General features: G+C 43.2%; 4 protein-coding genes across 5 annotated transcripts; 3 read left to right on the forward strand and 1 right to left on the reverse strand.

The window, feature by feature from the left end:
• The first annotated feature begins 1,787 nt into the window (after positions 1–1,787).
• On the forward strand, positions 1,788–89,515 carry znf385d (zinc finger protein 385D). Its single transcript, XM_084556810.1, has 8 exons — positions 1,788–2,003; positions 13,527–13,669; positions 44,752–44,859; positions 58,969–59,137; positions 79,825–80,187; positions 81,923–82,104; positions 85,455–85,556; positions 88,295–89,515. Exons 1-8 carry the CDS (start codon positions 1,982–1,984, stop codon positions 88,535–88,537), a joined length of 1,332 nt encoding a protein of 443 aa, XP_084412936.1. The 5' UTR covers positions 1,788–1,981; the 3' UTR covers positions 88,538–89,515.
• On the forward strand, positions 54,046–55,098 carry LOC311497474 (tetraspanin-8-like; the record flags this gene model as incomplete). Its single annotated transcript, XM_084557795.1, has 1 exon — positions 54,046–55,098. One exon carries the CDS (start codon positions 54,046–54,048, stop codon positions 54,769–54,771), a length of 726 nt encoding a protein of 241 aa, XP_084413921.1. The 3' UTR covers positions 54,772–55,098.
• A 23,862-nt stretch (positions 89,516–113,377) lies between the features above and the next one.
• rab5ab (RAB5A, member RAS oncogene family, b) lies at positions 113,378–122,444 on the reverse strand. 2 transcript variants are annotated; one of them, XM_084557983.1, is made up of 6 exons: positions 122,262–122,444; positions 119,833–120,059; positions 118,158–118,309; positions 117,334–117,456; positions 116,971–117,064; positions 113,378–115,070 (listed from the first exon to the last, which is right to left on the reverse strand). In XM_084557983.1, the coding sequence occupies exons 2-6, from the start codon at positions 119,996–119,998 to the stop codon at positions 114,955–114,957; spliced, it is 651 nt and encodes a 216-aa protein (XP_084414109.1). In that variant the 5' UTR covers positions 119,999–120,059; positions 122,262–122,444; the 3' UTR covers positions 113,378–114,954. The 2 variants fall into 2 exon arrangements, with proteins under 2 accessions (XP_084414109.1, XP_084414108.1); XM_084557982.1 differs by having other exon boundaries at positions 122,266–122,443.
• Positions 122,445–124,005: 1,561 nt separating this feature from the next.
• efhb (EF-hand domain family, member B) lies at positions 124,006–127,251 on the forward strand. Its single transcript, XM_084557981.1, has 8 exons — positions 124,006–124,238; positions 124,360–124,440; positions 124,537–124,604; positions 124,709–124,863; positions 125,209–125,416; positions 125,658–125,867; positions 126,224–126,405; positions 127,022–127,251. The coding sequence occupies exons 1-8, from the start codon at positions 124,027–124,029 to the stop codon at positions 127,166–127,168; spliced, it is 1,263 nt and encodes a 420-aa protein (XP_084414107.1). The 5' UTR covers positions 124,006–124,026; the 3' UTR covers positions 127,169–127,251.
• Positions 127,252–144,179: the final 16,928 nt, after the last annotated feature.

Consider the following 144,179-nt stretch of genomic DNA (forward strand, 5'->3'; position numbering starts at 1 on the left):
TCCATAAATCAAAGATGGCAGCTGGAGATTAAAATGATTCGCCCACCTGTGGCAGCGGTGAACGCCTCGCTGCCGAGCCAGTCGACGGGAGAAAATCTTTGATTTATTAAGATGTGACGTGAATGGAATCCATTTTACTACTTTACATCAGCTTAAATATTTTCTTCTCCTTCGTCCTGCATAATTCTTTCACTAGGTGGCAGCACAGCACACTTTTAACACGATGGCGATGTTTTATCACCGGATTGAGAGCTCACGGTTAGCTTTGTGTATATAAAGAAGGCCGTCCCTCTGTGACGTCACTCATGAGCTCTTTTGAAGCTCAGTGTCTTGGCTCCGGTTGTCGCCATCTTGGTTGACGCCTCCTTTCTCCCAGCAAATTCAAAAAATGGTAGAAAAGGCGGAGCATCGGTGCAGAGGCGGGTTAGTGACACTTTGGCAGTCAGCTAGCAACCTTAATTATGCGTAACTATAAGCCTTGATATAATTTAAAAGGGTGAGTCTGACTTGCTTTTGGAGCCTGCCCCAAGTGGTCATTTGATAAACTGCATCTTTGTTTGTTTTTTTGCCACTTCTTTGTTGCCTTCTTTTTCCTCCATGGAGGCCGCTGCTGCTTCTTTAGCACACGGCTATTATGAGAGTTTTACATCCAGAAGATATGAACAGAAACAGACGGATGTTTCAGGCATTCACTTTGGTTTTAGCTCAACTAAGATCCCCACAGAATCCTGAAGGAAATAGGATATTTTAGCTCAATAAGACTAAACACAGTGGGAAAGAAATGTGTGGGAAATACCAACTGAAGAAGCACGAGTCCCTATACTCTAGATGTATTGGTATCTGGAGCAAAAAGGTTTAAATTTGCTTCCTTCCCTCAAAGGGAGACTTGCAAAGTAATAGTTTTTTACAGTGCACATGACGATAGGTGTATTAAATCTTGAATGCATCACTCACAAACAATTTTTAAACGAGGAGGAGAACCAAAACACTGAGTTGAAAGATGCTTGGATTCTGCATAGTGCTAAGAGCAACTTTAATCTCTTTCATTTTTCACATCTTGACTTTTTCCCCCCATTGTTTATTTAAAAAATTACCAGCGCTGCTTCAGAATCCAACAAGAAGATTGACGACCACCTATCAGTTCATATTTCCTCGTCCTTAAAGCCTTGTGCGCCTTCTGAAACGCTCATGTTCTTGTCCTGGGGTTGGTCTGCTTCCTACATATTGCATTGCACAACCTCCTGCGTAACCTGGTTTCTCCTGTCAACCTGATTTCTCTGTTTTCTTTTGGTATGCATGCGAACGTGGTGAGCGTGAGGTAGAAAACGATAAGAGGGAAAAGGGTTACGTGAGAGAGAGTGGGAAAGAAAGAATGAAAGAAAGAAAGAAACACAGCACAGAGATATTTACAGGAGTGGAAACAGAGGGACAGAGATAAGGAAAGGAAAGAACTGAGGGAACAGTCGGGATAAAAACAACAACAACAAAAAAAAAGAGATGGAAGCTTGGAAAGGGGAATGAGATCAAATAAAGGAGAGACAGCGGGGAAAACAAGAAGTGAGAAAGAGAGGGAGAAGCCTGGTTGACACATAAAACAAAGATGAGACAACTATAAAGAGAGAGAGAGGAGAGGCTGGAAAATGTAGATAGACACCTCGGTAGAGAGAAGCGAAGGGATTCAGAAAAGGAGGAGGAAGACAGAGGAAGAGGGAGGGAGGGAGGGGAAGAGCTAAAGAGGAGGGGAGGGGACGAGAGAGGCAAAGGGAGGACCGGCGCGAGCAGAGAGGCAGATTCGGAGGTCCACAGACGGCAGCGGCGTGCAGACTGTCCACTGACGCTGCTGTTGGATTGAACACACATGCACAGGCAACACACACCCCTGAGGAGCGTATGAGACATGAACAGGCTGCCGTCCATGGACACACACACACTGGCAGGGCACCAGAGAGGAAATACAGCAAACCCCCGAGCCTGAGGAGCTATGGAGAGCAGCATGTTCTTTGGTGAGTGTGTGTTTGTCTTCATAGATGCGTGTGTGTTTTTTTTTAAATTTAATAGAGAATCTCATCTGTGCGTGAGTGACCGGGGGAGTCCTTAATCCCAGCATGCATGTGCATGTGTATCCTTGTTCTAGAAAGCAAGAGCACTGGTTTCCATTAAGAGGTAAAGAGTTACACACCTAGGTTTTCTTCATTTAAAAATTTATGTTGAGTATGTTAAGTGCATTCCTCTCTCTCATTCCTAAATGCACATGCGTCCCAGCGTGTTCTGGAAACTACACGGACAGTAGATCTGGCTGCTGCAAAAAGTATGAAGTCACTCACAGATGAGCTCCTTAAAAAAAACAAAAAAACAAAATGTTGAATGAACCTGCTGGCCAGGTAAACTCCTTGCCAGAGTTGATACGCTGGCGGCGGAGCTTCAGAGAATTTCACCGCGGCTGTTTAAGCGTCTAAGGTTGCCAGCTCGCAGAGTCACTTGATATTCCGCGTAGAATATGTAGAGGAATCGAAAAGAAAGCCATTAGTTTTTATGGAGGAGGCTTTGGGAGACTTAATGCGTGAGCGGCTTCTAGTCAAGTGCTCCTCTCACGGCTGGCTTACAGTCACATCGCAGGAATAATTACACAGGGATCCGGAGTTCTGAGGGGGTGATTTGTTAAATGAAAGACTCTTTTTTTTTTTTTTTGCCATCCCGGGGATTAAAGCGATCTGAAGTTACAGACCGTGGCGTGTAAGAGCAAGAGGGATTTTCTCTTGTTATGCCATACACAGAGGAGGAGGAGGAGGAGGAGGAAGGAGAAAAGGAGCTGGGGGCTTATAAATGAATAAGCTGTCAGGTGCAGAGACAGCGTCGGCTCTCTGAGATCCACGGCCGACGTCGGTCAGGTGTGAAACTGCCGGGAAGCGAAGAGAGAAATTGAAGGTGGTGCGGGTCTGGTCGGATGGTTGGGTTTGGGGAGTTTGGGCTCGTTTCGCCCGAAATCACAAGAAGTGAAAGTGGAAGAGCGGTTCAGAGGGACTTCAGAAGCTGGTGAAGCTTTTATTACTGTTTTGTCGAGGAACGATCTTAGCAAAAAAAAGAAGAAGAAGAAGAGGAGTAAAGGTCACTGCTTGTGTACAGGATGTGCATCCTTTTAGCATTTATGAAAGCAGTCCTGAGTGCACTGCACGCACAAAAAAAAAAAGACGGCATCTCCTAAAAGATTAATAACGCTGTTTGTTGCCCAACTCTGCACTGCTGCTTTTTTAACTGGAACACATCTTCTGTTGAAGTGATTTATATCTGGCGACGTATCAGACATCTTGACCCCTTTTTGAAACATGATATCAGAAATAAATAGAAATGAACAGAGCAGGAATAGACTTCTATTTTGCATACATCAAAACCAGGCGGCAAATGAGCTGTAACCGAGCAGAGTAATAGGTGCTGAGCGTTGTGCGCTGCAATCATACCAGCTATTAGCGTTTGGAGGAGCTGGAGGCCCTGGAGGAAATCTATCCGGTGTGCCTGCCGTCGCGGTCGGCGTTTAGCAGCACATAAACGTCTTTTCGGTTAACCTCAGATTACATTGGATGTGATTGTTGGAGCCGATTCATAGACAGCTGTGTTTGTTAGTAAGCTGCGCTGGTGACGGCCGAGGCTAATCTGAGGAGGACGGAGGCAGCTTGTGTTGTGCTCCTCGAAGCCAAATGCAAGATTTATGAAATTTAAAACACACACACAAAAAACAAAGGGTTCATCATGTAAAGGTTAATTGGAAAATGAGTCAAAGTGTAGCTTTCCAGAACCCAGAACCCAAACAATGTCTTAAACCCATTCTTTGTGCCCACTTTGTTCATTTTAATAGGGGTGAATTGATTTTATCCTCCCAGCTTGAAGGGGAAGACTGATCTCTCAGCGTGTTCAGGGTCACAGAATACAATCAGCGCTCCACCAAAACACAAAGGTGCTAATCACATCTGGAACGTGCGTCGGCATGAGAATGAGCGTCAGATTTATCTAATAATTGGATTTATATTTGCCGAAGGTAATGGATGGCCACGCAAGGTCCTCCCTCTCGTTCTGAGGCTCTCCAGTCGTCTTGGACGCTCTCGGACGCTCTTGGACCAGATCTTATCGCGGGAGCCGCCAGGTTCAGGACAGTAAGAGGAGACAGAAGGTGGAGGAGAGTGAGAGCAAGATGATTAATTATTAATACCAGTCGGCGGCCTCCAGACATCATTTTTACTCATCTCCCTCGCTCCACATACAGCCGCAGGAGTAAAGCCCAGATACACAAATCCTTCAGGAGGACAGTGTGAAGCACGTACAGTAGCCGTACGCATCCTGTCCAATGAGCTGAACATCTCTCATGGTGTATGAGCTGCAGCGTTAAATACAAAGAGAATAGATAAACAAAACCCTCCAAAAAAAAAAAAGCCCTCATAAATTCTGATCTTTTTTCAAACGTTTCCAGAAGTCAGATCTCATCTCCAGCTCTGCGTGATTACATTTCACGGGGCGGAGCAGGCAGAAGAGCTGCTCCGACAGCCCCAGGTTGAATGTCTGTGAACTGGTTTGTGCTTAATTTGATTCATTAGAATTATGTTTGGTAAATGACGCCCCGGAGCTCGACATGAGCGTGACATGATGAGGCTTATGCTAATATGTTTACATGTCCGGCAGACACACACAGCAACAGTAGGGTTCACGTTGGAGCTGTGACAGAGGATAACCCGATGCAAAGGATGTATGGTTCGAAGTTCGTCTACGCCGCCGCGAGCTTTTATACTTGAATGCTGGTGTGTCGGCAGCGTTGTGTGACCACGCCGCTAAAGCGCTAATCAGTGGCTAATCGACTGTGTTGAGTTTCTCTGTGTGCTTCGAGCAATTGGGAGTGGAAGTGAGCGGTCGGAGTTGGAGCTAATAACTGTTTACTGGAGTTACTTTTACTGATATCACTGCAACACAGAAAAGACACAAGTAGGTTTAAAATAACCAAACAATCCTTCAATTAATGGAGAAACCAATCAACAGATAAACCCATTAGCTGCAGCTTAGTTGGAGGATGAGCTAAAACATTTTGCACAAACAAAAGAAAAAAAGAAAAGCTTAAAATCTTCCAGTTTATGTATTCTTTTATAATTTTCATAGTTGTTTTAGGTTTGGACAGTTGCTTTTGACAAACCAAGCATCGTGAAGGTGTCATGTTGGGTCCTGGCTAAGTGTGAGAACATTTCATGCTCTTTTCAAAGTTTAAAAGAACCAAACAATCCATCAAATCCATGATAAAAATAAACCTTAGCTGCAGCTCATGTTGGAGTTGGAGCTAAAATCGCTCTGAAATCACTGGAACACAGAAAAGACACGAGTAGAGGTTATTTGTGACCTCTGTGATGACGTTTCTGGCTGTTTAAATGTCAAATAACCAAACAATCCATCAATTAATGGAGAAACCAATCAACAGATGAATCCATTGGCTGCAGGTTAGTTGGAGTAGTAACAAATATGAAGATTTGCTGCTTCTCTTTTAATTACTTGTGTATTTTGGGGTTTTTTTGCGTAATTTTCATATTAGTTTCAGGTTTGGACAGTTGCTTTTGACAAACCAAGCATCGTCAAGGTAACACGTTGGGTTCTGGCTAAGTGTGAGGACATTTCATGCTCTTTTCAAAGTTTAAAAGAACCAAACAATCCATCAGTTAATCATAAATCCATGATGAAAATAAACCTTAGCTGCAGCTCATGTTGGAGTTGAAGCTAAGATCACTCTGAAATCACTACAACACTGAAAAATACACGAGTAGAGGTTATTTATGACCTCTGTGATGACGTTTCTGGCTGTTTAAATGTCAAATAACCAAACAATCCATCAGTTAATGGAGAAACCAATCAACAGATGAATCGGCTGCAGGTTTGTTGGAGTAGTAACAAATATGAAGATATGTTGCTTCACTTTTAATTACTTTTTTTGCCTAATTTTCATATCAGTTTCAGATTTGGACAGTTGCTTTTGACAAACCAAGCATTGTGAAGGTGACACGTTGGGTTCTGGCTAACTGAAGACATTTCACATTCTTTTCAAAGTTTAAAAGAACCAAACAATCCATGAGTTAATCATAAATCCACGATGAAAATAAACCTTAGCTGCCGCTCATGTTGGTGTTGAAGCTAACAATGGTTTTCTGAAATCACTGCAACATTAAAAAGACACGTCCGAGTAGATGTAGTGACGTTTCTGTGCTTGTCCAGTCACCGAGAGACGTGGACATGTTGAGGTGTCTGTCGTCTAAGCGTGCATTAGTGTTCATTAGCTGGAGTTGGAGCTGCAGCACAGACAAGACACGTCCAAGTAGATGTTATGTACGACCCCTGCCTCCCTCGGAGGGCGACGTTTCTCTGCTTGTCCAGTCACTGAGAGACGTGGACCGTGAAATGCATTTGAGCCAATGACAGCTGTTGTGGTCTGTGCAGGAAGCTGGCTACCGGGTATTTTTGTGGTAGATCCGACGCAGAAGCATAGATCTTTCCCCTCAGATAACAACAAGTCAACAAAGTGCTTCTCCTTAATGATACATAATAATAACACATATTTTTGATGTATTTTTTCACAATTTGTTTGGGTTTGGACACAACAAGGATCAGGAAGGTGCCACTTTGGGCTCAGTTTGGCTAACTGATGACATTTCTTGCTCTTTTGAAAACTGAAGAAATCCAAACAATGCGTTGGTTAAATGGGGGAAACAATCAGCAGATTAATTCATATTAGAAAAACTAGTTGCAGCTCATGTTGGAGCTGGAGCTGATAATCACTGCAACACTGAAACGAGAGAAGACGTTTGAGGAGGAGGCAGAAGGAGGAATAATTTTCTGTGCACGTCAGGCCACAAGAGCATAAATCTAGCTTTATATACAGTAATAGACTCTGATTTGGTCTCCACCAACTCCTGAGGGAATCATGCATCTCTGTAGCTGCTTTTTGTCCCCATCTTGGTCTGATTTGATCATTTGGTGTTGGCCACGTGAAGTACGGGGCACCAAAAGCAAAACAATGATCTGATATTTGACCTATTGATTATTTAAAACATTGATTAGTTTATCTTTAAGGTTGCTCCTGCTTCATTACTCGATCGGTCTTGAAGGGCAGACAAGCTTCAACATCCTCATTTTGTCAGTGAGTTGTAGTCTATGCTGTACATTACCTACCATCTCACATTTATATTTGAATTTTCTACAGTTTTTTATCTTCGGTGTGTGAGAGCAGCAGACAGACAGTATTCAGTGTTTTCTGTGTGGCCTCAAAAACACATCCCTGGTCAGATTTTACATATCCAAACATTCTTTCAGCCTCTTACGAGTCTCACATTTAGCCATGGCATACTTGGGTGTTAGAGCCGTCCGTCTACAAGACTTCACTCTTTATTCTGCGTGTAAACCGATCACTAGCGGAGAGACTGTTTGGAGGGTGCAGCGCTGTCACAAACCCAGGCTTCTTATTCAAATGATGCATTTGTTTGGCTCGGCAGCGTGTTTTGATTGCTTCCTTTTCGACCGTCCAGTCAGAAAGAAACAGACGAGGCCGAAGGCAAGGCTGAAAGCGCCTCTTTTTATTTATTTTTTTTTCCTCTCTGTGGCTCATTTCTAACTCTCAGGCTGCTCGTGCTGTCTTGTACTCTGTTTTAATGACTGTGACCCGCTGGCCTTTCAGTGTGCGGCGACTCTCCTGAGTCACCCTCGATGCAAAGTAGATGACAGCGCGAGCCGGAGACACTCGGCCCACCTGGGTCCTGCTCTCCTATCGCTCTTGTCAAAAAGTTTAGACGGCAAAACTCAAATATTAACATTCAAAGCGAGCTAATATTGACACCCTGTAAAAGACTGATAATCCCGCATGCTATGAGTGTTTTTCCGTCTAGGAGCCGAGTTTCGTGAAGTCAGTGTCGTGCTCAGGGATTGGGGTTGCACTTCATTTTTTCTGCTCTGCCTTATATTTCACCCTTTGGCTGGCGGTGACAGATGATCAGGCTTAAGAGACTTGAACCATTAACCCTCGCTGCAGGCTGGAATGTGCCCTTGTGTTTGGGCATGTTGGCTGGATTTCTGCTTTTACGGTCTGTAACAGAAGACAAAGAAAATATTCTCAATTTGCCTTTTCAAACAATCTCAAACAGTCTGATGTTTAGGAATGTGTGACAAAGTTGTGGTTTTTTTTTACCCACTATTTGTTATTTCTTGACTATAAACTTTGACTTCATCAAAATCCAGAAGGGAGTACTGTAATCTTCTCGCCAATTTGCCCGTTAGACAGCTTTTAGTTTCTATTTCTTCAGCTATAGATCTTAACTATTCAGTATAATGGGAGAGAATTTTTCACAGATATTCATTGTCCATAGGGGACGGCTCTTAAAGACTTTGGTGATCCGGTGAATTATATTTATAGACACATGCGTTCTCCTCAGAGGAGCTTTGGAGATCCCTTCATGTTCCAGTACTTTGGTTTCTTTCTCTCACAGTTGTTTTTATTGTGAATTGTACAATTACACAAAACCATGTGCCAAAAAAAAACTATAAAAATACGACAGAATCACATCCCACCAAGAATATACCCCATCCTGTGCTGTCATACAATATGGTTTCCCATAAAATAGAGTATAGAGAATATAATGAGTCTCCATAGAACCATCTCATTAGCTAAAGGCTCTTAGTAATGAAAGATGGAGACATAAAAGTGTTTCAATTAAAATAAAGACTAATTAATAATCACGCAGAGGCCTAGACCATATCATTCCTCCAGCTGTGTAGAGGGTTCGTCAAAAAAAATGTCAAGAAAGATCTCCATGTAGTGTGTGTCTGATTAATACGTGTACGACTAATACCTTTCCCGTCAGCCTTAGCGTCTGGACACACTACAATAAGAAATCTTAAGCACACGATTAAATCTAAAGGACTTCGGTGATCCTTTGGCATTACATCTTGGACTACTTTGAATTGTTGTAGCTTGGAGACATTTATAGACATCCCTTGGGGGACTTGTTAGAGCTCTGGAGATCCCTTTATGTTCCTCCTATCGCCTTCATAAACCTTATACTTTTCCCTTAACCCTTAGCGTCTGGACACATTAAACCAACATCAACGAACTAGCAGGAATGAATTCTGAGGGTCATGTCTCGAGTGCCTGGGCCGAACGCTTGCACTTGAACACAACTCAAAGGTGACAGATGGCAGATACGTTCAGCACCTCCACAGGAGGAAATACAGACTTCCCCCGACATTTGCCAGTGGTCGACTGACATGTCGAGTGTCACGCCTCATGTGCCTGGACCAAAAAGTTGAACTTGAACGCACCTCAAAGACTACACAATCATTCTGCACCTGCATGACCTACTGTCACCTACTGTCCAACATTTACCAGTGACACTTGTTTATAGTGTTGTGTTTAGTGCTAATTGGCAACTAAACACTTAATGAAGATGTTGAACATGATGCTGAATAATTATACTAGAATAAAAGTTTGCACAGATCAGATTCATTGTCCACAGAGGATAAATTTTAAGGACCTTGGTGATCCTTTGGCTTTGTATCTCTTACTGCTATGAGATGTTTGGAGCTTGGAGATATCCATAGAAAGTCATGTTCCCCGTGGAGGAATTGTAAGAGCTTTGAAACTCCCAAAACCTTGTTTTTTGGGCAAATATCTGAACAATTACTACCTTTCCCATCAGCCTTAGCGTCTGAATACCATGTGCCACGTCTCCTGTGCCCTTGAACACAGCTAAAAGACAACAGCTGGCACCTCCATGAGAGGAAATAACTGTCCAGTGGTGCAGGACACGGTCACAGACTCCCCGGATATTCGCCAGTGGCCAACAGTCATGTCGAGTGTCATGTCTCATGTGCCTGGACAGAAAAGTTGAACTTGAACGCACCTCAAAGACAACAGCTGGCACAAGCATTCTGCACCTGCATGAGAGGAAATTGCTTTTCAGTGGCGTGGGACACGGGCCGTCACCTACTGTCCAACATTTGCCAGTGACTTTCATCTTAGTGCCTCATGGGCGCTTGTTTATACTTTTGTGTTTAGTCCTAACTGGCAAACATTTGCACGCTCACACGCTAAACGAAGATGTTGAACATGATATTGATTATACCTTGCACGGATCATATTCATCATCCACAGGCGGTAAATCCTAAAAGACTCTGGTGATCCTTTGGCTTTGCATCTTGAACTGCTACGATACATTTGTTTCATGTTGCAGATATTTGCACTTGAACACACCGCAAAGACTGCAGTCGGCATCCAGCTGGTTTGTAAGTTCTGCATGTCGGCATGAGAGGAAATAACTTTCCAGTGGTGCAGGACACGGTGCCATTTGCCAGCGACAGTTAGTTTAGAGTTTCTTTGGCGCTTGTTTGTGCTTTTGTGTTTGGTGCTAACTGACAAACACACTCAGGGAAGACGCTGAACATGGTAACACTGTTAAACATCAGCGTGCCGGGATACCCATGCACATTTAGCTCAAAGTACTACTTTACTTTAAGGTACTGCTTTCTTTCTATATTGTGAATCGCTTTAAAAACTGTACATTTATCTATCTTAATGCACTTATACTTCAACCATGCGAGGTTGCTATACAGCAAAGATACTGTATAGGATAAGTAGTGGAAACCAACTACAAAATACATCACTTTGCACTTTTTTTGACTTATTAAATTACACTTTTATACCTTTTTTCATGCAAAACATACGCTAAATAAATACAATGATATATATTACATATTTGATTCCACAACAGTTCCTCTTACTGATAGGCCAAGCTAAAGCCTCTTCAAGTACATCTTGTAATGCAGAATATTTACATGATCCTATAATATTTTTATTTCCACCAGTGACTGTTTCAATAGAATAACGAGACATTATTGAGATCTCTCATTCGCTGGTGGAACAGATCGTCCACGTGTGATGTTTCAGAGAAGCGAAGCATGGTGACACTGAAGATTCAATCTCCTATCAATCAGCAAACCAAACATTTTCGGTTTGTCAGTCTTCATCCCGCCCGCGGACTAATCCCAGGCATCACATCCCGGTGTGTCTGAACGGGTTGCTTTGACCGAGCACGTCGGGCTGATGAGTGGCGAATTTGGCTGAGAGCGAGGCGGAGCGAGCCTGAAGGGCTGACGTCAGGCCCGGCATGTCGAGGGATGGCACGGTTGGCTGATCCCTGCAGAAGGACATGCTTTGTTAAAGTTGGGACTAGGACGTGCCTCCACATGAGAGACGGCATGTGTTCTTTTTCCAACAGATGGCAGCGCTCCGGCGACTGGAGAGAGAAGACAGAAGACGGAGGGGAGAGAAAGGGGGGAGACAGCCTTTGGTTTTCCCCACGTCTCTTCTCGTCTTTATGACTTTTGCTTTTTATTTACCCCTAACCACTGCCTGGGGACCGAAACGTGGCAAAACTTTGCTTTTATTTGTCTCAAGACAGTGGTTTGATACCGTATCTGCCAGCGCTTTAGAGCCATGCTGGCCCAGAGTTCCACTGTTGTTAAATGTGCAGCGATAAAAAAAAAAAAAAAAAAAAAATACATCCCTCTGGTTCTCATTATAGCTTTTGCGAAATAGCTTCTTTAATTCCTAATGCTTTGGAAGGCTATGACAGTTTTCTCTGCCTCGTTTTTTTTTTTCTTCCCTCCCTCCTCCATCTCGCCGTGTTGAAATCAGCCCTGTGCTGTTTCCAATTGGTGGTTTAAAAAGCACTCTCTTGCTGGCGTGGTACACTCACATGACAATAAAAATGAAGTATTTACGTTTGTTTTTCCTAGAGAAGTGCGGGCCAGGCCTCGCTCGCCGTTGAATCATCTCATAAGACGCGCTGCCTGCCTGCTGCAGCCGTTCCACGTCGGCCATTTGCGGCGACAATTTCAGAACGAGAACATCTGGTTCCGTGGGATAAACATCATCGCGGCGTCGCACGCGGTGAATTCGGTTAATTCGCCAGCTTGCGGCGCAAGTCCAAGGCTGTTCTCTAAAGCTGGGGACGCACTGCTCAACTTTCAGAGTCTTTACGGATTTTTGAAAAGACTGGGGATCACGCACTTAACAACTGCACCTGATGATGTGCTATCACAGACTACATGTCCAACCAACTAAAGCCAACTGAACGCATCAAACTCTTGCGCTAACCAACATTATATAGGCACTCGATTAATCTTTTTAGATTCCCGCTACTTCCTGTCGTCTTCTGATGCCACTTCCTGTGTCCCATCCTGTCATTTTTATTGGCTGCTGGCAACACAAGTTTGCAGTTTGCAGGTTCGATAATCAGTTCACACTACCTGACTGATTCAGATTCAGTTAAAAAAATTCAAACATGTTCAATCGACTGCGACTGAGGCTGAGTTTAGTCTGCTCACCACTCACCCTGGCAGATTTTTGAGCAGACTGGTGCAGACTTAAAGTTAAAATACTTTCCTTCAGTGCAAGCAACAACTACCGAATGTAAGGATACTTGTTGAGTGGTACTAGTGCATACTTATACATGAGTAAAGTAAGTAAACGTGTTAATAGGCCTGGTGTAAGTTGCACAGACAATTAAAAATGCCAAATTTGGAACGAAATCACAAGAGTTTTGAAATCAAATTCTTCAAAAAATCCACCAAGTTTTTCAGAAGCGTGTTTATTCTTGACGACAGGATCAGCACGTGTGCCAAAATAACAAGTCATGGTACACCGATAAACTCTTTTGGATTTTTCTCAAAGATTTCACCATCTATAATGAGGGTGAAAGCTCAGGAAAATGAGTGGGAAAACGTTTTGAATGAAGTTTTGATGCGCTTGAAAGACACAATTCCTACAATATGCAATGAAATTATGACTTTTTTGTTCACACAGGAAACATTTTATGTTTTGTGGGTGCAAAAGTTCCCTTTTGACCTTTTGTAATAAAATAATCTCAACTCAGTGCCCACCCACAAACCTTATCACAAGTTTGATCACATGTCATGGTCTTCATCAGCAGACAGCAGCCTCTAAAAGTCTTTCCAAGTTCCAAAAGAGCTTCTAAATTGACCTTAAGTTGACACAATTCCATCACAAATACTGGAAATTGAGTGGAAATCCTCAGAATTGGACAGAGGACATTAATATAAGCAGTTTGTAATAAAATAACAGACGCGTTGCTATCGAACGCTGAAAAAGGTAACTTCAGACTGATGGAAATCCCCCGAAGAGGTTTGAGATTTAAGGTTTTTCCAGCTTTAAAACATTTAAACTGCTCGATTTTTTGGGAGATTTGGGGGATTTCCACGCTACGAGGTGAGTTATGCAATGTGCAGCTGAAACTAAAGGAATGTCTTGCTTTGGCGGGCCGTGGCGGCGCAGGTGCTACGTAGCTAGATAGAAGATAGATGTGTGGACGCCGTGACGCCACAGACTACGACTAACTCACTGACTTGAAGGTTTCGCTTGGATGTAAGCTGCAGGATTTTGGATTTTCCGTCTGCTCCCGCTGCCGTTCAACATGTTGCCTTTGCTCTCCCTCCTGCAGGTAACACATGTCAAAATGGCCTTATGCCCGCCCTGGTGCGCCCCGCCCTGCCCGGCATCCAGACCTCACTGGGCATGAAGCAGTTTCTCCCGATCCCGTTGGACACGTCCTCGGCGGTCAGCCTCTTCCCGGGGTTCAACGCGGTGAGTCTCCGCCTTATCTCTTTGTGCGATCTGTCAGACACTGTTTGACCTTTGCTAAGGTCACGCAGAAAGACGCCTGCTGTGATCTGTGAATATGTTTTTCTTTACATTCAAAGTGTTATATCTCTACATGTAATAGCTCCATGTCCCTTAAATCTGCTCATTTGTCATCGTCTGTGCTTAAGCTGTTATTACCGGCTCAAAGCTACAATAAGGAGCTTTTAGCTTGGAGGCAGCGAGGTCCACTCATCCTGTTCATCAAAACACTCCCTTACACGGTTTCCCATCAAACATCTAATTAAGGTTATCCTTTCAAAGCTTGAATGCAAACATTTTAAATGAAAGGAATTCAGACACAAACTGCACAAGTTGATCATTTTAGTGTATTTCTGTCGCTATGCTTTTTCCGAAGAGAAGCGTTGACGGAACGTGTGATTACTGTGCACTCACTTTTGGAGATTGTTTGCGTATTCCGTTTTATCTTTTGTGATTTACGGACAGCTCCGTCTTTAGGAGCCATAAACCGGGAGCAGGTTATTTTTCTTGGAGGAATTCGCCTGCAGAGTGCAACTCATCTCCTTGTTAATGTGCACATCTGTTTTTTATTTTTTAAACAAAGACAGAAAAACACACACTGTTTGCCGTAGTAAACAGACCGTCGTCGCCTGAGAAGCTATGGCAGCGGTTGAATTTATAAAGGTATAGCCCCCTGCAGGGGACCAGGGGTGGGACTTGTAGAGAAAATGGTAAAGAAACAGTGTGTTGTAGTAGAAGCAGCAAGAGCTTCTTAATGTCTGCGGTTATTTCTTTAGCTGCTGTTTTCGGCGTTGCATTTGGTACACGGTCCCTGTGCACTCGTCTCTCAGTCGGGTGCAAATAGAAACCAGACTAATGTCGTTTGCCAGCTCGGTTTGATGAAAACTAGGTTGTAGCTCATTGTCCACTTAACCACGAGAGGAAATAATCGTCGCCTGTGTCTTAGCATTGTTTCGTTGATGAGTTATTGATCCTGGAAGTCCAAAAAAAACCAACAACTTGTCCACCAAAGTGAAAAAAATCTTGGTATAACAATAACGTTTTTAGGTTATTACATGATCCGTTTTTCTTTTTCTGGCGGGGTGGCAATGTGCCTCCGTACAGATCAGGCATAACATTATGATCACCATATTGTGTAGGGAGACCTTCACAATATTAGGCAAAAAGTAAAATTAGGTAAAAGTATCTACACTTCAGACTCTGCTTGCTTTCCACAGTGTTGCTGCTGTACCGTGAACTTGAGTATTGTGCAGGTCTCCCTTGTGGTGACTCATCAGAGAATGGACATGGGCCTTCTGAGGGTGTCCTGTGGTGTCTGGCAACAGGATCTTGTTAGTGGGGGGGCCTTTGAGGGGAGGGGCCTCTGTGGATCATCCCACAGATACTTGATCAGTTTGGGATCTAGTGAATTTGGAGGCCAGGTCAACACCTTGTGCTGTTCTTCATGTTTGTTTTTTTTAGTTGTTCCTAGTGTGTGTGTGTCTGTGTCAGGCTGCATCCTGCTGGGGATGGCTGCTGCCATCAAGGAGTGTCATTGCTATGGGGTGGGAGTGCCTGGTCTGGTCTAGGTGGGTGCTACATGTCTAAGTAACATCTACACCAATGAATGCCAGGTCCAGAAGTTTCCCAGCAAAACACTGAATTGTCACAAATGATCAGTGCTGTTTACTTCTTCTGTTCATAATGTTGTGGCAGATTGGTGTATATTAGTATTAGCATACGATTAAGCTGCTGATAAAATTCCTTTAGACGGGGGGGAGTCACATTTCCGAGACCGACCATTTCTCCGGTATCATTAACTCATGTGAGCAGCATCCTGAGCTGCAGCCATAGCATGCTGCTGCAGACTGTTGGACCTTATTGGATCAGGAGCTACCTTTTTAAATGGAGCACTCACCCGTGGTGCACTTACTGCACCGGGACGCACGCACGCTCATATGGATCCATTGATTTTCTTTTTGAAAGTGGAAAGTAATTATGAGGAAATATGTGGCCTCACGCGGCTGGAACCCGCCAGGTCATCAAAAAAAAAATAGGCAAAACCATGATAGATGAACGTCTAAAAAAGCTTTTTCTTTTTTTCTATTTCTTCACTGTCGTCTTTTGAATTACGGGGATAGCTCAATTTAAAATCTGCTGGAGAGGAAGGCTGAAATATGGAACGCAGCTGGAGGAGAGCGGGGAGGAGACACGCACACGAAGGGGGAGAAAAAAAAATAAAAGGTGGGGACATCTAAGAGACGAGCCCAGATAACCCGTGGGAAGACAGACTGTTCCTGCATGGACGGGTTTCATGAGAAAGTTTCAGGAATACTGCGTCCCTTTGCTCGCCCCGTCTAATCTGTATTTAACAGACTTGTCTGCAGATAATGAGTAATACGCTGGGAAGCTTCCAAATGGTGGAAAGCTGATACAAGATTAACACAAAGTAATCACCTCCCGCTCTCCGTCGCTCAGAAACACTAACACACACCGGTCTCACTAGTTTCAGGCCCAGTGCTTTTCTCTCTTGTCCCCCCCTTCCCTCCTCTCTTTGTCACTTATTCTCTCAAATGCTCCTCCGAGCTCCAGATTTCCTAAACACCAGCAGAATGTGGGGGCAGTTTAGTTTGATACCGGGAGCTTTAGGGAGATCACCACGTTCTGCTGCTGTGGCGCCTGTACGAGCAGCACTGTCAGCGCCGGTGTAAGTTTGGTTTCAAAGGGTGCAACAAAGGGAGCCCGTTTTCGCCAGCTTGCAGGTCTGATCAGATTTCTTTACGTGTCACGCGGTGGGGGGGGGGGGGGGGGGGGGGCGCTGGGGTGAGAAAAGATGTTTTTCAAATTAAGGCTGGAAATGTCGAATGAGGCCGTAGAGGAGACGGTGTGAATTTGAAACCGTTACCGAATACAACTGAGAATGAAAATTCTTGCAAAGACTTTTACTTTTTAGCTTATTTACCTGCAGTTTGCACAGAAACGCCATTTAATTCCGTCTGCATTACAGTTGCGTGCATGTCAAAATGACAATAAAGCTTGATTTGAATTGATATTATACGGAGTCCAAGTATAAAAGCTGCATAAAAAGAAAAGTTCCTCTGCGAGCGTTCAGTGCAGCGTCACTCAAGCAGATCATTAGAAGTCGAAAGATCTCGAGCTTTATAATTGTGCGCAGAAAACAAAAACAAACAGCTGTTCGATTGAGTGGAGCAGATTTTGTGATTTACAGATCACGCCGGAGCTAGTTTCCATCTGCACTCCCACCGAAAGCAGACGCTTTATATCTGCTCGGATGAGGTCAGACTTGCTTACGTGCCTCAAGGGCTCTATAAACATTTACGCTCCTTTATTTCAAAAAAAAAAAAAGTCACCAAATGATCCTATAGATGATGATGACAGTTCTTCCATTAGCGCACTGCAGCAGCACGGGCACACTTAGTCTTGGCAAGATTCACGTTATTGGAGGAATTTTTCACATGTGCTGCAAAAGGACATTTGAGAAAGCGTGTGCGTGTCCACACCTGCATGAAATGGGACTAACACCGGAGTCTCTTGTTGCGGCTTTGTGCAATCTTGTTCTGGGATGAGTGACAGACATGATCGGGAGGTCCATCCCTCGAGGGGAAGAAATGATGTTTGTTTCCTCTCTTTTCTTCTATCTTTGACACCCAATGCGGCGGCTCAATACAATAAAATGCAACAGAAAAAAATGTGCCTTCAAGTCATTGGAAAAGATTCATGCATGTGTCTACATGAGCACGGAGACACAAATGGAGTAAAGACGTCTTTTAGGAGGCGTCTCCAGTTGAAAAGGAGCCTCGAGACAAACAGGGTGATGAAAAGACAATGAGGAATGAGGTTGTTGTCTCAGCGTGGTGAGGTTTTATTCCAGGTGTTGAACATTTTGTGAACTGCTTCCAGCAATTAGAGATTTGTTTAAGTTTTTTCAGTTTACGTGTTGATTTGGTTTCTTGCATCTTAATTGTCTCATTTATAAATGTCCTACAAAGTTAAACTCAAGGTATGTGACACAGCAGTACGTCTTACATCTTACTACTCTGTTTTACTCAGGTACTGTAGCTATCACTTTAATATAATCATAAGGTAATACTGGATTTGCATACGGTATTTTATATACTGTGAATATATACACTGATCTGCCACAACATTAAAACCACTGACAGGAGAAGTAAATAACATTGACCATCTTGTGACAGTTCAATCTTCTGCTGGGAAACTTCTGGACCTGGCATTCATTGGTGTGGATGTTACTTAGACATGTAGCACCCACCTAGACCAGACCAGGCACCCCCACCCCATAGCAATGACACTCCTTGATGGCAGCAGCCATCCCCAGCAGGATGCAGCCTGACACAGACACATACACAAAAACACTTTAGGAACAACTAAAAAAAAAAAAAACATGAAGAACAGGACAAGGTGTTGACCTGGCCTCCAAATTCACTAGATCCCAAACTGATCAAGTATCTGTGGGATGATCCACAGAGGCCCCTCCCCTCAAAGCCCCCCCCCCCCCCCAACAATATTAGGAAGGTGGTCATAATGTTATGCCTGATTGGTCTATTTATATATTTCAGTTAGGGCTGGAAAGGTTCACATCTTAATAGCGCTTGGTACAGCAGTAGTGCTGTGGAAAGCAAGCAGAATCTGAATATTTTTACCCTATAGAGGGCAGTATTACAGGGGAAGGGGCCATCCCAGCTGTCATTGGGCGAGAGGCAGGGTACGACCTGGACAGGTCGCAATGAAATGCTTTAATCTATAGATCAGGTGTCATCCATTCATCCTTGGAGGACGGCTAAACAGAGTATTACAGATGTGCTTTCCCCCCCCATCAACATTTTGTACTTTCTCTTGAGGCATCCTGAGTTTGATCCCAGGCCAGATGAGATCTGTAAAGCATAAGTGAATTCTGGGTCAACCCTGGGGTCTTGACCCAGCTGGCTGTGCCTGGCAAACATCCAGGAGGCTTCCTGATCAGATGCCCAAACCATCTCAGCTGGCTCCTTATGAGCAGCAGCTCTGCTTTCTCCAAATATCAGAGCTCCGCGGCCAATATCTTTAACTGAGGAAACTCACTCTGGACGCTTGTATCTGTGATGGTACTGATCTTAAACTTGTAAACCATAGGTGATGGTTAGAACGTTGGGTAACCGGCTTTGCCTTCCATCTCAGCTCCCTCTTCATAAATGATCCGGTACAATAGCCTCCCGACTGGTGTTACTGCACCAGTCTGTCTGTTCGTCTCATGCTCCTTTTTACTTTCACTCATGAAAATAAACAAAGAAGGAGGGAACCCAGAGGAGCAATCAGCTGTTTTCTGGCAGGGAACTGTGGCCTCAGACTTGGAGGTGCTGCTTCACATCCCAACCATCTCAGTGTGTGCTGAAAGTCACAGTCTGACAAAACCAACAGGATCACATCGTCTGCAAAACATGGAGATTCTAAGGTTGTCAAACCGTTTGTCTCTTAGACAAAAAATGTCTTCCTGCTTTTTCTGTTGGATTGTGAATTTGTGTGCACACCTTTGATAACTTACGTGAAAGAAATAGAAAAATCTTTTATGATACAGTTGAGATTTGAACATATGTTTGTGATTTACTGTACGGCTCGCCGTCCAGAAATCAGAACAAAACCATGTTCAGTCCAAGTGGCTCATTTAGCTTCAGTTGTCTGTTTCGCAGTTTATTTATTATTAATTTGTGAGGACAAATTGATTTTCCTTTTCTCCGTGACAGTTTCTGGGCTCCGTAACAGACCGATAATCTCATCTGGTTATTTTATCTTTCAACATCCTCGAGAAAATTACTTTTCTCCCCACCCCCCCAAATTGATTCCAATGTTTTGCCCTTTGAGTCAGACACGCCAGAGTCCTGTTTTAATGTGGGGAGTAAAGGATTCCTTGCAGCACTCTTGACCTGTAGATAAATTCAGTAATTTATGATCCAGATGAAATTAAATCGAAATGTATCTGGTGCAATCAGAGTTTCTGGTCTGGTTTTTAATTAATCAAGGAAAAACAAAAAGGAGGAAACTGGAGAAACATGTCATAAACAAAACATGTGTTACACTTGTTAACACGCGGCCTGTGTCGAGGCGTGTTGCCTTTGACTTGTTTTCAAACCCAGGATGTGTGGGAGGTGGAACATGGTGGCTTTGCAGCGAAGAGGGCCGCGCTCTGAGAGAAAAAAGTGATCTTTGAAGAAGTTTTCGTGATTGCTTTGCAACTTTCAATTGATTCAATCACAGAGGAGTTATTGAAATTGCCACCTTGAAAGAAATGGAGCAAACCGGAGAAGAAAAAAAAGGAGGGAAAAGGAGCGAGAGCCCAACAGGAACGGGAGAATTTTGGAGTGTAATGAAAGAGAAAAGTGAAAGGGGGAAAAGTAGTTTTCGGTTTAACAGAGTAGGGAGGGGGGCTGTGTGGAGATGGAGGTGTGTGCATGTGTTACGTGCCGGTTGTCTTTCTTTGGCCCTGAAAATAAGATCTATCTTGCCTGGAGCCTACATTTGTCTTGGAGAAACAATACAAACTCCATTTCCCCCCGCCGAGTAATCAGGAATGTGATTTATCGATCCTGTGCACAGATCTGCACGCTGGGAAATTGCTTTGCAGTCCTGCAGCTGCAGCGACACATCGGTCTCAGTCTACACTCGTGACAGCATCACAGTCCATTTCTGTGTCTACCCACCCGCGCTAACGCCGAGTTAGCGTCAATGGCTTTTAATGGAAATGTGCTCTTTGACAGAGCACATAACAGAGTGAGCGGTAAAGTCTGTTTCGTGCGTTTTGAGTTCCAAGTTCCATTTGTTTTCTGCATGGGGAATGTAGGTGACGGGAATCTGGAACATTTCCTAGCTAGCCTGCACATGTTTCATATTTGTTTAGCTGTGCAGCAGGTCCCCAGTGGGTTAGCTTTTCACCTTGAAGCAGTGACGTACAGGTGATCCTCAGGAGCCTGTAACACCACAGTTGGCGTGGTTTAGTGGTAATATAACAAGTCTAGAACTTGTCACAACTGGACAGCAGAAATAACTGCCAAAACATGCATGTTCTGTTATAATGACCTAATATAGGGAAGTGATCAAAGCAGCAGTGATGCTGTGGAAAGCAAGCAGAATCTGAAGTGCGGTCACAGTAAATAATTTACCCTGCAGACCAGTAATACACAGCAATAGGTAGGAAAACAAGCAGAAATAGATAAAGACACAAGGCTTTGAACAGCAGGTTCAGTTTCTAAGCCCTAGCGGATGTCTCTCCTGGTTAGAACCAAGTTATCTGTATTTACTGTCAATATGAACTGATTGATTTGAGGCTATAAGGCATAGCATAAGCCGGTCTAGAGGAACAGCAACATAATGAACCAGGAAAATAATTCTCTAAAGATGTAAGTCCAAAGACTCAGAATCGAGGGGCAGGTTCACCTCAGTAGGTTGTTAATGTGGGTCGACCATGAACCACCTGTGCTTTGATTACCAACTGGTAAAAAAGCACTATGTAAGTACAAGACCTTTTACTATTTTAGGAAGTCAATTCCATATACACCAATCATGCATAACACTATGACCACCTTCCTAATATCGTGTAGGTCTCCCTTGGGGTGACTCATCAGAGAATGGACATGGGTCTTCTGAGGGTCCTGTGGTGTCTGGTGTCAGAAACGTAACTGGTCGTATAGTACCTCAAACGTGATCAGCAGGATTGGAATGCAACCCTAAATTTTATTGCAAATGCAAGATCAGGTGGCTAGTGACTAGCTGATGAGCACAGTGGAGCGTTAAGCAGCTAGAGCGATCTCTTAGCCAATGCTAACGTTGCTATATATCTGCTGGAACATGGCTGATTGTTAAGACCATAGCCATGAGGTGACAACGTGGAGATATTTACAGCTTATCATGGCTTTGGTCACCATAGAGATTAGATTAATCGTACTTTAAGATTGAATAGATTAAAAAAAACGACCGTAACATGAATTAATTACCTTGATAGATATTGAAATTACTATACAATAAGACAGTTTTTTCTATCTAAGTTTTCTATTGTTATGTAGAAGAAAGTCCAAGTCAACAAAAGGAATAAATGTGGTTAAAACACCTTCAGATCCTGCTGCCATTTCTCTCTCTCTCTAGTGCTTTATCTTTTTTTTTCCACTGTTTACTTCCAAATGACAAACGAATGCTCAGCGCATGGTCTGTATGACGATAAAATAAAAAGAACAAAGAGTGAGTCAGGGCTGCTTTGCAGGCTCTCATTTGATTTACACATGTCCCATAAACATCTAATGGACTCTATAAATTGTATTTGGGGGGTTGGGAGGGGTGAGCGTGCAGACCGACAAAACGACAGGGAAGGATCAAAGCTGGAGAGCGAGCGGACCTCCTCAACGCCAGGCACCTCCCCTCCCCTCTCCGGCCCGTCACACCTGCTGGAGAGGAGCACATATATTCCTAAAGCATGGCACGCCGGGCCCTTATCATTTAGCTTGTGCTCTGGGGCTTTTTAACCCCCTGAACTTGAGTGGAAGCTTTACGTTGGCGGAGCTCGTCTCGATGCGTTCTCCCACGATAATATTTCACTCTCTCTGGCCAGCTGCCAGCTCACCGCTCTCTCCCGCTCTCTCTCTGGTGGAATGCAAAAAGCTCAAGATGATTTTTTACGGAGGTGCTTAGTGCCAGGTTCTCAGACGAGCCCAGTGCTCCGGTGCAGAGACTCCTCCTCGTCTGAGTAACCTGTACAGCGCAGATCTCAAAGCTCAGCTGTTTATATTCTGTGAACCACGGCGTGAGAACTGATGGACAGCGAGGTCTGAAAGGAACGACAGTTGGCCTTCTGTGTTTCCACCCTGAGCCCATCAGAGGTCTGGACGGCAGACAGGAATGGAAGAAGGGAACAATCTGTTTCTGATTTGACGGTGGTGCCATGTGCTACGGGTTCTTTGAGGCGATAACAAAAATATGTCAGCTTTAACTACCCATCTGGTAGTCTTAAAACAGCGTACTACTCAATTTGAGAATTCAAGACCGTATGTTGCAGCTAAAAACAGCAGAGTGTGTGTTTTAGATTTTTAGATTTGTTAGAAAAGTGCGGTCACAGGAAAGTTTCTGGTTTAAAAAGAAATCAAAAATAAAAACAACAGGCCTTGATGACACACGCAGGGTTTGAGGTTCATAGAGAGTGTAGTCACAGTTTGACTAGTTCATAAAAAGCACCTGGGTAAGACATACAGAGTCTCGTCTTGGCTGCAGAAGCTGAACAGATTATCACGATGCTGACACAGCTCGGTTGGGGTGGGGATGCTCAGAGCTCGGGCCCATTATTGCACATTAGTGTGGTTACACCAACCCCTCCCAGAGTCTGAGGATGCAATTAAACTGTAAATAGGATTAGATTGAATTAAGGCAGTATTAGACTTCACTCTAAGATATATCTTTTTAATTAAATGTTTCTATATTTTTATAATTAACAAAACGAAGCAGTTGATTTTTCTATGATCATCCTGTAAAACATGGTTCCTTTATGATTTAAGATTTAGATTCAGAATATTTTATTGATCCTGCAAGGAAATAGTTTTGTTGCAGTTGCTCCCATAAAGTGACGGTTGCAAGGAGATAGAATACAATGCAAACAGAGTAAAACAACAGTATAAAAATACATAAGAAAACATAAGATGCCAATGTATAGGATCAAATAAAAAAGTGTTTGGGACAATCCAAAGACTTTAAAATTAATCCGATCCGTGATTGACCAAGATTAGACACACACACACAAAATAATCTGAATAAAATCTGGTACTAGCTAAAACAACTAACACTGGTACTTCACAATGATTGTGTAATATAATATACTGTACATCAGCAGCTAGTTGGTCGGTTCAGTATAAATCTAGCATTGCTAGTGTTGCAGCCAGTGCAAACATGAACTAAAACTGTTGGCATCTGGATATGAAAACAAAGAATATGGAAAAAAAAAGAAGTTTATACCTCGGCAGGACCTAGATGCAGTAACCTACGTACGTAGCCTACGCTGGTGCGAGCCATTTATATTTGTGTGCTCATCAGTCTGGCTCGCTCTGTAACAACTGCACCCAAACGCTAGTCTGCGCTGTGTCTTTTTTTTGCCAGTCAGATTCATTTTTGTTTCTACTTCCTGCTTCACTTTCAAGAATGGCGACTGAAGACAAGTCATACAAATGTTTGTATCTCTGAACCTCCTCAGTTAACCTTTCCTCCATGTGTTCCATCTTCATTGATCCAAAACAATCGATTCGATAACTGCGGAGATGGAGATGCAGCCGGAAATACTAAAGCGGAAAGATGCTACTACCAAGCGGACCAATCACAGCTCTTGCGGTCTGAGTCGCTGCACATTTCTGGGGGAGGGGCATGTCAGGCTACGGCGTTAGGGTCTGCGTATGGTCTGGGATGTCGCCGTAGCTACACTGTCAAATAGAGGCAGAAGTATAAACCGAGCATAAGAATGAGGTAATGCAGTGTCATAAGTAAAATAGACAGTGTTTTCCTTCATGGCCGTCAATAATTAATTCATTTAGCACTGATGCCTCACAGCATGAAAGTTCTGGGTTTTAATCCATTGGCAGACTGGGGCCTTTCTGTGTGGAGTTTGCATGTTGCATGTGGAGTTCCCACCGTCCAAAGACATGCTTGTTGATAGACTGGAGACCTGTCCAGGGTGTACCCCGCCTCTCGCCCAATAACAGCTGGGACAGGCTCCAGCTCCCCCGAAACGCTCTAGAGGACAAGTGCTTATAGGAAATTAATGAATGAAAATTAAAAGTAAAGTCATTCTCTGTCATGTTCCTGTAACGGGGTCACAATCTAAAAACAATGCGCTCTATGACTGTGGGAGAGCATGACCGGATTTAATTAGGATATTATTTAAGAGTTCATCATCCAAACCTGAACGACTGCATATACTGCTCAATAAAACTTTATCAGTTCATAAGAAGAGTATTTGTTTCTCAGTGGAGGCCGGAGTCTAACGTTACTTAACCGGAAAACCTGTGGTTTGTTTTTGCCCATTGAGCTTCAACTCAACCAGAAATAGTTTCTGCCTCCGAGAAATGTTTATACCGTCGAGTCTTTAACAACGTGAACATTGCAAACATATGAAAACGGCTGAAATACCGTTAAAGACAGCTGTTTCTGAGTTTCCCAGAGCCGAACATTCTCCGTGTCTGACATGCGTCCCGCAGTAATCCCCTCCACAGCAGTGTGTGTGTGTTAGGGCTGGCCTCGCGCTGTACCATGTTTCACCGTCAAAGCAGAACCAGCTGGAGCTGCACGAGTGCGAGCAGTTTGCACCTGCAACACCTTTGTTCCCGTAATGAAAAGCACACCAGTCCCAGAGGCTGGATTCAGCCGGCGTCTCTTTGCACGCAGACAAAGCTGACCGGGAGATTTACGAGAGTGACAGCCTCGCGGGGCTAAATTATTATTTTGATGAGGCAGCTCGGGGTTCGCAGAGCCGCGTGCCATTGCTACGAGGTCTTTCGAAACACACCCGTGTTTGTCTGCGCTAATGCTTCCCGTCTGTAAAGCGTTCTCATATGTATTTTTCCCATGAGCTCTTTGTGAGCTCACATAAATGTGTCCCCTGTGCACCCCGAGAACACAAACAAGGGTCAGACCATAAATCATTCACGCTGCAATGTCGCCATAGGAGGGTGGCAGTCGCCCCGCAGTTAGAGAAACGGGGATGAACGTCAGTGGTTTGAATTCCTGCTTGGTGGGAAAAAACATGCGAGGGAAAATGCAACGACTGTCGTTGTGTTGGAGTTTGGGGAGAGCACATAACCACAAGGGAGCCCCATGAAATGCAGCTCATGAGTCTACGAGTCTTAGTAGATAAAATGCGTAAATATGTGCAAGTGGATAAATGAGAAGCAGGGAGCTTTGATAGGAAAAAAAAAACATGCTTGCTCAGCAGACATTCCTTGCATTAAGCGAAGCTAAAAAAACACCAACATCAGTGAAGGCAGGATTAGAAAGTTAAATTCCTGCAGGGCACGGCGAGGAGCGCTACAGGAAACACGGCGCATTGGTTCCATTGTTAAGATTCAGTGTTTGCAGGTGGCTCATGCATTTTTCCATTCGAGGGCATCGATTTTTGGAAATCCAATAGATGGCCACGCTCCTCCGGGCTCCTCTCTCATTACCACGGAATCAGCCTTGTTTGATATTCATGGTGGAATATTATGAGAAGATAAATCGTTTAATCTCAGTTTTTATTGAACCCTGTCATGAGGGAGACACTCCCCTCCATCCTGTGGGTGTAGTCGGAGCGGTTTGATAGAATGATGGATTAGAAATTAGCCTGTGAGGGAATGTAGAAAAAAAAGAAAAAAAAAATCGAGCTGCAGTTTTAGTTTGGTGATTTATATGCAAAAAGACTCTGAGTAGTGTCCTGACATTGCACTTTTCTAAATCTTATTAAAGGTACGAGCTAAATGCATGCAGAGTTTTAAGTGCATGTACGTTGATGAGCATCGAGTTCGTGAAACTTTTGTGCCGTTTTATCGCACAGAAGCGACAGATCACTGACAAACTTCTCTCATCAAATCAAAAAGTGTGAGCATGACTCTAGCAGGTGTTTCCTTTTTGTTGTACACACTGAGTGTAAACAGCTGTCAGCTTTCAAAGAATCCTCCCGTTCATATCTTCACATTTACAGACAATTCACGACTTTAATGGTTTTCTGGTAGTCGGCGGTGAGCAACGATCAGAGAAAACCTGGCATTCATTGGTGTGGATGTTCCTTAGACATGTAGCACCCACCTAGACCAGACCAGGCACCCCCACCCCATAGCAATGACGCTCCTTGATGGCAGCAGCCATCCCCAGCAGGATGCAGCCTGACACAGACACACACACAAAAACACTTTAGGAACAACAAAAAAACAACAACATGAAGAACAGCACAAGGTGTTGACCTGACCTCCAAATTCACTAGATCCCAAACTGATCAAGTATCTGTGGGATGATCCACAGAGGCCCCTCCCCTCAAAGGCCCCCCATTAACAATATTCTGTTGATCAGACACCACAGGACACCCTCAGAAGGCCCATGTCCGCAGATCACACCACCTTGATCATCCCTAGGTCCAACTACAAGGCTTTAGGGGGGCGGTCTTTTGCCGTCCTAGGCCCCAAACTGTGGAACGCTCTCCCAGCTCACATTCAATCCGCCAACAAGCTCACAACTTTTAGGTCAGAGTTAAAAACGCATTTATTCAGGCTGGCATTTCACACATAGCCACTAACTGGGACTGTTGCCCCCTTTATGTTATAGTCGCGTTCTAATTCTGTTTTAGTAGTATTGCTTTTATTCTTGTTTTTACGCTTGAATGCACTTTGTGCACCTTTTTAAGCTGCAGCTGTGTCTTAATTATGTTTTAGTAATATTGCTTTTGCTCTTGTTTTTACCCTGGAAAGCACCTTGTGCACCATTGGGTGCTGGAAGGTGCTATACAAATAAATATTGATTGATTGATGTCCATTCTCTGATGAGTCACCACAAGGGAGACCTACACAATATTAGGATCATAATGTTATGCCTGATCGGTGTATAATCATAAAAGTTATTTTCTGCACACAGCCTAGACACTTTATCATTTATTTATGATTGTTTATATACAGAACACTAATAAATGAACGACAGGAAAAGCGATAAACGCTGCAGTCTCCTTTTTCAATTTGAATATTTATTGATTTACTGAAATCCATTTTTTTATGCAAAATTAGGACCAAATAAATAACTGTTTGCAAGAACTTGTCTCGATTGCCCTGTAAACACAAACCCGAAACAGAGTTTAATGCAACATTGGAACAATATTGCATCAATTACTCCCTGAACCGTAATGAAATATGAACGTGAAAGCATCCCAATATAAAGTTTGAGTTTTCTTGAAGATGTTTTACCATTCACGATGTTTCAAAAATGGAAAAAGCCACTTGAACAAGTTCTGAAATAAGTCCAGGTGCCTTTGTTTTGCCTTTGTAGTCAACAGTGAAGTTAGAACTGTGGAGTTTTGTATGCAGAGTTTGTGTTATATAGTCTTTAGAAGGCCACCTTAGTGCACGCCCTGGTTGTAAATTAAATAGAATTGAAAACTAAAACTCTACAGTCATGCTTGTAACTCTGTCCTCAAAGTGATGCTTTGAGCTACATGCTAACATCAGCGTTCCAACATTCCCACAATCACAGATGATTTTTAGCAAGTTCAAGGCTGCCAGGTAATAAAAGAGAGTTAGAGAGTTAGCTAACAAATGCTAATCAGCCTTAAAAACAAAAATAAAGTCCAGCTGAGGCTGATTGGACTGACTGTTGGAGATGATGTTTTGGCAGTCCACTGAATTTTGTTTCGTCCATTGCGCAGCACATTTCACTGAAAGTCACAGATGTCGACCTCACAGCATTTCTCAAGAAAAAAAAAAAAAAGACAGATGGTCGCAAACTCGCAAACAGCGCTAGGATTCATCTTTTGCGCCCCATGGATATCTACAACAAATTTACAGCCCATAGATGTTGTTGTTGAGCTATTTCGGTCCAACCCAAGAGATGGACAGAAACGAGGTTTACCATCCCCGGAGCCACGCTGCGAGCTCTGCTTAAAAGTGTGCAAGTGTGTGATTTATGTTTTTTTTTTTTTTGAAATATGGAAAAATTGTGACTGTGTACAGCTGTAGCACACTGTGCACACATTAGTCTGCAGCTGAACATCTCAGCTCCAAAAACATTAAAAATCCATGCAAGTAGCACTTTTATTGAATTACTATCAGTCATGCATAATGTTTTGTTCAGTTATACTGTCATAATGTCTCAAAGTTATGCAGCCGTGCAAGTACTTTTACAGATTCTGTGCGACCACCTATTTTTTGGAATGATGGTTGTTTTCTACCATATTGGCCACATAGAGGTGACAAATACGGCTTTAATTGGATCAGATTCGCTGATAATTACATTAAATAGCCATAAGAGCAGGAAGAGATTGGACACCGGTGGCGCAGAATGGAGTGTGTAAAGCTTTATGGGAGGACCTGGTGCAGAGGAAGGGTTACCGTGATGCATTTTTATCTTTCACCTCAGCTGGACTCGGGGACAGAGTGTGAGGCTGCCAAATGCCTTGAGGGAGCTCTCCCAGTTCAATATTTCATCCTGATAGGGCCCCGTGGTGCGAGCGGGGTCAGCGGTGAAGAGCGATGGAAGAGGAGAGTGCGCAGGGACCAGAGCAGACCCGGTGAATAACATCGCGCCGGTGAGAGAGAAGTGCACACCGAGAGTCCAGGGAAAAAGGAGGAACAAGAATAAAGGGTCAAGGTTGGAGAAAAATGGAGAGAGAGATTGAAAGGACGTGTTCTCAGAGAAATAAAGACAGAGAGAGAAGTTGGCGCAGAGAGTGAAACCAGAAAAGAAATGTTCAACCTTCCTCACAATAAAACACCTCCGTCTTTCTTTTCAACTTAATTCCACATTGAAGCAACCTCTCTAAGCTTTAAGTAAAATTAAGTTTCACATTCTTAACACCTCTCCATTATCCTGAGTTTGCCTTAAGGAATACACAGAACTCATTAAAGCAAAATACAGTTGCTTTCTTTGAATACAGCTTTTCCACTCAAAGGGGAAAAAAAGCAGATAAAGCATAGACTGTATATAAATATGGAAGATGCATCCTCGTTTCTTCGCATCGGCCAAACTGATGCTATTTTCCCGGGGATACGGGAAAGTTTGGAGCCAGAGTCTGATCAGTACGGTCCGAGAGTGGAGCCACGTGGAGCCGCGATATCGATGCTCCGCCCACACTTCTTCTAAACTCACTTGCGTTTCCGTTTAGTTAATACTGCGCTCTGCTCTACCTCCACCAGTTACAAGGAAATGTTGAATTATACACTGTACTTACTTTAACTCTCGGCCAGTTGGCATGGCAACTGGTGGTCGCCATTATGTCACATCCTGTTTCTATAGCATTAAAATAACTAAATAAAACAAAAATTATCCAAAAGGTTTACACTTGAGTATACATCAACATTATATTAACTACCTAAAATGACAGAAATCTTCCTTGAAAAAAAAACAACATGGAGGAGGCGGAGCTTATAACCTATACTGCAGACAGCCACCAGGGGGAGCTCTACTTGCTTTGGCTTCACTTTAGAGGAGCTGTGCCATCATCCATCTTTATACAGTCTATGAGATAAACAAGTTTAATCACAGTGTTATTATTTTTGAAGATGACGAAAAATATTCGCCAATGAGTGTTTTTTCTAAGATGAGTCGTTGACGAGCTAACGCTAATATCTGATGATAAAAACTATGACAAAATGTTAACATTTAAACGTGACTAGAATGTTTGTGTTTTTTTGAATATCGGACATTCAAAATACATGATCTCTTCATACGGGATGACTGTACCCATCATTTAATTGGATAAGGCAGTTGACGGTCGCCTACCGAAACTAGCAAGCTGCCTTGAGCCCTGTAGCTACAATTTAGGTGGAAGAATCCCACACTTGAAGGAGCATCACCCTAAAACTTATGCAGCCTCCATCACGGTGAATTTAACTATGACGTTAAATAAGTCTCATCAAAGTACTTTAAAAAGTTGCTGTTTTGCACTACATGATGTTATCGCCTTCATAAATGTAGTTCCTCCTGGAATGAATCCTACGTCTTCATGCTACCTCCTCATCTTTAATGTCTGATTCAACCTTATAAATGATCAAGGGCGATATCCAACTCTGGGAAGATAATATGTTGAAATTCACAAGTGTCTAAGAGTGCAGTGTTGATACAGCCTGTTCTGCTACATATATAAGCTTCATTAAATTGGTCTAAAGTGAGAAAGATTCAGATTATTATTTTGTCGACATATTAAAGAGTTCTAATGAGGTCAAATGGATCTTTAGCAACTCACTTAAAACCCGTCAAGATATGTGAGAAGGTTTTGGAGACAGAACGTATAGTTTAAGAGTCTTATATCCTTTTTACAGTATCGGTCTTTCCCTTTCCTGTTTGTGTGTGTGTGTGTGTGTGTCTGCTGGAGTCATTATACCCATTATACTTAACATAATTGCACACTCGAGAGTGCAATTTCCAAATAAATGTATGCAGCGGCGACACGGAAACATTACAGCAGGCTGACCTTGCACATAATTAGGTGGCACGAGGTCGGCTTAAATCTAGAGATGGGAAATAAACTTAGAGGAGGGAAACTCTCAACCTTTCTCAGATGAAGTATATATAAAATACCCCTTATAATAATAATAATTATAACATTCTTTACTTAATTTAAACATATTAAATAGAGCAGAACGTAGCGGGCAACTCGCAAAGTGCTTCTTTATCAGAAAAACAAGATGTTAATTAATACGTAGAGCAGCTTATTAAACAAGTGACAGCCAGCGAATGGATATTGATGTGCTGTACAGAAAGTGCTTTGATAATGACACATAGAAGCATAGATATCTGATGGTGCAGTTATGGGATGGCTATAGTTTCAGGCTGACAGACAATCACTTGTGCGTTATACTGTCTCAGAGAAGGGTTCATGAAGGCTTATCTTCCCTGTATTCTTGACGCTGTCTTCAGGAAACGTTTCTCTTCTTTTAAACGCAGCGTTCAGTGTTCGTTGTTGTCTTTGCCTGAGTGGACTGGGTGCATGCCATGTTTGCTTTTTGATTGTGAATCAAGTTGGTAGTACTGAGTGATGATCACCTACTACCACCTCAAACATCCACATTGCACAATTTACAAATTTTTGTTAACCTTGGCTTATTCTTCTGCAAGTGGTGCGTGGGCAGCCTACACTGTCAAAAGCATTTCTACCTTTGTCAACAGCTTTCTGTAATTATTCCACTGGAATGCTAGGTGGAAACGGGTCAGATGCGTTGAGTTTCACTCTGTACTTCGCACAACGGTGAGTGGACCTGAGCTGCTCATGTTGGAAGTTAAGTTAATAAAAATAAACGTGGATCAACAGTCGATTTCAGTGAAATCACCGCAGCACAGAGCACAGAAAAGACGTCTGAGCAGTCGTTGTGTTGGAGGCTGAACAAGGAAAGAGAAAGGCAATGCATTCTGGAGCAATCACAGGGTCAAGTTTCTCTGGAGGTGCACACCCGGTTACGGCCATAGCTACGACACAGAAATGATGCACAACTATAAGTTAAGGTTTAGCTTAAACAAAGGGGGTTTTTCCCACATGCCTAGGGTGTCACGTTTGAGGTTTAACTGAAAGCTGATAGGGCTCAAATGCAGAACACAGGAGGAGGGAACAAAAGAGCTTTAATGAAAACTTATTAAAACAGAGAGCAAAAGGCACGAAGAAACATCAGGTAGACACAACAGGTACATGCAGAGTACCTGAACAGACAAAAGGAGGAAAGATAGGACTATATATACACAGACCAGGTAACGAGACACAGGAGGAACTAATTAGGGAGGAGGAGAGCTGACAAGGCACAGGTGAGGATCATGAAGGAGGAGCAATCACAAAAGTAAAACCCACCAGAATGACACGAGATCTTTCCAAAATAAAACAAGAAGTGAGCTCAAGGAATAACAAATGGATGAAACTCAGTTTACAGCTTTTATTTTGATAGTTTTCTGTACGAAGCTGGACTCACGGTCACATTTTCCACCTATTCCATTTAGTATTTTTCCCATCCTCCTTGCTGCTTTTAAGCGAATGAACCCCCACCATTCAGCCCTGGCTTTACCCTTCTCGAGTTTTTAAGAAGTCCTCTCTGTGTGGCAGCAGTCGGCTACGCCCGCCCGTGATGAACTGAAGGACTGGGTCAGGCGGGCGGAGGTAATCGGGAAACGCATAGAGGGGTGGATTATATTTGACAGGTCATTCATCCCACTTTAGTTAATAGTAGGCTAAGTGAGTCTGGCGACCGTGAACACAGCATTTAAAGCTCAGCAGTGGGGCCCTCATTGACCACTCGTTCTCTCTATATGTACTTTGACGGATATTGAAGTAAACTTTCGCTGCCATATTGCCTGTGCAGAATATATCCCTCTTAAGCCGGGAGTGTGTGATGAGAACACACAGAAGTATAAACACTACATCTCGAATATAAACTGGCTTGTATATAACACAGACACTGGCTGGATGGTTGTGTGTTATCCAGAGCCTCTGCACTCTTACAGAGAAGTAGCATGGCATACGTCTTTGCAGCAGACGTCGTTATAAAGCCTCCAAACCTGTCACTGCAAATAAAGTTCCTATAGGAAACGTATGTGTGGTCAGTTTGATTCATTTTCTCCATTTGCAGTTTTAAATTTGAAACCAGGATACGTTATTTCATGTGCCCCTGGGTCCATTAAGACCGCAGTGCTTTTTAAATAGACGGTGCTATGTGACTCACGGTTAGAGCTCTTCTACAGATTGGATCGGTGTGAAGTAGGTGCTGCTGCTTGAGATGAACACCTGGGTCATCAAGGTGTGTCCAATCACCTTACTGAAATCCACTAATGATGCACTGATGATAAAAAAATTCCTATGGATCTGCACCTCAGAGTGAATCCTTCTGGATTCTGGGTCAGTCTTTGATAAATTTGACGGCGATAATGAGTTTTGTTTGTCGCTTGTTGGCAGGTATTGGGACGTCCGCGAGCGCCTGTGGCCTTGTTTTGTGTGGTTTGTTCCTCGCCGTTAGAACGAGCCTGGTACCTACAGTATACACCAATCAGGCATAACATTATGACCACCTGCCTAACAGAGAGCAAGCACCCTAATTCATACTTTGCTCACTCATAGTTTGCTCATTAGTCCGTGCTGCTCTCTGTTCTATGTAACATCTTTTTTAAGTGTTTTGCACTGTCCGGATTATATTGTTTGTCTTTGCACTGTCTCTCGCTCTTGCACAGTTTCCACTGTTTGCACAGTTTTGTATCGTCTGCATAAGCTTGCACACGTGCCCCTTATGCTCCTAAGTCTTGAAGTGAAAATAAAAACCTCTTTGACCTTTGACCCTTAGAGAGCGACAAGCTGGAATACATTTTCAACAGAAGCTGGTGATATGAAGCGTCTGATACCGTTTGGGCAGGATGCGCGACATTAAAGTTGCATCAACTGTTTTCGTTCCCCTCATGTAAATGTAAATGTAAAATGTAAATTTTTTTTTAGCACCTTACATCGACCGATAGGTGAACCAAGGTGCTTTACAAAAGATTAAACAACGATTTAAAACAACACACCGGAAAACAAGTACAGTAATAAAACAAAGCTAAAAAACAAGAAACTAAAAACAATAAATGAGAGGATAAAAAGTAAAATAAAAATAGAATAAAAATAAATAAAAATAAATATAAAAGTGTCACCACACTACTGGGTACTAAAAGCCATTTTAAAAAGATGCGTTTTAAGTAAGGCTCGGCCTCCCCAGTGTTTAAGTTTTGACCTGGGCACTTCCAACATGAGTTGATTTGATAACCTCAAAGTTCTACTGTAATCACGAATGGTCAGCATCTCAGATAAGTAAGATGGGGCGAGGCCGTTAAGAGCTTTAAAAACAAACATTAAAAGTTTAAAATGAATTCTAAAATGGACCGGGAGCCAATGGAGGGAATAGAGAATAGGAGTTATGTGCTCTCTTTTTTTAGTGCTCGTTAAAAGACGGGCAGCTGCATTTTGGACAAGTTGAAGACGGCCAACAGAGGACTGGGAGACACCAGTATACAGGGCATTGCAGTAGTCCAGTCTGGAGCTTATTAGAGCGTGAATAGCCTTCTCGAGGTCATTACGATGCAGTGACATGTCACATGGTTCAGCTTCACCCATTCCCACGTTGTGTATATATGGTCGATGCCCGTTCCAAACCCCTGCTTGGCGCCACCTAGTGCTTGAGCGTCTCTCCAACAGCGACTCGGCCGACGCTGAGTGTGAACGCAACATTAGCGGCTTTAATCTCATCATACACTTAATTGTAAACACTCACGCGAGTCGTGTTCACAGCAACAACACGGACCGCTCCGGTGTGAGGCCATTATTCCTAAAGTGGTTGTGTTTGAAAAGCAGGATAGCCGAGAGCAGATTTACACCTCAGAGATCTTTGAAGGCTCGGTGTTCTGTAATTTGTTTGACCGCATCAATTATGTATATGCATGCATAATGAAAAGGTTTGAGCTGTGCTGTTATTGTGTTGTGTACACACGCACACACACACACACATTTGACTGAAGTTAATAAGTCATAAAAGCCACACATTTCAAATAGAGGAGGTAAACAAGGTATCTGTTAGTGCTGGCAGTCAGAGCGACAACGAAAATCTGGATAAATGTTTTCGGCCGGAAAATAAATGTATTTGTTTACTATGGATTATGACTTTTTCTACAAACTCACACACATTGAAGATAAGATAAGATTTCAGGATTAAAACAAAGATATGTCAACGTACACCGATCAGGCATAACATTATGACCACCTTCCTAACATTGTGTAGGTCTCCCTTGTGGTGACTTATCAGAGAATGGACATGGGCCTTCTGAGGGTGTCCTGTGGTGTCTGATCAACAGAATGTTGTTAGTGGAGGAGTGCCATTGCTATGGGGTGGGGGTGCCTGGTCTGGTCTAGGTGGGTGCTACATGTCTAAGTAACATCCACACCAATGAATGCCAGGTCCTAAAGTTTCCCATCAGAACATTGAATTGTCACAAGATGGTTTAAATGTTATTTTCTTCTCCTGTCAGGGGTTTTAATGTTGTGGCTGACCAGTGTAACTTACATATATATACATGTTATATCTCTAATTAAATTTTTCCAAAGCCAACTCATAAGTAACTGTTCTATTGTTTCCTGTTCACAGTTATTGGCTCTGATGAATCAACTCCCATTTAATGGTGTCTGGCAGTAAAACTGTGACTTACAGCTGCTTCAAAGTGATTGTAATCTCCTTGTAAAGGGATCAGACAGAGGAATTAAACCAAAATGTCAAATAATTGATTATGCGAGGCTCTGTGTATTTTAGATCCGGGCTTATTTGTTTGGCACTTAACTCCCTCGCTGTCACACACACAGATGCCGCATCAGAGGCGGATGACAAACGAATCCCTGCGCAGCCAAAACAGATAGCACTCAGAGTTAGTTTTTGACCCTTTTTATCAGCCGTCTGCTGTAAGTTGGACAGTCTCGACCGACGTCTCGCCTCATCGCTGTCTTGTTCTGTCACATTATCCGGGGAGAGCTGAGCGGGGGGAGGCGGCGGCAGCGGCTGAACTTTGAAATGGACAGGCTTTCTGCAGGACTGTCAGATAGAATCCAGCAAATGACCTGCTTATTCTCCGTCTCGGTCGACACTCCGCCGACGTCTCCCCCTGACAGGAGCACATCGCTGCAGATCAAAGACGGAGGAAAGAATGAAAGGAGACACACACGGGCGGATATACTTACATCGTTAACAGACCTTGAACTGGTTTTCTCACAAATCTAATGTATAGAATGATATCCAAATGAGAAATTATGATATTTTTCCTTCATCTACAAGCTTTTAAATCTGCATTTAGATTATGAATTATGACTGAACGCCTTTAATAGGGGGTTCCAACCAACAGAGAACTGGTTTGATTCTTTTTTTTTTGCACAGTACTGGGCATTATTGGTGGATAATGGGTTGGTTCAGAAGCTAAAATATTACTTTCCAAGGAGAACCAGATCTGTGCTGGTTATAACTGGGCATGTACTAAACCAGAGGAAACCACTGACTGTATGTCGCCACGTCATAGGTTTCCTGACGCTCAGAGACGCTCAAGTACAGGTGTGAACACACAATGAGTCCTGTGTCACATTAAAGACCACCTACTCAATAAGGCTGATCTGTGGAGGAGAAAAGGAACACACAACCACAGCCAAGTCATGGCGCACACACAACAAACAGACGTTCTTGGTTATGAAACAGCTATAGATCTATTACAGACAGCAGCTCCAAATGATTATGTGCACTGCTAACGATAATATGGTCGATATTTATTTACGTACAGAGTGTGAAAACTGAGATCATATCTGAAGTACTGGCTGGGGACACATACTTAAAGCTGGCTTGCTGCGATTGGATCGCCCAGGACGGGTGTTAATGCACAATCTGATCTCTCAGCTAATTCAAAAAGCGTCAAAGAGGCGGAGCATGAGTGGAGCTTAGGTGAGATTACATGAGAGGACAATATATAACTTCTAGCCTTGATGGAATTTAAACATTTGAGTTATATAGAAGAAGAGTTCCTCCCCTTACAGTTGTCATGAATGGAGAAATTAGCTATGGAGAACAAAATGTTCCTACCTGTAAACATGTTTATTTCTGCTTGTTAACATGGAGGTCTGCGGATATTCAGAAGCTTTTGGATCCGGCCTCAAGTGGACATTTGAGCACAAAACGGCGTAGAAGTGTGTTGCCTGGTCGTTTGGAGAAACTCAGCTTTTAATCTCACTGTGGACGTCTGCTTAATCTCGAGGACTGAAAGCAAGTTGTACGCAGAACTTGCCCAAGAGTTGGCGAGGGCCACATTCAGCCGAAGTTTAGCCACTTACCGGACTTCAATGTGGAACTGCTGCTGGTGAACCAGATCTCTGCTGGTCGAAAAACGATTAGTTAGTCTAGAAAAACACAATAAACCTCTTCTAGAGAGTTTTAAAGCTGGAAATGTAGCTGCACGCTGCAGCAGAAGCTAGGGGTCGCACGACTTCAGATTTTTTTTTAAGTCGACTGTGATGAAAGTCACTGACTAGTCTCTGATGACGTCACTAATAAAAACACAGTAGAAAGTAATGAAATCTATATTCTTGACCGGAATACATATGCTGAGAACAGACAGCTCATGTACTACATACTGTGCTGCAGATATGTATAGCCTGTATAAAAACAGGCAGCTACTCAGCATCATCTAAGTGTGGGATAGTATAGCAGGTATTTTTCTGAAGCCTTCTCCGTGTACTGCAGCTAAATGTCTAATAACTTTATCAAATTGTTGATGTGTAGCCTCTTCCTCTCTGTTACTGCAGGGAGTTTGGACCGTTTGGACCGTTCCTCTCCTAGCGTGATAGTTTGTTCTCCGCGTGATGCCCTAAACACACCTAAAATGACTTTTCGTGATGACGTTAAGGAGGCTTACGTGACTGCAAGACCTGTTCAAAAGCCCTGCAAACATTTCCTTTTCTCTAATTGCCAACTGAGTGTTTTCACCATCTGCTCTCTGTTTGTCTGCGGTGGCTTTGCGGTTACCGTATCCTCAGGCCAGAGGCCGTTTCAATTCAGACAGCTCATCAGGATGATCGACAAGTCACGGTGCTGGATACTTGACCATCTGAGCAAAAAAAAAAAAAAAAGCATGTTATAGCTTTAGGAAGTGGTTTGCAAGATGAGTTTGAAGCTGCCTGAGATAGTGGACTCTAGTCCGCTGCAGGCTGCAGAATATTTGATATGCTGTGGCGTGCGGGGGTGTTATTTTGTTTTCAAGTGGATTATATATATATATATGTGTGTGTGTGTGTCGCGGTACATTTGCGATCTCCAGCAGGCGTGGCCCATGTGGAGTGTGCGTCTCAGTGGGTGGCTGATGGCGCTGGAGCACGGGGAATAACATGTCCCCGGCGCTGCAGCTGCTCTCTGCTCATGAGCCCTGAACACATCATGTTTGAGAGCAGGGAGGAATTAGATTACTTAAAAAGATACATGGAAAGATGCTCAGTAATTGTGCCGGACTGTGGGTAAATTAGCAGCCGTGCCAAGAATAGCGGAATGGAAAGAATTCTTGATCGCGTCCCATGCACGCTGATTTATGACATTTCCACGAGCGCCTGCTAAATCCTCCGCTGATCATTCTGCTGGATTATGCCATTTCTCGTGGCCTCATCGCAGCGGATTCATTTCACAGCAGCTGCAAGAGAGCGGAGCAGGAATAACATGTTTCTAGCTCGGTGCGTGTTTCTAGTAAGAGGTCACCCATTCTGTTGTGGCCCAGATGTTTTTAACTGGCTTTCCATAGCTCGGGCCCCGCTTTCCCATCAGGCTGCAGAGGCAGAGTCTGGTTCTCTGCTGTAGTGCTTCCCCTGCCAGCAGGCCTCGCCAACACCATGTGTCATCCTCCTCTCCCTTCCCAAAGAGCTGGGTGAGATTTACAGTACAAAGGTGGACTGTTGCATAACGCTTTCTTTCTCTCCAGTTCAGCAACAAAGTGTGTCAGGGAAAAGTCAGAGAGAAAGAGCGAGCCAGAGAGTCGCTGCTCTGGTAATGTAATGCAGAGTTTTCAGGCTGATCCCTGCACATTTCACTGTGTCTCATCAAGTGTATTTTACTCTAAGAAGTGGGCGCCATTTGCTTTTACCTGTTTGACATTGCCTACACGTCTAGTGCAGCATCTTTCATAATGTGCACAGAAGAAATCTGGTATTTTACCATCTCTAAAATCCTAGAGGTTCCTCATTGATACCAGCTCATTAAAATCAGCCTGCTGAATATTTTTAACGTTTCATTTAATTTTCAAACGTTTTTTTTATTTTTCTTTCGGTGACTGCATTAACAGCTGACAATGCATTCCAATTTTTCCATCTGTCGAGGCGGCGTGCGTTATAGGTCATTCTACCTGCTGAGGCTGTGAAAGCTTCGATCCACCCGCTGCCTTCTCTCCGCAGTCGAATCGGAATAGCTGCAAAAATTTAATTTAGGTGTAAACATTTTTTCAACGCAAGAGGTGCGACTGTGCCTCGGTTTTGCGACGCCTGAAAAAGTTTCTTTTTCTAGCTGGAAGTGCTTTTAACAGCTAAAACGAGGCCGTGGACAAGCTTTGAACACAACACAGGCATATTATATTACCCTTTTATAAAGACGATATATGTGCTGCTGGCACATGCAACTAGGTGTGATGAAGATCAGCACCTCCAAGTTTGAGGCCATGGTCCTCAGTCGGAAAAGGGTGGTCCTGCCTCAAGTGGAGGAGTTCAAGTATCTCGGGGTCTTGTTCGTGAGTGAGGGTAGGATGGATCGGGAGATCGACAGGTGGATCGGAGCGGCGCCTGCAGTGATGTGGATGCTTAACCGGCCTGTCGTGGTAAAGAGAGAGCTAAGCCAAAAGGCGAAGCTCTCAATTTACCGGTCGATCTACGTTCCAAACGTCACCTATGGTCATGAACTTTGGGTAATGACCGAAAGAACGAGAATACAAGTGGCCAAAATGAGTTTAGAGATAGGGTAAGGAGCTCGGACATACGGGAGGAGCTCAGAGTGGAACCGCTGCTCCTCCACGTTGAGAGGAGCCAGTTGAGGTGGCTAGGGCATTTGGTAAGGATGCCTCCCGGACGCCTCCCGGGAGAGGTTTTTCGGGCATGTCCCACCGGAAGGAGGCTCCGGGGCCGACCCAGGACACGATGGAGGGATTATATCTCTTGTCTGGCCTGTGAACGCCTGGGGGTTCCTCCAGAGGAGCTGGTGGAAGTGGCTGGGGAGAGGACTTCCCTGCTGAGGCTGCTGCCCCCGCGACCCGGTCCCGGATAAGCGGGAGAAGACGAAGACATCCAACTAGATGTTGCTGCAGCTAGAAATTAGAGCAGTGATAGCTGCAAAAAAAACTGCGAGCTCAAAGTAGCTAAAATCTGGTGATGATTTTAAGTAAGTTCATCCCTGCAAACGGCTCCTGTTGCACTACGTGTAGCTAAAAATATTCACAAGTGCTGCTTTAAAGTTTGGGACGGTACATACTTTTACACTTATATGTGTTGACGAGAAAAATCCACATGAACAGCGCCCTCTTGGGGTAGTCACGACCTTGTAAGTGGAAACTTGTATTCATCTGCAGGGCCTCTATGTCCTTTGACAGATCATAGATGAACCTTGGGATTGTGTTGTAGAAGACTTACCTTTAACTTGCTCTTGCTTCATTAACCATCGCAGCATTTGGATTATGCTCTAGATGTGCTGTCTTTGAATCGAATACTTTTAGACACACAACAGACTGTGGTCTCTACTGGTGAGACCGAGGGTGATATATGCCTTGTCATAATTTCTTTTCTTTGCTTGACAGAGATCCTCACCTTCTCACAAACCTCTCCATGGTATGCTAGCAGTGCTCAATCAAGCCTCATTCAACTGTCTTTCCGCACCCCCTTGCGATAGCTCCCCGCCTCAAAAGGAGGGCGCACCTTCCACTTTGGGAACCGCTACTACTTTTATTTCACCTTTACATTTCCTACATTGAGCTACCCCCTCGTTAGCTTGCTAAGTGTTAGCCTTAGGGGCTTCTAGCCAGCAACAGTTACCTAACAGTGGTGTTCTCATGATGCTACCAAGTATTTTGTGCACACGTCGTCCCAAGTCATGCGTCCCGTTTGAACTCTGCAGTAGAATTGATCATCTTGACGTTATCATCTGTCCTGGCGTTAGCAGTTTGTGAGCCTCACGTCCAGCTGGACTTATTCTGCAGCAGCACACATTCTGCAGACACGTCCAATTAAAATAAATAAAATAAATACTCCTCTGAATTTGCTGCAGAGCTGAAGCACAAAAGCATTCCTCACTGATAATCGCCACAGTGGATTAGAAGTGTTTGAAAAACACCCACCGAGGATTTCTGTGTGATCCTGCGTATTGTCTGTGAACATGAGCGCTGTGAGCGATTCATTAGAGACTATCTCATCTCTGTGACAGCTCAATAGCTGCCTTTTCTTTCCTTTGCTTTTCTTTTCTTTTTTGTGTCAGAGAAGATAATTTTATTGGAACAAGAATTTGATTATAAAACCAAGAAGAATCGCTTTGGCAGTAATTACTGACTACAACAGTCACAATTACTGTTACAACTCACTTCATTTCAGACAAACAGTAAAGACAGAAGTGATAAAAAAAAGAAAAAATGGAAGAAAATGAAGTGTATTTCAGCTGGTACAGATTGTGCCCTCTGTGCTGACTTAAAGAAGAAGTAAAACTCAAAGGAATATTTTGTGTTTTCTTCTCAAATTTAATTATCCCGTCTCTGTTGTGGTCAGAACCGTATTGAGATCACCTAACTCCAGACAACCATTACAACGGTCCTGCATTAAATCAGCCTCTGGCTAAGCCTCAATGTTTCACTCTTCCTGAGCCTTTCTCGCTCTGAGACTAAAAAAGACTCGGGTTGTACTCATGCAGAAGCAGTTGGTACAAAGAATTGTCCAACCATTGTAGAAATTTAAAGTGTTTACTGCATCCAAATCCATGGACGGATGCTGGCATCTGTCCCCAGATTAGGATTTCTGTCAGGACAATGTCCGAACTTTGTCGTTTTTTTATTAGTCTTTTCAAGCTCCTTCTTCTTCAACTGAGTTTTTGGGAATTTTTGCATTCCCTGTCTTATCGCCTGGCTTTGATTGACCCTTGACCTGATCGCGGGAGATCGCCTGACCCCGTCGCCTGCAGCTGCTCCTCATTCAATTTGGAACCAGCACAAACACAGACGCCAGATTTCTGCACGTCTTGTGCAAATTACCTTGCAGTCTTTGCTGTCACCTGCACCTGATTACTTGTCTTCCTGCTTCGGCCCCTTCAGAACGGTTTGTCTCATTTTTCCACCAATGCAAAATACCCAAAATACCTTTCAGCATAGGTTAATGCTGACTACAGCCTCCACCAAAGGACTGTAGGAATCTGTCTATTAGAAAAGCCAACTGTGTGCTTCAGCAAATATCTCAAGCTGCTTCTTCCACCTCCCTGAAATCCCAAGTAACGCTTCAGTACGCATCCCCCCAGGGCGACAGTACAACATCCTTTCGCCTACCTTCTGCTGCACGATTGTCAAGGTGGATTAATCCTCCCACGCAGTGCCAGCACCTTTCCACTCTCGCCAGCCAAGCGGCGCCTATTGAGACTTTTCCGAGAGAGAGAAGCAGATGTGTTTGTTCATTCCCCAAAGCTCTTGTCACTGCTCAGAGGGAGACGCACACCAAACAGACGAGAAAGAGCCAAACGACTACTAGCAAGTTCTCTAGCTGTAGATGTACACGCTCCTTGCAGCAGGAGGTGTTTTGTTTATATCGGTGGTGTTTTATCCTTTGTCGTATTAACAGTGAGTTCGGCCGGAGAACAGTCATTATCTGTGCGGCCACAGCTTGATATCGCTTATGCCTACGTGTCACACAAGTCCACTTCACAATAAAGCGTTTTATATCTGCAGAGAGTCGTGCACACTGTTCTATTTTCCCACTGCTTATGGTTTAATGAGCTGAGCAGAGTGAGATACTGGACATGAGGTGCCACACATTGTCCTCCGGCTGCAGCAGCATTGCCACCGCAGAGTCTATCTGCTGAATAAACACAACCACAATACAGTATGTCTTCGCTGAAAATAAGCAACAACATTCAACTGGTTTAAGAGGTGGGAGATAATCTGTGCTCACTGATCAACATCGAGAAACATTATTATTAAAATGAATAAATAAAATCTCCCCAAAAGGAAAAGGTGGAAGACTGTAGCATATGTAGGTGTTAGATACAAAATTACATTACTGATTTGCTTGTCTACATATTTAAAAACATTCAATGCTTTGATCAGGTTTGATCATTTTATCAGCTGGCAGAGAAATATATACAAATGGAAGTCAGAAAGGAAGCTCTTAAGGCAGGTTATTGCTAACAGACTTGGTATTTTTAGTCATTTGCTCCATTTTTGTAGCTTTTTTTGAAAAGCTAAAATACAGTATTTTTCCTTTCTAGTTCCTTCCTACAGTTTTGTTGCTTTCTAGCTGTCATTTAAACTAGGTGCAGCAAAGACGTAGAATCCAATCAGTATCTGTTGAGACCGTCCTTTGTGCACCGAGGAGTACTGGTGCTGTTTGAAAGCCAGTTTTGGCACATATGTTGTTCATAGCACATTGAAGAACTTGTTCCATGCTCTTATTGTCTTCCCTCTTCATATAATTCAGGACTGACTCCATGACGTTGAGATCAGAGGTCAATAGGTCAGGACTAGCCAGACTCAGGCACAATTTGGATGTCATTACGGGGCGTGAGTCAACTCTGAATTCAATCTGAGACATTTTGTTGTAAACAAATCCAACTCCACGGCGCTCAGATATGATGTCATCACCGTTACTCTTATGTCCGTCGTCAGTCGAGTATAGACCAACTTTCCGCTGCAAAAATGTGCGGGCGTGGGACGACTAGTCTGAAAAGCCAGACCTATCAACCAGGAGACTTTGTTGGACCGCTACTTTTCTACATATTTGTCTTACTTTTCCATTTCATAGTATTATTGCTTTTATTTTCATTTGCGGTTTGGTTATGTTTAGAAAGATGTCATGGTTTAGTTAAAAACCTGAACCAGAACTGAACAAATATTCAACCAGAACTGGACAAGGCCCTTTCCACCATCTGTTCAATCTTTCCTTTCAGATGAAGCGTATAGTTAGGGCTGACTCAGCTGACACTGAATCATCCCTTAGTTATGCTGCTATAGACCTAGCCTGCTGGAGGACGATGCACTGAGCACCTATCCTCTATTCTCTTCTCTCTAGCACTGAGCACCTATCCTCTAATTTCTTATCTAATTTCTTCTCTATTACTACTCATGCATTTGTATGCTACTACTTTAGGGCATGCTAATAGCTATGTGTCCCTCTCTCCATCTCCATTCCATCTGTGGACTGGAATGATCTTAATTGCCTAAGACATTTGCACAGTATTTATGTACATTTTAAGCGTTCTGTAGTTTGTGATCTGATCCAAAAGAATCGTGAGAACAGGATATGACTCAACATCAGGCTCACTCGCTAGCAGGTTAAATTAATAGTTTCTTTCCTGAGCTCATGTTGGTACAAGTAGAAACAGTAAAACCACTCGTGTTCCATACGTGAGAGAATTGAGAGAATTAATTCTTGACATGTCTGCGTGTTAATGCCTGAGCATGCAATCACCTGTTGAAGTGAAAGATGGATGCCTGGCTGTCCGTGACGCCCCGGGGGCAGCCTGTTTTCTCCTCACACAGCCCAGTGAGCGACGGCGGACTGAAGCTGATTTACAGGTCAGCGTTAGCACCTTCTTTAATTAGCCTCTCTCTGTGTGTGCCTCCTCCAGATGGACCCGGTGCAGAAAGCCGTCCTCCATCACACCCTCGGCCTCCCCACCATCATCAAGAGGAAGCACGTGTCCTGCAGCGTTTGTCAGCTGAGGTTTAACTCACAGGTGAGCAAGATTTATTTTGAGGATTTATTTCAAGAGTTAAAGTAAAGTAGTCACATAGAAACACTCTGGTGTCGGCCATGCTGTCCTGCATACTTGTCTGTACTTGTGTTCTTCTGAAACGTTGTCAGTCGCTGCCCAAGTATTGCTCCAAATCAAATTAAGCATTTCAGGATTGAAGACACTTTGGGAGGTAACTTGCATGGACTTTGGACTGAAAGGTCCTAAGGAATGAAACAACTGCTTTATTCATCGTCAGTCAGATGGCAAACCATTTTATATCGTATAGGCCCTGAAACATATTGTATACCTGGCAACAATGCCCACAATGTATTTCACAGGTGTCATCTCGTGCGCTGTTGTTCCAAATACAGACTGATCGTACTTGCATCCTCTCAATCTAATCTAGAGTCTGTTCTTAAGAGTAAAACTCCAAACTACCAAAATCCGAACCAGCACAAGTCCACCTCTGTGCACCGTACACAAGAAGAGATAAAAAGAGACTTTTCAGCTCTGCAGGTCGTATTGAGAAAAGAAGACGACTGGTTTCGGTTTCTTCTGTCGGCTACTGGAATTCAATTAGGAAGTAAATAAATAAAGACTCTCTCTTTCTCGACTGGAATTAAAAGGAGGAAATAGATAAGACTCTTCTATTAACCTACTGGAATTTATCTTTGTGGCTTCACTATAATTTGTCTTCAGACTTGGTGTTCTTTGCACATTTTACTTTTTTTTCTGTTTTCAAACAAACCACAGGAAAGACAAGTTGTGTGTTTTTTATGCGTTCCAAATGTGTGCGCTGTCCTGCTTTCTATCAACTCTATCAGCAGGTTCAGCCTGTCTGAGTAACAGATGCAGTAAAAACACATTACAGTGATTTTATTTTATTATGTCTCATTGGAAACACATTCTGTTTGTAGAAAGGAGTCACAATTGGTGATTCACTGGTCGCTGCTCAGGTACTCTTCTAATTCAAAGTTAGCATTTGAGGATGGGTGACACTTTGGGAGGTAATTCAAGATTGTTCTGTTACAGCTCAGCAAAGTCAAAGCTATCTTAAACTCTAGCCCAACTTGAGCTCTCTTGGGTTGAGGTATCTGACAAACCGTTGATAACAAAACAAAGCATTTAATTGTGCAATTCAGTAGTGGTGTGTAGCCCCCCTTTGGCCCAGTGACATCTGGCATAGGCTTCAGCACCCCTGAACCTCTCGACCAGGGGTGTCAAACTAATTTTAGTTTAGTTTTTAATTTTATGGATAACCTGTAATGTCTGCTGTTTAGTTCTGGTTCTCACTGTTGAGTGATGTCTGCAACTCTGTCTAAAACAATACAACCCTGAGTGGACAAATAAGGAATAGGTTCCAGTTTCTGGGAAAAACTGCTCTTTCCAAATTCATCCCGCAGGCCAGATTGAACCCTTCCACAGACCGGGTGTTTGCTACCCCTGCTCTAAAGGATAAGTGGTAACAGCTAATGAATTTATACGCAATGATTTTTGCACCCTGAATATATAAAACCACAGTTAGCTTGCTGGCTCCGCTTGCTGCCATCTTTGCAACGCCTAACTCTGCCTTAACCAGTCCAAAAATGGGCAAATGGTGGAGTGGAGCTGAGGTGAGCAGCTAGCAACCTGGGCTAGCCACCTGTCACCCTTAAGTTTTATTTTATACCAGCCTGTAAACATGTTAATGTTTATGGGGATTCATGTGCTTTTGGAGCCTCTAGTGGACAGTTGAGGTATTTTTTTTGGCACTTTTTTCAGCCCAGGAATGTGCCACAAATGTTTCACTGACTTGGCATCCATAAGTCAGCGACGCTGTAGCTCAAGTTCCTCCATCTACAGAGGTGGAAGACTGACCCAGTAAACTGGTAAATGTTTTTGGGGAATCTAGAAACATCCTCCTTAAAACTCCAGTGTTTTCTTTGCAGTCTGTATAAAAGTAGTTAGCAGAAGTAGCAGCAGTCTCAGGGGTCGTGTTTGAGTAACAGCTCAGCAACCAACACTGGAGCTGAGTTCCTGTGATTAAACATTGATAAAGATTTCTCCAAGGCCGGCCTCCAATTTGAACTTCTTCTGTGGCAAACCTCAAACCCCCCTATTAATCCTCTCTCTATTAAAAGCCTCTGCCTTGTTACGAAGTAAATGAGAAAAATAGTGGAGGAGAGGTGAGAGGGGTGAGCATGAGAGTATTGTGGTTTTAGACTAAAAAGGGAGAAATATTCAGATAAATCTGACTGAGTTTAAAACCACGAACAGAAGAACACAAATCAGCCACAACATTAAAACCACTGGCAGGAGAAGTAAATAACACTGACCATTCATTCACCTTCTGTAACGTGATGAAGTGTCTCAATTCTTGGTGGATATATACATGTATATTGGTTCATTCATTTTCTGTAACTGCTTGTCCTCTGGAGGGCTGGAGCCTATCCCAGCTGTCATTGTGTGAGAGTTGGGGTACAGGTCCTGGTTTGCCAATGGATTCGAACCGAGAACCTTCTTGCTGTGAGGCATCAGTGCTAACTACCACACCACTGCACCACCATTGAGGCAATCTAGTGGCAATTCAGTGTTCTGCTGAGAAATCTTTGGACCTGGCATTCATTGGTGTGGATTCTTAGACATGTAGCACCCACCTAGACCAGACCAGGCACCCCCCACCCTATAGCAATGACACTCCTCCACTAACAACATTCTGTTGATCAGACACCACAGGACACCCTCAGAAGGCCCATGTCCATTCTCTGGCGCCCCCCACCCTATAGCAAAAACTCAAAAAATAAACATGAGGAACAGCACAAGGTGTTGACCTGGCCTCCAAATTCACTAGATCCCAAACTGATCAAGTATCTGTGAGATGATCCACAGAGGCCCCTCCCCTCAAAGGCCCCCTACTGACAACATTGTGCCAAACACCACAGGACACAAATTTGAAGGCCCATGAGTTACACAATATTAAGGAGATGGTTTAAATGTTGTGGCTGATCGGCATGGATGTCATGCTAAAATGTAGACTTTGACAGAAGCTGACATGATTGATTTTAAGGGTGTTTCTCTCTGCGTCACTCAGAGCAGCGGGGCGTCGATCAGCTCTCAGCAGGTGATAACGAGCTGCTGCCTGGTGCATTCATGAAGCCCGGGAGCACGTCAAGCTCATCAGCCTCTGATGTGAACATATTATAAACGACTCATTGGTTTCTTCACAAGATAAAGACGTTCTTATAATGTCATTGGGACACGTCGTTGATCTGTACGTAGAAGTCCATTCAAATTAAAATCTGTTATTCTTTAACTTGATGACTCTGAAACAACAGGACAGACTGAATCAAGATCTCATCATGTTTTGAATTGTTCAGCAGTTTCATGTTAGAGAAAGGCAGAGATTTAGATTCCAGTCAGACATTTGTTGACTTTCTTTAGACCTAAATTTGAACTTGAGTCTTTGGACCAATCTCAAAGATTAAAATCATGTGACTCACTGTTAATTTTACTCTCTTCTTTAACGAAAAAACAAATGATTTCCACCAGATCATTGTGTACCTGTGTTTCTGAGTCTCAGCCTTAACAACAGTCAAAGCATGAACGATGGATTTGAGGCTGGTTAGGCTGATGATCGTCATAATCCTCATCTTACTGGAATCAATAAACACCCAGAAACATCAGCTTGGTGTCTATCGCTGATTGAACATCGAACGTTACTGCTCCTTCTGAATAAATAGAAAAAACAACAACATTGATTTGAAAGTTAGTGAAACCCTGCATATGGGGAGAGGCAGAGAGATGTGCTGATAATGAAATCAATGATGGGATTAGCTTAATAAAGAGCGGTTTCTTCTGCAATTTGGACTTGAAGCAGTGATTGAAGAAGTATTGAGACGTCTTACTTAACAGTACTAATAGATGATTACACTGTAAAATGCTTAAAGTCAAAATGCACTGCAGAAAACTTCGGGTAAATATATCTAGCCTCAAAGAAGCCACGGGTATCTTATAATTAGTGTTTTTAGACTAAAAACACTAATTATAAGAGATGAAAAGGATACGATACTTGAAATAATACATTTTGACGTGTTGATCTAAAACCTGTGCTAGTTCTCATTTTACAATAGAATATCCTTTATTGTCACTGTAGAACACAGGTTGTATAGTGCAACGAGATTTTAGTTTTCAGCTCTGCAAGATGCTTAGTCTTAAAAAAAAGAAATACAGTCGTTAAAAGAAAAAACATAATCTAAATCCAAATCAGAATGAAATGGAACTGAATGGACTGTAACTTAAATGTGAATAAAACTATAAATATAACCGTGGAATAGGAAATAGTACAGATATAGGCTATTTACATAGCATTTTAAGAATTGGCTTAACTAAAAACCAGTAAGAAAACCTCAATAACAAGTTATAAAAGCTAATTAGAATAATTTAGGAACAAATACACATAAAACAAATCAAATGCTCAAACACAAAAACTGCCTAGTGAGAAGAATTATTTCGGCAGACAAAGAAAACAAGCATATTTAGCCTTGAATAAAGATGCGTCATCTTGGTTAGATTTCAGTTTTTGCAGTGTGTGAGTATTAAATGTATGCAACGCAGGAAAAAATGATCTTATCTTTAGTTTATTATTACTCATGTATTCATGTAAAAGCAGGATTTTACAATTACCAGTGCAATAACACTTCCCACAAATGGGTGCTAAAATGCTGACCCCTAGTATAAAGTGTTTTATAAGCGACTTTTACAACACTGACTTATTCCCATCTCTGGAAAACCATCTTCTAATCACACCGTATTTTAATTTAGGTAGTTTCTGTGTAGCTCATGATTTCGATTGTGACGATCTCTCATCTTTATGTTTGTCATGGCATCACGTTTCAAACAATCTCATCAGCATGTGTTCCAAATAGAAAATAATGGTTTTTCCGCCTCCATTAGCTCATATGCGCTACTCCATAATATATTATAATGAAATGCTTGGCCTTAATATTTGCTTTGCTAAGTCTGACCGACGAGCAGATGGGCTTCGATTCCTCCTCCGTCTAATTTCCATACCATTTTGATAGCAATCAAAAAAAAAATTTAAAGGGAAAATCACTGGCACTGCTGCATGTTGTTAAAGCAGTTGCATCCCTAAACAGCAGTGTCGCTGCACTTTCATTAAAGGAGTAATCAATCCATTTCGAGCACCGAATGAGGTCGGTGATTACTCAGGATGAGATTATAATGTCGTACATGGGGGGGGAAATCTATCTGGGTATGTATTTACTGTCCATCAGGTGCTAATTTTAAAGCTTCATTATAGTAACAGAGCCCATGTTTATCTGTCAATCAACAGGTAGCGCTGTGAAATAACCCGAGGCTGTTTATTTTCACGGCTGAAAATTGTCTTTAATTTGCTCCGGTGACGGTTTATCGTAACGTGAAGCTGCTGCTGCTGCTCGGCATGGGTGATGATGCAGAGCTGTGTGCTGCCTTTAGTCTGATGCAGGATAATGATCCACGCTGCTGTGTGGGACAAAAGGAAGTCCGTTTGTAAAGCCCTTAATGGACTGAGTTCATAAAGATGGAGAAGAAAAAATAAAAGCTTCTCTGTTTTAAAGGATTTTAAAGACGCTGCTGCTTTACTAGATGCGGTCATGTTTATGAGTGAAGGTCATAAACCGGACTCAAGTCTGTAATTTGTTAAGTGGCAGTGAGTCAGCGGCCAGTCTGATCTGCTCCTCGCAGGGCGTCTCTGCGTGACCTGTTTACATCAGATGCATTTACGAAGCTTCCTGTAGCTCTTTGCATCGACTTTTGCTTTTTTTTAAATTTTTATTAATTGATCCTGTTTACTTTTCAGGCTTTTTTACAAGCCTCTTTGGGTTTTTCTTGCCTCGAAGCAGACGTTCGGTGCGACGAAGCCGAGACTTCCCAAAACATATCGTGATTGTTGATGCACGTGCAGCAGATAAGAGACTGTGAGAAGAGAAAAACAGCTGAGAGGACGAGAGGGACGACACAGACGTCTGTAATTGCCGGCTGGTTTGATGAGCAGAAATGTTCTTTGCCACCCGCTGTAGGAGTGGGAACAACAAAAAAGTTTGGATGTTTATTCAAATACGTCGATAAAAACCAAGTGTGTTTTGGTTTCTTTTGTGCACAGCTGCTTCATCCTGTATACCTCTCCTTTAGTTTATTAAATATCTGCTGCTGTCTGAAGATGAGAAAAGACTCTATTGATCCCTGGAGGGGGAATTTAGGTGTTATAGTGCCGGGACAAGACAAAAATACAGAAATAGAATAAGGTAAGACAATAAAAAGCTGTATAAGAGTCAATATAAGACCTGAGAAGTTTCGGGTCATTAGAGGGTCGGCCCTAGAAGATAAAGCTTGTTACATAATCCGCGAGAAGGGAAAAATTTGTTCTCGCTCCCAGGCCTGCAAGAACAAATTTTGTTCTGGTCAGGTCATTAATACTTTACAGGAAGCTCAAGTGGGGCGGCACAGTGGTGTGGTGGTTAGCACTGATGCTTCACAGCAAGAAGGTATCCGAGTTCTTTCTGTGTGGACTTTGTTCTCCCTTTGTCTGAGTGGGTTCTCTCTGGGTACTCCGGAGTGTGAATGGTTGTCTGTCTCTCTGTGTTAGCCCTGTGATAGACTGTCGTCCGATGACAGCTGGGATAGGCTCCATCCCCCCCGCGACCCTTCACAGGACAAGCGGTTACAGAAGATTGAGAAGCTCAAGTGGGGAACTCCAGGGAAGTCCCCTGCATGTGAGGCATGGAGAAGGGCCCTATGAGGACTTCCAATTGCAGCATACGTCACATGCGCTACGCATTGTGGAAGACAGACGACGAGAGGCACTTTTTTTTTATTATTTTCAGATGTCGGCCAGTCGTGTTGACCCCCGTGTCTGTCCCATCGTCCCACACACAGAATGCCGACCTCTAGAGAGAGATTAACGGTCACACTGCGTATATTAGCATCTGGGAGCTCGCAGAGTAGCATTTCCGCTTTTCCGCATTAACCGCGCCCATTTCCAATTTCCGACAAATTACAGAATAGTTACCGGACACCACGCGAGAAAAAAAGTTCTGCCGTCGAGAACAAGCTGCAAGAACTCCCAAACGACTGCTGCAAGAACAGAGTGACGTCATTTTGTTCTCACAAACCCTAGGTGCAAGAACAAACTTCTCGCGGAGTATGTAACAGCCTTAAGTGGTGAAGCGACTCCTTAAATATATAAAAGCATGGTTAGCTCGCTGTTACATAATCAATCAATGAATCTCAGTGTGGTAGCAGTGGAGCTGGAGGTGAGCAGCTAGCAACCTGACATGGCAAACACCGGTTGCTGAAAGCATCTGGTGGGGAATATTTTTGCTTTTGGATCCCTCTAGTGGACAACTGAGGTGCTGCAACTTTTGACACTTTTCAAGTTTCTTTCAGCTTCTTTTTAAAAACACACAAATGTAGCACAGATCTGACACTGACTTGGAACCCATGAGTCTGACCTGAGAAGTCTCTATCCGCATGTTTGCCTTCATTAAACGGTGCGAGAGTAAAATCTGGTGCAGAATAACCCGAGAAGAAGACGCTGGATAAGTACTGCGCCTCGTGTCCTCCTTTCCAGCTTTCATTTGCATTTTGTTTCCCCCAGCATTTCATATTTTATTCTAGAAACGCAGCATCGTGCAGACAGTGCCGCGTGATGTTACAGAGAATTAATAGTGAAAAAGACCTGTGATCACACTGGTTCCTTATGCACCAGAGCACAAATAAATCATCATAAAACATGCTGTTGAAGTTCACTTTTTCCTCTTCCACCTCTGCAGGTATCTGTGCCTCGCGAATACGATGACTCTTGAGTATTTTTTTTTTTTTTTTGTCAGTGTAAATTATGTCTGAAACTCTGATCTTCTGTTGGCATCTCTGGAGACATGTCCTCTTTAACAACTCCAAAAACAGAAGCATGCAAATTAGTGTTTTATCCACGTTGATACTTCTCAATTTTATGGGGCTTAAACTCATAAAAACTTAATTTTAAGATACAGAAAGTGAAGCATTGCCAGCTGTAAATGTGGATTATTTTCATTCTGTATCTGTGATTGGTGTCGATTGGGAACACGTGAGAGACATGTCTCTTTACTGCCGTTGTTTTCATTTGTTTTCTTCCACCATCGATGCATCAATGGGAAGACACAAGTTTGAAAATGTGCACTGATATCCAAGTCTTTTTGGACACATCATTGAGTTTTCCAGCAGAAGCCTGGAAGCCCCGCAGCATGCGAGCAAATAAGAATTAAATCAGGGCCCCTACTTAATGTTCCTTGCGCTCATGATGGTCGTAAATTAAAGACTTAATGGCAAAACATGTTTTAAAAAGCCATCAGTGACGCATCCCGCAAGCTATCAGTGACACACTTTTTCTATCATAACAATTTTAAATCATTGTTCTGGCAAAGAGGAGGGTTTCCATCGCTGCAGTGTCTCCAACAAACAAACCGAAACGAGAACAACTAGACCTGGAGGGTTTCTGGAAGATGTTTCATCTAAGTATCTTGGGCGTTGTCCACCTGAAACTCACATGACTGGAGTCTGTTAACGACCAGATACTCACACGCAAATGGAGGAAATTGTTTTGATTCGACGCACAGACCTAGATGACTGAGAACAGACATTATAGTGTAGTATAATAGTATAAAAGAAAAAGCTGTGATTGTCTTTAATGTGATTTTTGCACTTTGCAAATTCATCCTGCAGGCCAGATTGGGCCCTCTGACGGGGCCGGTTTTGGCCCCCGCTCCGTATGTTTGACACCAGTGATATAAAAACTGTGAAATGCAAACTGTTTTCTGATTGGTCATAATTTTGTGGGAAAAGTTGGATGTCAGGAAATGAGCAAAAAATCTAAATCCAAAGGTGAGAAAGGCGCAGCAGTCTCACCTAGACCAGTCGGTGTTAAACAATAGCTACGTCAGCTGTGAGATGATGCCACCAGGCAGCTCGAGCAACTGAGAGGACGCCTTTTTAATCCCATCGGACGAGAACAAGTTTTCATTGTCCTCTGATACCACTTAGCGTACGAACACAACCCTGAAACAGTAGGTTGGTTAAAGGTTTCCACCCACTCTGTCTGCAGCCTCCTTCTATTTAAGCCGTAGCACTCTTTGGCATTTACACATTTATTTCAGAGGCTCCATGTTGGAGATGGCGGTGAGCAGAGTCGTCAAGTACCTGCTTTTCATCTTCAACTTTCTGTTTTTCGTGGGTGGAATCACTCTTCTCGGCTTGTCCATGCACATCAGGAGCAACAAAGCGGAATATCAGATCGCAGATGAGCTTCTCCCAGCCGCGAACCTCATGGTACTCACCGGTGTCGTGACTTCAATTTTTGGCTTCCTGGGCTGCTGTGGAGCGATCAAAGAGGTGCGCTGCCTCCTGATTACCTTCTTCCTGGGCCTGCTCTTCATGTTCCTCGTGATGCTGGCCGTGGGAGCGCTGGGCGTCATATCTAGAACCGCAGCCGCCCGGGAGCTGGTGAGGAAACACATGAAGCGGCTGCTTCCGCTGAGCGAGCAGCCGCAGGAAGTGCAGGAGTCCTTCCAGCAGGTGGAGAAGTTCGGGTTCTGCTGTGGATTCTTTGCCGGACATCCGGACTGGGGCAACTCGACGGCAGTGCCCGAGTCTTGCAACTGCACCGACGCCTCCAGGAACTGCACGGTTTTGGATGGACGTGAGGTTTACTCCACTCCGTGTGTGGCCTACATTATGACGTGGCTGGACAGGGTGTCGCACTCGCTCTTGGGGACTGGACTGGCCTTCGGTATCCTGATGCTCCTGGGCATGATTTTCTCCTTGGTCCTGCTGTGTCAGATTAGGAGTCGTAAAAAGGGGGCATCATTCAAAAATCTCGCATCTCAAGGCCTGGATTGAACATTTTGAAACATTTCTCCTCTTTTTGTACATGCATTTTTTATCTTTGTAGATTTTCTCTGATGTGCACACTGTCTATTTTTTTGACAGCGAAAAACCCAATCATAATTTTCGTGATTTCAGTGCATTACTGAACTACTGAACTTTGAAGCTGTATAAAAAGGCACATGTGGCTTTAGCTTGAACATCTGTAAGGGCAAAATACTATTTCCTTTTTGATGCATTCAAATAAATGATATAATAAAGCCATGCACTGTAATATATCACTCTGTTCACGTTTCTGTGCAGCAAATACTCCTTTTAAAGTATATTTTGCTAATGAGATAATTAAGCATTTTCCTCAATTCTGACACAACCTTAGAGAAGGATTTCTTTGTTGAATCTTCATTAAGTCGAAATATAAATGCTGGCTGCAGGCCGGTACCAAAGGAATAAGTATTTTAAATATTTAATCATCACTGATGGCGCATTTAAGCCACAGACAGTGAATGGGACTGAGGTGGGGCTCCTTATGATGGTACTCGATCCTCCTCAGACTCTGAGACTCCCACGCTGGGTGTTAAAGGTTGAAACAACGACCATCGCCTCTTTATGTTGTGAGTCGTGATCGTTAACCGCGGTCTTAGCTCATTCACAGGAATGTGGGTGGGTTTCTGTTCGCACGCAGCGGTGTCAGCGGGGTGAAAATCCCCCTAAATCTGCATGCATCACAGTCGGTTTTAATTTTCTCCGCTGCTCTTCAAGAGTTATCCATCCACAGTTTGCTTTTCTTGTGACACCGCTGGCTGCACGCTCTTGTACATGTGAATCTGGGTCATAAAGATTTATGGCCGGCTAAAAACGGTGCATAAGAGCAGTACGACAAATAAAACCAGCTCCGCGAATATAAAAAAATAATAATCAACCCACCATTCCACTAATAAACATGAGTTAGCCTCGATTACATCAATGTTTGGTTTTGGAGTTAATTTTATTTAAATGTTAAATTAACGTCGGACACAATGAATCTGAGCAACTGAAAGCCGTGCCCTTGTAAACTGTTCCATGTGTTCCAGCTTTTAGTCTGGTCCAAATAACCAGAAACGGTTTGTTTATGGAGGAAAATGACCGTAGTCCTCTTTAAAACACAATGAATCAGACTGGTGACAGTGTGACAGACTGTGGAGAAGTGAGAGTTGATATCCCAAGTGTTAAAATAATATACTTCATGTTTTCACTCAACACTCAGTGTAACTGCCAGCTTCTCACTAGGCCGTTTGAAAAAAAACACGTTTGATTTTGACCATAGACTGCAGGAAAAACTGGTCCTTCCTTCTATTGGTCTAACTCACACTAGTATCCCAGGGATACGGACATCGCCAGTTTGGAGCCAGAGGAGCCATGTGATTGATATCTTAGTCTGCTAGAGCGGTTGTCAATAGCAACTGTCAATCATCATGTCACATCCCATTTTATAGCGGCAGATAATTGTAACGACACTTGAACATACATCAGCATTATTTAATGATGGACACCATCTCAAATTGTCTGTGTTTTAATTTGGCCCATCCACTAACATGGAGGAGGCGGAGCTTATATGACCTATACTGCAGCCAGCCACCAGGGGGAGCTCCACATGCTTTGGCTTCACTTTTGAGGAGCTGTCATGGCGTCCACATTTTCTACAGTCTACAGGTCGTACTGCATGCCTTAAGGCTGTTACATACTCGGGAGAAGTGAAAAGTTTGTTCTCTCTCCCTGGGCTGCAAGAACAAGATGACGTTTTTTGTTCTCGTAGCTCTCATTTGGGAGTTCTCGCAGCTTGTTCTCGGCACATCAACACGGCAGAACTTTTTTCTCGCGTGGTGTCCGATTCTGTGAGTGGTCAGACATTGGGAGTGGGCGTGGTTAATGCAGAAAAGCAGAAATGCTAGCGGCCGCTCAGGGAGCTCCCAGATGCTAATATTATCAGCGTGACCGCTAGCCTCTCCTGGCTAGAGACTGGCATACTGTGTGTGGGCGCATGGATGCTGCATGAATGGTGCGATCTAATAGACGCTGTCGTCGAAACAACCGGCCGACCTCCGAAAATAATAAGAAAAGTAGCTCTCGTCGTCTATGTCCAGCATCTCTCACAATGCTTAGCACATTGTGACGTATGCTGCAGCGAGAGGGGCCTATTAGGACTTCCCTGGAGTTTGGCACTTGAGTTTCTCATGAAGTATAAATGACCTAACCAGAACGAACTTTGTTCTTGCTCACCTTGAGAACAAGAACTAATTTCTTGCTTCTCGAACGAGCCTCTGAAACTGATTTTCAGCCTTCAGATTACGTAAAGCTCTTTCAGACCTGCAGCTCTCTTCATGCTTGCATGCAGCAGTGATGTATTACCGGGATCTTTCTCCATTCTCTCCTTTCCATAACCACCACAGCAGCAACGTTTTTTGATCCAACTGGATTACTGTCACAACTTTTAATGGAACTCCGACTCTGAGGCTAATTCAAACATGTGTAATCTACAGTTCAGAGCAGTCGGACAAACACGTCATCTTAACGGCACGGCTAAGTGTCAGTTAAACGACAGTTTACAGTTGCTTTTAGCCGATACCCTCGTCGAGGTTTACTCATTGTGCACCAGGGAGTTGACTGTTTCGTAGCTATGTGGCTGTTGAAGGATATAATGAGATTTGAACTGTGACCCTCTCGGTTGCTTCTCTAAATTCTACAACAACCGTGCAACGCTGCTTTATTTGAAGTCTTTCGCCTCCTCCTCCTCCTCCTCACGGAGCACCTGCAAGGAAAAACTAATGATTTCCTTCCTGTTTTAAATCATGCATGTGCCAGACTCAGAGTTCAGGCAATTCTAACGCTTCATTGCTCTAATGAAAGATGAATTATTGCTGTAGTTGCATTAAACACCCATCCATATCAGCGGAGGCCTGTGGCAAACAGTAACTCATTCCTCTGGTACCTGAGGGGAGACGAATGCCAGTGAAAATGAATAGTTTCATGCCAGAACATGATGTGCCGTCTGTTTGAAAAAGCGATGCTTCACCCAAAAATGGTTTCGAGAACCAACTGGAATGTTTGAAAGGCGCTGCAGCAATTTCTCGACCTTTGCCAACAGAATTATTGAACTATGAATTTCTGGCAACACCGCGGCGCCGGTGTAATGAAACCCCTTTACTCGTCTCATTCTATTAACTTGTCACACACTCTTGTGCGTGTCCTCGTCCAAAGTTCACGATCAATACAGGGAGTAAATTAAACCCTAAATGTAGTGTATAGAAAAACGCTGTGAAAGCTTCGTTATGATCGGGAAGTCGTTCCCTTTCAAAGAAACCAAAGCAACCGCTGCCGGAGTACTGCGCACTAATTAAACCAAAGAAACAAAAGTGAAACGGTGTTTTACTCGTGCGGTAATCCAGAGACACTACTCGGAAAGGTCTCCTCGTCCCAGCAGTCTTTAGTGGATAGTCCCGCTGTGGCTCATAAATAAAAATGCTTAACAGTGTCTTCTGGGGGATGCATGGGCCAGGCGCACTTATTTATTGCGAGAGGCAATTGCATCCCTCTCGACGCCTCTCTTCCTGCCTCAGGTAAAGTATGCAGGGAAGGGTGCAGAGGTAAACAAGGGCAGCTCAAAGTCTTTGCATATGTCCCCCCTCTTCTGCGTGCCTGAATGAATCTGTTGTGAAGGTGAACCTCGGAGGCGCGACGTGTTCAGACTTTAAATCGGAACGGCCAAAATTAAAATTTATGGGTCACATGGACGGTCACAGTTCTTTCAAACACTGGCATCCAATGCATTTTGTTTATTTTTATATATAAAACATTGGATTATATAACTTTATGGCAATCTTTGTGGCTGATTTAGAAAAAAATTGTTCTTATAGAAGTGAGAAAAAATCTATTCTAATAAATGACATTTAAGGTAAATTATGTCTTTTGACTTTGTCCCAAAAACAAAATGGTCTTGAAATGGCCAGTATCACCCGGGAGCGTTGACAGGAAGGAGCTTTTCTTTTCCTAAAATGGACAGAAACTAAATTAAACTACAGAGTTTATCAGCTGTTCCCCCCCGACTAATTACGTTTAGTCTACTTGTTCGCCTCCGACTGTGTCTCCGCGGCGCTCATATTTCATTTCATCCTGGCCGCCGTGTTTTCAGCCGCTTTCCCACCGTTAAATCAAGCCTTTTATTTGTTCTGTTCACAGAGCCAGGCCTTGGCCCACTACAAGGGCACCAAACATGCCAAGAAGCTAAAAGCCCTGGACACCCCGAAGAGCAAGCTCAAAGGCTCAGCGGTCGCCAAGGAAACCGCCAACCAGGAGACCGCCAAGGGCATCAACACCTCGCAGGTCCCCAACGGCACTGACAGGAAAGGTTTGTCTTTTCGTTTCTGACTCGCATCATCCGACACACGTTCTTTGTTGTTGTTCTTTGTGAAGCTGCTGTTCAGGATTAATACCAGCTCCCTCTCTGTCTTTTTTTTTTTTTTTTTTTTTTTTTTTGGCATTTAGTTGTGCTGTAATCACTTTAGGAACTGGATGGGTTCACTGTTGATTATATCAACCCTGTTGTGTTGGCTGGACGGCAATGGCCGACTGCCGGCTCACTGCTGATATATTAAATTTTTAGAGTGGAGAAATCTCTGTTGAACGCACAGGGCAGTCAGATGTGATGTAGGGTCTCGTTATGCTCCAGAGAAAATGATTCATGTATAATCTAAGGTCACAATCAGACACATAAACATCATGTGGCAGAATACTGAAACAACATGGCTGCCAAGACAAAGGGGCGCTAGGCCAAGATCGCATGGCCGTCTGGGCAAAAATGTTGAACCAGGCTTTGTTTTCGCAAAATTTCTATAATTTACATTCAATCTATGCAAACAAAGCTAAAAGAAGGTTAGCGTCACCGCTGTAAAATCCAGTTCTGGCATCTGAAAAGCTTTTTTAATCTGTGAGTCTGTTACTGATTCTGGACATCCTGGATCACAGATTGTTGTGGTACTGGTACCGTTTTTTTCCAGCAACACAGCCAGTAGCAGTTTTTGCATCAGGGCTGTTTTTTATTGTAAGCACACATGCAACACTCCGTTAGATCAGTGAATCGAGGGAAGCGTATGTCCAAATGTGCTTTGGAAAGTTTGGGAAAATGTTGTTTAACTTTCCAAGAGTTTCTTGAAGAGTGGCGCTGAAGCTCAGAAGCCGCCATCTTGGTGGTTTGCTGACTCCGCTTAATTCTCTAAAAAAGAAGAAGTGGAGCCAGAATGGAGCTAAGGCGGACGTGTGACGCTGAGGTACTAGCAATATCAGTCATAACATTATGACCACCTTCCTAATATTGTGTAGGTCTCCCTTCAAAACAGTTGTGACTCATCAGAGAATGGACATGGTCCTTCTGAGGGTGTCCTGTGGTGCTAGTGGGGGGCCTTTGAGGGGAGGGGCCTCTGTAGATCATCCCACAGATACTTGATCAGTTTGGGATCTAGTGAATTTGGAGGCCAGGTCAACACCTTGTTCTGTTCTTCATGTATTTTTGAGCTGTTCCTAAAGTGTTTTTGTGGTTGCATCCTGCTGGGGATGGCTGCTGCCATCAAGGAGTGTCATTGCTATGGGGTGGGGGTGCCTGGTCTGGTCTAGGTGGGTGCTACATGTCTAGGTAACATCCACACCAATGAATGCCAGGTCCAAAAGTTTCCCAGTAGAACATTGAATGCCACAAGATGGTCAGTGTTATTCATTTCTCCTGTCAGTGGTCATAATGTTATGCCTGATCGGTGTATGCATTATATCTAGAGGCGGTCATCCAGGTGTTATGGAGGGCACCCATGAGCTGTAAGCTTTGGTTCCACATTATCTGTGTGACCGTCCTCATAAAACACTTTGAATGAGTTAGAGGTCCTGACCTTAGTGTAGCTTTGCAGCCTTTGCTATTCAGACAGCTAGCAGCCCTGAGTTGGCACTCACCTGTCACTCAAATAAGCTACACCCCTTCAAGTCTATCATTTGAAGGTGAGATACATAAAAATGATCCCATGTGCAGTTGTAAACATGTTTAATTCTGTTGTAAATCCAAAAAAATACAAGATGGAACAAGGGTATGGTTTCCTGAAGATGTTTGGGCGCTCATCCAAGTATCTTCTTCAGTTCTTAAAGACTGGTGAGGGAGTTAATAATAACATCTGTGCATGTTACCTTGCTACTCATGTACCTGTGATTGGAAGAACCTGTAAAGTTTAAACATTTAAACACGGAGGTCTGTGGGGATTTACTCAAGTTGACAGTCAAGGAGCTGCAGCTTCGGGCACTTGTGAGCTTCATTTTCCACTTGTGTGTTCCTCACACAATTGCTTTAATTTGTCCATTGTAAAACCATGAAGGTATGATTCATTGCACGCTCAAGGAGCTGTTGGAGAGATCTTGGCGAGATAACAGGGAAGCAGAGCGATTCAGCCAGCAGGAGTCGATCCTGTCTGGCCGCTCAGAACAGGTCTAAACGCAAACAGGCTGAGTTGGAAGATACGTTACACCGTCCAGTTTATTTGAAGCACACCGAATTCCTCTCTGAAATAGAGTTTGCCAAATGTTGCATCTTACATAAGCATGTTCTGCAACCCTCATTCTTCCTTTTCTGGGTGTTTACCTTGCATTTGCTTATCATCCCCTTTTAAATCCCATTTTTTATTTTTATTTATTTTTTATTTTTTTGCTGGAGCACATTGTTGTGTGCTGACTCTGTGTAACTTAATAGCATTCATCACGTTGTAGCCAGGTGGCTGCTCAAATCTGGTTATCTTGGCCAGGTGTCTGCTGGAAAAAAAGATCCTCGCTCTCTGTGGTGTTCTGCTTAAAGCATGTTTTTGAAAAGTAAACAGAAACTGCAACGTCCAGCTCCTGACAAGAACCAGATCCAGGTTTAATTAAGATGTTTTATGTGTTCTGTCCCACATTGGGTTCTGTTAAAGGATTACGTCTTTGGAAGGAGCTGCCGTGGAGTCCTGCCCTCTCCGTATCCTGCTGTAATATTCTGTTATTATGTCATGAAATTAGTCGAATTAAAGTCTTACCCTTTAATGGCAACAATAGAAGTTTTTTAAAAAACAGAAATTGAAAACACATGATTCGTTTTACCCCAGGATTAGTTTCACCTCAGTCCGTGTTTCTTCCAATGTTCCACAAGTGTTTAAAAACTATTTAGGAACACGTTTCTGCAAACCACTGTGCGCCGTGACGTCTTTGTCGACTCACTTGAGGTGTAAAGATTACTTGGGGTGAAGCATAATATTGGATATGCATGGTTATATCCCGTCTCAGAGGTACCATCCAGATCGTTTTTCCCGCGTCTCTTTATTAAACACATCTCACAGCCACTCACTTTCCTGTCTTGTACCTCACACACGGGTCATATGTTTGTCTTTATGTTACATTAGGAGCTCCACACCTGGCAGGAGTCCGTCTCGTCTCCCACAGAGTTACTCAGACACTCTACAAATGTCAAACCATTAAACGGAGCGATCTGCACTCGCGCCTTCCCCCCGGAGCTAAGCCACGCCGCAGTTTGTCGACATTTACTGGAAGAGAGCTTTCAGGCGAGGCGAGGTGCTGCCGCCGCCTCCGGCTGCCATCTTGGAGGTCTTTGAAGTTAATGGCGGTCATTTCAAGAGCTTTATGACAATTTACAACTTTAGCTGTTCATAAGAATTTTGTTGTGTGCGATGGAAAACGTGCAACAGGACGGAGATGGAAGTCGGAGTATATAGCAAATGGTTGGCTGCTCCATTAAAGGGAAAATATTTTACAAAAAGTATACCACAAGTCTGTTTTCACTTGCTTTATAAAGATCTTTTAACCATTCACTCATTTTTAAATCACTGTTCAAATCAAAGGATCTGAACTGTGGTGTGTTCATGTGCTGTGGGAAATTTTGATTAAAGGTCGTTCTTCTCAGCTAAGATAATATGCCACAGTAAATATGTTTGCCAAGATAAAGCACTGTGTGATGAACTTACACCTATCAGGCATAACATTATGACCACCTTCCCAGTATTGTGCAGGTCTCCCTTGTGGTGACTCATCAGAGAATGGACATGGGTCTTCTGAGGGTGTCCTGTTGTTAGTGGGGGGCCTTTGAGAGGAGGGTCCTCTGTGGATCATCCCACAGATACTTGATCAGTTTGGGATCTAGTGAATTTGGAGGCCAGGTCAACACCTTGTGCTGTTCTTCATGTTTCACAGCAGAACACTGAACTGTCACAAGATGGTCTTAATGTTGTGGCTGATTGGTATAAAGCAGTCACACAGAATTCACTTCCAAGTGTTTTTAAATGTTAGCTCTTGCACTTTCTACTAGAAGGTAAAAACTAAGGATTCAGTTTCGTGTAGTGTACCTACCTGACACAAACATTTTCAGTTTATAGCAGGACACTTCTGTCGTTTCCATGTGTTGCACACTTGGCCACACACAGGGACTTCCAGGTGTGCAGAAGTTTATATATATTAAAAAAAAAACAAGAATTCCTCGACACATAAACACGGGCGGCTAACAGCTGGAGGCTCATCAGGTATAGACTTCATTCATGTCCTCTCCTGAACCCTGAAGCATAAAAGCAACGCTCGCATTTTAGCCGAACACAGCAGTGATTTCCTCTCAGTTTCACACGACACATGACTCCTTTTAAAACTCACAAATACTCTGGTCTGGTACTCATATTAGCATTACCGCTAGTTCATCACATGAACTCATCCATTATTCATCCGTGTCGCTACTATGACAACTTTCCACCACATTTGTTCACCTGGAAATAACTTAAACACAAGCAAACTGCTGCAGGCTGTTCTGATATGCTGCAGAGTGCATGCTCGCTCCCATGCCCCCCCTCCCTCCTTCCCTCCACCACTCAATATAGCTGCCTAATGTGCCTTTGTGAGCCTCCCTGCATAATAATTCAAAATTCAAACATAAAAATACATGAGAATGTGTTCAGGGAGCGTTAGTATGAGCCTCACACATGTTCACCTTCTCTGTCAGTCAGTGAAGTTAGATTGTGAGATAAGTGTCACCGCGACCAGGCTCGAGGACGGCAACATGAAGTGGAGACAGACATACAAGAAATTAAAGAAAAGTCGATAAATGAGACATGGTGAACTGCTGCAGCTGAAAAGTGACGTCTTCTTAGAGCTTCTTTCCAACCGTGTTCCCTTTTCATCCACTCCTTCTCAGGTGTGGACGATTAAACCTATGAACCTCCCAAAGACACTTGCACCGCCCCTGTAAGGACCATTTCCGTGCAGAGGGACACAACAAAAGCAACAGCCGGCTCAATAAGGACAGATTAGGAAGGCAAAGAATGAAGATTTACTTAAGGAAACATGGACATGAATGTGGAAGGTGATCCGGTGACCGCGTCGTAGAACTAAATATCAGATAATGCAGATAGATGGGGACAAGACCCTGGAGTCTAAACACTGGCAGGTGGATGAAGGAGACCTCTGATGAAGACTTCTAGGATCAACGTGGTCATAGGGAAAGAATCAAGTCAGAATCCCCACCAATCAGCCACAACAATATGACCTCTGACAGGAGAAGTGAATAACATTGACCATCTTATGTCAATTCAATGTTCTGCTGGGATTCATTGGTGTGGATGTTACTTAGACATGTAGCACCCACCTAGACCAGACCAGACCAGACCAGACACCCCCACCCCATAGCAATGACACTCCTTGATGGCAGCAGCCATCCCCAGCAGGATGCAGCGTGACACAGACACACACACAAAAACACTTTAGGAACAACTAAAAAAAAACCCATGAAGAACAGCACAAGGTGTTGACCTGGCCTCCAAATTCACTAGATCCCAAACTGATCAAGTATCTGTGGGATGGTCCACAGAGGCCCCTCCCCTCAAAGGCCCCCCACTAACAACATTCTGTTACCAGACACCACAGGACACCCTCAGAAGGCCCATGTCCATTCTCTGATGAGTCACCACAATAGAGACCTACACAATATTAGGAAGGTGGTTGATTGGTATACTTAGTGGTCAGATGGTAGATTTTGTTGTGTATTCTTTTAATTCTGTGCACCTTTGGCTTCCATAGAACAGTACAGCTTTCTTACAGTGACTCAGATTATTTGGTTCCCAGCCTCGCTCTACTAATGCTCTTATTCATCTCCTACATCTGATAAAGATCTCACAGTCTCCTCTTCGCTTGATTCATTTGTTGTGTCTTCGATGTATAACGTCCCTCATTATCTAACATGATTCAAGTCGGCCACGCTCTTCCGTTATTTTTCTGTAGAAAACTAGAAAATCATCGCACGCGGCTCCGGGGTAAATTGATAGCGAGGCTCGTCTGTGTGAGGCGTCTGTGTGTGGCGTCTCTTCTGCGGCGCACTGGATTTGAAATGATAATTATTTATGTCGTCTCCTCAGTCTGACTCAGTCCAACCTCACGCTGTCGCGGCTAAAAAAAGGAGCCGAGACAATTTAAAATTAAACTTTCAACACTTTGTTGCAGGAAATTCTGTAACATACAGTGTGACAGGTTAAAAGCTACAGGGGAAGAAATGGAAAGAGTGTGTTTTGCATAAGCAGACTAACACTTTGGAAAACTTTAGAAATCATATTTTCTTTCTTTTTAAAAAATGTAGTCTTAAATCCCCTGAGGCAGAATCTGGCTTCCATGGTGCACAGGTGCAGAGTGGAAAGTCCCCAAATATCCACCAGTAAATCCTGGAAAATAGGGGAAAGATAGACAGATACACCGTAACATTATGACCGGAGAAGTAAATAACATTGACCATCTTGTGACAATTCAGTGTTCTGCTGGGAAACTTCTGGACCTGGCATTCATTGGTGTTGATGTTACTTAGACATGTAGCACCCACCTAGACCAGACCAGACACCCCCACCCCATAGCAATGACACTCCTTGATGGCAGCAGCCATCCCCAGCAGGATGCAGCCTGACACAGACACACACACAAAAACACTTTAGGAACAACTAAAAAAAACAAAACATGAAGAACAGCACAAGGTGTTGACCTGGCCTCCAAATTCACTAGATCCCAAACTGATCAAGTATCTGTGGGATGATCCACAGAACTCTTTCGGTAACTGTTTAGTAATTCCTGGTCGGTTTATATCTGATCAGACCATTTTATTATTTACGGTCCATTTAAATCTCTGATCAGATTTCATTCCGGCTGATGAAATATTGTCCAAGTAAACGTGGGACGTGTTGAACCAGCTTTAATTGTATATTTATATATCCTGGTTTTCTAGCAGCAGGACAAATCTTTAATGAAGTAGGCAGCTCTCATTACAAAACATTTCATGACCCAGTCTGATGGGAGCAATCAGATCATATTGTTCCCACCGGCTCCATGTAGTACTTTGGACTAAAACGATGCATTTCTCCGGTAATTTTAGAGCAAAACAAACTCAGTGAAAGCCGACTCTGCCAGAGCAAACAGAGCTCTGCCTCCCCGTTGTTTTTACCTACTCTCACCACGGCCATTACTCTTCCCTGAGCTCTTGCTTTTCATTAGAGCGAGTTTGGTGCCCCTGATATACCATCAAATACTTCAGCCTCACAGATAATGCAGCGTTCACCCGGCCCGCCGATTAATTCTTCTGACATCTGAGCGCATTAATATTCATTACCCCGCGCCACTTGTGACAAACCCGCCGCCCCCGCCTGCTGTAGATGTGATAGAGAGATGGCATAGAAATGTGTCGGTAGAGTTTTTATTTATTTATTTATTTTTTTTTAAAGGCATTGAAATGATTAATAGGCATTTGTCTGTTTGGGTAGGACAGCTCGTTGCTTAAGGTCTCCGAGGTCTCTGCCTGTGTATAATGTGTTTACAGTTTTCCCAAGGCCTGAGAGTATGTTTAATGCCAGTGCCGTGTCGAGTCCATTACAGATGGTATCTGAGCGCAGGAGCAGAGGGAGGAGGTCAATGTCCCGTCCTCACCTTTACTGTTGAACAGACTCGTTTTTATCTGAAATACGGCTGATGTGTGGCGTCTTTTAAATTCTTCTTCACGTGGATTCAATGTTTGAAAATCATATATCTCCTCTTAAGCTTAGTCCATCAAACCTGAATGATATTAACAGAGAAAAAATCCATAAAGGTTCTGGAGACTGGAAGAGATTCAGTCTGATCAGGTATATCATTATGACCACCTTCCTAGTATTGTGTAGGTCTCCCTTGTTGTGACTCATCAGAGACTGGACATGGACCTTCTGAGGGTGTCTGTCCAACTAATGTTGTTAGTAGCCTTTATTTATTTATTCATATATTTATTTAATTGTTTTAGTTGTTGTATGACTTTGGTGTGTGATCCAAAGTCACTCAGTCGTAGACTAAGAGGTGGAGACTGGTGAGTTTAAGACAGAGATTAAATATAACAGCATCCCTGTCTGATAAGGTTGTCTGACTGCAAGGTGCATCGGAAATGATGTTCTAAATATAGTGCACACTTAAATTGATATTGCTAAGCAGTTCTTTGCTTCATGTCTTCTGTGCTGGTTCTTCTGTCTGCATCTCCAAACTGGGTTCATGCAGACTAAGGTCTACCGCAGTTAATAAAGACACTACACTGTCCCTTTAACATGTCAAATATATATTCTGCTGTGCATTAATTAAACTCTTTATTATAAAACTAAAGTCAGATGAACTGATGTTTTAAGTTCTGTAAAGCTCTGAGAACACTAGTTAGTGTTATATTAAAATTATCCATCCATCCGTTTTCTGAGGTCAGTTTGCGGTGGCCTAGGTTAAGCAGACTACTAACACATTCCAGTTCTTCCTGGAGGACCCCTAAGGCGTTCCCATTGACCACTTGAGGTATAAATCCCTCCAGCAAATTCTGTCTGGATCTTCCCCTGGGTCTCCTCCCAGCCATGCCCTGTAAACCTCAGAGGGGAGGCACCCAGGAGGCATCTCCACCAGATTGCTTCGATGTAGACCTCCAAGCTCCTCACCCTTCATCCTCTAATGGTGCGTTTACACTAGCACCCCCATAAACTCTTTTGCTTGGGGCGGGAACTTCCTCCCAGCATTCCGAGGATGGGTCCACCGTATTCCTGCAGAGCACCATGGCCTCAGACTTGGAGGTGCTGACTCGTTTCACCCTTTTTGCGTCACCAGCAGCACGTTTGCACAAGCGTACTTTGATTACCGTAGTTTGCGCTATAGGAAAAAATCCCAATGGCTTCTGGAAGCTGGGACTTTGTGCTTTACGGCCAATATGGTGTCTCCCGGAAGGTTATTCATGTAGTAAATTGTAATTAATTGAATGTTCCATGTATCCTTGAAAAATGGGCTCTTACTCACATGATGTTTTCTGACCTTTTTATAATCAAAATAAGCAAATAAATGTTCAGGCGAACATTTATTTGCTTATTTTTTCTGACCTTTTTAAAGTTAAAATAGATAATAATAAAAAAAAAAAAACATCCAAGGGGACATTTTGAAACTTATATGTTAAAGGGTTAATGATATGTATGACTTGATTCAGCTAAATTCCTGTGGATGTTTTGGTGTAGGCATGAGAAGCAGGTTTTTTGACTGTGTTGTGAAAGATATGAGAAAAAACCTTGAACAAATGCTCACATGCAACACCAAAACAGACAAATTTTATTTAAAATTACAACAGATTTTGTGAGCGAATTCCATCTGTCTGGGTTTAAAGCGCATCACTGAGGAAGAACGATTCCCCAAAATGCACCCAGCCTCCGTTTTTCCCTGCCTCATCACAGAACTCCATGTTTTCTGAGGATGGATGTGCAGCTGGACACAGCGAGATAGTATAGATTAGCCAGATGACTCAGCGGCCGCCTGTCAAGCTTGTGTGTGTGTGTGTTCTCACAGCAGCTCCAGAGAGAGGGAGTGGAGGCAGAGCGAGAAAGGCCCACAGCACGGCCCGCCATCTCTCAGTTCCAGTCCAGTGCCTGAGGAAATGTACCCTGATATTAGCTATTAAAGAGCAGATTGTCAGGGGAGCCATGCCAGCACTGACAGCAGCTGTACAATGGAGCCGGTTGCAGGGAGACAGGAGGCTAGCTCAGGCTTTTTTCCCCCCGCCTCACCTCCTTTGGTTCCCATCGGCAGCTGACACCCTACCACCCCAAAAAAACAGCCTTTTGTGCCCAAGCCTCCGTGCACACTCGCCGGGTTGGAAAAAAGCCCTCGACAGCCGCAGAAACCTGACGAGCGCGTGATTAGATTGGCTCCATACCTGCGCCGCCGCGACTGCAAATGTTCTCATTTGCGAGGATTTTCTGGATTGGCGCCGCGTGACCGCAGAAACTTCCCAACAGAAATTAGCCGCGGATCATTTGCTCTCGAGTGAAATTGGAAAGAGATAAATCAGAGCGAGCTCGAATCAATGACTCCTGCTGCTGTTAGTCTGTGTCTGAGATGATGCCGGGGTCCTCCCTTTTTCTCACCTTCAGCGGAGGAGACGCCCGCGAGCTTCGACTTATTTGCGAACGCCGGCTTTTCAGCCTTATCTTGTCTTTTATTCCGGAGATATTCAGCCGTGTCTCTTTTCTCATTAACTCACTCTGAATACTGACGAGGAGGGGACAGGGGGGGAAAAAAAAAATCATACACGTCGAATTACATTTGACAGAACTCAAGAGCCATGAGGGATTCCTGTCCTCTAAGTTGTGACGGCGTATAATAAAGCCCAATCATTTTAATTAAAGAGCTTAATCCGGCTTCATTGAGAAAGGTAATCAGATCTCTGGGGAGTCGTGTGATTGCCTGAAAGCTTAAGCGGAGTGGAAGGGTTTCAGAGCGCTGGGCGAGCGCTGGGCGAGCGTCGGGGGAGAGTCGAAGAGAGGCTGACGTACGGGCGGGTGAAAGAAAAGAGGCAGTGTCCTGCGTGGAAGGGTCGCATCACCTGTCCGGATCCGCCTCTCCCTCCATTCTCTCCGTCTTTGTTGCCTTCTCCACTCCCACCCTCTCAGTTTCTCCCTCTTTAATTGTGTCCCCGTTCTCGATTACCCTCCTTTTAAATGTTATCTCTCACCTTCTCACGTCCTTCACTTACCCTCCCCTCCCTCCCTTTACCTCCCTTTTCACGATTCCACGCACTTATTTTTCCTCAAAGTTAGCTTTCTCTTCCAGTTATCTTTTCTCCAAATCCTCCTTTTGTCCTCCTCCTTCTTACCTGGCCTTCATCTCCGTCTCTCTCTTTCCCCTCCCTACCCACTTCCCGGCCTTGCCTCGCCTCGCCTCGACTCGCTCGCCCGCACCAACTTTAGATTGATCACAGTCATTACCTCCATTAATGAGAGGGGATTGAGTTCTTAACTGGGCCTTGCAGAGCCAGTTAGGTCACACTGACTGGGGATATGGATTACTGGAGTCTTCCCAGAGTGCGGGGCGTCCTAGGCCAGCCAAAGTACACTTTAATCACCTGCCCTTCCAACAGTAAATGGCTCTTTAATGACAGCGTGGTAGATGGGTTCACCCTGACGCAAGGGCAAATACATGCGCGACTTAACACGGGATGGGCTCACCAACAAGACCCTGCATTAAGTACGCAGATAGCGTTCACTGTTGACGATTATTATAACTCTTTGCGCTTCTATCATACACTTAAACATGTACAGAGATTAAATATGTATGAGTGACGGTATGGACGATGTCATAATAATGTCTGTGCATTAAGTTTAGAGCTACAGAGATGAGCGTTTATTAGCTGAGCTTAGCAAAACTGGCGTAAACTGCTAGCCTCTGTGCAAATTTCAAAAAAAAAAAAATGCACTTAGTAATATTTTTGTTCATGTTTTATTTAATATGTAAACAGAAATGATCTAAAAAATGCATGATGATTGACTCCTGGCTCCGGCTCTGGACTCAGACTTGCAAGGAAAGCAATAAGATATATAACAAGTGAGACATTAAGCGTCATCCTGACCTCATGTTGGTATTCCTGACTTTGCACTTGTTCTCCTAAACCTGAACGAGGTGTTTTAACGGTTCTGCGTCAGATCTACGTCGTAGGCGCCGCATAGCTCCACATCTCCCTAGAAATACAACAAGAGCAGAAAATTCACTTCTGCCTCCTGCTCACCATCTACTCCAACATCCTCTCTTTTTTTTTTCTGTGTTGAATCAATTTCACTTTAAGTAACTGTTGTTCAGCTTTTATTAACTCCAACTTCAGCTGCTCACTTCCAGTCTCCAGTGTTTTAGGCGCACAGGGAAACTGTTTTAGCTGCAGAGTTCACACACAAGCACACGAGAACGAATGCTTACAGAGGTGTAGACTTGGGGTGCCAAAACTGGCCTGCGGGATGAATTTGTGAAGTGCAAAAACTACATAGAAGAATAAAAGAAACTGGTTTAAATTGCATTTATTTTTCTTTAGAAAAGGGATAGTTCATTGAAATGAAAGATTTTCATAATGTTCTTCTTCTTTGCCCTAAAACAAAGGGAAAATTTTGGAGTTGTCCTTATTTATAGTTATATTTAATATGCTGTTACGTTACTGGTCCGACCCCCTTGAGATCAAATTAGGCTGCATGTGGCCCCTGAACTAAAATGAGTTTGACATCCCGGGGTAGTTATCGACAAAGATTACTGCATAGGCATTGCGTAGATCCATTGCTGATCAGGTGAATTTCAGATTAGTGGGGGGCCTTTGAGGGGAGGGGCCTCTGTGGATCATCCCACAGATACTTGATCAGTTTGGGATCTAGTGAATTTGGAGGCCAGGTCAACACCTTGTGCTGTTCTTCATGTTAAAGTGTTTTTGTGTGTGTGTCTGTGTCAGGCTGCATCCTTCTGGGGATGGCTGCTGCCATCAAGGAGTGTCAGTGCTATGGGGTGGGGGTTCCTGGTCTGGTCTAGGTGGGTGCTACATGTCTAAGTAACTTCCACACCAATGAATGAATGAATGCCAGGTCCAGAAGTTTCCCAGCAGAACGTTGAACTGTCACAAGATGGTCAATGTTATTCACTTCTCTTGCAAGTGGTTTTAATGATGTGGCTGATCGGTGTATTAGGCCTGAAGAACGAGTTTTCATCCTTTCTTGTCTCTGTGTGAAGGCATGCCAAACAAATCATCTCAGTACTCAGCTCTTAAAAGGAGGTGAACCTGAGTCAGTTTTCTCGTACAGTGTCAAGTATCAGAGCAAAGCAGCAGATTGCCAAAATGTTGGGATATAGTGCAACAGCACCTCGCATTGCTGTCCAACATCAACACGTCTGTCCTCTGACTGATAGTTACTGACTCTTGTTGAGATCCCCGTCTCCGTGTTGAGTAAGTCTTTGTTTAAAGCAGCTGTGGATAAATGAAGGACAGAAACCGAGGGGCCGCCCGAATCAAAGGAAAAGAAAAATAAGATCAGCTCTTTAATTGCGACAACGTCAGCCCTGAGCAAAAGAATCTCCCTGCCTCACGCGGACACCGAACCTTTTTGCACTCGGCCGTTGAAACGCTGCCCAGAGTAGCAGGTGTGATGGCGGCACGGCAGGCACGCTGAGGCCGATCCAGTTAATCACTGTGATTTCAGGTTGTTTTGATGCTTGGCAAACGGAGCGGACCGGGAGTAGGTGGTCGTTAATTGCGGAGAGGTCGCCGCCGCCCTGCTTGTGGCGTAAACATCACTCATTAGGTGCGACAAGGTCAGCCCGAATCATAAATAGTTTGCTGATTAATTATTCTTCTCGTGGTAATGGCCTGGACTTGACGGGATGGATAAAGTTACACTCTGATAATTGCAGTTGAACAAGATGTAATGACTCCTAATGGTTCTTTATGTACTCTGCCTCGTGATTTAAATGTGAAGTCTTATTTCTCCTGTCAAATCAAAGTGTGCTGGTGGTGAGAGTACGCGTGGAACCAGAGGAACCAGGTAGAATTTTTATGCTTCTGCTTTCACTCAAATAAAACACCCTATAATACACTCAGGTAAAACTTTAAGCCAATGTTGTCTCTTTCAACTGGAGCCCACGGGCTTGAAATAAAATGTTCCAGTCACGGTGTTGAACATAACAGCTGTGAATAAAGGCCTTTTCATGCCAGATGTTCTTCTTCCTTGGATGAGGCCAATGAAATGCACACGGGAAGGAGGCGTACAGGTGGAGGTCGATCACTCGCAGGTGCTTCAACCAGCGCTCAGTCATGTTCTGGCAGCAGTAATCAATAGGCACCCCCGCTTAAGGTCGTGAGATCTTGGCCGGGGCAGACTGTGAATGGAACAAAAGAACTGCAGCAGTAACATAGTCGGCCGTGGACAGAGTCAGCTCTTATCAGAACATGATGCACCATTTGGATTTGGTTTTTGGGGCGAGTTTCAGCCATAGAAAATATTGACGACGCATCTCCACTTCCTCCCACTGGTCAAACTGACGCTAGTGTCCCGGGCAAACAGTTTGGAGCCAGAGTCTGAGAGAGGAGCCTCTAGATTCCACATGCTTTGGTTTTTGAGGAGCTGTCATGGCGTCCAATTGTTATACAGTCTATGGTTTCAACCGATACGGAGAAAAAAATGATTCCTCTGCATGCAATTGGATAGTCCTACGACCAATCAAAGCCATTTAGCTGCAAACTAATTCAACTCCAGGGCGCTCAGATGACATGTATGACTAGAACTTGGACTAGAACTTTACTAAAGCATGATCAGTTCCCAACGGAGAGACTCCAGACCAACTTTCGGAAAGTTGGTGTGGGCATCCAGGCTAGGAGTAACACTAAAGGAAAGTGAATAGAGAAACATCACAACTGCTCAGTGTGGTTTCAGTACTTTAGGCCTAACTAACTGTTTGGTTCCACATAAATTAAGTATTGACTTTCTAAGATGCTTTTTGGATAAAAGCTTAACACTGAGTCACTGCCCTCAGTAAGCGATTCTCAGGCAGATTGGCGCTGAGGTGGAAACTGTACCTGAGTCCAGACCAAAGCTTTTAGTTTAGCTGTCACTCCTCTAGTGATGGGAAGTTCAGCTCTTTTTTGAGAGACGGCTCTTTTGTCACTGCTCCCAAAGAAGAACCAGCTCCCTCTGCTCCTGAACGGCTCTTTATTTAACATTGTTTATAGCCTAATATTTTAGCCCAGCACAGCAAATACATATGTTTTGTGTGTTGCTAAGCCCTTATGCATTCAATGTTTTTATGAGAAGCCTAATAATTGTCTCATTTCTGTGCATTTATTCTGTTACAAAAGCATTCTAACGTTTGTTTAATATTTCGATAAACCTTTAACTGTGCAAAGAAATGAACAAAACACTGTAATCAGATCCACACAAGCAAAAACAGAACCAGATAAATGGTGTAAATGTCCTTGTGCAGGTTTGAAGTGGAGCCTGCGCTTAATATTATTTTCATTTTGCAGTGAAGACACTCTGCTCTGCCATCGTTTCCAGGTGTCTGCTGTCTTACTCAGTCAACCACAGCATCTGTCCCCCACTCTTTTACATAATGGTATGATCTTAAGTCCTCTCATGTGACTGGCCACATAGCGTACCCATCAAAACAAAGTTCTGTCCCCCATCTTCACGCATGCAGAGACGAATGAGCAAAAGGAAAAAAAATAGCGGGGAGTCGGCTCTCCGTCGTTGGGAATCGGCTCTTCTGATTCACGACCAAGCATCGGCTATTAGAGTCGGCTCTTTTGCACATGACACATCACTACACTCCACATTCTCAACATCAGCTGTGGTTTTGCGTTTACAGGGAATCAAAATCAAAAGACCATGAGGACATTAAATCAGTTTTGAATGTTCTGGCGTTAAGGAAGAGGTGCAAAACTTCCAATAGCAAATGGCAAAAGTTTCAGTCAGGAACCTTGAAAACTTCCCTGCTTAAAATGAGGTAAATGGAGAAATAACTGACTTTCCAAATGGGTGACATAAACACATTGGCAAGTCTAAAACAGAAACAAGGCCAAGGGAGGCATATCCATAAATAAAACCAAAAGAAATCCCACAATGTCCATTTTTAAAACGCCCTTCTGTCTCGACTAGTTGACCCTTTTTTTTTTTAGCAGCTTTGAAATACCCCATAAGGAAATTATTGACTGCCAGTAAAGGTTGCAGCAAATCTGCAAAAGCATATGAAAACAAAAGCCTTTCTATTTCGAAATGTTTGGTATGTGACTGATTTAAGAAGAAAAAAAATTAATAAATAAAGGTTGGATGGAAGCTGGTGAGAGCCGCCACACCCAAGAATGTGTGCAGGGTGCAGAAACAGCGTGCACCAAGAGGAAAAGGCAAACTTGGACGTTAAGAAATACACAGTGAACATTCCCAGCAGAAGCGGAGAGAGAACACTTACGTAAAAATTAACTTTTCAATCATTCTTCTCCGAGGTCAGAGCATTTTCGTTCTAACTTCCACCTCCAATCAATGCCGAAATCCTTTTTAGACGAACTCTGTGGAGGTCAACGTGTTTTGTTGATTTATTGCTGCACAGCCGAGTCGTGGAAAATCAGTCCAGTGTGGACTACTGTGGATCCGTCTCTGCTGGAAATAATGGCTTTGCTCTGAACACTGTGCAAGTTATGTGTGAGAGAGCTGTTGGTGATAAGGTGAGGAGGTCAGACATCTGGAGGGAGATTGGAGCAGAACTGTTGACCTGTCAGACTGAAAAGAGCCAGTGGAGGTGGTTCGTCTGCAGATGGAGATTCTGAGGGCAGCGCGGGACATTATATCCAGAGCCGACTCTAACCATTTTGGTGCCCGGTGCAAGATTACGGTTCGGCACACCGACTTAGCTTAGCTACCCACTTGCTAGTAGAAATCAAAAGTCAAACAGCATTTTTTAACGTTCCTCCTCCCCTTTTCTCCGCTTTCTGAAAGCTGCACCTCACTGCTTGGATTTCATGACGACGACATCAATGTGGAAGCGTTATCTGAGCTGGGCACTGGTAACTCGTCCCATCCCTCGTCAGTCAAATAATGAAAAACAATGTGTTCTGTCTGAACAGAGGCTGCAAATTACTACAACTATTTTTCTTTTCTTTTCATTATTTGAGGGCTTGCAGCAGTGCCCCCTCCAGCAGGTGGTGCTCTCTAGGCGATGCCAAGAGCTGGCTTCAATTATATCCTTGTATATCTGCCCTCGAACACTTCACGATGCAAGGCTCTAGGATGTGGCGTGAAGGCTGCAAACGCGGACCTGACCAAGTGAAGGAAAGTCTTTATAGTATTTGAACAATGTCCGACTTCACTGTGTGTGTTTTTTTTGGCTTTTATTTGTATTTTCATTGCTGATTCAGACAAAATGGGCCAGCAGCCTGATAAAAGTCAACAGAGAACTACCGTGGTTTCTGTCGAACGCTATTCCAAAGTACATTTCTTTTTCACAACGCTTTATTAGCTAGAAAACAGCAGCTTATACCGCAGATTTCAATTTTACTCTAAAACACCTCCATTCACGTTTATTTAGGATCCACTTTGTTGCAGGGTTGCAACAAAAAAAGCTTGTTACCCTCATTGTTTCACCTCGCTGCATTCCGGCGCGGACGTCCCGTATTTTTGCACATTTATCAACGAGCTGCTGCTTTTCATTACCACAGAGATCTGCATTCAGAACGCGCAGCCTGTCTCATGATCGCGCCGCAAATTCCTCACTTGGAGTCAGTCAGCTGTAGGAGGGAGGGTATTGCATGTATAAATGCGCCTCAAACCCATTTCAGAAGGTTAATGGATTGGGTGCCGGCAGGCGCTGAAATATAAAAAGAAAAAACATCCAGCGCATATATTTACATGAGTCTGAAGCTTTTAGCTGAAGTTTTTCATCCAGACTGTCAGTGGAATAAGCCTCGATCCACGGTGGAGCCTGGGAGTTAGAGAAGCCACTTTGGGACAGTAAAGTCACAGGATTCAGCCACAACATTATGACCACCTTCCTAATATCCCTTGTGGTTCATCAGAGAATGGACATGGGCCTTCTGAGGGACACAGAATGTCGTTAGTGAGGGGAGGTGCCTCTGTGGATCATCCCACAGATACTTGATCAGTTTGGGATCTAGTGAATTTGGAGGCCAGGTCAACACCTTGTGCTGTTCTTCATGTTTTTTTTTTAGTTGTTCCTAAAGTGTTTTTGTGTGTGTGTCTGTGTCAGGCTGCATCCTGCTGGGGATGGCTGCTGCCATCAAGGAGTGTCATTGCTATGGGGTGGGGGTGCCTGGTCTGGTCTAGGTGGGTGCTACATGTCTAAGTAACATCCACACCAATGAATGCCAGGTCCAAACGTTTCCCAGCAGAACAGAATTGTCACAAGATGCACAACGTTATTCACTCCTCCTGTCGGTGGTCATAATGTTGTGGCTGATCGGTGTATGTATGAGCATTTCTTTCTTTTTCTTTTTTACTACTGCACTTTATAGTGTGCTGTATGTGATCCTGTATTCTGTATTCTGGTTAAACAACTGTTAAACTCCTAAAAGTATTTTTAATCTCCACTTTCATACATAACCAGTCTGCTGCTGGATATTTTAACACTGTGCTGAGCCACTGTGATGAAATTTCATTCAATGCACACACCTGAATGACTATAAAGTCTAAGTCTAACATAAAACAGACAATCTTCACAATCATCTGTCTCATATTTTCTTACGTACCCGATGTCTAAACTTACTCCACGTACTCCAGGTCATAATGACAGAAACATACCTGCTGCTCTGATTTATTTCCCAGCTAAGTGACCCCGTTCAATTCGAAGGCCTGTCTCTATGGCGCCGACCGCCGACACCTCCGCCGGGGACAAACCAGAACCACACATAATAGCCCCACAAAAATAGCATGACATAATTCACTATTGATCCGCGCTCTCCCGGGCTCGGCTGATCTTCATTTCGTGACAGTGGAGTTGCGGGGAACTGGGAGGCGTTGGCATCGATCAGGTGCCGCCGCTGCCGCCAAGGATAAAATTTCATTTTCGCAAAACGTGGCGGCCTGTCCTCTGTATTCCCCGTGCAGACGCGTGCCGTTGCGCTCTGAGTCAAATATATCGATCCTCTGCTGGCTTTTGTTCCTAAAAATATCAGACGTGTCTTTCGGGGCGCGGCGGCAGCTCTTTGTGCACATTAATGTGATCCCTCATGCTAATGGTGGATTAGAGGTCTGACCGGTTTGCTGAGCTGTACATGAACTCGTAGCATTTTTATCGTCATGAATATTAATCAAGGAAACTTGTCTCTTGTTTAGAAGGTCAGCTCTGATGTGCTGAATCTAATTGGACTGCTCTTTGTTTGGCTTGTTTTCCGCTTCAGGACCAGAGTTCACTTTGACAGCTACTTGATTTAGTCTTAGTCTTTAGGGCTGTTTAACTTTTAACTATTATATTTAGTCAAAATGCAACTTACAACATTAAATTTGGCAGCTATTTTATGTCGTATTTAGACAACATAGTAATCACCAATTTAACTAAGCTTATGCATCGACACTGCACTCTCAGACACTTGTGCAATTCTACATATCCCTTTCTAGAGTTGGATATCAGTCTGCTGGGCTGTCCTTGATCATTTATAAAATTGGATTATCACACTGCCTGGATTAACTAATCAAATAGGTAGGAGCCTCCTATTGGATAATTACTGCATGGGTGATTATCTTTCAGCTGGCAACAAGTTATTTAACCCCAACTGATGCAATGAGTAGCTTCTCATTTCTTAAACAACCATGTCTAAAGACACATCCTGTGGTCGTAGAAAAGATGTTAGTCTGTTTGAGAAGGTTATTCCATCAATGGATTTTTTTCTTCCCTGATGTTCACGGGCATATTCCAAGATGACAATGTCAGGATTCATGGGGCTCAGATTGTGAAAGAGTGGTTCAGGGAGCATGAGACATCATTTTCACACATGGATTGGCCACCACAGAGTCCAGACCTTAACCCCATTGAGAATATTTGGGATGTGCTGGAGAAGGCTTTGCTCAGTGGTCAGACTCTCCCATCATCAATACAAGATCTTGGTGGAAAATGAATGAAACACTGGATGGAAATAAATCTGGTGACATTGGAGAAGATTATGGAAACAATGCCACAGAGGATGTGTGCTGTAATCAAAGCTAAAGCAGGTCCAAAGGGGTCCGACGAAATATTGTGACCTTTTTTTTTTTTTTTTGGGTCAGGTAGTATATTTACATGTTATTGCAGAGGTAGTATGGGTAATAAATAACTATACATGTCAACAGGAGGCAGTTGAGATAAGAGAGATGAAAGAGGTAGTATGCACAAATGCTAATCTATTCTACACGCTGCTGTACTCTGTTTAAATAAGTGTCAGTAAAAAGCCATCAGAAGAGAATAACTTGATGAATGCAAAACTTTTAAAGTACTTAGATGAGACTCATTAACTTCATAGTTATCTTACTGACTGACGGAGGCTGCATAAATAGAAGGGTGATGATACTTTCCATCTAATAGATTCCCTTAAGATTCCCTTAAACCCAAAAAATCTAAGAAACTTTGAATTTACATGAGCTGAACCTTTTTGTTTTCTCGCCTGAATCCTTACAAATGCTCACAGAGTCCAAATCTTTTCGGCTGCATTTACCAGTTCAAATGCTCGACCCCGTTTGGCAGCAGTGAGTCCATTCAAGCTGGAAAAAGCAGTTTACTGTTTGAGGGTTTCTCAGAGAGACTCGCTGCTGCTGCTGCTGCTGCTGCTGCTGCTTGTTCCAGTGAATGACTTTAAACTTGTGGTATTTGTGGAGACTTGAACTCTGCAGAAGTTGCCGGAGGGCGATGCGGCGTGTGCTCGCGGCCAGACTGGGCTTTTGCTTTTCCAGAGTCTTTCCTGCCTCATTTATCTACAACACTCCTCCGTTGTCGTCTTTATCTCGGTCCAGCTGTCATAAAGCCCCCCTTGTTGTTGCGCTGCCGTTCAACTATTTCCAAATCTCAGCTTTCATATATGTAATGGTATGTTCTTGAACGAAGCAAACAAATAAAATGATCCTCTAATGTCTGAATCAGAGGATGCTCAGCCACCTGTTGGGTGAACATCTCATGAATAAAACATGATTTTTTTTGGTCTCTAAATGATGGATGGAGGATTCAAAACAAATCATGTATTTCTCTGTACAGATGGCGTCCCTGGAACGGCGCCTCTACCGCTCTCCCCTGCTCTCAGGCTGGCACAACCGATGGCATCCTTGGCGGCCCAGACCACGTCAACGCCCTGCGCACCTGTGGCCTCGCCGGTAGCCCTGGCGGCCCTGGCAGCCCCGGCAGCCCCCGCCCCAGAGACCACCCCGGCGGCCGGGGGAGACGAAGAGACGGCGAAGCTCGACCCGCCCTCAGAACCCGACCTGGAGCCCGAGGCCGAGGCCGAAGCCAACGCAGAGACGGACCCGGAAACAGAGGAGGAGAAGGCCCGACGTCTGCTCTACTGCTCACTCTGCAAGGTGGCGGTCAACTCGGCGTCGCAGCTGGAGGCCCACAACAGCGGTGAGAGGCTTAAAGAGTCTGGGTGTGCTGTACGAGGGAGGGCTCTGCCTGCTGGGTGACTACATGTGGTTCTCTCAGTACGCTCTAATTAGGCAGGATTATTATTTCAAATTCCTGGCTGGGCAATTTGTACGACAAACGCACTTTTTATGCAGGGGCTTTTATCTGCTGGGTCTCTTCAGTTAAATTGACTGCATTCAACAATCATCTTCATTTTTCATTTATTCCGGATTTGACGGTGGTTTCCCTGGAAACCGTTTGTAAAACTTTGATCAGGTACTTGCTTTTCTGAATGAGTCATCTTCAGCTTTTGGTTGAAGCTTTATGCACATCAAGGTCCTGCTGAGTTGGAGTTTTTAAGAGCATAATTTATTGAAAGTTTGGACAAGGGAACAAAGTAAAATGAGGATTTAAAACATCAAAACAAACAAAAAAAAAACTTATCCTGTGAAGGCTGGTGGGACTGGAGCATGTAACCTACAGATAAAACTGCAAAGACTCACATTTTGATGTTCCTAGTGGTTGTCAGTGGCGACTGTCAGTCATCATGATGTCACATCCTGTTTTAGTTGGGCTCAACAACTAACAAGGAGAGGGGGTGGAGCTTATGACCTATACTGCAGCCAGCCACCAGGGGGAGCTCCAAATGCTTTGGCTTCACTTTTGTGCAGCTGTCATGGCGTCCACTTTTTATACAGTCTGTGATTCACAGTCACGTGCAACCTGGAGGAAAGATCCACGCAGAGAAGAACATGTAAACTCTGCTCAACTGCACCAAAGTGAAGCCAACGAAAAAAAAGAAAATGAAGAAAAACACCCACTGAAATTTTCATGTGCAGATTTTTGGTTGCGCAAGTGACCTCTAAGCCCCACACGAGAACTCGCTGATCAAAATTATTCCTCTCAGCCTATTCTTGTAACAGCGGCATCTTTTTTAGCTGCTGTAATCGCTGAAATATTTCATTTGTTTTCAATAAAAACCATAAGTCTTTAGGGTCTTTAGGTTCGGCGCTTGAGTCCAATTGACAGTGACAGCTCTGCAGAGACTTGGAACTCCTTCTTACGGCCCTTCAACCCTTTGGGTATTACTCAACTGATCCATATGTGCTGGGCGAAATATTATGCAGAATAAAGCAGCGACTCTGACTCCGTTGGTTGGATCGTAAAAAGGGTAAAGATTATAAAAAAAGAAAAACTGGAACGGTGCTGTTTTAGAAACGAACAGAAATAATTCCTGGATGGCTGATAGATGTGGTCCCTGCAGCACAGCACAGTATGTGTTATCTTCATTGTACTCAGTGTACTATTAGATATGTACCACCGTGCAACCTGGCAGGTGAGATGTGATTCATTATTAAACCAGTCTGGAGTCACTGATTCCACCCTCCAGCCTCTATTTTGTAAAGTTTTGTTGTGTTTTTTTGCTAAAAAAGGTGGAATTATAAATTATAAATGTGTATTTTCTTAGGCTAAATACAAAAATGTGTTTCATCGTTCATGATGGATTTATTCTATGTCAAACACAGCTCAAAGGTCAAATATGTAAGCGGCAAGTTTAACTTCTGCACTGTTGGACTACACAGTTTTAGGAGAATTTACAAGCTGACCTTCTCTACACCGACCCCCATAATCCTCAGCTCACAAAAAAATGCGCATGCCTCAGATGCCGCCTCTCCTTCAAGCGGCGTGTGGGGTTCACGCTCCGACCCTAACCGCCTCCCGTTTGAACCCGCAGGTACGAAGCACAAGACGATGCTCGAGGCCAGGACCGGCGTGGGCTCCATCAAGTCTTTCCCCCGAGCGGGAGTCAAAAGCAAACTGGCCACGACCTCCAAATCGTCGACAGGCCTGCAGAACAAAACGTTTTACTGTGAGACGTGTGATGTGCATGTCAACTCAGAGACTCAGCTAAAACAGGTGAGAGGGACGAACGGAAAACACTCAAGTCACAGATGAACTGGGAGATGAATTCAATGTAAAATAGTTCCTTGCTTTTACACTCACAGGGATTGTCTAACATTTAGACATTAATTAAAAAAAATAATCAACCTTTTAAATAGCATTGCATTCTACTGGATTACACTGGGTTATATTGCAGAGCAAGTATAAACGCTGAATTATATTCTTTCATTCATTCATTTTCTGCAACCGCTTGTGCTCTGGAGGGTTGCAGGGGGGGGAGCTGGAGCCTATCCCAGCTGTCACTGGGCGAGAGGCGGGGTACAGACACTGGACAGGTCTCCAGTCTATCACAGGGCTAACACAGAGAGACACTCACACCTACGGCCAATTTAGAATCACCAATGAACCTAACCAGCATGTCTTTGGACGGTGGGAGGAAGCTGGAGTACCTGGAGAGAACCCACGCAGACACAGGGAGAACATGCAAACACCACACAAAAACGACCCAGATGGATTAGAACCCAGAACCTTCTTCTTGCTGGGAGGCATCAGTGCTAGCCGTGGAGACAACAGAGTTTACAAAAATGACTGCTCTGCTAGCTACCTGCTCTGCAGTCAACATGATATTTGATTGAATTAATGTATAAATCGGAGTCATCTTTTTTATAAGAATGTTTTTATTGACATAACTGGACAAATAATGCATTCAGTGTTTTTTTACAAGCACACTGGGGTTACTTGGTGAAATCAGGTTAGGGAGGGAAAACAGTTACATTCACTGTAATAACCTGATTACTGTGGTAGCTGAGTTTACCTGCAGCTGAGGTTAAATCAAATTTCTCGCTCCCCTCCCACCACATCTGTGAAGCCAGGATGGAGAGCGTGAGGCACATTAAGCCGCTGCTTGAAAATTAGCTCCTTTTTCGAGCTTTCAGGGGATTTAGATTGATGATACGTTAAAGCTCTGCGCTGACGGAACGTGCAGTTTGCTGGCTGAAACTTTTTACACGTTGACTTTAGCGTGGGATTTTATGTCCTGATGGATATGACGATGCGGCGGCTGGTAATGAATTTTCCTTTCAATCATGCCGTGCTGCTTTCACAGCACAGATTCATTTTATTTTTTTTTGTCTAAAGTCTTTGTCGTGCGCTTCTGAGGAAATCTGTAGAGAAAGATTTTCAAGTGAAGAGGAGGTTAAATCAGGCTACGATAGAAAATCCCTCTGACTCAGATAAAATCTTAGTAGCTGCTGAGGGTCACTCCACATCTTCTTCTCCTGTAGATCGCTCCGTCATGGGTGGGGACGTCATCTCAGATGCCTGAAAAGCATTCCCTCCGTTTTGTCTGCGCTAACCTTCAGATTTCTCCCTGAAAACAGACAGGCTTTTGTATAAATTTTTCATGCAAGGACTTTCACTTTAGTGCCTCTGAACGGCAGCGAGTCTTTGTGAAAAGAATCCAGCGTGACAAATCTCAGCTACAGCTTGAAACCAGAAGAAAAAGTGTGATTGTTAAATCCACTGCGAGGACTTGAGAAACGTAGACACAGCCAGAACGCTGCCTTTAGTTGTTGTCGACGTGCACTCACGCTGAATTATTTACCGGCTGGAGGTTGGAGAGTATTTCTGTACGTGTCAGTCCGGATTCTTGTCTGTGGTTTGTTTATTCAGATCCGCTGGTTTGATGTTACAGCATCAAGAAGCCCACGAAAGTTTCTCAACGGGTTTTAACACGACAACATAATGTGTTGTTCAGTCTCTCTTCTCTCCACCTTGCAGAGCTGGAACTTTTTCACAATGTGTGGCTCCAGTCACGATGAAAGCTGTAACAGGTTTCACATTGATAGAAAGATGTGTAGTTTTGGTCCTGCCATCAACAAACGATAGTCTGAAGGTGTGTCTAGTCTGAGGTAGAGGTAATAGGTGGGCATGATAAGTATCTGTGTAGAATTATGAAACTGGATGTGAATCTTTAGGACAAATCTCAATCGATTAAAATATTTAATCGCGATTAATCGCATGATTCCCACAGTTAAGGTGCGATTAATGCAAATGTATGTAATTATTATTGCAACAATCCAACACAATGACAATAGCATCCAGAATATTCTTCACTGTAACCCCAAAAAGGTACTGCACGCTCCAAAAATATGCCCACGTCTCCATTGTGAGGGCTCCCTGCAGCAGCTGTGTGCTAGCGGGTGGTGTTTGGGACCAGAGTGATCCGGGGGTGGCTCGGTTTGGGTCGACAGTGAATGCTTTCCATGAGGTGGGGGCTTTGGAGCTTAGATTGCTGCTTGGTTCAGGTCAAGGGTCATATCACAGACGGTGTTATTAACACACATAGTTACTATGGAGGCCGCCAGAGAAAACTGTTCGGACAACTACTAGTTGTTCACTAATAAAAATTTACTTCACCACCACTTTATGAAACCCAATGTTTGTGCTCTTGACTTTAGAACATGAAGATTTACTATTATTTGAGGAAAGTTGGTCAAAACCTTTGCAAAAATGGTCCCATTTGCTTTTCAGAGTATTTCAATCAGTGGTTGGGACACCAGGGATCAGGACTCAAATGCAGCATTATTTTGAAGGTAGCTGATTGGAGATAGACACAAATGAAGTGGGCCTAACCAAAACAAAACAAAACAAAAGGGTAATCTAGGCAAACAGGAATAAAAATGTGGATGTGAAGAGCAGGTACACAAGCTGAATGAAAATTGGTCAGAGGTGAGTTGGATTGTGGTAGATAGGTGTCTGGAAGCAGAAAGCCACAGAGACATAAAACTATATTCATATTTTTCTTCTGGGGCCTGTAGGGATTTATCGCGGTCATCTGACAAAATATCTCGAAGCATTTGGTTTGTTTTCCATGAAATTCGCTATTCTTGGGATTTTCAAATTAGGGAACATGCACATAAAAACCTTAACTGAGAACCAAAGCAAAACGCTGCTAAAAGGCTAAAATGCTAAAAGGCTAAAAGACTCCCCAGAGATTGAACCATTCTGATTTGAATCCTTTCTCTGCAGCCAGCCTCAGGACAGACGTCAGCTAAATTATTAAGTATTAGATTTACCTGGTAAACGTCCACGTCTACCTGCGGTTACCCTGCATTGTTTCCCCCCCCTCTGTTGCCATAGCTACACAGCCAGCCATTATAAAAGTCTTATAGCGTGTTGACATTGGAAACGACAGAAGCGGCGGCCAACCTTTAACTTCCCTCCTTGGTTTTCTCCTCTCTGACGTAAAAAGGAACATTTGAGAGTTGCATTATTAAAGCACATGCATGAAGTGACTCACTGAAGCTAACACCGTCGCGCCTTTCGCCTCATTTCAAGCTTGTTTTTCTCGTCTCGTTTTTCAGCACATCAGCAGCCGGCGTCATAAAGACCGAGCGGCAGGTAAACCGGCCAAGCCTAAATACAGCCCCTACAGCAAACCGCAGAAAGGCCAGACCAAGCAGCCGGTGAGTCACGAGCACGCCTCAGTCCTCTTATCAGCAGCACGAGTCCTGTCGCCATGACTCAGAGACAGACTCCTACTGTATCCACCAGTTACGCTCTGATATTTTTCTGTTACTCATTCTCGTTTTGTTTTTTTTCCTCTCTCCTCACCCAGACGTTTTTCAGTTTCTGCAGTGTCTCCTGTTTTACTTTGAAATTTATTTGCTCATCAGCAAATATACCCACCTCCACGCTTCTCCTAAAGCGCGCACGTTCAATCCACTTGGCTGCACTTAATCAGTAAAATGTCAGCTTTCATAACCAGATCACATGCTGAACCGGCTTTTATTAAAAAAAGCGAACGACGCCGTGCGATTTCAAATCTTGATATTTTATCGACTAAATGGCAACGGGCGTCGAATGCTGTTCAGAAGCCATCGTAAACGTCGGTTTTGACTCATCTGGAGTAGCTCTGCGTGGGATCGTCTTAGAGTCAGGCAAGCTGCCAAACAATAAGAAAAAGTGGAGTAACTTTTTAAATACCTGACATTATAGCTGAACTCTCCATTACCTGCTTCCCCTGGTTTCAAACTTCCTTGCTCTCCAGGTGAGATGAAGCAGAGGTTTAAAGGTTGATTCTTTTAAACGTCACATGACACAGGATGGTAGCTGCATGGATTCAGGATGAAGGAGAGACGAACGTTTCGTTTCGCTGAAGGCGTCAGAAAGCGGCATTCATCACTCCCAGTGTTTGCCGAGGCGAGGCGCGGGGCGGGGGTTTACCAGTGCGGGGGGAAATTACTTTTTTTTTCTGAAACCCATCATTGACTGAGTTAACGGAGAGGAGCTTCTCTGATGAGCGCAGAGTAAAGAATGCTTCCCATAGGGTTTCAGCGCCTCGGTCGGTGATTGATAAGCCATGACAACGGCTGCCACGCTGCTGCTGAGAGAACGCAGCTTTTCCATCACTGATACAGGAGATTAAACCAGATAACTTTAGTGACCTTTTCACCCTATTAGTCTGCGTTTGAATGTCACAGGCTTCTCTTTTCATTTGGATTTTAACATGCATGAAATAAAAAATAAATAAAATCTCCTGTAAAACAAAACAACCTACAAAATTCTTCTTATCGTTATCTTTTGTCAACTTTTTTTGTTGCCTTTACTTTTTAGCGCTAAACAAAAAGACTCATTCCCCACGCGGGGCCGACGGGATCTGCAGGTCAAGCGACCGAAATAAAATAACAAACAGGTTGACATTTTCTTTTCTGCCTCTGATATCAGCACTGGTGCCGTGCAGATCGTCGGGAACAGTTTCAGCAATTAGCAGCTGATTTCTGGCACCTGTTCGATGCCCTGCGTTAAACTCCCAGGCCCCCGACTCTCTGCAGCCTCAGGGTTTCTTTTTCTTTTTTTTTTTTGTTTTATTTCTTGTAATACATCAAATTCACAAGTTAAAGCCTGTGTTTGAGCACAGCACATACAGGCTGCAGAGGAAAAGTCTGGGAAACAACGACAAAGCGGATAAATGGATAAAGGTCACATTTTCAATTCAGAACACACGGGACAAATACAGATCGTTTCTAACGTAATATATTGGATATAAGGAACCATTTAATCGTATTCTAACAGATTAAAGGGGAAATACTGTTTTTTACAACCTGGACCTTATTACTGGCATAAAATACAGTCGTTCACTCACCCATATAACTTTTGTGTCATTTGTATTCGTTCGGGAGATATTTAGATCTGCGTATATCCATATAGTGGGAGTGACTGGGGCACCGAAACGCAGCCTCTAAATAACGCACTGCCGCGAAACTCGTTCATTTCACCAATATTTTGTTATGATATGCTAGTGCTATTCCCTGTTGAGTCCGGAGTTACGTGTTATCATCATCTGGGGTCTGTAGGTTAATCTACAGATGATGTCTTCTCACCTGGATGATGTCGTCTCTGAGCACCGCGCACACCTGCAATGGTCGGCTTGTTTACCTGTAATTTGCTACTGCTAGTTTTTTGCAACATGGCTGAATATTTTTCCGATTCTGAGGTTGTGGACGAATCATAGCAGTATGGGGAATAGCACTAGTGTACGATAACAAAATATTGGTGATATGAACGAGTTTTGCGGCAGATAATGTGTTATTTAGAGGCTGTGTTTCGGTGCCCGAGTCACTCCCACTATATGGATATACGCAGATCTAAATATCTCCCGAAGGACTACAAATGACACAAAAGTTATATGGGTGAGTAAACGGCTGTATTTTATGCCAGAAATAAGGTCCAGGTTGTAAAAAACAGTAGTTCCCCTTTAATGTGTCGTTTGTTGAACAGTATATGGTAAAAAGGACCATCCCACACAACAAACCCCAAAGTTGGCACTGAATATCTGTTTGAATATGAAAGTTTTTATTAGATTTTTTTTGAGTACATGTGAATTCTAGTTTATATTTATGTTTCGGAGCTGTTCTAGTTCAGCTGCTCTCTTTTATTGTTGACCACTTCCATTATTTTACAAGTGGCTATGTCATTTTTATAAAATCAAGGGCATAGAGAGCGTCACGTGTGGAGTTTTAATGTCAGTAATTAAAGTTATATTTGCACTTATATCAAAAAATTCAAACAATTATGCTTTTTTCAGATTTTCAATAACGTTTTTCCAGCATCACTAGATGGATTTTATTAAATAATGACATTGTCTTGTCTGCCCCTGTGAGCCTACACCCTGTACTGACTGTGTTCTGTCTTCGTCCACCAGATAAAGTTGATTCTGGGGAAGGATCACCAGTGTCAGCCTCTGACCGCTCAGATCCTTCCCGCTCACCTGGCCGCGGTGGCGGCAGCCGCGGCCGCCATCAGCAACTCCTTCACGCACCGCAATAACCACGCCACCGCGACCCCCGCCCTCTTCCAGGCGCAGAGCCTCCCTGCCGCACTGCTCCGCCCGGCCCCTGGGCCAATCAGGACCTCCCACCCACAAGTCCTATTTGCCCCTTACTGACCCGTTTGAGCCAGGCAGAGTGTTTGGGTCGACCCATGCCAGGCCAAGGAGTCCTTTAAGCGTCGGTACTCCTTCTATGCATCCAGGATACGGAACATCTTCACACCACAATTGGACCTTTACTACTTCTCACGTGGATTATCCTTACACCTAAAAGCAGCGAAGCATTGGCCGCGTTCCTCGTGCTGGATTTATTTCTCTAATCTCACTGGACTCTAGTGCTTTTTCTGTGCCACCCTGCAGCCCACGGCCTCACCCCCAGACCCTGGACTTGGACCCACATCGTACCGCAATAATGTATAAAACTAACCCAGTGAACTATGCAGTGTCATTATTCCATGGTGCAAGGCACAGTTTGAGCGAAAGATACAGTAGGGATACATGCTCGTGGCACTAAGATCATTGCTTAAGTGGAGGATTATTGTCATTCATAATTTAAAAGGTTGTTACTGATCATTAGAGCGAGCGAGGCCCTCCTCTGTTCCTGTATGCACTTTAAGCCCTTCCTCTGTTGATGTCTACACTAGATGACCGTGTTAGATGGTTAGTGTGTGTCGTACCGTGCGTTTTTTTTGTATTCGTCCTCGCATATCTGTGTGTGTGTGTGAATGTGTACTTCAGCATGTGTTCACGTGCGTGCGTATGGGGTGTGCGTTTTCGGGATGCGTGTGTGTGAGAGAAAGCTTTCCGCCCGCCATAAGCCGCCCCGGTCGATATCCAGCACACATCGTCTCTGACCACGTCTCGGGCCAGAGGGACCACACAAGGCTTGTCTGTGTTATCTGTCAGTGTGTAAAAGGTGAACAATTTCAAATAAAAGAGCCCTAATTTGTTAAAGCTGCTGGCTCTGGCTAATATGTATGCAGTCGTGATGTTGGTTCAAGCATTGAAAGGTGTCCAAAAAAAGAAAATATCCAAAAAGACAAGCTGATATGAAGGAAATGTGTTTCTTGAAGAAGTTCATCCGAAGAGCTTCTTCTGTTTTAAAAGACTGGCAGGGTGTTGAGGTTATGAAAGGAACATCTGTGAGGGCTGCAACAGTCAGTGTCAGTGTAATGCAGTTTTGCCAGTTACATACAGTGCCATTTAAAAGTATATGCAACTACATTTCTGCATAAAAATTATGCAGAACATCAGCGAATTTTCATGCAAATAGAAGAAAATTATCCATTCGTTCATAGTTGTGAGTTGTAAGAAAAGTAAATGAACCCTTGTTTCAGGTATCTGCTGTGACCTGAAATGTTTCCGGTATCTGCTGATCTGTCGTCTTCAGCAGCCTGGATGACTTTTAGCCCTAACATGACCACTTCAGTTTTTTGTAGAACCACTTGTGTTCTTGGGCTCGTTGTCTTCCTGCATGACCCAGTTTCTCTTCACATTCAGCTTTTCTTCACTGGTAGAATTCAGAATTCATTGGTCCATCAATGATGACAAGCCATCCTGGTCCAGATGCAGCAGAACAGGCCCAAACAAGGACATTACCACCCCATGTTTCATGCAGGGATGCAGTTCTGATGCTGTAAACATGACGCCTCAAAAAATATCAAATAATTCCACTTTCCGTCCACTAAACATTGTCCCAATAGTCTTCTGGCTTGTCCACGTGATGTTGCTCAAACTGCAGATGGGCAGAAATGTTCTTTTTGGAAAGCAGTGTCTTTGTCCATCACGACATAGTTGTTCAGTGTTCTCCTGATGGTGGATTCAAGAACATTAGACCAGGTTTCAGTTTGTTTTAAAGAGTTTGTTTCTGCACATATAGACCTAGAAAACTAAACAACACAGATTTTAATTAACGTCACGCTCTAAGTGGGTGTAAGCGACCTTTTGCAGATAATTAATACAGCTGCACTTCCAACTGTAATCAACACAAGCTGCTGAAGTTAAATCACACTCTACACACTATCTGCACCAATTATCGGCAGAATATAGAGTGCCTATAAGAAGTATTCATTCCCCTTTTATTGCCTTTATAAAATGAATATGTGTCCTTTCAAATTAATTTTTTTAAGCAAAAATTATACAAAAAAATCAATTTTCTTTCAAAGTCAAAACAGATTTCTATAAGATAATGTCAATTAATTAAAAATAAATAATGATTTGCTAAAATATTCATCCCCGTCTTGTCAGTAAATGCACCTTTGGCCTCAATCACCACACTAAGCCTGTGGGGACCGGTCTCAATCAGGCATCAGACGTTTGGATAATTTAATTTTTTCTCAATTCCTCTTTGCAAAACTGCTCAAGCTCTATCAGGCTACACAGAGATATGCAAAGAAATATATATATATATATATAATTTTTACCCATATTCCATTTATAAAAGCGGAGGTGAATGCTTTTTATAGACCCTGCAAATACAGCACTCTATAATAAGAACATCTCTCTTAATAAGGTCTTCACATTAAAATATGTTATGAGTTTGAATAAAATGTTCCATTAATTTAATCTAAAAAGTTATGCACCAGATAAGTGTAATGCAAAAAATAAAAAACTAATAGATTTACGAAATGAATAAAAACAATTGACAATGTACAGAATGAACTGCAGTTTGAATCAAAATGTATAATACTGTTCAGTATGAGTGATTCTCTCAAATTCTGGCAGGCAAAAATACTGCACATACTTTAAAATATAAAATATGGCTCTTCTCCCACGAGCTGAAGGAGGCCATTATTAATATTCAGTTTAGAGTTTAGATAGAGATCACAAGACTGAGCTTGACTAATGCACATTCACCTTCACAATGCACAATTCAAAGTCAGAACACAGAATTTAAATTCCTCGCACAGCGCCGTCCCCACTGCTAAGAAAATGTGATCCTGGGGGACGTTCGTCGTAGCCAGACTCAAATCTTATCAGAATATGAGTCTGACTTCCTCTCAGATACACAGTCCTACAATCAGTCAGAGCAACAGAGCAGGCGTTAAGGCATTCTCGACAAATGCCTTAACTGTGTGTACTTTAGTGTTATTTTACTGTCAATATCTTATACAGCAGACACAATAGTTAACTAACTGGAAACTAATTCAACTCCACAGCACTCAGAAGACGACATAAAGCGATCTGACTGGCCCAGTAGACCTTTGCAGAGCATGATCGGTTCCCGACGGACGTCATGTCATTTGAATACCATGGATTTCAATGTGACTGGTTGAAGGACGATCCAGTCGCACGCAGATGTGTTTTTCTTCTCTGTATCAGTTGAAACCATAGACTGTATATAAATATGGACAACACGTCCCCACTTCCTTGCATCGGCCAAACTGACTCTATTTTCCCGGGGATAAGGGCGACACCATCTTGCGAGTTTGGACCCAGAGTCTGCACAGTCCGGTCCGAGAGTGGAGCCACATGGGCGACCCCACCGTGCTTCCACCAGCTACAAAGAAATGTTGAATTATACATGATGTTTCTATAGCGTCAGATAACCAACTAAAACAAAACTTCTCAGAAAAATAGACACTTGAATATGCATCAAAAATGACTGAACCCACCCTTGAAAAAAAGTATTTAACGTCTATTTTTGTCTTTTAATTTGGCCCAGGTCCTGCCCACTAATAATGAAGTGGGTGGGGCTAATAACCTATACAGCAGCCAGCCACCAGGGGGAGCTCTACTTGCTTTGGCTTCACTTTTGAGGAGCAGTTCCACCGTCCGTCTTTATACAGTCTATGGTTGAAACACGCCCCAAAATGAAATCCAAATGTTACCAGACTCATATTCTGATATATAAACAGGATGCGAGCCTGCATATTAATCTGGAGCTTGGCGGTTTGGTGGTCGATGTCAGGGCGAGAATTAAACTTTTAATAGACGTAAGACTCACAGCTGTATTTTTAAGCAAACATTTGTCAAACTAAGTAAGCTACATTTTTATTTTTTTCAGCTGTGAATTATTACACATTCGGTGCTCTGCTGAGCATTTGCGGCAGCAGGGTGGTGAATGTGGGACTGCAGTCTAAATAAACGAGAGAGTGTGTGTTTATGGTAATGAGGGAACATGTCACCCAGCGCAACAGTGTGGCTCAGTGACGGGCTTTTTTTAGCTCTGCAAAAGAAAAAGCTAATTCTCTCCCCGTTTTTGGACAAGACTTCTCTGTCTGAAACACATTTAAATCTGAGACTGAAACATGATTCACGCTGATGCGCACGACACAGAATGAATCCAGCAGGAGTAAGACGCGCATAGTATAACTGATGATATACACGTTCTGCAGATGTATGAACATGAATTCAACAGTATGCTGAGGTAGATGCATGCAGACTTCAACGTGCATGAACCAGAAAGGTGAACAGACTTCACCAACTCTGTACACATGCCTAAAGACACACCATAAATACACCATAATGTTTGACATCTTAAAGCCCTCATGGCTTTCCTCCATCCAGGAAATAACAACACAGACCACATCAGGTCAGAACGTTTCAAATCTGACTTTTTGGAGAGACCCCAGTTCACCACAACACCATAACTCAGTTGTTGAGTCTGAACTTTTCCATGAACCTCTAAGCTCATTCATCCACCCCTCGTTTGCTGCACATCTACCCCCAAACTCCCTGACGCATGAAAGCTGGCTGTCCGTCCTGACGAGGGACCTTCTTTCCACCGAAGGCCTCCGCTCGGCCTCCAAAACCAACACGGCGGGCCGCCTGAGGGCCGCGCTGCTGCTCCACGAGCTGGATCTCTGGCCACCGTCTCGCTTGGATTTAATCTCACCGGAGCAATGATCGCGAACATCTGTAAGAGGGATGCGGAGTATCTGCCGTTCAGGAGAGCCGTCAGGGGAAAAAACACCGGCTGACTGATTCTCTGTCAGCGGGGGGAAAGGCTGCGAACAGCTGGAGGTCCAACGGAGCGAGCACTGGAATGTAGATTAGGTCTGAGTGTGACTCAGAGAAACCAGAACCTCTGTTTTTATGAGTCTGATACTGATGTTTAAATCAGGTGAACCTCAGCTGAACCATGTTACAAGACAATGAATTCAATTAATAAGAACAAACACTGACATGAAAAGCAGTAACTGAGACTAGAACGTGAGCCAGGAAAAATAACCTTTTTTATTAACTTACATTTATAGTCATCGGGCTGGAGACGCTGTAGAATTAAGTGACTAGATTCATTTAGTTTGTTTAATTATACATTTGGCATTTTCTTTTAAAAAAAAGTTAAATAGTATAATTAAAATGAAAAACTAGCAATAATTTACCAACACTAAATATAAAATCTTAGCTTTTCCTAATTGTGCATTTCCAGGAATAAATTTCTGTTGGAGAAATCCTTTTGTTTGAGCTTTCGTTCATTTATTATTCTAAAATTAGACTGATTTGAACATACTGAGTCTTAATCTGCAATAAATAAAATCCGCTAACGACAAAAACAATCACATGTAAGAGTATAATCTCCCGTCATGTGGTTAAAACCCACAAATTCAATGTAAATAAATAAATCCAGAGGACATGACCTCGTTTGCAGCCTTCAGCTCTGATGTTTGCCACGCCGGTCTGGTGCCGTGCTGCAGAGTGAGCTTTGTTTGGACCAAGAACGGAGACGGCATCTTTCTGCTCGAGTGTAGGTTTACAGATTAAACAGAATCGACATTAGATATTAGACTTTTAATTTTTATATTGCTTCAAATTGATGCTGTGTCTGGAAATAACATTTTGACTAATGAAGACAAATAAAACTCACAGACTAATTTAAAAAAAATGGCCGACATTTAGTCAAAATAATTCCCACTCTCCGGTGTTGTGGATTAGCCTGGTTCATATTCAGATCATGAGTCTGGTAACACGCCTGGATGGATGGTCATTATTAAATTATTCAAAAAACCTCAGCATCTATCGGATAGTCCTCCAACCAATCAGAGCCATTTTGTAGTAAACTAATAACGTGTATGGCACATAAAATCACCTGAACGATTTGACTGGCTCAGAAGATCATTGCAGGAGCATAATCAGTTCCCAAATGAGAGACTCCAGACCAGCTCTCTGCAGAAAAACACTTTATGGGCGAGAGAAGTTGGTCTGGCTTCCAGGCTTGACGTGAATATTAACAGTAGGAATCAGTGGCGCTTTCGCCAACATTCAACTTTCACAGTGTTTGGCCAATCAGCATCAAGCTGTGCTCCATGGCGTACCGCTGGCCGGCCGCTTTGGGCGATAGTATGAATACAGATCGATCCAGCTCATTCTTTTCAAGAACTGAAGAGGCTGCAATCAGAGGCTCAGCTCATCATCAGGCAAGGCAGGCTACTGCAGGGGACTTCCACCTGACACATCTCTGCACTCTCACCTGCAGTTTATGCTTCTGCATTAAGTTAACGCAGAGGCTACGGCGTTAACGCAGACATCTACGCAAAGCCTAATAAGGTAGCTGACGTGCACCTCCCCAGAAATGTAACCACAGCGCAAGAGCTGTGATTGGTCCGCTTGGTAGTAGCATGTTTCTGCTTTAGTATTTCCGGTTGCTTCTCCATCTCTGCAATTTTAGAACTGATTGCTTTGGATCAGTAAAGAATCGGTGAGGTTAACTGAGGAGGTTTGGAGATACAGACATTTGTATGAGTCGTGTTCGACGAAATTTCAACGAAAGTTTGTGTCGCCATTGTTGAAAGTTAAGCAGGAAGTAGAAACAAAAATTAACCCGACTGGCAAAAAAGCCACAGCTCCGACTAGCGTTTGGGTGGAGTTTTAACAGAGCGAGCCAGACTGAGGTCCTGCAGTACTATAAAGCGCCTTCAGTCCTGTTAAATGTCGCATGCATGAGTCTTTAAAGTTGATAAGTATGACAACGACGTTAAGTTCAAAATAAAAAGAAGTTATCAGTCCAGGAGTAAAAACTGAAATTAAAAAGAAAGCGTACTAAACAGGTACCTAGTCTAGCCTTAACTATAGGGGAGAGACATTTGAATAAAACAACTTCCACTAACATCACATTATTTAATTTGTTCTTTAACTTAGCTAGCAGGGCAGTGTGTCCATCATTTTTACCCAAAACAGATTCTAGAAATCTGAATGACTTCTGCTTTAACTGACCAGTTTATTTTATTTTACAGCCAGTAAGCTAACGATCAAGACGTTCCTGTTAATCGTAGTGAACTGATAAATGGTGTCCATCTAGTGGCTACCGGTGGTATTGCCATCCGAGTTAAATATCCAGTTAGCCTGCTGTTCCTTTACCCCATTTAACGGGTCACTGTAGCCTGTATGAGAGACATGGAGGAGCCGCCACTGGAAAGAACATTAATGATATACTTGCCGAACAAAATCTTTTTATTTTTTTTTGGTTTCATTAGTTTTTAATGGGAAAAACCTGCATGTCATCATCATCAGCCCTGATGAAGCCGTCGGCATGCAGAACACACAGCTCATAACGATGTGAAAACATGAAAAGGATTCTTCTCCAGCCAGTCTGCTGTCACGGCTCTCGAGTCGCAACGACGTGACATTTGATCAAAAAATGCGTTTTGTGTCTCCCGTACGTTTTGTCATATTCACGGCGAAGAGAGCAACGGTATTAAAGCTTCACCTTTCTTGGTTATGACTGAATTACAACAAGCTCGGACTCTTCACCCTATTAAAATAACAACAACACGCGGTTATTTATGACCATTAATCAAAGTTACAAGCCCTGCACTGACGTTATAAGAGAATGAAGACATCTGGTTTTCTAATCCTGGCCAAACATAACTTTCAAATAACCGGTGGGATGTACAACTATTGGATGTGAAGCTCAATAGAAAGAGTTATGAAGAACAGAATCACAGCAACAGTATTAACGACTCTGAACAAAACAGTCTTTGTTACAGGAATCAGTAAATAGATGATTTCATCTAGCTGCTGCAGATTCACCTCCATGTGGTCTTCATTTCGACAGGCCCCCGGTTCATTTCACCGTGCTGGGAGGTGATTTACAACCAGGCTACCTGCTTGGCACCGCGTGCTAGCCAAACCGAGTCTCTGTCACTGTAACAAGAGAGAAGTCCATTGCTTTTCATTAGTTACGTGGAGTTGTTTTTCATTTTTCACTCGTTTCTCGAGAAGAGAAACCCCCTCAAGGCTGCAGCGCTCAGGCAGGATGTTGTAACAGATACTCGACGTGAGCCGCTCCGACAACGCCCCCCCGGGACTCCCTGGCAGGTCCGTTTTCCACGTCCGTGTAAGAGCTTTGATTCGGCGTCGTGATAAATGCCTCGATTAACATTCCAGTCCATTAAGGCTTTGACATTTTTACTTCATCTGGACGATGGTGGTTTACAAAAAGCCTGGCTCCCGGGGCCGGCGGTCCTTTGGAAACGCTTGTGATTTTGACAGAACGGTCGCATTAAAGGCGTCCTGGTTTTAGTGTCCTGTGTGTTTTCACAGAGTGCTTTTAGGCCGTAGTAACAGAAGATGAAGATTTAACGAGAGAGGCCAGAACACCTCAGCAATTTATTTATTTTTTTTTATCCTGACTCTCTAAAGTGCAAAATAGGTTGAAGACGAGAGCTGGAGACTTACTGAGAGTACACACACATATATATGTATACACACAGATATTCATAACACAGGCACATACATATAAATCTATCCATATCCACCCACACATAGACACACTGGAATCATTTCAATGCATATGTAAGTAGCAGCCTCTGTGATGTGCTGTGAAATATTCCGTAGATGTGTTCGGAATTTGACAAACAACCTTCATCACAATACACGGGAAGGTTAGGATTATGACGGCATTGTTGATAAAATGTCGAGGCGTCCGCATCATGGAGGACAAGGCGCTGCTTCAGGATGTCACCGAGCTGCACAGTTTTATGTATTTATATGTACAAAGACTTGCGTGGATTTCCTACTGAAACGTGGCGTACGCTCAGATCTAGAAGCACATTTCCTTTGTACATCCCAATCAACGTGGAATCGAGTGCACATGTTGTACCCGACCCCTCCCTGTCCACGCCCCCTTTTAAATATGCAAATTATATTTAAATTGACCCTGCACCTAAGATTCCCCTCTCTGCACGATCAGAAAATGAAAACATAAGAATGAGTAAGACAGGAATAAAGAAGAACTTTACAGAAAGCGAATTGGAGATGCTACTCACTGGAGTGGAGGTGTGCAAAAATGTCACGCACCACGGTGTTGGTTAATTGCATTTGCACATCACATATGATCTGTACATTGATCGAATGAAAATGTTCAATCATGCGGTAGCGCTTTTATGTGTGTGCAGTCGATAGCTCCGATTACATTTGAAAAACCGTCTTTCGATGCAAATTGTGCTTTAATGTTCACCTGTTCAGATGCATTGTATGGGAATTGGATAAACCTGACTGACATGCGGATAATTTCGTCCCACACGGCTGGCATGGCTCTGCTCAGGGTCGACCGGCGCAGTCCCGATCGGTCGGACTAACTGTTTTCACATTTCTGACAGTTTCCCAGCATCACCTCTAAGTGTTGCCAAAGGATCGACAGCTGTAGAAGCCAACGTACGCCAGACATGACGTTGGCGTGAGGCACGTACAACTTTTCCGTGAACAAGAACGTACGGAATGTTTTTGCGCGCACGCAACCTTTGTACATGAGGCCCCTGGTTTCCTGCAAACTAGCTTGAGATTCTCGGTCTGTTTGACAGTAACTGGGTATTTTCACTGCAGGGAATTTCCAAACAAAGACTCAGCGATTATCTTTATAAATAGGACCGACTTATTTCTAGGTCTGAACGATGTAGACAATACACTACTATAGACAAACAGTGTCTGATTGGTTGTCTTTGTCAAGTCTTGGTCCGTCTGTATGACCCCAGTGATGGAGTTTTGGAGTTTTCTTTGTCTCCGCCCATCAGGTGAACGCCAGCTGATATACTGCCTGGCCAAAACAAAAGTCACCACCTGGATTTAACTAATCAAACAGATACGAGCCTCCTATTGGATAATTACTGCATGGGTGATTATCTTTCATGTATTTTCTTAAGCTGCAGTGAACTGAGCTTGGTCGACCACCTTACAATACTTCTGTGTTTCACGTTTGTAAATTATTTAAGACCGCTGTGAAATATTAACTAGACAATGAAAGGGCAATTTAAATCGTTCTCATTATCTCCTGTTATTTTGTGAAAGAACAAAAAGAAGATGCAAGTGACGACTATGATTAAAGCATTTACAAGACAAAAACACAGAAAAATATGAAAGCGTGGCGGCACAGTGGCATCGTGGTTAGCACTGATTCCTCACAGCAAGAAGGTTCTGGGTTTGAATCCATGGGTCGAGTTTGTGTGGGTTCTCTCCAGGTACTCCGGCTTCCTCCTACTGTCCAAAGACATGCTGGTTAGGTTCACTGGTGATTCTAAATTGGCCGTAGGTGTGAGTGTCTCTCTGTGTTAGTCCTGTGATAGACTGGATGCCTGTCCAGGGTGGACCCCACCTCTAGACTAATGACGGCTGGGATAGGCTCCAGCCCCCCCCCCACGATCTTTCACAGGACAAACGGTTATATGAAAGCATTCATGCACGATGCCCTATGTGTTTTGTCATTTACTCTGAAGTGTTCACGTCTCAACCTTTTCAGTAGAAACCTGCTCTCCAGAAAGTGGAATGAACTTTAATCCAAGCTGAACTGATTCTCCTGGTTTCTCAGACTAATGAACAAAAAGGAGTCAGGTGGTGAAGAGTCTCGTCGCTCGCGTCTGGCTATTGAACGATCACGGCTTCATGAACAGCACGAGTGCAATCTTAAAGCGGTTCGAGCTCTGGCCTGACAGCTGTGTTATCACAGCCCTCATGAATATAGACAGCTTCGCCTTCTACCGGTGCGGCGACTGGCGTAAAGAAGCCGACACAGACGCGCGTCCTGCAATTTAACCGGTCATCTCACCTCGACCCTGATGTCGATACATCTGTAAGACTCCAGAGTGATCCCAAATGGCACAAAGCTCTTGTCTTAGAAATGAACGTCATGAAATCCGCCAAACATGAGAATACCACTCTGGTGTCTGTTAAATGAGAAGCCACAGACAGCAGCTGGTTAGCTTAGCACCAACTAAGGGGGGTGGGGCTCTGGGTCCTATGAATTCAAACTGATCAAGTATCTGTGGATCATCCCACAGATACTTGATCAGTTTGGGATCTAGTGAATTTGGAGGCCAGGTCAACACCTTGCGCTGTTCTTCGTGTTTTTTTGAGTTGTTCCTAAACCATTGGGATGTTGATGGCTGCTGCCATCAAGGAGTGTCATTGCTGTGGGGTGGGGGTGCCACATGTCTAAGTAACATCCACACCAATGAATGCCAGGTCCAAAAGTTTCCCAGCAGAACACTGAATTGTCACAAGATGGTTTAAATGTTATTTACTTCTCCTGTCAGTGGTCATAATTTTGTGGCTGATCGGTTTGTATCCAATTATATATTGCACATGCAATACATCCAATATATTGTAGACATTTATATATCATGCATATTTTGTATATACACTTTTTACAAGTTTCTTCCTCACTTCACATTTATTTTTAAACATTTATATTTTTACCCTTTTACTCCGTGTGTTTGTGTAATGCTGCTGAATACTAAATACATTTCACACAAAACACAGAATGTGCCACAGAGATATTTATTCTACACTGCAGCATCCTGCTCCTCCAAGTCAATGTGTTTGTTTCTCATGTCCTTTAGCGTTAAAGTCTCTCTCTGACATTAGAAAGTATCCGTGAGGCTTCAGGCTGTGAAGTGGATCACACATACACACTACAAATGAGCCAGGCTGCACCAGGCACCATAAAGATCTACTCGACGGCAACACGCTGCAGACAGCTTTGCGCTCGTTGATAAATGAACGCCGGGCGGTGCGAATCCCTGAGGGGGTTGCAGAGATCCTGCTGGGGACAGTGAGTGAGGAATGCGCTCTCAGCTGCTGCTGTTTAAATTACTCCTTAACTTTAAATGGAAGAGTTTAGTGACCACTTTACAGGATTTACCTGCTGGACGGGGAATGAAATGTAAGAGAGAAGAAGCTCGGGTCACCCCGAGAGAGAAAGGAAAATGAGTAAATACAGCAGTGACGCAAGGAAACCAAGAGGGTATGGTTGCATTTGAGTTTCCTGTTGAATTTAAACATCCATGTATATTCAGAAACGTTGAGTTTTTAGCAGAAAGAATGTGATATAGACTGTGTGTATTAAGTTTGAAAGACACAGGTGGTCACCGACAGGGAACATCTATATTTTTAGCTTTGTTGCAGGTGCAGCAAGGGAGGGAGGGAGGAGCAACTCAAAGTAAATTCAATGAAGACTTAAAAAAGTAAAGAACAAAAGGCAACAGCAGAGGTAGCAGGTAAAATCCAGAGAAGTGAAAAACAAGACACAGAGAATGAAAGAATATAGGCAGAAACAAGTGGACAAGAAAGAGGCAACTCAACAAGCAACTTGAGAAAGGACAAAGAGAAAGACAGGGCTTTATATACACACAACAGCTGATGGGTTAATGAGACACAGGTGAAACTAATGAGGGGAGGAGCCTAAAGACAAGACAGGTGAGTGGAATGAGAGGCGGAATCGGATGTGGGTAAACTGGGCATCATCGTGATGACGAACCTGAGACAAAACTGTTATGACCCCACCATGAGTGTTTCCATGTTCTCTCCAGGTTCTCCAGCTTCCTCCCACCGTCCAAAGACATGCTGGTTAGGTTCATTGGTGATTCTAAATTGGCCGTAGGTATGAGTGTGAATGGTTGTCTGTCTCTCTGTGTTAGCCCTGCGATAGACTGGAGACCTGTACCCCACCTCTAAAGGCAAGCAGTTACAGAAGATGACAAAATGAATGAATGAATTTGTATACTATACTTGTACCTCACCCAAACACGAATTCAACCTTACGCTAACGTAAACATATGAAGAAAAAGATCTGATTCTGCTTCAGAAAGTTTGATAAATTGTGCATAATGTCATTTATTTAATTGTGCAAAAAAATAAAAAATAATAAAAAAATGCACTAATCTCATCTCCTAATAGACATGTAAACTCTTGATGTGCTGCTTTCTCTCTGGTTATTTGAATAAATCCATCCTCTCTGAGCATGTCTGCTCCACATGTGGGGTAAACATCTGGTGAGGAGTTTCCAGGAGGGACAGAAACAATAATCAAATAGTTTATTGTCACATGCAAAGACACGCTCGTTTCCCTGCACAATGAAATTCTTCTCCACCCACATGAGTAACAATATAAAAATCTTAAAAGTAGAATATAAAAAGATAAAGCGTTAGGATTAGTCATTAGTCCATGATTCTAGACTCAGGAGTCAGGAGTCTGATGGCAGCGGGGAAAAAGGACTTCTGCAGTCTCGATTTCCTGCATTTCACACTCCTGTACCTCCAGCCTGAGGGTAGGAGGGTCAACAGTCAGTGTTGGGGGTGGGTGGGGTCTGCAGAGAGGTTCAGTGGAGTCCTGGTGGTCTTCTCAGCAGTCTTCACCACTCTCTCCAGGCGTTTAAGGTCCATGATAATGCTGCCGTAATATTTGAAAAGATGAACCAAATCAGTTCAGTATTGTGAATAAAGCTGGTAACAAATCTTCTTCTGCTGCTGTATTTCTGGCAGATTGCATTCTCCACACCAGCAGAACTAGTTTGTCAAACCTGTTCTATTGTGATTCAGTTACGTTAAAGTGATTTTGGGTCTTTGTGACCTTTTCATGGCCACACTAACTCATAAAATCTGCTTAGCATCTCTAAAACACATTTAAATTAAGTAAGGATTTGTTTAGGACCTGTCTGATTATCAGCATTTCCAAATTTACCCGAAGGACGACAATTTTAGCAAATAAAAGTTGAAATTATCAGTAGATTAATTATAAATAGAACGACACAAATCACAGAGGAAGGAAGAGAATAATTAAAAGTGTGTGAAAGAACCGCAGCAAATTTAGTGATTTATTTATAGTCTCTGGTAAACGATGATTGACTCGAGGAAATCCAGACTCTTTACAGATTATCACCAGCTGTGGTTATTTGTTATTTTTTCTTTAAGCTTTCTTGCCAGCACTGCCTCCTACGTCGAAGGCGACAGAAGCATCAACGACCAGCAGAGAAACGTCCTCCGCGTCGGGGTCGTCTGGGCGTACGGCGCCGTCGAGGTCGTTGGGTTGACCGCTCGTTAGAAAGCAATACCCGCCGACATGAACCCCTCGCTGTAATCCCCTCGCCTAAATGACAGGTGCATCAATTATTGAGCCATTAATTATCGCTTCAAACAGATGTCAGTCAAGTGAGACGGACTCTTTGACCCCGGTGAATAACACACAGCCATAAACGCACAGTCAGTGTGTTCGACCGTCCGGCCCGGAGCGCTCGGGTATGAAGGCGTTTGAGGAGAGCTATAAATTTCAAGGACAGGGGAGTAGTAAAAGGAGAGCTTCCGTGACAATGACCGGCTCATATATCAGCCTCTGTGAAGGTATAAATATCGCTTCATTTCATCTCTACGAAACTAAATAAGCAACTAGAAGACGTTTAATTTTGTTGAGGAAAAGGAGCCGAATGAAACACTGGATGAAAGATCCTCTGGTGCTGTGCAACGTGGCGCTGGCTGGAAGATCCCAATCTGTTAAAATAACCTTCCCGCAGAGTGAAGAAAGCTCAGCTTAGAGGGTGATTTTATCTGCTGCTCAGGCTTATTGGGCTCATTTCAGTCAGCTGAGATGGTGGAGAGCTGCTCTGAAGCTCCCAGAGTTCAGCTTTTATTCCCCCTGGGTCTATCAGCGCTACGATGAGAGTTCATTCATCGTGCTTCAGATGAATGTGTCCCTTCACTGGCATTGATCATTGAATTGACCTTACATGAATGCAGATGGTTTCTTTGGATTTTATCATGATTTATTAAAAAAATAAACATTTTCGTAATAATTTCCTTCTTTGGGGATATTAGGTCAGTCAATAACATCACAGTAAGGTGGGGGAAAGCTTTGAACAGGCTTTTACACCTAGCCATAACCAGAAGAACTTACCATGCCCACAAAAATATATACACACCAATTAGGCATAACATTATGACCACCTTCCTAATATTGTGTAGGTCTCCCTTGGAATGGACATGGGCCTTCTGAGGGTGTCCTGTGGTTTCTGGCAACAGGATGTTGTTAGTGGGTTGGATCAGTTTGGGATCTAGTGAATTTGGAGGCCAGGTCAACACCTTGTGCTGTTCTTCATGTTTTTGTTTTTAGTTTTTCCCTAAAGCGTTTTTGTGTGTGTGTCTGTGTCAGGCTGCATCCTGCTGGGGATCATCAAAGAGTGTCATTGCTATGGGGTGGGGGTGCCTGGTCTGGTCTAGGTGGGTGCTACATGTCTAAGTAACATCCACACCAATGAATGCCAGGTCCAAAGGTTTCCCAGCAGAACACTGAATTGTCACAAGATGGTCGATGGACAGTTTCTGTTTAACATCGGTGTATTTTTGCTTTAGCTCTCAATAATTTCTGCAAAATCCATTCATTCATTCATCTTCTGTAACCGCTTGTTCCTGTGAAGGGTTGCGGGGGTCTGCTGGAGCCTATCCCAGCTGTCACTGGGCTAGAGGTCGGGTACACCCTGGACAGGTCTCCAGTCTATCTCAGGGCTAACACAGAGAGACAGACAACCATTCACACTACGGCCAATTTAGAATCACCAATGAACCTAACCAGCATGTCTTTGGACGGTGGGCCACTGTGCTGCCCATTTCTACAAAATGAGTTTTCTTTTCCTACAAGTTTTGCAGGAGTGGGCGGCACAGTGGTGTGGTGGTTAGCACTGAAGCCTCACAGCAAGAAGGTTCTGGGTTTGAACTCACCAGCCATCTGGGGCCTTTCCGTGCAGAGTCTCCATGCTGCTGGATGCACTGGTTCTGCTGGATCTGTATTTAGTGAATTTACCTGAGCCTGTTTTTCCTCATCTACCTCTGCAAGAGGAAAATAAGTATATTTTCCCCAAATACTTTACTATGTGTGTGGTTCACAATTAAAAGATTAAGATTTTAGAAAAATTGCAGTTAGTGCACTTTGCAAATTCATGCTGCGGGCCAGTTTGGAAGTATGTTTGAGCCCCCCACCCCCTGCTCCACATGGTAAGCAGTTACAGATTAAAAATACATAGAGCCATGGACCGTACTTAAAAGAACAAGTTCCACATTTTGGGGAAATATGCTTATTTGCTTCCTTGCAGGGACAGATGAGAAAAACACCACCGCTCTCATGTACATCCAATAAATACAGAACGGGTGCATCCCGCAGCCAGCTCCCTGAGCTGTCTTCATGGATTCTCCTCTGGTTGCCTGGCAATCTCACAGCGATGCCAAGTCTCCAGGAAGTCAGTGCAATGCATGCAACCACAAATATCCTGGCGCACAACCACAAATTGATGTTTTTCCACCTATTAGGCAACAAGACAACTTGTTAATTTCTGAGCTGTGGTGAGGTGCTGGGAGGTAGAATTTAATGCGCTTGGACAGAGACGGGCTTCCTGTTTGCAGTAATTTATGCTAAGCGAAGCTAATAGGCTAAAGGTATCTAACACAGAGGCACCAGTGTTCTCATTTGACTGTCTTTAAGAAAGCAAGTAAGAATATTTTCCAAAGTAATATTTTTCACGGTAACTGGACAAAGACGTGTTTCTGTTCAGAGAAAAATTAAAAAATACAGTATAGCCCATGCAGACGTTCTCAGACGACACTGCAACGGTTGGGTGTAACAGGGATGGACAGGAGCAGGAGGACAAGAATCTGGTGAATAGCTTCTTCTTGTCGTCAGCTAAATCCAAGGAGATGGTCTGGAGGTCCATGCCCCACCTGCAGCCTGTAATCATCAACAGGGTGTAGGGTTAGGGTTAGGATGTACTGTAGAGGTGGTTCAGACCTAGAAGTACCTGGGTCTACATCTGGATCACAAACTGGACTGGTGGGCTAACATAGACTCAGTGTACAAAGAAGGTCAGAGCCGTCTCTGTTTCCTGAGGAGGCTATGGTGGTTTAATATCTGCAGGAAGCTGCTGGACATGTTCTACCAGACCAGTGTCCTCTTCTACGTTGTGGTGTCCTTGGGAGGCAGGACTAAGAAGAAGGACACCTCACGGCTGGACAAGCTGATCCGGAAGGAGGACTCTGTGGTAGGGACAGAGCTGGAGTCCCTGACATCAGTGGTAGATGGAAGGACCTTGAACAAACTCTGGTCCATCATGAACAATGTCCACCACCCTCTAAAGGACACCATAGTCAGGCAGAGAAGCTCGTTCAGTGACAGGCTGCTGTCTCTGTCCTGCTCCATGGACAGGTTGAGGAGGTCATTTGTCCCTCAAGCCATACGACTCTACAACGCCTCCCAGTGAGGAACCTAGCTATCTGATTAAAACCTTTAATATTTGGGTTCCCTTTGCTCTCTAGTCAGTTTTTTGTGCTTCAGATATACTTTCAGTTTCTCTGTCAGTGTCAAATAAAGGCTAAAAGTCAAACATACGCAACTCCCTCATCTATCTCAGCATGTGATTGCCTATTTTTCCCTGCATCTATCACGCCATACGTCCCGTTTGCAGCCAAGGTGGAAGATATCGAGGAGCGTGGTGGCTCAGATAAGCGTCATCCACATGGTGAGGCGAGGCTGCTGTGGTTTGTCGCTGTGGTAACAGTTCCCCTCCCTTGCCCCCTCTGTAGCCTGCAGGTTGTACGTGGATGAAATATCTCACAGCCTGTAGAGTCTGATGAGTTAAAAGTTTGCAGAGGAACTAACACCCCCCTCCCCACCCCCGGCCCTCACTGGAACACATCCTCACATCACAGGGAACATATCGGAAATATTTTCTGTTGCAGCCGGCAGCAGAGCTATCGCTGTAATGAGGCTGTCACCGTGGCAACGTCCCAGGGATACCGGTGACAGGCAGGACAGGTGACGCATGCCGCCGGCTATGGATATCACAGCGGGCAACAGCCGTGACTTTCAGGAGGCCTGACCTTGTGCTTCGCCTCGGCCTATCAAAGCCAAGGAGGGAGAGCAGAGTCTCCTGATGTCACCTGACATTTTTCTGTGTTGACAGCCAAAGGTTGCTATAACATCCTCACATTTCTGTCTTGATAATCTCAGTAATGATCGACGTAATAAAAATACCGACTCCATTTACGAGGCGTTCACATTCCTAAACGCTGTCCCTGGGTGAAGGGCCCTCCTGCTGCTGCACAGGAAGGCATGCAGTCAGCGTCTCTGGCAGCACAAGTGATATCTGATAAGTGCAGCGTTAACACACCACAGCAATAATCACTTAGAATCAAAGCTGCTGGAAACAAGTCATGTTATTGCTTCTGTAAACACGGTCAATGAGTAATTTGATGACTGATTTTCCTCGGGCGCTGAACCAAGCAGGACTTGCTTTTCTCCATATTTTTCTATTTTTTCTCTCTCTCTCTGCTTGCAGCTCATACTAGTGTTGGTTCATCACTGCAACTGAGGCATGCGCTGCTATGGTATCCCAATGTGAACATGACGTCTACTTAATTTCTTCAGAGCTAAATGCATTTTGAAACAAAGAGCTCTCGTGAAAAATGAGTCTCTTTCCAGGCTTGTATGATTGTTCCAGAAAGTTAACAACAAAAAAAAAAGGTTTATGCAGAGGTGAGCCTGCCAGGCTGTGGGGGGTGTGTATCAGTCCAGTGATAAATCAAATGAGGGACATTACTTTCTGAACCTTTCTTTTCCAGACATGGTTGGACTCACGGTGAAACTAAAGGAGTACAGTGCAATGCTGCCCCCACCTGGAAGACAGGTGAATTACAGTTTATGTTCACTGCCAGTTATAAGGAATAAAGCAAACAATATGGACTTGGAAATACATTCACTTGACAGTTCATTAGGTACACTAATAAAAACAAAATGTAAATGCAACAGTCGTGCACCAAATCTTAGCTTTTGTGACTTGTTCTAATGATCAGCTGATGTTGAATCAGCATCAGAAAGGTGATGATTCACCTGCAGGATCATTGTGGAGGCTGGAGCCTATCCCAGCTGTAATTTGGGCTAAGCAGGGGTGTCAAACTGATCCGTGAAAGGGCCGCTGTGGCTGCAGGTTTTCATTCCAACCATGCAGTGGGTGTGGCTGGCAAGTTTTTGTTCCAATCAAGCAAGAGGACACCTGAAATGATTGCGTGAAGGCAGTTCAGTTGATTGATTGAGCCAAGTCAGGTGTGCTGCTGCATGGTTGGAATGAAAACCTGCAGCCACAGCGGCCCTTTCACGGATCAGTTTGACACCTGTGGGCTAGAGGGAGGGCGGGGTCCACCCTGGACAGGTCTCCAGTCTATCTCAGGGCTAACACAGAGAGACAGACAACCATTCACATTCACACCTACGGCCAATTTAGAATCACCAATGAACCTAACCAGCATGTCTTTGGACGGTGGGAGGAAGCTGGAGTACCTGGAGAGAACCCACGCAGACACAGGTAACATGTAAACTCCACACAGAAAGGTAGATGGATTGATGGATTCAAACCAAGAACCTTCTTGCCCTTAACATTGAGCATCTTAATCAGTTTATTGATTAGTTTGACAGAAGATGCAAGGCCTCTGGAACTGGAAAATTGTGAATTATTATATGCACTTCATGTGCTGTAACTTCATTTATTGGTCTTCAGCTGCTACACTGAACGTTGCTTCACTTAATTTAGTTTCACAGGATGTGTCAGACACAATATTGAAAATGTCTCTGTTGTGTTAAAGTGTCCCAGTGAGGCATGATAATGAGCCAGCATTCAATACCGGTCCGGAAACAGATATTTATTCCATCGTTCTGTTAAAGATATAATCCTCTGACAGGTCTATGGGGGCTGTTAAAGGATGTGAGTGCTATACAAGCAATCTTAAAAAGTCCATATACTTTTACTGATACACAAAACACATACACATATTTTTAGCTGCTTCTGCTTTTACTGTCAAAAAGCTGAATTCCCATTTGAGGACAGGATGAGTATTTTCCTCTTCCGCCTCAGGAGCTCTGCAGAAGAGCACGGAAGAGCCAAATCTGGATCATCAGACAGTCGCTGGACGCCTGTTCGACAGCTCGGCCACAGAGAGAGTCCAGATGCAGGGATGGAAACCTGTTACATGTCAGAACTTTTAATACGCCGTGTTTCCAGGCTTAAAAAAATCAAAAGACCCACAACAAAGATGGAGCTGCTTGCAGACAGTCAGCACATCTGACATCAGCTGTTGAAACGGCTGAATCCAGTTTAAAGACTTTGATATGTTCGGACCAGCAGAGAGGCAATCTACCATTATCACTTCACGGATGGAGTCATGGAGTATGAAGTCTGAGAAGTGGATATTTTATCTATTGATTCAAAAACTCATCCATCCGCCAGCTTTCAGTTCCACTCAGAGGACAATGAGGGGTTTCTTTTTCTCTTCTCTGGCGTTATTCTTACACCTGTGATGAAATGAACTTCACGGGCAGTTCTTCAGGTCAGGATCACAGCCAGTTCACACGTTCTCAGAGTTGAAGACCAACCAACCTCTGTAGTTTTTCCTCCTGAAGCCACTGGACTGGTGAACAGCAATTGTGCAAGAAATGATCAGTTTACTTCTTTACTGATTGATCAACTCATGATCCTGCACTTCTTTAACACCATATGGATGTTGTTGGCCTTTTGTAGACTGCTCTGTGTTATTGGTTCTTGAGCTTGAGCTCTTCACCTTAAAATGAACCTTTAGGGTCAAAATAATGTTATTTTTGAAGAAAACAAAATTTTTTAGTTGAGTTTCTGGATTCAGTATTCCCTCTCCTTGTCATGACAGTGTGTTTTGTTATCTCAGTTGGAATCCTATTGGGTTTTCTTTTGTTTCCTCTTTCTGTTTCATTAAGTTTCCTTGGTGTTTTGCTTCTCGTTTTACTTCCAGTGTTTTCCCTCCTTTGACTGTTTGATTGGTTTCTCCCTGTGTGCCCTGCCCTCATTAGTTTCACCTGCGTCTCATTAACCCCTCAGGTCGTTTGTGTGTGATCAGCCACAACATTAAAACCACTGACAGGAGAAGTGAATACTTCTGGACCTGGCATTCATTCAATCATGTGGATGTTACTTAGACATGCAGCACCCACCTAGACCAGACCAGACACCCCCCCCACCCCATAGCAATGACACTCCTTGATGGCAGCAGCCATCCCCAGCAGGATGCAGCCTGACACAGACACACACACAAAAACACTTTAGGAACAACTAAAAAAAAAAAACATGAAGAACAGCACAAGGTGTTGACCTGGCCTCCAAATTCACTAGATCCCAAACTGATCAAGTATCTGTGGGATGCACTGGAACAAACCAATAAGGAAGGTGGTCGTAATGTTATGCCTGATTGGTATATATAGCACAGTGGGACTAGGAGAAACAGTATTTCACACCTCTGCATGTTTTAATCAACCTAACTCCTGCGATACTTGAGTGATTAACAAATATGTGAAGACAGCTGTTAACTGTACCTGCTGTTTTTTTCCTCAGGGTAAATCATTACCGGTGGAGTATCCTGTCTCTGGTCGAGTCTTCATCAGGTTACCGCTCGCGTCCTCAGTCAGCTGTGTTCCCCTCATGGCCCTGTTTGTCTTCTGCAGGAATAGAAAACACAGAAACAACACTAGATCCCAATCTGATCGAGCATCTGTGGGATGCTCCACAGAGCGACCTCTCCTCAAAGGCTGATTACTGCCACACCTGTACTCAATGAAGAAATCACTTCAACAGGACCTGCCTGACAACGTGAAGTAGACCAAAAGATCCTCAAAAGCTAGACATCATGCCGAGATCCAGAGAAGTTCAGGAACAAACGAGAAAGAAAGTAATTGAGATCTACCAGTCTGGAAAAGGTTATAAAGCCATTTCTAAAGCTTTGGGACTCCAGCGAACCACAGTGAGAGGCGTTACCCACAAATGGCAAAAACATGGAACAGTGGTGAACCTTCTCAGGAGTGGCCAGCCGACCAAATTTACCCCAAGAGCGCGGCGACGACTCAACCGCGAGGTCACGAAAGAGCCCACAACAACATCCAAGGAACCTGCAGGCCTCACTTGCCTCGGTTAGGGTCAGTGTTCATGACTCCACCGTAAGAAAGAGACTGGTGCAACAATGGGCAGAGTTCCAAGACAAAAACCACTACTGAGCAACATAAAGTACTGAGCAAATAAAAAAAAAACCCGAAGGAGAATGTCTGGGCCATCTGTGACCTCAAGCTGAATTGAACTTGGGTTCTGCAGCAGGACAATGATCCAAAACACATCAGCAAGTCCACCTCTGAATGGCTGAAGGAAAAACAGAATGAAGACTTTGGAGTCCTCACCTGATCCTACTGGCATGAACTTAAAAAGGTGCTTCATGCACGAAAACCCTCCAATGTAGCTGAATTACAACAATCCTGCAAAGATGAGTAGGACCAAAACTCCTCCACAGTGTTGTAAAAGACTCATCGCAAGTTAGTTGTTGCTGCTAAGGGTGGCCTAACCAGTAAAAGTATGAATATCCAAACAGGTGAAGCTCCTTAGGTCTGTGTTGGGCTCCACAGTTGAAGCTCAGAGCTGAGAGAATCGAGCAAAATCATTATTTTACCCGGTCAGTTCCTTCACTTTAAAGAAGCCTTTCTCAGAGACGAGACTACTCCGCCGTAATTCTGCCTCTTCCTTCAATAAAGGACGAAGCACATTATTTTAACCAGACAGAAATTGCATTTAGAGAATCTGCTGGTCTGCCTGATTGACAGCGGGAAAGATCAGGAGCCACAATCTCCCTCTGAAAGACTGTAATCACGAACCGAGGCTCATTTGAAGATTGACCTGTTCATCAAAGGGCTGTGATTTAGCTTTCTGGCTCAAGTTGTACAGACAGCTCCTCCAGGGAAGCACGACGTGGCTCGGCTTGAAGCTTTTCTGGCAACATGAGGCTCCGCTGTGGGGACACGCCATTTATTTTATACAGAAAGACATTGCCTATAGCAGCTCTCTCTGTGGCTTATGGTGTTTCTCATGTCAGATGTCAAATCATTTGTTTCGTGCATTTATTTGTAGTTGCGTAGGAGGGAAGTTAAACTTAAATGTCTTATAATGAACTAAAGCTTTTATTATATAATGCAGTGACGTCCAAAAGTGAAGTTATCAGATAATTTCCATCAGCCTAAAAATAAACCAGCGTCTCTTGGTTTTGGTGGAGACTTTCAAGCCTAATTTGTGCAGATGGGAAAAAAGAAAACGGCGCCGTCCCTTCAGTAGCTGTTATGTTGATTTTGATCCTATCTCCACGTCAGGCGTCATCAGCACAGGCAGTTTGTCCCGTTGTCACAGAATTATATTCCATTTTATTCTGAGGACTTCCTGTCTGCTGATGAACGAGTGATATGAAAAACAAACTCCAGATGTTCTGATTTTATGTTTGTTTCCTATTTTCTTTTTCTATTTTCTTTTCCAATTAATGATACATACACAGCCTGGCCAGAAAAAAAATAAAAACAAGGTCACACCCACTCTAATATTTCGTTGGACCTCCTTTATCTTTGATTACAGCACACATTCTTTGTGGCATTGTTTCAATAATCTTCTCCAATGTCACCAGATTTATTTCCATCCAGTGTTGCATTCACTTTTCACCAAGATCTTGTATTGATGATGGGAGAGTCTGACCACTGCACAAAGCCTTCTCCAGCACATCCCAAAGATCCTCAATGGGGTTAAGGTCTGGACTCTGTGGTGGCCAATCCATGTGTGAAAATGATGTCTCATGCTCCCTGAACCACTCTTTCACAATCTGAGCCCCATGGATCCTGACATTGTCATCTTGGAATATGATCCATTGATGGAATAACCTGGTCATTCAGTATATTCAGGTAGTCAGCTGACCTCATTCTTTGGGCACATAATGTTGCTGAACCTAGACCTGAGCAACTGCAGCAACCCCAGATCATAGCACTGCCCCCACAGGCTTGTACAGTAGACACTAGGCATGATGGGTGCATCACTTCATCTGCCTCTCTTCTTACCCTGATGCCCCCATCACTCTGGAACAGGGTAAATCTGGACTCATCAGACCACATGACCTTCTTCCATTGCTCCAGAGTCCAATCTTTATGCTCCCCAGCAAATTGAAGGCTTTTTTTCCAGTTAGCCTCACTGATTAGTGGTTTTCTTGAGGCTACACAGCTGTTCAGTCTCAATCCCTTGAGTTCCCTTCACATTGTACGTGTGGAAATGCTCTTACTTTCACTATTAAACATAGCCCTGAGTTCTACTGTTGTTTTTCTTCCATTTGATTTCCACATTTCTTCCTCAAAGACGATGGTTCTCCACTATCCTTCCAGTTTTTAATAATGCGTTGGACAGTTCTTAACCCAGTTTTAGTAGTTTCTACAATCTCCTTAGATATTTTCTCTGCTTGATGCATGCCAATGATTTGACCCTTCTCAAACATCTTTTCCACCATTATATGCAATTCAGATGACATCATGGGATTTTAAATTATCACAACCACAACCGAACTGAAATATAATTGAACACGTTTGTATTTGGTTCACATTTCTTCCAGGTCAGAACTCATTCCCATCCAGATAACGACCTGCTAAGAATGAAGCATGCCAGCACGGATGCACCGTTACCGCTTGACAAACGGCGTCGAGAAATCAAACTGTCGTCTTTATTTTCCTTTCATTCACCAATCATTTAATCTTTAGCTCATCACAGTCCTCAGGAGCTCGGAGTTCCTTAAAAACACCTGCGCAGATTCGATTTTAGAGATTGCTCAGTCAGTGAATAACAACATAATCTTGCGTCGAGTCATTTCAAAATTCAAATGTGTTACCGGGAGCAAAAAGGCGTGCGAGAGACCTCTTTATTGGATTTATTAAGTTGTATTCAGACACTCAAAACTGATCAGCCCGTCACTAGTAATGCTGTTTTACATCATTAAAATTCATTGAGCTGTAAGAGACAGAGAGAGATAGATAGAGAGAGAGAGATAGAGAGACCACCAGTTAGGGTTAATTATGCTACCTGCTCATAGCCGTAGGTTAGCAAGTCCAATACAGTCCGTCATATAAAATCGAAAAAAAATAAAAAATAAAATAAACCGAAAGGGCAGTCATCAATAATTAAAACATGATCAACACTGTGCAATGCAATAAAAGATCCGTTCAAACACGACCATGGACCATTTCTGAGAAAAAAAAAAAATAAGTAACAAGACACCAGAGAGGGATTTTGTTAATAACACTACATATACCTAAAAAGACCACCACGGCTTTGACCAGTTTGTGACAAGGTCTAGAAAGAAAAATAAAAAAATTAAAATAAAAAGAAAGACCTCTATTGAACTGTACAATTGTTCGGAATCTCTAGACAAATTTCCTGGTGAGCTCGGGGGCTCTGCAAGCTGTTCTAAAGGAAGAAGGAGACAACATTGCACCCTTTAACAACATTAGAGTATATTCTTGTTTTACCCCCCACCCCGACAAAGACTTGTGACAATGGATAGTAGTCCAAATTTGTGTTTGTCTCTATTCTAGAGGCCTGAACGGACACACAGCGGAGTTTAACGAAGCACGAAGCAGGACGTTCGACAGTCTTTCATGTTTTTTTTTATTTTCCACAAATTACTTCTCGTCTCTTCTCTTTTAAAAATTTAGAAAGCCAGTCGTCCCGTGAAGGTGTCGCTTCCTGACGCTCCGACGCCGACGGGACGCACTCTTGTCGCACATTTTCTTCTAAACTTTATTTTCCATGAGGAGCCTCGGGCGAGCGCTCGTGTCTTCTCGTGCGGCGGACGTGAAGGAGGAGGGTCGATCCTTTCTCCCCGGCGCCGTCTTCGTTCGCGCACCCCTCAGCGGAAACCAGGCGTCTGGAGGTGGGAACAACTTTTTTTTTTTGTTTGATCTGATCGTGAGCGCAACTTAAAAGACCGTTACAGGCGACGTCCGTTCAACGCCGACAAGGGACCGTGAGGCGAGGCTACGCCGTCTCATCAGCAAATCACACGAAACGGAATAATCGCACGTTCAGAGGTTTTCTCTCTCGCTCGCTCGTCCTTCTTAAAACAAGGGTTAGTCTTCCAACTGAATAAGAGATAAAAATGTGTTTTTTTTAGGCGTTGTAGTGATACATGCATCCATTATACCGATATACACCGATATACACTTCTTAAAAAAAGTTAAAAAAAAAAAAAAAAAAGAGAACATCAACAAAAAAAAATAAAGGTATTAGAAATGCAGCTATACAGAGTCTTTTAGCTATTTCCAGGGGAGTGAGGTTGAAGGTCAGGTTTGGGAAGCCAAGGAGCCCGATGTCCAGATGTTGTTCGGTTGAGAGGGGTGGGGAGCAGAGAGGCTGGGGGTGGGGGGGTAGGTAGGTGGGTGGGTGTGTGGGGTGGATGTGGGTGGTAGAAGATGAATGAGCGGGAAGAGCTGGGTTAGTTACTGCAGCAGGCACGGCCGGAGGTCTGAGCCGTCTCCGTCAGGTCCACCCCTCGGTTCCGTCCGCTGCTGGCTCCGGCGGCCTGAGGCTCGTTCTTGGGTAGCTTCTTTGCTGCAAGGGGCAAAGAGAACGGGATTAGTCGTGGATCAGCAGGAACGACACATAAGCTAACGGTGCATTCAAATGAAGTGGAGAGCTCGTGGTTAGGGCACGGGAAGCCGTGTGCACGAAATCATTGGAAGTGGCCGCATGAGCTGCCACCGAGGTTTAGGTAAGAAACCTCTACAGCAGGGGCGTCAAACTCATTTTAGTTCAGGGGCCACATACAGCCCAGTTTGAGGTCAAGGGGGCCAGACCAATAACACGATGTTTACCTATAAATAACGACAACTCCAAATGTTTCCCTTTGTTTTAGTGCAAAGAAGAACATTATGAAAATGTTTACGTTTAATGACTGGACATTTCTTAAGAAAAATAAGTGCAATTTCTGTTTAGTTCTAGGTCTCAGTGTTGTGTTATGTCCACAACTCTTACTAAATCTGTGTGAACCCTAGGAATAGCAATTACTTTTAATGGAAAAATTGCAGTTAATGTCTTCAATGTAATTTTTGCGATTCGCAAATTCATCCCGCGGGCCGGATTAGACCCTCTTGCGGGCCGGTTTTGGCCCCCGGGCCGTATGTTTGACAGGTATGCTCTACAGGACCAAATAATAAGACAAGCTACAACAACTTGTCCACGTCTTCAATGACTTTGATTAGGTAGGCACGTAAATGTTGCATCCCAGCAGGAGCAACGAGACTGATATGACAACAAGGCTAAAGCTATTATTATTCCATATTGTTGTAAGTTAATCAGCTGATCATTTTCCAGAATAATCGTCAATACTTATTCAATTAAAATCCTTCACAGCACGATGTGACCGAATTTGACAGTTTATTTTATTCAACCAATAGTCCAAAGCCCAAAGCTTATTCCTGACACACTTTGTTAATGCAGGAGAACGAGGGAGCTGTCAATCAGGCTCATCAGTCTGTGCATGCTCGCCGTCATGAGAAAAGACCTAAAGAATGAAAACTCTAATTGTGTCTGAGACAAAAATACCTACTGAACATGACGTTTGAAAACAGATGATAAACTTGCTGGCGCTCTCTGGTGGACAAACTGAACAATGGCAACACTGTTTATGTACCATTATGACCACCTTCCTAATACTGTGCAGGCCTCCCTTGTGGGGACTCATCAGAGAATGGACATGGGCCTTTCTGAGGGTGTCCTGTGGCGTCTGGCCTTTGAGGGAAGGGGCCTCTGTGGATCATCCCACAGATACTTGATCAGTTTGGGATCTAGTGAATTTGGAGGCCAGGTCAACACCTTGTGCTGTTTTTTTTTTAGTTGTTCCTAAAGTGTTTTTGTGTGTGTGTCTGTGTCAGGCTGCATCCTGCTGGGGATGGCTGCTGTCATCAAGGAGTGTCATTGCTATGGGGTGGGGGTGTCTGGTCTGGTCTAGGTGGGTGCTACATGTCTAAGTAACATCCACACCAATGAATGCCAGGTCCAAAAGTTTCCCAGCTGAACACTGGACAAAATGGTTTAAATGTTATTCACTTCTCCTGTCCATAATGTTGTGGCTGATCGGTGTATAATATTATTGTAAAATGCTAAATACAATAGTCATAGCTTGTTGTTGGGTTAATTTTGAACGTTTTTTGCTTTTTGCACTTGTAGTTAGATGCCAAACTTTATTTTGTTGTGTGTACCTGTCGTATATGCAGTGACAATAAAATTGAATCTAATCAAAAACAATATTTAATTCAGTGTCCATGTAAACAGTTAAGCTGATGATCTCGTGCTATCATTGACTTTCACTGAAATGACAATGTTGCCTGATGTGGGACCCAGTGACAGTTCCTGACGGCGTCTCTTATCGGACGCTCAAGGACACCTCAGCAGAGAAGACACAGAGTTAGGGCTGCTTTGATTCGTGTGTTGTCACAGTGGAGTCACTCACCGATGGCCATGAAAATCTCATTCACGTTCATAGAAGTCTTTGCCGAGGTTTCCATGAAAAGCAAGCTGTTGTCGTCCGCGTACGACTGTGCATCCTGCGGAGGTTAAACCGACATCAGGAAATCATTCAACGAAACAAAGTACTGGGTAATTCGCAGTTTGAACGGACAAAACAAATAAACCAGAGGAAGCAGGAATGCTCCGAGCAGTCTACAGGATGGCGGCCTGATCCCACAGAGGAGGCTTTTCTGAAAACAACCACTCTAGGAATGTGTTGATGCTCTCCTCAACGCAAAACAAACTTATTTCAGATGATTTCTGTGCTCATCCTCAAGTTTATTTATTATTTCTTAAGAAGACAAACCTGGAAGTCCAGCGCTCTCTTGCTTGCGAGATCAGCCTTGTTCCCAGCCAGGGCTATTACAATATTTGGACTGGCTTGTCTCTGAAGCTCTTTAACCCAATTCTTCGCCCGTACAAATGACTCCTGGCGAACAGAAAAGAGAGAGAGAGAGACGGGGGTGAAGGGTGAGTCAGTTAGTGAAAATAACAATAGAAGTCATGTGATGGAATGATGAGGATAACAGACGGTTATTCTTTAGATGGAGGCCGAGGAGAATCATTTAAAATGAGGCTTTTGACTAAATATTAAATGTATAAAAACAGTGCAGCGGCATTGTGTGTCCTACATATGCGAAGCCGAGTTATCTTGCTTTTAAAATATCACAAACTGTAGTTAAAAAAGGGTCTTTTTAAATGTTTTGCTGGTTCTGTCAGGGAGGGAAGCTCAGAGCTGATGGTAATGTTGACATTAAACTGTCATTAAACATCCTATGTGAGTGAATTTAATACACTTAATAAACTGCGTCCGGGTGAACAATGCCAACTCCACTATGTCCTCTTTGTAATCTGATACACTTTTGATGTGTAACCTCTTATCTATCTATAAACCCTTAACAAAACACAGCGTTGTTTGAGTGCTGACTCATCTCTTGATGTGTCAAGATACCAGAACACGTTTCTGTTTTTAGCTCGACCGCTACCAAGTCACTTTAAGGCGGAAACCCCCCTCCTCTGTTTCCTCACCTTGTAGCGGCGACACAGTGCGAGCTAGCGGGGGTAAGAGTGAAAGCAGCGCAGGTAGCGGGGGAAAAAACCAAAAAAAAAAAAAAAAAAACCCTGGCTCACCTCATTTGTGATATCGTAGACCACGATGGCAGCCTGGGCGCCTCTGTAGTACATGGGGGCCAGACTGTGGTAGCGCTCCTGGCCGGCTGTGTCCCAGATTTCGAACTTGACCGTCGTGTCGTCCAAACATACTGTCTGAGTCAGGAAGGCAGCTGCAGGGGGGGGGGGGGGGGGCACAAAGCAGATGAACCAATGACAAGCTGAGCTGCACAAAATGTGTTTCAGGGAAGGTGTTAGGGGCCAGTGCTGCAAACGCACAAGAGGATTATCTGGTTGAATTAGTCCAAACCTGAGATAAGGGCCCCTGGTTAATATCAAACATCTTTTATACAATGGGTGTTGAACTCATTGAAGTCCGGGGGCCACATACAGCACAATTTGATCTCAAGGGGGCCGAACCAGTAACATAACAGAATAATAACCTGTAAGTAACAACAACTACAGACTTTTTCCATTTATTTTAGTGCAAAGAATAAAGTAAATTAAGAGAATGTTTACAGACAATGAAATTTCTTAAGACAAACAAGGGCAATTTGGGCACATTGGTGTCTGCTGTTTAGTCCTGAGTCTCAGTGCTGTGTTTTCTGTCCACTTCTCTTACTAAAACAGTGGACAAATTAGGAGTAGCAGTTATTTTCGTTGAAGAATTGCAGTATCCCTTTGCAAATTCATGTTGCGGGCCAGTTTAGACCCTCTGGCAGGCCACTTTTGGCCCGCGGACCGTATGTTTGACACCTGTGTTTATACTATCGGGTGTTGAGCAAAAAGTAGGGCGGTATTCACTTACACACACTTTTTTAAAACTTTTGCTTACTACTAACAGCCTCGCAGAGAGCAACGACATGTCGTCATAATATAAATTATGACTTTTAGCTCTACCTGTGCCTTGTTCTGGCCTTATCACCTGGTGACAGATTAACCAGCGATTAATTCTTTTACACGTCTCCTCATTTGGGCTTAAGGTGACTCTGAAAGTAGAATGGAATGGGTGGAATGTGATTCCACCAAAACAGTTGCCAGTAAGGAGTACATTTGCCGCAGGGTAATAAGGGTTAAGATTATGTAGAGACTAAACACCAGGAACTAGGAGGGAACTTCCAATCATTTCTTCACTTAGTTGCTATTTATACTAAGTTCTTTATCTCTTTCTTTTCTTCCTTTCTTTCTTTTATCATTTTATAACCTCCAACTCCATAAACGATGATTTTTATAGTCACATTTTATAATCTGTTGTGACAGCTATTTGACAACGACACATAAATGCTGTACTTATTCCACTGTGTGATTCTTTGCAAGATGTTGCCGTGACAAGAATGTTATTTATTGTCATTGTTATCATCAGTCACTAGCCTGGAAGTAAATTTCCCCCAGCCAGTAACAGTTTCGAGGGGAAAAGTCGATCTGGAGTCGCTCTGTTTGGAAAAAAGCTTTGGGAAAAAAAGCTTCACGTTGAATTTGTTCAGAAATGGCTCTGATTAGTTGCAGGACTGTCCAGTTGTGTGCAGGGGTATTTTTTTCTCTGTATCGGTTGAAACACGGCCCATAATGAAATCTAAATGGTGTGTTACCAGACTCATATTCTGATTAAAACCGAGTCTGGCTATTGCAGGTAATCAATCAGTGCATACAGGTCTACTCGCAGAAAAAAGAGGCTGCAGCGCTTGAAGAAACCTACCTCCGATTGTGCTCTCCTGGAATTCGTGAAACTGACCCTTGACGAAACGAAGGACGAGACTCGACTTCCCCACCGCTGACTCTCCTAAAAGCACAAGTTTGAACTGGCAGATCTTGTTGCCGGCGTTTGGCCCGTTGGGTCGTGTGGCTCCGCCTCTACTTGCCATGTCACACTGTGTGGTCTCTTCACCTGGAGGCTGATGGACTGTGAAAAACCGTAGAAAATACCTGAGCAGAAGGAGAAAGAAGCACACTCAGTTATTTCTAGAATATAATTCTGATAAAATGTTGGTGTGTTTATTAGATAATTAAACCTTTTTTATATTTGTTGACGGCCACAAACTTCTTGACCTACACGACTTTTCTAAAACCATGACATCAAAACGTTTACATCTCCTAAATCCCTACACCAGATAAACATTATAGTTGCATGTTAACTCAACTCCAGATCTCAGAAATCCCAGATTAAAACGCTGAGGGCGTCATGGAAACTAACATTTTATATTTAACGGTCTTTTGTGAAATGGAGAGATCAAAATGTCACAGATGACGAATGTGAAGGGAAACTGACTACAGGTTTTAGGTTCCCATTACCACTCCAAACAATAGTCTGTTGTTTGCTATAGTGACTAGCTGTGACAACAGGTTTGGCAAAATCAAACTAGTGTTTGGCAGATGGTGAAAGTCAATTTTCTGCATGACAGGCAGATATAACAGAAGAAAATTTAAACTTCTGGGTTCGTATTCTAAATGACAGGTGGGGAGTTTAAGTCTTTATTTGGAAAATCTGTGGGTGGTGCCCACCTGAAGCTCACGTGGCTAGGGTGTTAAACACTGGAAAGGAATATGTGAAGGTTCTCATGGTTTATCCAAAAAAACACTTAAGAAAGGCAACTGGACTTGTAGAGTTTCTTGAATACATCCAAGCAGCTTCTTCAGTTCTGAAGGACTGGAGAGGAGCAGGGGTTTAAATAAGCACTTCTGAGGCTGTTACTCATCAGAAACTCGCGTGACTAGAAAAGGAAAGGAATATTCACATGCAATTAGAGGCATTTTTCAGATTAATTTGAGCGCTGTTCTGTTTTTGCCTAATTAGTGCACATGAACATCCTATTAAGAGCCAGAAAGCCCTGATTTGAGGCGAAACTTTTCCGGTGACAGACTTTAAGAGCTTGTTTGTTAAGTTGTTGATGAACTGTGTCTCGGCTCACGTCGATCGTTCAGGTTTATCTGAATGCGTTGAAAGTGAGTATCACTCAGTTGCTTGAGACCCTAGTCATGTGAGTTTCAGGTGGGCGCTACACACAGACTTTCCCTGATCTAAACCTAAACCCCCCACCAGTTATTTAGAACGGAAGTAAACTCAAACATTTGCCTTTTATTTATTTATTTATTTAGAAAAAAACAACAAACCTAGATGTTTGAAAATCTAAACTGCAAAGTTCCTGACCTGGACCAGTTGAACTGCAACCACAAAATATAAGTTGGCCAACTGGTGCGACTAACAACAACAAACCACTGGCAACTTGTGTGGGTGGCTTTAGAGCTATGTGAGGCAGGGTGTTACAAAGGGGATTATGACACAAGACTGAGCACATGTGTGAGAAAACCTTTCCAAGGTTAAGTTACAGTTTTTCTTTCCCCGTAGTTTAAAGAGGAGGGAGAGAATAACGCAATCAATGCCAATAAGCAGACAACAACAACAACAACAACATCAGATCAGTGTCAGTGAACAACCAACCGAGTAAACACACACACACACTAACGAATTCCCAAAATAATTGCTGTCAACATGGTCGAAATCGCGTTACGACACACAGATAACCACAAATAACCTGTTATGTTGTTGGTGACTGACTCGAATTAGCAGAGTAACAACTGCTAGCGTTAGCAACACAGCTAGCTCGTAAGTTCCAAAAAACGTTTGGTCCAGAAACAATCTCTGCCATGTGATGAAGCACGATTAAACCTCCGGTATACTGTTTGAATTTCACACCGCACTGTACACGACAACACCGTTCACACTACATCTAAAAGGTTTATGTAACGTTTGAGAATGCCCAAACTCAAGATGATGCAGGTTTGGGTGTGTACAGCTAATGACAGCTAGCTGACGTTAGCTACATGACGGTAAATTAGTGAACCAGTCGTGTGTGTAGAGCCACGTCTGAGTGTTACGTTGAATATAGGTAACCGTTTATGTGTTAGTGTAAATACATGACGACTCGTTCGGATTTACCGGCTGTATAACGTTAGCTTGCTATGCTAGCTAGCACGGCCCTTCCAGTGTCGGCTAGCTAACAGTGGCTAGCCAGATAATGAGACGCTGGCAGGCTAACACAGCGAGCAAATGTTGTTTAGCTGCGGCCGCATCGGGAGGAGCCCCTCCGGACAGCCGTTAGCTAGCTTCAGCTGAAATTAGCTACTCACCTACCAAAAAAGAGGGACCTAGTTAATGTAAACGATGTCTCCGGGACAATGTCTGTAGCACTTCAGTGTCTGTTCCACAGTGTGTCGAGTATCCAGCCAGCTGCCGTAGGTTTCATACGGCTCCGCGATCTCCCTCTCCCACTTCTTTCAACTTCCCTTTTCGCATTGTACGGAGGATGATGACAGATCGTATGACTGGAATTGACAATCCGCCTGCGTATCAATGCGTCGGACCAATCACACGTTAGGAGTTATTCCTAAATTATCGGAAAGTGTTTCCAAAAACCTACAAAAGTACAGGAAAAAAAAAAACGAACGTCAAATCTGCTTTAAATTTGACGTTCGTTCGAGTTGGATAATTATTTTAATATATATATTTTTAATTTGTATAACTTAGTCATACACATGTCAGCCCTTGTATATACTTGCACAATTTAATATTCAACTTGAAAAAAAATAAATAAATAAATAAAGAACGTGTATTTTACATTCAGTCCGTGCCCGTTGTTGCTAGGCAACGGAACTCAAACAGGTGCGCAACTCATCGGCGCATACAGGAATTTCTCTCCGTTAAAACTTCTTTAATGTTGCAAACTTTTCCCAGATAGCTAACTTTTAGGCATATTAATTATAGCAGTCGGTTTCATTTGGTGCTTCAAGATGAATTTGACTGAGGGAATTGCATCTTTTAAAGTTAAAAGTGCAGATAAAAGCCAAAACATACCGAGGGTGAGTCAACCTTTAGATAACTAGCTAGCTAACGCTGTGTGTTAGCTTAATGCTACTTTTTTCCAAGGTTGTGTTTTGGCTGACATTTGACTTGGTAGATACTTTTGTTTTATTGTTGTTGTTTTTTGTTTGTTTGTTTGTTTATTTTTAAATTTAACACCAGGCTGGGAAACTAATACCTATAGGAGACAGGGCTAAGACCTGCTTACAAGAAGAGCCATGTGTAAGTCCATATTTAACTATGTGCTGATTTTTTCATATCTGTTGTCTCTTGGTTCTTAGAAATAAAAAAAAAAGTGTTTGCCTCTAAATTTCTGCTTTCCAGACCCCGACTCCTCCTGTTGTAAGAAAATTCCGCAACAGCAACCAACCCGGACCAGGAGCCATCAGACTACACCAAGGGAAGGCAAATGACCCAGATGTTGCAAGCACTCTTGTTCACGGTGTGACCACAAAGTCATCCCTCACTGTGAGTACAACAGGAGAAGTTTACCTTCAGTGTCAGAATCAGAATATGAAAATATATGATTTACTTTTACTTGAAATCCAACAGAGTGGAAGCCTCCTAAATCCTCCCCAAAAGACCCTGTTCCAAGAGAAGTTGCAAGAAGTCAGTGAATCTGTGTATGCTTCAAGCAAGAAAGCACCGTTAGGCAGATCATGTGATCAGCACGCTGAACTTCCCACCTGGTGCAATGACAAAACTACATTTGGTGTGAAAACAATTAAAGGTGTGTATAAACATCAAATAAGGTCACAGCAGATATGAAAAGTCTGGCAAGCCATAACTTCTGTAACATGACCCCTTTATACCCATTTACTAATACATCTAAATGTATAATACAGCTTAAGTTAATAAAGAACAAGAATTGATGTAGTTAAATGTTCCTTTTATATAGGTTCAGGCGTGCGTGAGCTTATTAATCCCTCCAAAACAGCAGAGGAGCTAGAGAAGGAAGCTCAAGAGGGACATGACATCTACGTCCGCAGCCACAATGGCTATTTTGTTGGTAAGGAGAATGGAAATTATTATAAAATGCACAAGGTTCTTAGCATTGTTATTCTTTTTCATTTATTGTTTGGAAATAAGACAATATCGCTATCTTGCTCCACTTCAGGTGAACAAATTGACAGGAAGTATGACTGGTGTCACTACAGTAAAGACAGCAGGTTCGGGATCCTCACACCTCATTTCAATGACGGCCGAAACCTTGGCAAAACTCTCCACTGGCTAGGGGAGACAAGAAAGTAAGAGGGAACAGATCTGATTGTTTAGTTCTTAATTCCACAACACCATGTATTTGTTCAGTGTGTATTTAATGTAGTGAATAGATTCATACATGAAGTTGCACTCATTATTTTGCCAAAGGTTTTACAATCCAAAGACAGTTTGGAAGAGATCTGGGAACAAGGAAAAGATGGCGCAGCTAATTGGCAAAACCAACAACCTGTAAGTTCGTGTCACTCTGAACCAATTCTGTGACCTCTGACGATAACTTTCTAACTAATGTTTAACTTGAATTGCTCTTTAAACGCATCTTTACAGGAGAAGAAACACCTTTAATGCTCCACCTGATGTCACATTTGGAATTATTTTGCCAGTGGATGAATATGGTAAAGTTCATGTAAAAATGTATTTCCATGTTACAGTATATATAAACATAAGATATATTGCATCCAAAAAATAGCAAATAACATTTTGCCCGCTTTTTCCACAGGTGTCGGAGGTATTATCCACTCCACGGAGCCAGGGCAGTACGTGAGAGGCCGAGACAGACACCGGAGCCTGGTGAATGCAGTGAGACACCACCTCAAGAAGGCCAACTTCCACAACTTCCCCTCCTTGTTGAAGGCGTTCAGACATTATGACAAGGTGTGAACTGAATCACTTCAGGCGGAGCAACATGTAGTTTTAATCTACAGACGATTTGACTCATCAGATGAAAAAATAGTGACGCTTAATGTTGGAATGTGTTCATGTACAAAGTCAACATGGCACGGTCATAAAAGAAGAAAAGAAGGTATTAGTCACACCTGTGTTTGATAAGTCACTATGCATGAAGTCAATAAGACCAATTGCAGGGTTTAAGCTAAGGCAAGGGCTTTGAACCTGTGTTTACAAGTCATAAATCAACATTGCTTCTACGAATCTCCTTTCACATTATCGCACATACTCCAATTGCTTAAACTTCAGCAATCTGTTTGTGTAACTTTCTAGAAGGGTAAGGGAATGATTGACAGAGAGGACCTGCAGGCAGTGTGCCGTCAGTTCCAGCTAGACGTGAGCGGGCCGGTCCTGGATGACCTGATGGATTACTGTGACACAGACAAGGATGGACTTATTAACTTTGTGGAGTTTGCTAACTTCCTCAACTGGAAGGGCAAGATGCCCATCAACAGTCGAGAACAACGCATTATGATAAACGGTCAGTTAAAGGCCTCCGTCAGTGTATTTACTTTAAATTGTGAACTTAAATTAGAACTGCTCTGCTTCACATTGACATTTTTATGCGCTGGGTTCTTGTCTGGTCAGGTATTTTTTTTTTCCAAATGCACAATTTTAGGGTATTTCAGTACACCAACACAATGCAAATCTTAAAATAAGGAGGTTTTTCAAGTCATAACAATTGTGACACGTGCCGGCTAATTCTCCTTTGTCGCCTGTAGAGCGTCTCACCAACTCAGCTCCTGTCAACATGGAATCAGAGCAGCTTCCTCCCTCTGAGGCCTTGATTAAACCTGAGGACCTGGAGCCCATCGAGCCAGGCAGCTCACTGAAGACCATCAGGACCCTGAGGCGACCGAAAGCAGCCCCAGATCACTTCAAGACGTCCTCCTCCCTCATCGGGGCTGTCAGTAATGGTCTGGGCACATCAAGTAAGTCAGGAGGAAATGTTTGTCATGACTATACTACTACTATAAAGGGATGCACATTATCACACAGTGGTCAGTGTGTTCTCAGGACTGAGGGAGGTAGAAGTTAAAATGAGTGTAGTGTCACTATTTCACATTTTGAACACATGTTTAATACACAGATGAGATGTATGAGGGTCAAAATACAGTAGTTTATTTGGAGCCTAAATATACACTGTACAGTAACAGGGGTAAACAGGTGAACCAAACGTGCATTATAGGCCTTGAGGGCATCTGCATTTTGACTGACATCCACTTACGTTATCAGTGGTTATGTAACTTTGATGAACTCCCATCTCCTTTCATCTCTGTTTACATAGACGGTCGCACATGCGGGATCCCAAGTGTGCGCCGCGACCTTCCAGCTCCACGCCTCAAAAGAGTCAGTGACACTAATAACTACGGTGATACGTCCACAGCTGCAGATCTTCTGCATCCGTCGGTTCACGCCCTCCGAGGCGTTCACGAGGAACACTTCTTCTGTCCTCGCACCAAGAAAGAGGTACGCCTTGCGCATGAGATCAGGAGTGACACTAGCATGACGTATTTCTTATCAGAATCTGAATCTGGTAACATGCCATCTGGATTTCTTAATGGGGCGTGTTCTAACCGATACAGAGAGAAAAAAATTAACCCTTGCACATAATGGGATAGTCCTTCAACTGATCATAGCCATTTTGTTGTAAATTAAATCAACTCCCCTGCACTCAGGTGACATGTATGACAACGTCACCGTTACTCTTCTGTCCATCACCGCACCGACCTTTGCCATAGCATAACCAGTTGCCATAACAGCAATGCACAGGTGTTATTAATACCATTAATGATCTCTTTCTCTACTTATTCCAGTATCACAGGAACACCTTGAGGGGATTTCTTTAAATTTAGCACAAACGTTCAATTAGATTCAGGATGAACTGATTTTAATTTGGTCGTGAAAGCTCAAGTTCACTTTAATAACTACAAGATTGCTCACAAATCTAACAGGATAAATTGACAAAACGTTTCCTAATGTTCTGAAAAACAGTTTTATTAAATACCCTCAAGTTCTTCATTACATACAGGATATAATATGACACCTGCTATAATACGGACACCTTCCAACCTCTTTATCACAGATTGCAGAGATCTTCAGTAACGTTGGTGTGATTATTTCTGAGGAGACGTTTGAGGAGGCCTGGAAGCTGGCATCCATGAAGAACCCGAGAGGCGAGGTTTGTGTCGAGTTGTTCCGTGACGTACTCAAGGAAATCAAAGCGATGTAATACTCAAGAATTTTCTACTGGCACAATGTTTCCTCACTGCAGTCAGTTTTTCTGTCTGACTCGGCTGCCCACTGAAATCTCTGTAGATCAAAAATGTTTTGTTTGATTAATTATTTCTTTTTTTTTTTTTACAAAATGAATCGTATTCAACCCATGTAGTGATTAAAAAAAAAAAAAAAAACATAATGCAAGAATCTCTATTTTTTCACATAACCGTTCTCAATAATCTCATCATGAAGTAAAAAGAAATTCCCAAAATAAATTTGTTTGTCTTTGCCAGGCTGACACTTATTTCAATGCATCTGGAGCATTACAGCACAGTCGTGTTTATTTCTTGTTTACATGGACGTGGGAGTCGGCTGCTGACTGCTGAATGAACAGACTCAGCATTCAGCTTGAGCTTTGCTTCCTTAGAGGCCGTGCATATCTCAGCATTAATAGAAGAACTCAAAGGAAGCAGTATGTTAAATCTGAAGCTTATCTGCGCCAGTATTTGATCTGCTAGTTGACCTAACTACTGAGAACAACACTATCTGCACTTCATTTATTCATGTCGCAAATTATGTTGCTAAAATTATATATAGTTGTAGTATACACCAATCAGCCACAACATTAGGACCACTGACAGGAGAGGTGAATAATATTGACCATCTTGTGACAGTTCATTGTTCTGCTGGGAAACTTCTGGACCTGGCATTCATTGGTACTAGACATTACTTAGACATGTAGCCCCCACCTAGACCAGACCAAGCACCAGAACAACTAAAAAAAAACATGAAAACAGCACAAGGTGTTGACCTGACTTAACTGATGTGCATGGACCATCACAGTGGAGACAGAGGAGGTTCTGAGATGGTCTGAGGCTGCTTGAGGGTCCTGTTGGTTTTAAATGGGGAGGAAAACTGTGCTGATTCCAGGAGCTGAGACGGTGTGACGCTCTGACTTCTATTTCAATACAATAATTGTGAGAAGGACCCACTCCAAAAACACTTGACCTAATTTGTAAATTAAGTCTTTTCAGAGTGCTGTCTTGGCTGTTATTTTAAGAATTTGCTGGAGGCCAGTTAGCAGTTCCTGCAAGTGCACCCATTCGAAAAGCAACACCTGGCCCCCTGCTATTTATTTTTCAGTATACTAAATTATTTCTTTATCAAGTTGGTCATGTGCACCAAGATACACCAAAGAAGAGAAATTGGATTTTCACCTCTGGGAAAAGCAACACTATTGAGTACATTTTCAATCAGAACATTGTACACACATACACACATGACGTTGACTGGCATAAACTGATTTAGTAAAAAAATCAACAGTAAAGTATAGGGGCTGTAATTACATTGCATTAATTGGTTTTTATTTTAGTTTGGCTTTGTGTTACTAACAACTTTACTCTGTGTGTTGTTGCTCTCATCATTAGTATTCATTAGTCATGACATTAATCGCACCACAAATTTACGATAAAACATTTAATTATCATGATTATTATTTCACTATTATGTCTGTTTATAGCAAATATTTTCTTTTTTAGAACCAGCTCATTTGCCATGTAAACATTTCATCTGTCTTGTTGGAAGCGGCGCGCCATCTTTTGTTGGTACACTTAAGCTGCTGTGAAACAGTGTTAAATCTTTAATTGATTGCTTTGGCCTGTTTGACTCTCTATGCTGGTAAAAAACAACAAAAAAAAAAACAGACCAGAGTAAACATAAAGAGCTGCATCTCTTATCATTTGTCCTGTCAGAGTATTAGATGTGATTTCCAAGCTTATTTCTATCATAATTCTATTAATCAACCTTAAAATGAGTCTGACAGAGATAGCACAATACAGTTCTGGCATCTTGGAGATGAGACACGTGCAGACAAACATACACGTACACTCGAGAAGGCGTGAGGAATTGTTTGCGATCTGTTTCGCTAACCAGATTAATGAAACACGCTGGCATGCGGCCTCGGCTGATCCACGTCAGAGCTGCAACAAAACACTAAAATAACTAATAAAAAACATTAGCTTTTGTATATTCACCACTTGTTTTTTTGTTTTCCTGTTAATTTCCATTAAACTGAGTGATGCACATGCGTGGCAAATTGTTTAATGTGCTCCCACCATATCCATGAGCATATTGACATGTGCTAAGCTAACCGCACTCGTTTAATCTCATTACGACTCCACGATATGCTCGACGGGAACCAAAAAGAAAAAAAAAAACCCACGCAAACTTCCACAGACCCCCCGTGAATTACTGTGCAGGAAAATTAGAATAATCCTTGTCGTATTTCATTATGCACGAATTAGCGGCCGCTAATGACAGAATCCTCTGTGTTTGTCAGATACGTTGTCAACATTAATAATATTGCAGCGAGCTTTAACAGAATGAGATGACACGCAGCATTCACGGGCCCGTCAGCTGTGATGTCTTTGACAAGTGACACGTTTCTGGCAGTGACCATCGGCACAAACAAGAGCTAAGATGGAGAATTTTCTGGCATAATTAATCATTCTCGCTTGAAGCGATGCAAAACTATATATACATAACTATTTTCATCGGATATAGAGGAAGATGAGCAGTCAGCTATGCATCCGACAGCCATGTAGTAGAACATATGTCCCTCTTGCTGTAGAAAATTAATTATCTTATTGCTCGTTTCTTTTTGCAGGCATAACATTATGACCACATTCCTAATATCTTGTAGATCTCCCTTGTGGTGACTCCTCAGAGAATGGACATGGGCTTTCTGAGGGTGTCCTGTGGTGTCTGGTGTGGGCCTTTGAGGGGATGGTAGTCTGTGGATCATCCCACAGATACTTAATCAGTTTGGGATCTAGTGAATTTGGAGGCCAGGTCAACACCTTGTGCTGTTCTTCACGTTTTTTTGGTGACAGCAGCAAGAAAAAACTTTCTTGGAAAAGGAAACCTTGAGAATCAGAATCCAGCTCACATGAGAGGACCTATCTGCTTGAGGCGAACCAGATAGAAAGATAAGAAGAGATGAGATCAGATGAGATGAGATCAGATAAGATCAGATAAGATAAGATCATCCTTTGATTTATCCCATAGTGACTGCAGCAACATGTAGAAACTCATGAAACAAGCACAACATAAAGCTGACGATGTTACATGAGAGTTTAAGACAGTGGTGTTAGTTGGCAATGTATTGATATAAGACATTAGTTTAACAAACTCAGTTAAACTGGGCTTCATTCTTGACCCTGAAAATAGTTATTTCAGGTAAAAAATCTTAAAATGAGGTGAATTTACTGTCTTGTTTGCAAGCATTCAGCATCTCACAAAGTCTTAACTAAATAGAGGTGACTCAGTTGTCATGGAGATCTCTCAGTCATTAATGGTCCATCTCTAGCGGACGCTCCAGGCTCTGGTTGCCTCTGTAACTGTCTTATATTAAATATCGTATATTTTCTGGACAGAGTGTGTGGACGGAGCTCGCTCTTCTCGCAGTCATCGTTCTCTAGTTGAAAGGAAAATACCGCCAACGATGCTGCCGCTCCATCTGGGTTGCCCCGAAGCCCCGAGCCCGCTATCAGCCTGGTGGTTGTGGTGGTTTTGGTAACTCTTGTGTTTGAGTCATGCCAATCAACTGTATCAGCCGCAGCCATTTGTTGTCGTCTCAACCACATCACCATTGTTGGTTGTTTTTTCTGTCTTGCCGTCACGTTGCTGCTAATCTCTTTCTGCGTGTACACCCCTTTACTTTTGCTCAACGCAATTTAGCGAGCGATGAAACCTAAAATAGCACAGCGGTTTTATTTATAATATCATCTAAAGTTCTGAGGCCTGCTCACTTTGAATGTCGTCTTCCACAGGAAAGTGAATCCACAGATCAGTAGCTTCTTGTTGTGCCCTGATGCCAAATAGCAAATCTAATTTAAATCACTCAGCCGGTTCTCAGAAACAGACAGTCCAGTCAGGACGCAGGCTTTCCTCCTCAGCTCTCCTCGGAATATCTGTCAGGAAAGAGGCAGACATGTTAACGGGAACTAAGATAGTTTATTTAGTTTTAGACATGAACAGCTCCCTAGACGGACTCATCCTGAAAATTCAGTAGAGCTTCATGAATTAGTCGTACAAGTACAAGTGCTAACACTGACATTCAAACTCCTTCTCGTCACCTTGAAAAATAACGAGGTAAGGATTCAGAAAATGGCTTCCTTATCCCACCAAACTGTCTGTCGGCTAGCCTGCAGGATAACATTTGAGGTGTAACAGGCTTTCTCAGAGGGGATCCTAAGACCCGAAACAATAGGAAGGAGAATCTGGCTAACCAGATAGCGGGGGTATTAGGTAGAATAGCCACACAGAGCGGTCCAACAGCTAACTGGATTTCTGACTGGGAACACAAAGAGGCTTGGACCGTTAGCGCCGGGTGTGAAATGATTCCCTCGTTTTCGTTTAAAGCGTCAAAACTCTTGTTTCAAGAAAGTCGCACAATCCGAACTGGATTCTTTACTTTTTAACAAGAAGTCGATAGCTCCTCTCGAACAATGAATATGCAGCATTGGTGGCTTTGCCTGTTAAAGTGAAGGCCTTCTGTCATTCAAACATAGCTGTCCATTATCTCAGTGTTCCTTACTGATTTACTTTTAAGACAGTAAGAAACCGTTGCTTTTATTTTATATGTCTAGAGATCTTCTACATGCACAGTGGCCATGCATGATTTCATTATTCTCATTATTTTGATTGTACAGTTGAGAAGAAATGACTGCGAGAAGCTCCTCGACCACTTAAAAATCTTAAGAATCTACTCAAATTCAGGATATTTCATGTTTTATTAAGTGATGTTCTTTGTGCAAATGACAGTAAATGTTAAATTATGCACCATTGCACGTTTGTCCTCGTGCTCCTGCAGGGTTCGCATTAATCCGACGGCATTCAGTTCAGACTTCAAAGTGTTTGTGGCTTTCCTCTGTTTTACAAACGCGACTACAGTGATCTTACGTTTGGTTTTGAGCGCTGCCAAAATGCAAAAGACCAACTCACAGTTCTGTGCCTGGACACAACCTGTGTAGACACTGATAGAGGACTGAAGAAGCTGCTACTCTACTGATTTCTCTGCTTTATTTGTTTTCCTTAATTATTTCTATTAATGCTTCTTACTTTAAAGTACGTTCTCCAGTGAAATATTTCCGTATCACCATCTCCCCAAATGAGGCATTAAATATTAGATGAACTCTCAACATTTCTCCACAATTTTCCTCTGTTTGCATATATTTGGACAACATTTAACTCGCCACCGTCAGCTGCTGCTCCGTTCCCCACCCCGACAGAAACGGGCATGCCGTACGCCTGCAGGTAACTTTGAGCTCGAGCCAACATATAATTATCTCTCAAAGTAAATATTTGTACCTTTTAATTGCACTCCTGGCATACTCTATACGGAGAAGTAAAGCAAAGACAGATTTTGGCACGTAAAATATTTCAGCAAATGAGCGACGAAAAAATTTGCTTTAAACAAAGAAAGACTGCTTGGGGTTTTATGTGATCATGTCAGAGCTGAATGGAGGCAGATTTGATTGTAAGCCATACTTTGGGATGCATACATGTTTGGGGTGTTTTCTTAGTGATTATGCATGGGCGGGAGTTACAGTCCCAGCCACCATCTTCAATAAAGGCCACTTTGAAGATGGTTGTACGTTCATCAGGACCTTCGTGTGATAACTTTCAATCTTTCTGAGGAAAAAGACAGAGATCAGAGGCGTCCGGATGTCTTCAAGTAGAACAAGAGCTCACATCTGAGCTCAGAAACAGTGGTTATGGGTTGATGGCATCCTTAAGAGAAAAGCATGGACAGTTTTATTAACCTTTGACTCACATTATCTATTTCTGTAAGATATATAAGTAAATATAAGGTCTAACTTGGTGATGTTTAATGAAAATGTGGAAAACTCACTCCACAAAACATACCCCTTTTTAGATGCTGCCTTTGAGCATCAGTGAGGGAACTGCACCTCTTCTCAACACATATAACCATCCGGAAGACCAAAAAAAGACGTAGTACTAAATATACCTCAAATATTTTCTGAAAGGGAAGAGTCTAATTTAACAAAAAAGAAATACTAACATGCTTCATTTTAGTAATTTTCTAGTACTGGTCTTCCTTAAGTTCTACATAGTACAGCTGTCGTTGGAGCAGGACAGCGGAGACGTGGACCAGATCCTGTGATGGATGAGGGGACAACCAGGTGGTTTATTTGCCTGCTTCATGATCAGTGATGCCAGAGCCTCAGTTTCTGTCAGCAGAAATGTTTAAGTTCTGCACTGATGCTGATATAAATCAATCAAATTAAGCTTTATCGTCATTCTGACATACATACAACTGTAATGCAGACAGAATGAAGTGGTGTTTCTCTGTGGGATTTAGATAAATAAGTAAAAAAAAAGAAGAATAAATGTGCATGTGTTAATAAAATGCATCGTGCACATGCCGCCAACAGTTCGTACTGCGATGCCCCGTGTTCAGACCAGGAAAGGGGACGTTGACTTTGCCATAAACTGGATCATGAGCATCAAATATCAAATATCAATGTTTCAACTTCCTCGCAAACATGTTTTCAGTCATGTCACCTGATCTTAACTCGTCAGTCCATCCAGTTCAAGACATGAACCACAACGTCCAGAGAAACACAGGTAAACATTAACATCTACGTTTACTTGAGGCTTGATTGTCTTTTTCAGTTGGGATTAGTTAATAAGAATTAAATGTAGTAAAATGTATTTTTGTTTGGTAAAGTTAACATTTAGGGTTTTTAATTTTTTTTCAGCATGGCATGTTTTTGTCTAATCTCCTGATGTGTTCCCTTTGGCTTTTGTGATCACATCACATTCATGTTTCATTTACATTTAAAGAGAAAACTTTATTTAAACTGAGAAACTGTGTAGTTTTGGAGATAAATCATTATTAATATATAATCAGATTCTTGCTTTATTATTGACTGTATTTGGTGAACAGGCCTGTTGGTGCTTCTGTGTTTTAGTCCTCTGTCAAACTTTTAACTTAACTTTCCACCGGATCCATGTGATCCGGTTGAACAGGAACAGTCTCAGGCCTGGCTCCGCGCAGAGGACGCACGCTCCAACCACGCCCATCGCCGGTGCACGGCGTCTCTGCTCGCCGCAGGTCGAGCCACTCTTCCAGGTCGCTGGGTATGCGAGCTCCGAGGCCGTGGAGCTCCGGGACCACGACGCAGCGTGACGGGCTGCGGCTGAACCACGATAGAAACCGGGACAGAAGCTGCCCCCATTGATCCAACCGGCTATGGTAACCAACGCAACTCACCCCACGTTGTACCCACAATCCTTATGGTGACCACGACTACACACAAAACACTGCTGCTTATTTCAAGTGCTGTTCGAAATGCAGCTACAGTCACAGTAAGGTTTGTCATCTTCCACGTCTGTATTACTTAAAAGTACTCATGGACATAAGTGCAAACACTATGCAGCTGCTCTCTGTGGGTACTGTCAGGTCTGACATGATGGCACACAATTTATCTACAGCTTTATACAAATGTTTTAGTTTTTATTTTAATGATGCACAAATTCAATGGACAAGGAATAACTGACTCTAGTAAGACCAAAAACGAGCTGAAACAAGGGCAACTGGACTCGTAGAGCTTCCTGAAGACCATCCAAGTAGCTTCTTCTTTCTTTCTGAATGATGAAACGTCTTCAAGAAACTCCACCAGTCCAGTTGTCCTTGTTTCAGGTTTTTTGTTGTTGTTTTTTTGGCTATACCTTGACCTGGATGTCTGAGAACTTTCACTCCAGTATGACTTAATCAGCTCATCGTCTATGCAAAATATCTCCAGGCAACATTTAAATATTGCACCCAGTCATTCATATCCGGTCCACATATTTGCATTTTGATCACATGCACGCGTCCTGCATCGCTCCAAGCCTCTAAAACGAAAGAAAACCCTTTCACAACCCTACATTTAACAGGGGTACACTGGTTAGTCTGAGCTTTCACAGGGTGCACTTAAAGGCAGTAAGGTGTCTTTACCGACAGGATCCAGTAGAGGGAGACAAATACTCATTTATCTGCCTCATGTCCTGCGAGTGTCGGTGGGTTGTGAAGTATGAGGGAACTTGAAAACAGACTTTAAGTGCGGCTGTTTGTGCGCGAATGCATCAATAAAACAATAAAAGACGCATTCAAAATGCCAGGAAACCCCCTCCCCGTCTCACACAAACTCGTGTTTCTATCTTTAAGAGGTGCTTCCATTGATTTGATGCATTACTTTGCCCCTAAGAGCCTAACTCTAACTTATCTATAACCCTGACTATAAAATCTAGTCAAACGTTGGGTGACATATCAAAAGTGGCCCTACAACAGGGGCAAACTCATTTTAGTTCAGGGGCCACATGCAGCCCAATTTGATCTCAATAGCATATTAACCCATAAATAACGACAAATCCAAATGTTCCCCTTCGTTTTAGTGCAAAGAAGTTCATCATGAAAATATTGTGCTATTACAAAACATGTAATGAACAACTGGACATTTCTTCTGTTCTAGGTCTCAGTGTTGTGTTATGTCCACATCTCTTACTAAATCTGTAAATCTGTAATAGCACTTTTTACACTTTGCAAATTCATTCACCTGTGCCCTACATCATTTATAAGAAGAAGACCAGGAGCAGTTGTTGGTGACGGCCACAAGTTTTTAGCTGGGGCTTTGTTTTCTGCGCAGCTGTCCAAAATGATTGTGCGTAAATGTGAAATGTGATCACTGGAACGAAATACGATTAAGTCCCCGCTGGTCTCGGTGACTGTGGGTCAGCACACTCTCTCTCTCTCTTAATCTCACCCCACCCCACCCCACCCCCACCCAAACTAATTTTAATTTGTCAATAATTAGCCGCACATTCCTCGGTTATTTGTGCTCAGACACAGAAACGTTTCTGGGTTGTATCACAGTAATTATATGTGCCATATGTTTTTTTTGTTTTCTTTGTGTTAGTCGAATGGCGCAAAATATTAATGACTCCTCTCTGGATGGGATTAATTGTTGGACAATCTGCAAATAAAAACTCCAGAGAAGAAGAGTTAAGAGTCCAGGCTGCTGGTTACTATAGGGGCCACTGACATGGACACACTGGGGCCACAGAATGATCTAACACATCTTTCTGAACCAAATCTCCAGCTAACCAGTTTCCCAATAAGTTTAGTGAAACTTTTAAGGCGCTTAGGATTTGGGGCCCTTCTAGTTGTCTGTATTATTAATTGACTGACTGACTTAAAGTTTTATCAAGTTTTTACACAGTCTTGTGTGTAGTTCTGGTAATTTACAGAATTAAACAACCCAATGAGAGATTGTTTGTCGGTTGCATTTTACTCCTGAGAGGCGCTTTATTCCCATCCTGATACTCTCCAGAGTTGGTATCTTTTAAATGTGACTTTGTTTTGGTGAATTAATTTCGCTAGATTAATTTAAAGTGAAGGGAATTTATATTTTACCCCAACAATTAATGTTCCCAAGTATTTCTAAAGTCTTCCCTGTGGCCTTGTGATATTTTCCTTCAACTTTCTGAATCTATTTAAACTGATTTATTGCTCGTCTTGTAACGTTGTACCGTTGGACAGTCCTGTCGTTCAGGACCACTGAGATGAGCTGTAACGCTTCGTTCCTCCGTTGCGCCACTGAAAGGCACTGTTGTCCACAGCTGAGCTCCCGCTTGAAGTCGTCTAACGGGGATGAAGACGTCGAGCTGTGAGGCAGGTCACTTGTGGAGCAGAGATTAAATACGGAGACCAGTTTATCTTTAACGATGAGACGGCTTCATCTGTAACGTGTGAGGAATATTTGATGATGATGAGGTGGAGGTTTGCATGTCAGGAAGTGATTTTAAAGTTGCACTGTTTGCCGTTTAAGTAGAACTGAAACTTCCCACATGTGATTTCCAAACCGGGAGACTCCACAGAGGGAGGGAAATGAGAAAAAATAAAAATCAGAAACACGTTTTTTGCTGCATAATATTTTGACTGCATCAAAAACAACTTCATATAGTGCATACAGTCTGCTTTACTTATAGTCTGCAGTTATTATTATTTGATATGATTTAATTGTGAGTGTAATTTACACACATCAATAATTCCCATTCCTGTCACCGTGACTTTTCAGTCTTTGGCTTCTGTAAAGCTGGATTGTCATTGACGCTATTTTAAAAAAAATAAAATAAAAGTAATTGACAATGATTTATAAGAGTCAGGAATCTCACATTACAGCCTTTAATTGTGAAAACTATCTGTAGGGATTATTTTTTCTTATTTTCCTCGTGTGAATTAAACACTATTCTCTCTAAAAAATTTAACCACAGTCAGAGCCACAAAACCGAAACACAACATGTGTCAGCGGGTCACTGGAAGACTTGTTGTTGTGGTCCCAAATTTGTCTTTCTCCGTTTCGTGATTATCGGGTTGACTGAGCAACTTTGTGCCGGAGAAGGACGGCGTGTTAAATCTGGAAATGTGTTGTTTTTGTAAATTTGAATTCAATCTGGGCCACAGGTATTGGATTTTGTGTGCGCTGGCAGGGAGCCACGCACAATAGCAGGCACAGGTGTTGACCAGAGAGAGGAGAAAAAAAAAAGAAGAAGAAGAGAGAAAGAAAGAAAGAAAAGGGGACGGCAGACAGTGATTTGAATTATCATTGTGGAATGTATTTGGCGTGGCTGCAGAACACGGCTGCAAAGTTTTGGGTGAAATTGAATTGCAGAAGAATATTTCCCAAATTCATGTTTCTCCACCTCCTTTTTCTTTTTTCTTCTTCTTCGTCTCTTCTCTGCTGACGATTTCTCTCAATTTCAAAAGTCGCTGCTTGTTGATCAAGAGTACCGATATCTTTGACTTGAACGTCGGCTAATGAGAGAAATTAGCGCAAATGCTCCAAGTAATAGTTCCTGATTATTATTTTTTTTTCCTTCACTCGCACATTATTTTTCAACTTGTTTTTGCCTCCATGCATAAATTAAAAAAATCGGCTGAAATTTATTATTCATCTGAGATGTGATTAATATGCAAAATTATGCAAATTAAGATGCAATTAGGCTCCAATTCTCTAGTGGAATTTTCCATTATAATTTAATACAAAGTAACAGAGTAATTGGTGTCACGTGTAATTACGGTTACTCAAGTGCACTTTCAGGCATGCAAATGATTCGCTATATGTTGGTTATCCTATGCAAATGTACCATGTGGTGTTTTAACAAGTTGAGGAAAACACAATGGGCCGCGTGGTTACCCAGCGGGGCCGGGACAAGGTAAAGACGCCAAGGTGTGTTTTTTTTCTTTTTGCGAACGAGAAGAGCTGGAAAACTTTCAGCGCTCAGATTATCACCAGTTAAAGACTTCCAGTTACTTTTTCTTTTTGAATTTCTAGACGAAAAGGTGGAACAGAGCAGACTCTCATCCATCACAGATCGATTAATGAGAGAAAACCGGCTTTGGATGTGACTCTGGGCGCACGTGTCTTGAGGGGGAAGGAGTCGAAGACGAAACTGTTGCTTCGGTTGACGCAGTTCACAAGAAGAAACCGACCTCCGCCTCCCCTCGCCTCCACCTCGCCGCGCCTCTCCTCGCCTCGCCTCGTTGTGCTCTTCCTTACTGCCGAGCCCCGTTTGATCAGTGACTCTGCAAATGTCACCAGCGATCACAGAAGATTTGCGCCGCAGAACCACCGCGCAGCAAACTTTTGCAGCCGGCGTCCGGGCAGAGAGAAGAAAGCAGCGATTATGTAACTGATATCTGTTTAGATGGAATGAAAGTCCCGGGGAACGCTCGGAGGGGGAGAACGTCTCGCAGAGCGGCTCCTTCTTGGGAGGCAAATTGATTTTAAATTGTTACATGGCTGGTTACATGTCCTGACATCTTGCTTTGCACTTTCCAACACACACACTCTCTCTCTCTCACACACACACACACACACTGTGGCTTTAAAGCGTGCACACACATACGCTCACTTGTACACACTCCTGCAGACACACACACACACGCACACCCTCTGCTATCTGTCTTGTTCATGATCAACGCTCTGAACAAAGACATCCTCCCTCCTTCCTCGTGTCCCCCCCTCCCTCCACCTCACCCATCCTCTCCCTCTCTCTCCCTCTCTCTCTCTCTCTCTCTCCCCGCCTCCACTCTGTGTGCCTGCTTGCTTGCACAACTCTCTCAAAGAACATAATCCCTCAACAAAATGGAAACACAAAGGAAACTTGAGCTCAATCCTATAAACGCACGGACACAGCAGACAATGCCTCCTCCCACCCGTTTCCCCCTATCCCCGTCCCCCTGCCTCCCCGACAGCCATAAATGCCCCGTGGCACAGATCAGGCTTTATCAGCCCTCCCTCCTCTTCCTCCTCCTACATCCATCCATCCTTCCCTCCTTCATTTGTACCCGCACCGCCGCCGCCGCCGCCGCCGCCACCGTCTTGCTGCCAGCGTCTCCCATACCTCCACACGCCGGCCCGGGGAGCGTTGAAGGCCGTTTTTTGATGATTCGGCTCCGGTCTGCAAACACGTTTATTTGCATCTTTCTTTGATTTGAGAGGCGGCGGCGAGCGGCTCCAGAGCTGCAGAGCCGACGCACAGATAGACGTTTGACGAAAAGTTAAAGAAAAGCAGCAGTTTGGCTGCTTCCAAGTTGAACACGCAATTTCGAAGATGTTGAATCGTGAATTGCACGCCAATCAGACGACTGTGTCCAACACATCCTGTCTTTCTTTCAGACATTTAATCTCTGTCGGTGGTGCTCAGGCCTCAACGGTCAACCCTGTTCTACTGTCATCCCAAACATTGATGTTGAGTTGTTCCTCAGTCTGAGGAGTACCTTCAGCAATAGACTCATTCAAACCAAATGCAACAACACAGGAGGTCATTCCAAACTTTATATCTCCTGCTGCTGAGTGTTAATTTAATGTAATCATCCTCTGCTAATTGTAAATACTTTATATATCACAGTAATCCAGGTGCAATAATCTCCCTTTGCACTATTTTTATTTTGTTTCTCCACTATCTAGTTCTTGTGCAATAATTTAACACTTTAATACTTAGCATTTATTTTATTTTTTTGTATTTTATTTGATCTTCTAAATTGGCATCTTATATTTTCTTTTATATTTTATATATTTTTTTATATTTTGCTCTATCTCCCTGCAACTTTCACTTTATAGGAGCAACTGCAATGAAAACAGTTTCCTTCATGGATCAAATTAGTATTCTGATTCAGACTTATCAGACATAAACACATAAACGTAATGTAAAATAATTCACAAGCTGCCTGAAGGTTAGCTCACCGCTAAGTCCTCCATCTCAGATGACCCAAGTTCACCCACATCGTGTTAAAGCTGAATAATTTGTCTGAGCTTTGCAAAACTACTCCGACGTAAATTGTTCAAAATAAATATAAGTGTTGCATCGCGTGACTCGGTCAGACGGTGGATCTTGAGGATTGTTGTTTGGGTAAAAATGACGAGGGGATCTTTGTCGTCACGGTTTCAGTTAGGAGACGCGTCGGTCATCTTTTCTTTTAAAGCTGAACTGTTTGTCGGAAACAAAACTGAACCGTAGTTTCCAGTCTGACGTTCTGACTCACTCTGATGTTGTCTAACAGAGTCTCCCATCCTCTCTTCTTTTCCTCTCGTCTTAATTACTACGGCAACAAGGACTCAAGACAGGCTGTTTTGGACTATTTTTTTTTTTCTCTGCAGCGGCTCATCGTGACTCAGTTCTTCTGAAAAGATTCTTGTAGATGACGCGTGTTGATTTATTATATTATCTAGTCGTTAAATAGAACAGATAGTTGTTATTTTACTTGAGTTCACAGAACTGAACTGTGCAGTGCTCTCTCTGTGTGGCTTTAACATGAAATTACAGTGTTGCATGCAGCAAAGATGTGAGCTGGAGATGTCTTGTGGTTTGATAATGTAGGTCACTGTCGGTTTCCGGCACTGTTAACTGTCTTATTTTTTTTTGCACTTGTTTTGTTATTAGCACCTCAAAGCAAAGCGGAGCTCCAGGTGACGGCCAATGTCCTCCACCTGAGAGCGATTCCTGCACAGCAGCGCTGGAGAAGGAGCCCCCTGGAGGTGGAGGTGAGGAGGGTGAGGGTTGAGCTGCTCTAATCTGATTGTGGGTGGGAGGAGCAGATGATGAAGGGGTGAGGGGTGGCGGTGGATGTTTGGCACCGGCGCAGGGACTCTCTGTGACTGTGTGGTCTTCGGAGAACCACTTACCGCCCCCGTGCTCTCCTCCAGTTCCAGGCCCCGGGAAGGTGAGGCATGCATCCTCCCTCCTTAACCCCCTCCCCACCGCCACCCCTCCCCTTACCAGCACGCTGATTAAATCAACCCTGTGCAGGGCAAAGCGAGATAACGGAGCCAAAGTAGGCCGCCTTCACTCGCTGTCACAGGAAGAGGAAGTGCCCTAGTGTACCTTCACCTGTGCACGCCGCCTCGCTGGTGCTGCCGCTACAACTCGTTGCACAGCTGGAGACGAGACGGCAAGCGTGTCAGATCAGAGAGCAGCGAGGCTCACATGTCTCGTTTCCTGCTACTGCGAATGTGTCGAGTGACCGTCTGAGACCTAGGAACAAAAGACTCACAGAGAGCACGGCTCCTTTCTGTTAACTGAAAACACCGACGGCTCCTTGAAAGCGTCGGCGCGTCTTCATTAGGCTGAAAAACGACACAACGACGCTGCTTTTTTACACATTTACCTCCACACATTCTCTCTCCAAGCCACAAAAATGAACGCACACGCGACATACTTTTGATTCAAAAGAAGGTTTCAAAATGTGTTCCCGTGTCTCGATGATTAAACCAAACCTAAACCTAAATCAATTTAACAACCAAAGTAGTGCAAAGAGGAACAGGTTTGGAATATTTTCTATATTTCCCCGACGTTTAGCACGCCAATGAGCAAATCCCACAAACATCAGAGATCTGGAATGGTCGAGTCCTTCTCTATAAATTCTATAAATGTCTGGTCTCTTTTCATGGATTACCGTCATTTGCCATCCACTATTGTGAGCGCCTGCCAGGCTGGCTTGCCATTTCTGGGCCTGTGTTTCCAACCTTGATATATTTGCCAAATGAATATTTGAAGCTGTAATTAAATTTATCCCACCTCTACACCTTCTGTAAGACGGCCACCTTGCACATTTCTCACATGCCATATTTCTGCTATTTTTTGTGTGAGAGAGGGAGAAAAAAAAATAAAAAAAATCAACCCCACAGCTTGTTGCCATTTTTTAATGATTTGGAATGAGGATATTTTTGCCGGAATAAATCAGATTTCAGGACATTTATAATGGCCCTGCTTACATATTCAGACGTAAATACACACAGCGTGGTGGGGAGAGCCTTCAGAGCTAGAGCTGTCATAAACAAACTTCAGAAAATGTCGGTAAAGACGATAAAAAAAATAATAAATTAGGAGATTAAATTATTGCAGAATTAAATGAATTAAGGGGGGAAAGAACAGTTGCTGAACCTGACAATTTCCTTTACTATTTCCACATGGCTGAGAGAAGGTGCTTAAAACCAGCATATATATATATATATATATATATATATATGATGAAGAGTCTCTGTGTGCTGTGCAGGTAAATCCAAATCAGATGATAACGTAATGTTTTATGAAAAGACGACATGCTGCAGAAGAGGACACTCAAACTAGTGTTCAGCTCGGGGAATTAAGGCCTTGGTACATTTAGTTCTTTCGTGACTGGCAACACATGTCACCTAATAAACAGATCAGAATAACACAAACTAAAAACACATTTGGGAGCTGCTTTGCAAAATCTCACACATTGCATCTCTCCTTCAGAAGTTTGTGTGCTTTTATTTTTACTTCCAGCGTCTCATTTTGGACACGGCCGTCTTGTTCACACTTTTCTTTCTTTCTTTCCGTCAGAGGAGCTTATGAGTGATATCCTGTTAGTTACACTTTAAAGGATCCCACTCCTGATAATTAAAATCTCCAAGACTCCCAATAATTACCGCTGCACTTTTGAATTGCACTTGTGGTGACATAATTCATTAGTGTTTGTCCAAAGAAGTGATTTAGAGTCTTTAAAGCGCTCCTCCATGCAGAATAACTATTAAAGCAGCCATATGCACATATGCTCGGAGCGTTAAACGGTTTGTTGAAGTCGGTCAGGGTACAAGGGATGATAAACATAAATTATGACTAATACATTGCACCGGTGGCTTTTTCGAAAATAAAAAATTACTGACACAGGGAAACCACTTTGGCTTCGCCGCCGCCCCCTCTCCACATCCGTGTGTGCTGAAGCGAGGATGTAGGAAGTACAACACAAATGGCTCGGGCATCACCTTGAATATTCAGATGGGTAAGCTAATTGTTTATGCCTGGATAAACCATTGTCATTACCTGGCTTCACTTCGGAGCGCTCTCAAGGCGACGCGGAGCCGCCTTTTGTTTTCATTAAAAAGTTTTGGACCACACAATGAGACTTTATCGCCGCAGCTCGATGCATAAATTCGCGCCAATAAATGTTGTTCCTTCTGCTTTAACAGCCTATGATTACAGCGCAAAGAGAAAAACCAGACTGTTTTTCTGTGTGTGTGTGTGTGTGTGTGTGTGTGTGTGTGTGTGTGTGCCTTGAATGGCAAAAGAGAGAGATTTTATTAATTTTTATTTTTTTTACCACCTAACAGCTGGTGAAAATGAGCAAAAAATTCAAGTGACAATTCTACGCCAATGTTGATATGATGTTCATGCTGCTAATATGTAGATTTTTTTTGAGATTCTTTTTGAATATATGCTTCAGGTTTCAGTTTTGGACGATTAATTCCTTAATTGATCAACAGAAAATCGAACGGCAACAGTTTCATGATCAAATTATTGCTTAAGTCATGAAGAAAACGTCAAATCCTCTTATTTTCCTTTTCTTTTTCACGCATGATAACATTTTGGGGGTTGTGGTTTTAAATAAAAGACAATCTTATTATTAGCCGCAGCCCTCGTGTTACTTCCAC

Source organism: Chelon labrosus (genome assembly GCF_963514085.1).
Source record: "Chelon labrosus genome assembly, chromosome: 12".
NCBI lineage: Eukaryota > Metazoa > Chordata > Actinopteri > Mugiliformes > Mugilidae > Chelon > Chelon labrosus.

Bases quoted from the DNA above. Each gene is read 5' to 3' on its own strand.
- znf385d (XM_084556810.1), top strand. From the start codon at position 1,982: ATGGAGAGCAGCATGTTCTTTG. The intron at 2,004-13,526 runs GTGAGTGTGTGT...TCCCTCCTGCAG, and splicing joins GGAGAGCAGCATGTTCTTTG to GTAACACATGTCAAAATGGC. The intron at 13,670-44,751 runs GTGAGTCTCCGC...TGCCTCCTCCAG, and splicing joins TCTTCCCGGGGTTCAACGCG to ATGGACCCGGTGCAGAAAGC.
- rab5ab (XM_084557983.1), bottom strand. From the start codon at position 119,998: ATGGCAAGTAGAGGCGGAGCCACACGACCCAACGGGCCAAACGCCGGC. The intron at 117,457-118,157 runs GTGAGCCAGGGT...TCTGTTCGCCAG, and splicing joins TCTACGATATCACAAATGAG to GAGTCATTTGTACGGGCGAA. The intron at 117,065-117,333 runs GTTTGTCTTCTT...TAACCTCCGCAG, and splicing joins AGAGAGCGCTGGACTTCCAG to GATGCACAGTCGTACGCGGA.
- efhb (XM_084557981.1), top strand. From the start codon at position 124,027: ATGCACAAGGTTCTTAGCATTGTTATTCTTTTTCATTTATTGTTTGGA. The intron at 124,239-124,359 runs GTAAGAGGGAAC...ATTTTGCCAAAG, and splicing joins TGGCTAGGGGAGACAAGAAA to GTTTTACAATCCAAAGACAG. The intron at 126,406-127,021 runs GTACGCCTTGCG...TCTTTATCACAG, and splicing joins GTCCTCGCACCAAGAAAGAG to ATTGCAGAGATCTTCAGTAA.